The sequence below is a fragment of the Gymnoscopelus braueri genome (assembly GCF_963280865.1).
Source record: "Gymnoscopelus braueri genome assembly, chromosome: 24".
NCBI lineage: Eukaryota > Metazoa > Chordata > Actinopteri > Myctophiformes > Myctophidae > Gymnoscopelus > Gymnoscopelus braueri.
In genome coordinates, this window is record NC_137626.1 from 1,329,980 (window position 1) to 1,470,298 (window position 140,319).

General features: G+C 40.9%; 3 protein-coding genes across 8 annotated transcripts in view; 2 read left to right on the top strand and 1 right to left on the bottom strand.

Moving 5' to 3' along the window:
* Positions 1-12,851: 12,851 nt before the first annotated feature.
* LOC308080217 (coagulation factor VII-like) lies at positions 12,852-20,172 on the top strand (the record flags this gene model as incomplete). The annotated part of the gene is made up of 4 exons (XM_080421993.1): positions 12,852-12,896; positions 16,707-16,845; positions 18,286-18,588; positions 18,864-20,172. 4 exons carry the CDS (start codon positions 12,852-12,854, stop codon positions 19,316-19,318), a joined length of 942 nt encoding a protein of 313 aa, XP_080278119.1. The 3' UTR covers positions 19,319-20,172.
* Positions 20,173-39,407: 19,235 nt separating this feature from the next.
* LOC308080218 (NACHT, LRR and PYD domains-containing protein 3-like) lies at positions 39,408-111,135 on the bottom strand (the record flags this gene model as incomplete). The annotated part of the gene is made up of 15 exons (XM_080421994.1): positions 110,996-111,135; positions 96,036-96,335; positions 94,925-95,206; positions 93,906-94,004; positions 93,516-93,578; positions 90,312-90,362; positions 87,915-88,633; positions 86,779-87,827; positions 84,936-85,106; positions 74,959-75,126; positions 70,819-70,968; positions 70,644-70,690; positions 48,728-49,099; positions 44,076-44,191; positions 39,408-39,476 (listed from the first exon to the last, which is right to left on the bottom strand). Exons 1-15 carry the CDS (start codon positions 111,066-111,068, stop codon positions 39,408-39,410), a joined length of 3,729 nt encoding a protein of 1,242 aa, XP_080278120.1. The 5' UTR covers positions 111,069-111,135.
* Positions 111,136-124,616: 13,481 nt separating this feature from the next.
* fbxo3 (F-box protein 3) overlaps positions 124,617-140,319 on the top strand; it is a gene marked incomplete at its 5' end in the record, with an annotated part of 27,621 nt that continues 11,918 nt past the window's right edge. For 5 of the 6 annotated variants that reach the window (XR_013932769.1, XM_080423094.1, XM_080423095.1 and 2 more), the window contains 6 exons: positions 124,630-124,736; positions 128,367-128,456; positions 133,743-133,906; positions 134,937-135,051; positions 137,650-137,854; positions 139,162-139,207. Coding sequence is in view for 5 of the 6 variants with exons in the window: in XM_080423094.1 (XP_080279220.1) it covers positions 124,630-124,736; positions 128,367-128,456; positions 133,743-133,906; positions 134,937-135,051; positions 137,650-137,854; positions 139,162-139,207 (727 nt within the window). Of the gene's footprint in view, positions 124,737-128,366; positions 128,457-133,742; positions 133,907-134,936; positions 135,052-137,649; positions 137,855-139,161; positions 139,208-140,319 lie in introns of all 6 variants that reach the window. The other variant, XM_080423096.1, reaches the window with a different exon arrangement.

The following is a 140,319-nucleotide window of genomic DNA, read 5'->3' on the forward strand; positions in this document are numbered from 1 at the left end:
ATGCTACAAGCTGGTTTGACATAGGCTACATGCTACAAGCTGGTTTGACATAGGCTACATGCTCCAAGCTGGTTTGACATAGGCTACATGCTACAAGCTGGTTTGACATAAGCTACATGCTACAAGCTGGTTTGACATAGGCTACATGCTACAAGCTGGTTTGACATAAGCTACATGCTCCAAGCTGGTTTGACATAGGCTACATGCTACAAGCTGGTTTGACATCGGCTACATGCTCTAAGCTGGTTTGACATAAGCTACATGCTACAAGCTGGTTTGACATAAGCTACATGCTACAAGCTGGTTTGACATAAGCTACATGCTACAAGCTGGTTTGACATAGGCTACATGCTACAAGCTGGTTTGACATAGGCTACATGCTCTAAGCTGGTTTGACATAAGCTACATGCTACAAGCTGGTTTGACATAGGCTACATGCTACAAGCTTGTTTGACATAAGCTACATGCTACAAGCTGGTTTGACATAGGCTACATGCTACAAGCTGGTTTGACATTAGCTACATGCTACAAGCTGGTTTGACATAGGCTACATGCTCCAAGCTGGTTTGACATAGGCTACATGCTACAAGCTGGTTTGACATAGGCTACATGCTACAAGCTGGTTTGACATAGGCTACATGCTACAAGCTGGTTTGACATAGGCTACATGCTACAAGCTGCTTTGACATAGGCTACATGCTCCATGATGTACTCAAAGCATAGCATAGTTCTAAGTGAATAAGAGGGAGGATTAGGTGCAGGAGATAAATTGCATGTCAATGCGAGGGGACTTGATTGACGGTACACAAGGGTCTTCAATATGTACGTACACGGACTACCATGGCACATTTTAGATTTTGTTTTACACCATTATAATGTTTTTTTTTTCTTCCTCTCACTTATACGCCAGTGTGCTTAAGGTTGCCAACCCTTGATCCAATGTGTATCCCTGGTAATAATAAACAACCTATTGGATGTGTGTTATACAACTATCCTCACTTGTTTTCTATTGTTTAGCTTAGCATTGTGCTGAGATAAACACTGTTCCACCACACGGTGCTTTTGCAAAAATGTTGAAGCCGGCAAAATAAAATAAAAATAACTATCAATAAACATGATCACAGTCACTGCCCCGGGTATTGATTCTGGAATCCCTCCTTAGGATGCCAGGGATATTGATTGATTGATTGATTGAATACTTTATTATTCAGAAATGTAAACACCATGGAGGTAGCCGTAAGACACTTAGGTTAAAAGACAAAACAAATGTCCTGGGGACTTGTTTCCATTGAGGTCCTATGTATTAAATTCATCAGCATAGCATATTAAAGGGATATTTCACCCCCAAAATGACTTTTTGTTCCTCCTATGTATCAGTCACTCCATGGAGACTTGAATTCATGGATATTTTTTTGTTTTTGTCGCATTTCTAAGACAATAATGTGTCTCATCTGTTTAAGACAGTAGGTAGCTGATATATTGCACGTTTTACCTTAGCACTAGGTATACTCTTAGTTGCTTGTTTTAGAAGAGAATGCACTTAATGCTTCTGGTGATTAGTAGTGTTCTTGCCTACCTGTTGAATGCACTTATTGTCTCTTTGGATAAAAGTGTCTGCTAAATGACTGTAATGTAATGTAATCATTTGATGAGCGGCAGCGGTTCCGGTAGGAGACGCAGAGAGTCTCCATTGTGTCTCCTACCGGAACCGCTGCCTACCGGTCCGCTGGTCATCACATTATTGTCTTAGGAATGAGACAAAAACAAAAACCTATCCATGAATTCAAGTCTCCACGGGGTGACTAATCCATAGAAAAAAATAGTTATTTTGGGGTGAATTATCCCTTTAACACATTAATACATGTCATCAAAGGGTTCTGAAATTGTCTTGAAATGTTAGCGTTTTGTTATGTGTTAAATGTGTGGGTTTTATAACGTATTAACTAGAGATTATGACTAAATAACTACGTTGCATCCATCGGAACACAGGATATTTTTTTTTTCCCATTTCCGGACTCCTGAATCTCTGCGGTGCTTGTTAAGTGACTTTAGCGCTTGATATTAAAGGAGTAGTTCACCCAAAAAATGACTTATTTTCTTAGAATCCTTGAATTCATGGACATATTTTTGTTTGTTGTCTCATTCCTGAGACGATAATTTGATAACCGGCAGACTCTCCGGTAGAGACATTATAGCATCTTTCTGCCGCTCATCAAATTATTGTCTCAGGAATGAGACATGAACTAAAAGATCTCCATGAATTCAAGGCTTCATGGGTTGTGTAATGGATAGAAAATACGTTTGGGTGAACTACTCCTTTTAAAGCATTGATCATTTGTTTGGATCAGCTGTGTGGTGTGGAGGGAGATCTTGTATGTAGGGTAAGTAGACAGACTAATGTGATCCTTCATGATCTCTTGTCAGGTTGTTTCCACATCATTATTGACTGACTGATCCACTCAAATGAATGGAGTGGATCAGTCAGTCAGTCAGCTCCCTAAGGACGGTGGTTCTCAAACGTTTTCATGTCAAGGACCCCCAAAATGATATGTATTTGGCCGCGGACCCCCACCTGAAACCACGTTGTGCCAGGGACCCCCCAGAAGCAAAGATATGTGTTAAAAATGTTCGCCTTAAAAAAAAGAAAAGATTTAAAGATTTGCACATTTTCAAGATTTTTCAAAAATAGCAGATCTACAAGCTCATAGCGCTGCACTCGGTGCCGCGCTATGAGCTTGTAGATCTGCTATTTTTGAATAGCCAAAGTATAAATATATATAAAATATGGATAAAGGGGTTAAAGTGATTGTGACACTTTATTGACACATTTTGCTGGGGACCCCCTAGGGGTACCCCCCCCTCCCCCGCAAGGACCCCTAGGGGTTACCCCCGCAAGGACCCCACTATGAGAACCAATGCCCTAGGAAACGTGTGGATCCAGTCAAACCTGCAAGCTTTCCACCACACACACAGACAAACGCAGACGGGTTCAATAAACGGCAGCGGTTTCATAAGAGTTGACAGACTGCTAGTGTCAACAAAGAGCCAGAGGTTCGATCCCCATGTCATGTGGGGTCTCGCCACCCCACCCCTACTCTTCACATTTAAAGGAGTAGTTCACCCAAATAAACTACTTATTTTCTGTCATTTACACACCCCATGGAGCCTTGAATTCATGGAGATTCTTTGTTTGTTTTTGTGGCATACCTAAGAAAATAATTTGATGACCGGTGGTAGGAGTTGCCTATTGACTGACGACCCAGTCATTACATTATTTTCTTAGGAATGCCACAAAAACAAACAAAAATGTGTAATTGACAGAAAATAAAGTCATTTTTTTTGGTACTACTCTAACCTCAAATTCACTTCCCCAACTGGGATTCCCTACGGTCCCTACTCCCGAGAATGCTCTGGCATAAGCGCCCTTACATTTTGAAAATGGCAGATACAAGCTCATAACGCATCGCAAATCTTTGACAGATATTATAATTATTATTATAATTATTATTATTATTATTGTTATGTTATATATTGTTTACATTTTCTTTCGTTGGGCAAGGCTTGTCATATACAGTAGGTGACTCAAACCTAAGCTCACAACCATCAGCTCAGTTGAGAGCTTGTAGATCCACTATGTTTTTCCTATTTGGGCTTCAGTTTATTTGTGAGACCCTGATGTCCATGTTTACCTCACCTCACACACACCCCACAGCACAGGTCCAAAGACCATCGCTGTGTGCACTGTTTGTTCAGAGAGAGAGAGAGAGAGAGAGAGAGAGGGTCCCTCCCTCTGGTCTGGGGACCACAAGCGGTCCAGAGTGTACCTATGGTTCCGCTTGCGCAAACTCATAATTACAGAACCGTAAGGGTCGATTGAGAAGCAGCGTATTACGGGAAGTGTGTGTGTACACAGGATAGAGTCCACACACCATAGGAACTGTTTGTTCAAACCAAAGTACCAACTCAGAAACTCCAAATACTTGTGTCATCAACAGAAGGCTTGTGGATCAGTGGTGCTCAAACTTTTTCATGTCAAGGACCCCCAGAATGACATGTATTTGGCCGCCGTGGACCCCCATCTCAAAATATTTAGTTCCAGGGACAATAGCAAAGATTTGCACTTTGAAAATATATATTCAAAGGTTTGCACAAATGTTAGCATTTTTTCAAAAATAGCAGCATGTCTGTGTGTCTGTCTGCCTGTCTGTCTCTATGTATAACTGTCTGTATGTATACCTGTCTGTCTGTCTGTCTGTCTCTATGTATAAGTATAACTGTCTGTATGTACATGTTTTTAACATGTTCAAAATAAAGATTAATTAATTCATCATTCATGTATACCTGTCTGTCTGGCTGTCTGTCTGTCTGTCTGTCTGTCTCTATGTATAACTGTCTGTATGTATACCTGTCTGTCTGTCTGTCTCTATGTACTGTATAAGTATAACTGTCTGTATGTGTCTGTCTGTCTGTCTGTCTGTCTCTATGTATAACTGTCTGCCTGCCTGCCTGCCTGTCTGTCTGTCTCTCTATGCAGACAGTAACAGGGGTCAAATGGTTCGGGGCTGAAACGTCATGACGTGTGTGCGCACGCGCCTGTGTGTGTGTGTGTGTGTGTGTGTGCGCGCGCATTGTGACTGTGTGTGTGCTCGCACAGCACGTGTGTGTGTGTGTGTGTGTGTGTGTGTACATACACAGTCTGTGTATGCAGACAGTAGCATAGTGGTGAGGTGTGTGTAGCACCATGGGGCCTCTCAGACAGCTGTGTGGTGTCTTGTGCGTGATGCTGGCGGCGTCCGCCGGCTTCCTTCAGGTCCTCAGTGAAGGTGGAGGAGGAGGTAAGATTGTCTCCATCTCCACGTCTGGAGAACGAACCTTCATGTCACTCTGTTCACTCTGTAGAGCTTAATGGTGCTACAGCCACCATGCTAACGCTGCTAGCAAACATGCTAATGTTGCTACAGGACCTTTGGTGTTTTTGAATTGTTTTCAATCATCATTTTTAAGTAGAATTTTGAGTTTTTCAATATTTCTTTCTCTACAATTATTAGAAAACTTAAGTCACTAGTATAGCCCTCCTAGGTAAGCATATGCGTAAACAAAATGTGTACTTATATTTTAATGCCAATATCAAGTGATATCAAGCTCCAGTGTAACGATGGAAATTAGGTTTACTATTTACAATTTAGGCGTTTATCAGACGCTCTTTATCCAGAGTGACTTACAGTAAGTAAGGTAAACACAAGCTAATACATCAAATACAGAGAGACGGTGTTGTGTCTCAGTAAACTAGGATCACAGGTAAACCAAGAACCTAGCATCAGTCTAAGCGGTATGATAAATACATCTTTATTTATCCCAGGCAGTCTCTACATGCATGTTTAGCTCTTTCCTCAAGTCTTTTAAGCATAATTAAGAATTTTATTTTGATAATAAACAGCCTTTTATATCGAGGTGTAATGTTTGAACGCTATGATGAGCATTACAAGAGTTTCAATGTTTCATATTGAAGGTGCATTTATTTGTTTTGCTAAGTGTCTTGTTTACTTGCTCTAACTCGAATAACCAATAAAACAAAGTTTAAAAATTAAAAAATTAAAACTTTATTTACTACTTACCGTACTTTGTAGATTTTGATTATTATTACAAAACATACATTAACCACTTCAGCCCTATATACATTTTGGCCATTTGAAAATAGCCGATCGACAAGCTCACAATGTGTCAGGATGTGACAAATTGTGAGCTTGTAGATCTGCTATTTTCAAATTCAATTTTATTTAAGTGTCAAATCACAACAAGTTGTCTCAAGACAGTTTACATGTAGAGCAGAGACCCCACAGTCCCACCCTGAGCAACAAGACACTTTACATGTAGAGCAGAGACCCCACAGTCCATCCTGAACAACAAGACACTTTACATGTAGAGCAGAGACCCCACAGTCCCACCCTGAACAACAAGACACTTTACATGTAGAGCAGAGACCCCACAGTCCATCCTGAACAACAAGACACTTTACATGTAGAGCAGAGACCCCACAGTCCCACCCTGAACAACAAGACACTTTACATGTAGAGCAGAGACCCCACAGTCCATCCTGAACAACAAGACACTTTACATGTAGAGCAGAGACCCCACAGTCCATCCTGAACAACAAGACACTTTACATGTAGAGCAGAGACCCCACAGTCCCACTCTGAGCAAGACATTTTGCGACAGTGACAAATGAGTTTTATACATTTGAAAACTTGTGAAATGGGATATTCTGCATAATGAGTACTTTCTACTTTTGGAGTATTTTTTCCACCACTGTCTCTCTCTCTGTCTGTCTGTCTGTCTGTCTGTCTGTCTGTCTCTCAGGGCTCTCCCCGGGCCGTCAGGCCAGCAGTGTGTTCCTGCGTTCTAAGAGAGCGAACAGCTTCTTCATCGAGGAGATGCTTCAGGGAAACCTAGAGAGAGAATGTAATGAAGAACGCTGCAGCTACGAGGAGGCCCGAGAGTTCTTTGAGAGCAAGCCTGAAACCGTAAGATTTAACCCTATATACACCCCTAGAACTGTAAGATTTAACCCTACTATACACCCCATAGAACCGTAAGATTTAACCCTATATACACCCCTAGAACCGTAAGATTTAACCCTATATACACCCCTAGAACTGTAAGATTTAACCCTATATACACCCCATAGAACCGTAAGATTTAACCCTACTATACACCCCATAGAACCGTAAGATTTAACCCTATATACACCCCTAGAACCGTAAGATTTAACCCTACTATACACCCCATAGAAAGATTTAACACTACAGCTCACAATGCGTAGCGATGTGACTCATTGTGAGCTTGTAGATCGGCTATTTTCAAATGGCCTAAATGTATATAGGGCTGAAGTGGTTAATGTAGGTTTTGTTATAATCAAAAATGTTGCCTCTGAGATGTAGTGGAGTAGAAGTAAAAGTACTGAAAATTGGAAATACTCCAGTAAAGTAAAAAATACCTCAAAATTGTACCTAAGTACAGTACTTAAGTACATGTTAGTTACTTTAGTTAGTTACTTTCCACCACTGTGTACAGCTAATACTGTTTTATATCTCTGCCCTGACAGGATGCCTTCTGGGCGTCATACTTTGGTGAGTTATCTGACCCACACAAACACAATGTTTTCTTTTGTCTTATTTTATTTAGAGTAGCCAATAGAAATTGGGCCTCTTCCTTACTTCCTTCACAAGTCTTACCAATTATACTAATTAGGGCTCTGTTCCATTTAGTGTAGCACAGTGGTTCTCAAACTTTATTTTTAATTTCAAGGACCCCCATAATAATTCTGAGAGCTACACACCCGTAAGGGTCCATGTGGAACCCTCCTCAAGGACCCATGAGGGTCCCTGGACCACACTTTGAGACCCACTGGTGTAGCAGAGTGTTTCCAGTGAGTCATCACCCTGACTCTGTTTGACCAGAATGGAACAGAGCCTTCATTAGTATCATTGTAACAACCAGAATGGAACAGAGCCTTCATTAGTATCATTGTAACAACCAGAATGGAACAGAGCCTTCATATATCATTGTAACAACCAGAATGGAACAGAGCCTTCATTAGTGTCATTGTAACAACCATAATGGAACAGAGCCTTCATTAGTATCATTGTAACAACCAGAATGGAACAGAGCCTTCATTAGTATCATTGTAACAACCAGAATGGAACAGAGCCTTCATTAGTATCATTGTAACAACCAGAATGGAACAGAGCCTTCATTAGTATCATTGTAACAACCAGAATGGAACAGAGCCTTCATTAGTATCATTGTAACAACCAGAATGGAACAGAGCCTTCATTAGTATCATTGTAACAACCAGAATGGAACAGAGCCTTCATTAGTGTCATTGTAACAACCAGAATGGAACAGAGCCTTCATTAGTGTCATTGTAACAACCAGAATGGAACAGAGCCTTCATTAGTATCATTGTAACAACCAGAATGGAACAGAGCCTTCATTAGTGTCATTGTAACAACCAGAATGGAACAGAGCCTTCATTAGTATCATTGTAACAACCAGAATGGAACAGAGCCTTCATTAGTGTCATTGTAACAACCAGAATGGAACAGAGCCTTCATTAGTGTCATTGTAACAACCAGAATGGAACAGAGCCTTCATTAGTGTCATTGTAACAACCAGAATGGAACAGAGCCTTCATTAGTATCATTGTAACAACCAGAATGGAACAGAGCCTTCATTAGTGTCATTGTAACAACCAGAATGGAACAGAGCCTTCATTAGTATCATTGTAACAACCAGAATGGAACAGAGCCTTCATTAGTGTCATTGTAACAACCAGAATGGAACAGAGCCTTCATTAGTATCATTGTAACAACCAGAATGGAACAGAGCCTTCATTAGTATCATTGTAACAACCAGAATGGAACAGAGCCTTCATTAGTATCATTGTAACAACCAGAATGGAACAGAGCCTTCATTAGTGTCATTGTAACAACCAGAATGGAACAGAGCCTTCATTAGTATCATTGTAACAACCAGAATGGAACAGAGCCTTCATTAGTATCATTGTAACAACCAGAATGGAACAGAGCCTTCATTAGTATCATTGTAACAACCAGAATGGAACAGAGCCTTCATTAGTGTCATTGTAACAACCAGAATGGAACAGAGCCTTCATTAGTATCATTGTAACAACCAGAATGGAACAGAGCCTTCATTAGTATCATTGTAACAACCAGAATGGAACAGAGCCTTCATTAGTATCATTGTAACAACCAGAATGGAACAGAGCCTTCATTAGTATCATTGTAACAACCAGAATGGAACAGAGCCTTCATTAGTGTCATTGTAACAACCAGAATGGAACAGAGCCTTCATTAGTATCATTGTAACAACCAGAATGGAACAGAGCCTTCATTAGTATCATTGTAACAACCAGAATGGAACAGAGCCTTCATTAGTATCATTGTAACAACCAGAATGGAACAGAGCCTTCATTAGTATCATTGTAACAACCAGAATGGAACAGAGCCTTCATTAGTATCATTGTAACAACCAGAATGGAACAGAGCCTTCATTAGTATCATTGTATCAACCAGAATGGAACAGAGCCTTCATTAGTATCATTGTAACAACCAGAATGGAACAGAGCCTTCATTAGTATCATTGTAACAACCAGAATGGAACAGAGCCTTCATTAGTATCATTGTAACAACCAGAATGGAACAGAGCCTTCATTAGTATCATTGTAACAACCAGAATGGAACAGAGCCTTCATTAGTATCATTGTAACAACCAGAATGGAACAGAGCCTTCATTAGTATCATTGTAACAACCAGAATGGAACAGAGCCTTCATTAGTATCATTGTAACAACCAGAATGGAACAGAGCCTTCATTAGTATCATTGTAACAACCAGAATGGAACAGAGCCTTCATTAGTGTCATTGTAACAACCAGAATGGAACAGAGCCTTCATTAGTATAATTGTAACAACCAGAATAGAACAGAGCCTTCATTAGTGTCATTGTAACAACCAGAATAGAACAGAGCCTTCATTAGTATCATTGTAACAACCAGAATGGAACAGAGCCTTCATTAGTGTCATTGTAACAACCAGAATGGAACAGAGCCTTCATTAGTGTCATTGTAACAACCAGAATGGAACAGAGCCTTCATTAGTGTCATTGTAACAACCAGAATGGAACAGAGCCTTCATTAGTATCATTGTAACAACCAGAATGGAACAGAGCCTTCATTAGTATCATTGTAACAACCAGAATGGAACAGAGCCTTCATTAGTGTCATTGTAACAACCAGGATGGAGTAAGGAAGATCCAATATGGCTGGTGTGCATAGAGGCTGCTATTCCCCCCCCCCCCCCCCCTCTCCCAGTTTAGTTGTGCTTTACTGGCTCACCTGCCAGTGAGGAGCCCCTACCGTAGGGGTGATGCAACTTTGATGATGTAGAGGGCCACTATATTTCCACACTCACTCCAGAGGAACACATTGCATATACTGTCAGGCGCCATGTCACGCAAAAGTAGCAAAAATAGCAGATAGCTCAAAACGTGTCGTAGCGCGACGCGTTTTGAGCTATCTGCTATTTTTGCTATTTTTGAATTGCAATTGAGATTTCTTTTGTGCTATTTTTGAATTGGAATAATGAAAAGTAACATTTTAATTTAATTTCAAATGCATTTAGTTATACTTATGTTAACTTTATGAACTTAAATACAAACACATTGGACATAAAAAAGACAATAGAATGTTAATACTAGTCATTAAGCTACTAATATAGACTGAAGTCATTAAAGCGGGTCATGTTTGCATACTTGGAATTGTAACAGCTGACATCAATAATATATCACTATTCCCATATTAACCTGCGTTAAGTGAAGGTGGCCCTACCGGGAGGACGTATTGTTGTTGTATTCACAGAAAATAGCCGATTTATAAGCTCACACCGACATGTTGTGAGCTTGTAGATTGGCCGTTTAATGTTCCATCCATCACATCTTTGTGTGTGTGTGTGTGTGTGTGTGTGTGTGTGTGTGTGTGTGTGTGTGTGTGTGTGTGTGCGTGTGCGTGTGCGTGCTTGCGTGTTAGACGGGGACCAGTGCTCTCCCAGCCCGTGCCTCCATGGGGGGTCTTGTACAGACACAGCGGGGGGCTACAACTGTAACTGCAGCTGGCCTTTCAAAGGAGACAACTGTGAACAGAGTGCAGAGGATGGCAGACCTGCCACCGAGGAGCTCATCATTGTCCCAGGTATAATGACATAATGTGTGACATGTCTAAATGTAGATATAGACAGTGGTGGAAAGTAACTAAGTACATTTACTTAAGTACAATTCTGAGTTATTTGTACTTTACTTGAGTATTTCCAATTTCCAGTAGGCCTACTTTTACTTCTACTCCACTACATCTCAGAGGCAAAATATTGTACTTTTACTCCCCTACAATTATTTGACAACTTTAGTTACTTTGCAGATATAAATGATTACATTATAAAACATACATTTGCCCATACCCTAGGTGGGGTTGGCGAAAGGGCCTACTCTGTGTGGAGTTTGCATGTTCTCCCCGTGTCTCCTAGGGTAGTTAATACCCTCACAAAAACATGTAGTAATCCTGGTCGCTATACCGCCTCCCCCATGACAGCCGGGGCGCCTGATGGAGGGGAAGGGAACTGGTTGGAATAACGTTTTCCTTCCACGCGCTACGTCCTACCGGGGAAACTCCCCCCTGTCAGGTGATAAGAAGGTCAGTTGGCTCTCATGCATTGAAGGAAGCATGAGCTCGGCCCTGGCCTCCCTACTGTGGGGGACTGGTGTAGTGCTGGTGTAGGGCTGGTGTTATGCCCAGGATCACTTAGAAAATTGGCACCGGGTGAAAAAAAATGGGTTACAAAAATCGCGGGATAAATAATTTAAGTAAAAAAAAAACAACAACATACATTTACGACTTTAGCCCTATTTTATACGTAGGCTATTTTCAAATATGTTAGTACTTTTACTTTTTGTACTTTAAGTACATTTTGATGCCAATACTTTTTCTATATTGCAGTATTGGTACTTTTACTTAAGTAAAAAAATTGAGTTTTTCCCACCACTGTATATAGAGGAACTCATAGTTGTCCTATAGGTGTAATGGCAGTGTGAACAGGGCCGGATTAACCCTTTGTGGTGCCCTGTGCTACGACACGCTGCTTCTAAATGTTGCCGCTTTTCGGCGATAGTTCTGTCTTCTTTCACTTTCTCCACGCTGTTTGGTGCCCCCCCCCCCCCCCCCCCCCCCAGGTTGGTGCCCTGTGCTTCAGCACCTAAAGCCCTTCCGTTAAGCTGGCACTGAGTGTGACACCTCTAGATATATTAGGCCTTGCTTTAATTTGTGCTGCAGCGTAAACGTGAGACACTTGTTCTATGTCTGGTCTGTTTCTATGCACAGCTCAGTGCTGAAGCAACACATGGCTCACCTGTTGGTAGAGTGTCATGTGTTTGTGTCATAGACAGTCAAAAGGATGGACAAAGTCACGCCCATAGACTCTAAGACTCTATACCTACCGTAAATGAAGCCTATTTTTTAGCAATTTCAACTCCAACTTTCTATATTTGGAACACGGAAATGAATGCTATTGGTTGCGACCAGAGCGGAGGTGGGGAATACATGCTATTGGTTGCGTAGCTTGTCAATCAAATCATCACAAGGTAGCCACGCCCCTCCTACAGCATACCTTACTTTATTGTAATTTTTAAAATAAATGGGATCATAATTTACCAAAACACACATCATGATGATTGAAAGAAGACTTTAAACTGGAAGCATATAGTATGTATGACTATGTTTATTAAGGTAATAAAATCAAGTCTAAAGTTCGGCAAAAACCCATCCGCTTGAATTATTTCTGACTTCAGCGAACAGAGAAACTACAGGCCATTCATATGAACTGTCACTTCCTATATAGCCTCAATTTACAACTCAGAAGCTGGCCCCTTGGTTTGTATGCATCATGCAGACCTGCATGTATTATTATTTATATTATATGTGATTATTTTATTATTATATTGTGATCCTAGTTTACTGAGGCACTACACTGTCTCTCTGTATGTACGTTGCTCTGGATGAAGAGCGTCTACTAAATGGTGTGTGTGTGTGTGTGTGTGTGTGTGTGTGTGTGTGTGTGTGTGTGTGTGTGTGTGTGTGTGTGTGTGTGTGTGTGTGTGTGTGTGTGTGTGTGTGTGTGTGTGTGTGTGTGTGTGTGTGTAGAGTTCACACAGTGTCCTACAGAAGGACCTACAGCGTGTGAACAGTTCTGCACCATGATGTACGACACCTTCACCTGTTCCTGTTCACATGGATACACACTGCATGAAGACCTACGGTCCTGTTCACCACAAGGTACCACAGACAGACAGACAGAACGACAGAACGACAGAACGACAGAACGACAGAACGACAGAACGACAGACAGACAGACAGACAGACAGACAGACAGACAGAACGACCGACAGACAGACAGACAGACAGACTCCTCCAAAAACGTTCGGAAACTTTATTTCGGTTGATCATTTCTGCCCTTCAATTGGTTTTGTATTTATTAGATTTTCGTCCTGAAAACCTAGTCCTATGTTGCGCTGATAAGCAATGAGCAATGTTCAGTATGGCCATCTGAAGTGTTAATCACTGCTATAACACTGCTGTCTGTTTGAGGAGTTTAGATAGATATACAGCTGATAATGTTATTGTTTCCAATCTCTCTTTAACATGTTTTTCCCTCCCATTTGTGTGTGTGTGTGTGCGTGTGCGTGTGCGTGTGCGTGTGCGTGTGTGTGTGTGTGTGTGTGCGTGCGTGCGTGCGTGCGTGCGTGCGTGCGTGCGTGCGTGTGCGTGCGTGCGTGCGTGCGTGCGTGCGTGCGTGTGTGTGTGTGTGTGTGGGTACGTGCGCGCAGTGAAGCATCCTTGTGGCAGAGTGTCTCAGTCTAAACCAGAAGGGCAGGACAACAGTGTGTACAACTGTCCACATAGACACTGTCCATGGCAGGTACACAACATCTGCACACACTACTGGTTCAGGTGGTGTAGTGTTGTCCAGTGACTCTTACTAGTGGGCCCTAAAATAATCCATTCACACATCAATTTATATTGTTTTAAATGTTCAATCAGGAGAGAGAACTCCAGTTCCAATGCTGTCTGCTATTTATTTATCTTTTTGTGTTTGTGTTATCACTTGTTTATCCTGTGTCCTGTGTGAGTTCTCTCTCCTGATTGGAATACATTGGTATCCCGACATAAAACTAGTTTTTCAGTTTGCTAAAGAGCTGGAGAGACATGGAGGAGACCCTTTGACTGAACAAACACTCTATAGTAATGATTACTATCACAATATAGATCTATTTAACACCAGACAATTGTTCAAGTCGCTCCGGTCCGAGTCCAAGTCGAGTCCCAAGTCATTTGGTCCCAAGTCCAAGTCGAGTCCCAAGTCGTTTGGTCCCAAGTCCAAGTCGAGTCCCAAGTCGTTTGGTCCCAAGTCCAAGTCGAGTCCCAAGTCGTTTGGTCCCAAGTCCAAGTCGAGTCCCAAGTCATTTGGTCCCAAATCCAAGTCGAGTCCCAAGTCAATCCAACCCTCAGGTCCGAGTCCCAAGTCGAGTCCCAAGTCATTTGGTCCCAAGTCCAAGTCGAGTCCCAAGTCTTTCTGTTGTGGGCAAGTCAAGCCGAGTCACAAGTCAAGTCACAAGGTTGTGTCAAGTCCCTCACTACGATTGACGATTGTTCCCCAGCCCACCCACAAATCACTCAGGTTTATATCTTGAAGAGAGAAACCGTATCTTAAAGTCAAGAATTAAACCACCATAAAGCTGTTCATTTATCCATTACAACATTACATGTCTGATCATTTAGTTAGAACTAGAGAAAGGCTAAATTACACTAAAGAAATGGCATGTTTGATACAAAATTGTTTACTTTTTAACATTTTGGCTCAAACTGGCACTGCCTTTCTGAGTAGTTTTCAAGTGTATTGTTTTGTAAACAAAGTTAGAGCAAGTGAACAAAGTGCTCATGTAAACATTAAACAAAGTCAAAGGTAACAAACAACAAACTTCAAGGGCATTACTTTTGCTATAACTATAATTATGAATGAATATTGGATAAACTGTGGGTGAAATGATGCAGGAAAGGAAATACATTAATGGCATTTATCTATAGGCCTATTAGGCCTATAATCCTGACGTGTCTGTGTTTGTTTTGTAGTATTTTAATATTATGTCATTTTCCATCAGGCACAGTTTAGCCATCTACTACAGTTGCCAGATTCTGTGAGAGAAACAAGCAACCAGGTCTAGGAAAACCAGCCAAAAACCAGCCCAAAAGAAGCGACTATGGGCCACATGAGCACTTTAACATGTACATCAGCTATTTGAAAATACTAGTAGATCTACAAGCTCACAACGCGTCGCATTGCGACACGTTGTGAGCTTGTAGAATGCGACGCGTTGTGAGCTTGTAGATCTGCTATTCTCAAATAAAATCTTGCAGGGAAATGATAAGCAGATCTGGCAACCCTGTAGGACCTACACGTGTGTTTGTTGTTTTGCAAAGGGGTCCTTGGTAAAAAAAAGAAAAAGAAAAAGAGGCTACAACACAGTGGAATAAAGGCATCTCTTTAAGTTTATATATATAGCAGAGAGAAACTTAAACTTATGGTGGAAAAAAAGAAGGAAGGAATTCAAGTTTGGTGGGAGTGATTTAGTGAAGTTAAAGTTATTAAACCTGCGGACAAATGGAAAAGTGTCGACGTGAGAAAGTGATGGATTACGCAGAGAGAGACTTTATTGCTGTTACCATGGATAAAGTATACAGTCAGTTGACTTCACTACAGTACATCATGATCGGTGTGATCCTGATTCGACAGTGGTGAGTGACTTTCATGTTTACATGTACGTATATCTCGCTGGCTGATGCTACTGTTGTTGATTTATTATTAGATTTAAAGTGAGTACTGAGCACAGTGAGCAGCACCACCTCTCCTTCTCCTCCTGGCTTGGCAAATTGAATAACTTTGGGGACTTCTGTTGCTGTTGCCATTGTTGTTTTTCCTGCTGCTGTGGCGCAGTGCCCCAGCTGTTCTGCACGCACTGATCAGGGTTGCCAGATCTGCTTATTATAATTTCACCGAAAGATTTTATTTGAAAATAGCCGATCTACAAGCTGCTCACAACGCGTCGCATCGCGACGCGTTGTGAGCTTGTAGATCTGCTATTTTCAAATAGCTGATGTATATGTTAGAGTGCTCATGTGGCCCATAGTCGCTTGACTCGCTTCTTTTGGGCTGGTTTTCCTAGACCTGGTTGCTTGTTTTTGCTCACAGAAAATCTGGCAACACTGGCACTGATGATAACTGGACGGCAGCCGTCATAGAATCAAAATAACCCCGCTGAGGGTGACGGTGGCGTTTGCACAGTACACACACAGATCATTCACAGGGAAAAAAACAAACAAGTCACGAGTCATCTTGTCTCGAGTCGAGTCGAGTCGGGAGTCATTGGCTAGCAAGTCGGAGTCGAGTCTCAAGTCTCGTTGGTCTTTTACCTTCCAAGTCCGAGTCGAGTCGCAAGTCTTTACATTCAAAGTCCGAGTCGAGTCGCAAGTCGTCAAATATGCGACTCGAGTCGAGTCACTATGACTCGAGTCCAATTGTCTGTTTAACACTGTTACTGAACAAACACTCTATAGTAATGATTACTATCACAATATAGAGCTATTTAACACTGTTACTGAACAAACACTCTATAGTAATGATTACTATCACAATATAGAGCTATTTAACACTGTTACTGAACAAACACTCTATAGTAATGATTACTATCACAATATAGAGATATTTAACACTGTTACTGAACAAACACTCTATAGTAATGATTACTATCACAATATAGATCTATTTAACACTGTTACTGAACAAACACTCTATAGTAATGATTACTATCACAATATAGAGATATTTAACAATGTTACTGAACAAACACGCTATAGTAATGATTACTATCACAATATAGAGCTATTTAACACTGTTACTGAACAAACACTCTATAGTAATGATTACTATCACAATATAGAGCTATCTAACGTTAAATACACTAAAATAATAAAATAAAATAACAACCATCACTTACTGCACCTTTAATGTTCTTTGTTTTGTGTTGCTAGGTTTCCCTGATGGACAGCAGAGGGGAGGAGCTATGTGGAGGGGTGGTGCTTGGCAGGCGTTCTGTCCTAAGCTCCGCCCAGTGTCTGTTCCTGGGGAAGGGACCGCCCCTTAACCCATCCAACCTCTACGTCCAATCTGGTTAGTTCTGTCACACCTGCACCCATCCAACGTCTACATCCAACCCATCCAGCAGTTGCAGTTAGAACTGTAGACTCACTCCTAATCTTCTGCCATAATCTGAAGACTCACCTCTTCAGACTGTGCTTTATAGTCCATGAGCCAGAGCCCCAAAATTGAGCAATGATTATCGTAAGAGTGGGCAAAACCATACCTATATTAAATTGTTTACAGGGTCAATATAGGTAAATAAATATAAGATAAGCTTTCCACAGGAGCAGCTTTTTCATATTTATCACACATTTTGTTATTTTCCCCATACGTACATGACAGGTGAAAAAATTAAAAACATTAAAAAAAAGTTATCATAATGAAACTTCCCCAGTTGATTATTTACATGAAGACAATGATTTATTGTATTACAAGTTTTCTGAAATTGTATAAATAAATATGCAAATTAGGCATTTAGTCCATGAGCCAGAGCCCCAAAATTGAGCCAGATATTGAATATTCCCTCGTTAAAAACCTTTGACTTGAACATCTTAACATATGAAATAAGAATGTTGACTCTGGCTTTGTCCAATGTTCCAATGTTGATTCTGGAAAGTTATGCAAATTCGGGCATATTTTCCTAATGCCTCATTTGCGTATTTAAATATACAATTTCAGAAAACTTGTAATATGATAAATCATTGTCTTCATGTAAGTAATCAACTGGGAAAGTTTATGATAACTATTTTTTAAATGTTTTCATTTTTTCACCAGTCATGTACGTATGGGGAAAATAACAAAATGTGTGATAAATATGAAAAAGCTGCTCCTGTGGAAAGGTTATCATATATTTATTTACTTATATTGACCCTATATACAATTTAATATAGGTATGGTTTTGCCCACTCTTTCGATAATGAAATCTTGTCTGGCTCATGGACTATTAGCCCGTAGCACTTATCGTAGAACTTGCCCTAGCCGTGACGACCTTGCAGGCTTATGCAAAGGCTAAAATGTCATTTAGATAGCGTGTTATGTAGACAGCCAGGTTCATTTGTAGATCTGGTATCCTATAGTGTGTATAGTTTCAATGTACAGATTATTGATTTTCCGATATTCTACTGTTAGACTGATGATAGGTTATTGGTTTACCTATGATCCTATCTGACTATCTTTATGCATTTGATGTTTTACCTCGTGTTTATCTTGCTTGCTGTAAATCGCTGGATTAAGAGAGTCTGCTAAATGCCTAAATTGTAAATTGTACATCCAACCCATCCAACCTCTGCATCCACTCTGGTTAGTTCTATCTAACTGCTAGGGATGCACGATAATGGAATTTTGTCCGTTATCCGATTACAGACTATTTCCATTGGTCAAATCCACCGATACCGACATTGCACTGCACTGTCTCAGTTTCTCTTCAGCCAATCAGATCAAACTAACACACCGTCTCCGTTTCTCTCTCAGCCAATGAGGTGACGGCAGTGCGCGCCTTCTACGTCCACAGCCGCAACCGACAGGGTCGCCATGACGACGACCTGGTCCTCCTCGAATTGGCCAGGCCGTTGGTGTTAGGCCACGCCCTCTTCCCCCTCTGCCTGCCCACCAAGGACTTCAGCGAGAACGTGCTGATGCGTCCCGGGAGGGCGGGGCTTACCGGGCAGAGTCCGGAGCGCCTGACGTACATGCCGCTGAGCCAATGCCGCGCTCAGCCCAACGTCTCTCATCCAATCACCAACAAGATGTTCTGCATGAGGCGGACTGGTCTAGGTGAGTTCTCCTTCTGACCCAGACTCAGTCAGGACTGTCACAGGGCCGTGAGGCCCTGTCACTAAGACTCCTCTCACAGTGTGACAGGGATATGGGATAGGGGGCACTGTTTAAGACTCCTCTCACAGTGTGACAGGGATATGGGATAGGAGGCACTGTCTAAGACTCCTCTCACAGTGTGACAGGGATATGGGATAGGAGGCACTGTCTCAAAAACAGGTTGATAAACCTTTTTTTCTTTTCCTATTGTAATTGTCATGTTTTCGTTACCGTAGTGAACTATAACGACATGGGACCCGGAAGACCAGACGGTGGGCGGAGCCACGGACCGCAGGCCCCGCAGAACGTCGAGCGGTTTCCCAACGTCCGGGACGGAACCGAGAGACAAGATGGCGGCGCCAACGCGACGGCGAAGAACGTGTCGAGCGCGGCGGAAGCCACGTCGGGCCAGAGCGAGCCGCCGTGCGGCCTGCTGTTCCCCCCCGGGACGCCCATGGCTACGGAGGAGCAGGGGACCGTGTTTCTGACGGGACTGCTGCTGTCTGCTCCTCCGGCGGCGGCGGCGCCCCCTGGTGGCTGCGGTGCAGGCGGACACGGTGGACGTTCAGGACAGGAAGTCCCGGTGTTCACCAAACTGTCTCGCTACCTGGCCTGGATCAGACAGAGGCTGGAGCTGGTGGAGGAGGCCGACATGACGGAACAGCAGAACCAGTACCCCGCTGAACGCTAGAGCAGGGCTTCCCAAACTGGGGGTTGGAACCCCCCTAGAGGGGGTCCCCAAATTATTTTTTTGGGGGGGGTCCCCAGATGATTTAGCCTGGGATCCAGACTGCTTCGCTACGTTCGGCTGATTCTTTTCGCTACACAGTCTGGCCACCAGGGTCCTATTTGACTCGTATTTCAATTACGTAGGCAAGTCAGGAAGTGACTCGAGTCTTACATTGGACAGCCCTGGTCCCCCCCCCCCCCCCCCATACAGACCAATCAGAAGCCGTTTTCTCCCGTTTGTGCGAGGAGATTGGAGGTTTTCCAGGCTGTGTAGCAAAGTGAGAAAAGAGAATCCGCCGAACGTAGTGAAGCAGTCTGGATGCCAGGCTACAGATGATGAGCTTTAATGTGCAACATTGTTTTCTCTCTCAACAGTAAACAACCCAACATACAGTATAAGTGTATACAGGGTATCTGCACATTTATAAAGTTATCATCTGATGACTTTTAACACCTTATTTAATACCAAATTGGCCAAATTGTCAAATATTACTCAAGAAAGAGGCAAACATTGTGAAAATAGCCGATCTACAAGCTCACAATGTGAGCTTGTAGATCGGCTATTTTCACAATATTTATCTGTGGAACCGAGTCAAACTAAACGTAATGCCTACAATTCCAAGTGTTTGTCAGGGTGGGGGGTCCCCACTTCAAATATGATTATTTGGGGGGTCCCCACTTCAAATATGATTATTTGGGGGGTCCCCACTTCAAATATGATTATTTGGGGGGTCCCCACTTCAAAGATGATTATTTGAGGGGTCCCCACTTCAAATATGATTATTTGGGGGGTCCCCACTTCAAATATGATTATTTGGGGGGTCCCCACTTCAGATATGATTATTTGGGGGGTCCCCACTTCAAATATGATTATTTGGGGGGTCCACTTCAAATATGATTATTTGGGGGGTCCACTTCAAATATGATTATTTGGGGGGTCCCCACTTCAAAGATGATTATTTGGGGGGTTTGGGAACCCTTAAACCAGGGGTCTTTATTGCTTTTTTCAGGCCAAGAACCCCTTATCAGAGAGATAGATTAAGCAGTACATAATATTAAATGTATTCATATTAAACTTTTCCCCATTCATTTCATAGATAGTTGCATAGACTTGTTTGACGGGACTATCATCAGTGTTGTGTACATTAATGTTAGTTTTTTATGTTGTTATAGACTTGTTTTTGTTCCTCTACACCAAACCTCTTCGCCAAAAATGACAATTATATTCTATAGAATTATGATCGTTTCCAGTGAATGTTCCCCCAGAATATTCATGCTACTGTAGGGCTCAAGTAGTTCATGTAAAAAATATGTTTCTAAAAAGTTCCTCCCAAGAGCTTTTAGTTTTGTTTTTACTTTTTTTGAAAGAGTTTATTTGAGTCTTTTAGTTGTTTTTATTGTAATATGGATTAGTAAGGGGAGATATTAGAAAATCTCAGAAAAATAGCAGAAAATAGCCGATCTACAAGCTCCCAGCTCATCGCGTTGTGAACTCATAGACCGGCTATTTTCACTATTTTTGGAACATTTTTCTTTTACATTGTTCTGAATTTCATGACCGCAATGCATGGATATTAAAAACAAAATGTACTTTGTAATTTATACTTGAGTTTGTCCACCACTGCTAAAATGCACTTCATCAGGGGTCACCATGTTGTGGTGACATGTTGGTCAACATTACATTTTTCCCACAGACATACAACATGAGTGGACAACAATATTACCAGAAACACATAGCTAGCCCTGAATGACCTTATAACAGGTCTGTAACTCTGAGAGTGTACAAATGTACACTCTCAGAGTTATGGTGGTCCTTGCAAATAAAACATTTGAGAGCCACTAGTAGGACTCCTAATGTGTCATATATAGTGTCATAGTAAATCAGAGTCATACATATTCTGCTGAAGAAAACCTGGAGACATTCAGTAATTGGGTCTTGTGATCAAAATAAGAACATTATAATGGTGTGTAAATCAGCCACGGACAAGACCAAGTCTTTGCCACCGACACATTTGTCCATGTACGGACATATTGATGACCCCTGACCTTCATGGGTGAATTCAGTTGACCAACCATGTGGTCCTTATGAGTCTCCCTCTAACTGAGCGTGGTTTCAGCTGAGTCGCAGAACAAGACGGACACGAGGCAGTATCACGCCACAAGTTTATTACACACATAGAGACAGAATATTTAACTGAAGAGAGCGCAAGAAAATAAACTAAGCATCAATCATGGTGGTGCAGTTGGTAAGATACAGGCCTCATGAGCAGAAGGTTCTTAGTTCCAACCGAGCAAGGACATTTTTCCAAGTTTTACCTGGCTCTTATGTTACCTACCTAATGTTTCAGTGAAGACCACGCAAAATAACAGGCTCAGTATGAAACACAGTGGTGTAGTGGTTAAGATATGGGACTTACCGACAGAAGGTTCTGGGTTCAAAACCAGGGAGGATATTTGCTGACATTTTACCTGGCTCTTGTACATGTTCTCTACACTGTTCTCTACACTGGCTCCCCGTAGCGGCTCGCATCCAGTTTAAAACCCTGGTGCTAGCCTATAGGGCAGCGAAAGGATCAGCTCCTTCTTACCTCCGGGCTATGGTCGATGCTTACACCCCTGCCCGACCACTTCGGTCTGCCGCCTCGGGGCGACTGGTTGACTCGGTCACGACTTTTTTCTGTTCCGGCCCCACAGTGGTGGAATGAACTTCCCACTGATGTCAGGACAGCAGAGTCACTGTTCAAACCAGCAAGGACATCTTTCCAACTTTTACCTGGGGCTTTTATCTTTATCTAATGTTTCACTGGATACCACGCAAGTTAACGGTTCAAAACTCCTAAAGAACTTTTTCGCTCTCCATCTAAATTCTAAAAGGTGGGTTAAGTTCTCAGTTAATTATTAAATTCTCAGTTGCTTCTGCCATGCCAGGATGGCTCAAATGATAAATCAGGGGTTCATAATCTGAATATTCTGGGTTTAAAACTCCCACAGAACATTTTTCACTTTCTATCTAAATTGTGAAAGGTGAGTTAAGTATTACATTCCCATTTGCATCTCCTATGTCTGTGTGGCTCAATAGGTGAATCAGGGGTTTATCATCCAAAGGTTATGGGTTCGAAGCTCCCAAAGAGCATTTTTCACTTTCCATCTAAATTGTGAAAGGTGAGTTAACTATTACATTCCCGATTGCTTCTTCCATGCTAGCATGGCTCAAATGATAAATCAGGGGTTTATAATCCAAACGGTCTGGATTCAAAGCTCCCTACGAGCATTTTTCACTTTCTATCTAAATTGTAAAAGGTGAGTTAACTATTACACTCCCGATTGAATGTCCTATGTCTGTGTGGCTCAATAGGTGAATCAGGGGTTTATAATCCAAAGGTTCTAGGTTCAAAGCTCCCAAAGAGCATTTTTCACTTTCCATCTAAGTTGTGAAAGGTGAGTTAAGTATTACATTCCCGATTGCTTCTTCCATGCTAGCATGGCTCAAATGATAAATCAGGGGATTATAATCCAAAGGTTCTGGGTTCAAAGCTCCCAAAGAGCATTTTTCACTTTCCATCTAAATTGTAAAAGGTGAGTTAACTATTACATTCCCGATTACATCTCCTATGCCAGCGTGGCTCAATAGATGAATCAGAGGTTTATAAACCAAAGGTTCAGGGTTCAAAGCTCCACTAATACAAAAGTCAACTCCAACAACTAATACAAAATATCTCAAAAAACCAAAACAACAATCAATATGAAACTTCATGTGCCTGAATAAAAAAACATAAAACAGTGGTAAAAAAAATAACAAATAAGTCAGCTATAATACTAATAATGTCAATGACATACAACAAAAATTGCTTTGCTTATTATGTAAATGTATTAAGCTCCTCCCACTAGAGGTGGGCTTTACCCATGCTCCTCCCCCTCCTACCGGAGCTAAAAGAGGGCGTGAAGAGGGAGGCGGGCTGATTCCACGCTCCTCGCCTTAAAAAGAGCAAAGATAGAGATTTACCAGGACCAAGATTCAAACCCCCAACCTTCCACCTGCGAGGCCTCTCCTTTTCTCTTGCGCCACCAGGCTTTTCACACTAATCAGAAACTGGAGGTAATATTTGAAGTTTAAGGGAGAGGTGGCAGGTCAAAAGTTGAAAGTCTACAGCAAACACCTCTCCCCCTGACAGAATGACTGAATCTACTAGATTCACTGATGATCAGGGTTCATTATGACAGAACTTTTTTTGAGTTTTAGGTTATTGTTAAACACCATCTGTTGAAAAAAAAATGCAAAGGATGGTTGGAGAGCAAACAGAGGGATGTTTAATGTTATCAAAACACATATTCCTTATTGTCATATCTTAAAGTCATTTATCAATTTCAGAAGACCAAAACTATCAGTTTTAATGTGTGAACCTGGCTCAGAGTTCAAACTAAATAAGAGCAATACACTTAAACACAGAATTGATGAATATAAAGACAAAGGCTAATTAACTAATTGTTTATGAGTGAGTTAGTCTGCAGAATCTGTAGTGGATGTGTGTAAAGCAGTGGTTTTCAAAGTGGGGTCCAGGGGACCCTCATGGTTTCTTGAGGGGGTTCTAAATGTCCCCTTACATTTCTGTAACTCCCGAGAGTGTACAAAATGGAACCAAATGGACCCCTAATGGTCCATTTGTACACTCTCAAGAGATATGGGGCTCATTGAAATTTAAATGTCTTAGAAGTAAGGAGTTGGATGATGGATTCAAACCAAAAGACAAACAAGCCGAGGGGAGAATGAGAGACTCCAAAAGTAATGAAGACTGCTGTCACTATGCGAGTCAGGAGGGAGTGCAGGACAGAAAGACCAAGGCAGACTAGTTCAGATACAAGGAGTTTTCTTTTTTTTATTATGACAAAAACCAGGGAACACAAGGAGCACGAGAAGGACTAGGAAGGCACTTGCAAGCTTCACTTGTAAAAGCACAAGAAGATGGCCTACATACACCGAATCAAGGAGACTAGATCAAACATTAAGATACTCACAGACAACTACATACAACAAACAGACTGGCAGTGAAGGGCAAACAGCAACACATTGGAGACACAGGTGCATATGTATGGACAATCAACACACGATTGGCTAGGGCTAAACAAGACACAGGTGAACAACATTTGCAAATGACAGGGTGAGACAAGACAGGTAGCAGCAAACAGGAAACACTCAGACATCACTACAAAACAAAAAGTACACAAGTGTAAATTAAAACCTGAACTAAGAAGATATCCTACTATATAATTGGAGTAACCTCTGACTGTCTGTCTTGGGTGGTGTCTTGGGTCGACCGGGTATGGGCTAGTATTTCTAAAATATGTAAAGAGCACAACTGTATTGTAAAACACCAAGTATAACTAAGAAACAAGGAACACAACAAGAAAACACAACAGTTATTGTTAAAAAACAGATCTGTTGGAACATTTTTCTCCGCACCCAGATTTACTCTTTCATTGAGAGCAAACAGAGGGATGTTTAATGTCATCAAAATACAAATCCGTTATTGTCATATCTTATAGTCATTAAATAGAGTTGCATCTTCCATATCAGTGTGGCTCAGGAGATATACCAGGGATTTATAAGCTGAAGGTTTAGGCTTTGAAACGCCTTAATATGATTTTTCACTCTCAATCTAAAATCGAAGAGGTTGGTTAAGTATTGCATTCTTACGTGAGTTTTCCATGTTAGTGTGGCTCGAGGTATTATTCATTCAGGGATTTATAAATAAAAGGTTCAGGGATCAAACCTCATGAAGAACATTATCATCACTCTATCTAAATTCTAAAAGGTGGGATAAATATTACATTCTCGGTTGCTTCTTCCATGCTAGCATGGCTTAAATGATAAATCAGGGGTTTATAAACAGAACGTTTAAGGGTCAAAACTCCAGAAGAAAAAAAATCACTCTCCCTCTAAATGCTCAAAGGTGGGTGAAGTAATACATTCCCTACTGCATCTTCCATGCCAGCTAGCATGTGAGATAAATCAGTGATTTATAAACCGTTGGTTAAGGGTTCAAAACTCCTGAAGAACTTTTTCACTCTCCAGCTAAACTCAAAAAGGTGGGTTAAGTATCACATTCTTAGTTAATTATTACATTCTCAATTCCATCTTCCCTGCTAGCAATTCCATGCTAAAATTGTGAAAGGTGAGTTAACTATTACATTCCCAATTTCATCTCCTATGGTGTCTGCGTGGCTCAATAGGTGAATCAGGGCGTATAATCCAAAGGTTCTGGGTTCAAAGCTCCCAAAGAGCATTTTTCACTTTCCATCTAAATTGTGAAAGGTGAGTTAACTATTACATTCCCGATTGCATCTCCTATGACTGTGTGGCTCAATAGGTGAATCAGGGGTTTATAATCCAAAGGTTCTGGGTTCAAAGCTCCCTATTCACTTTCCATCTAAATTGTGTAAGGTGAGTTAACTATTACATTCCCGATTGCACCTCCTATGACTGTGTGGCTCAATAGGTGAATCAGGGGTTTATAATCCAAAGGTTCTAGGTTCAAAGATCCCAAAGAGCATTTTTCACTTTCCATCTAAATTGTGAAAGATGAGTTAAGTATTACATTCCCGATTGCTTCTTCCATGCTAGCATGGCTCAAATGATAAATCAGGGGATTATAATCCAAAGGTTCTGGGTTCAAAGCTCCCTAAGAGCATTTTTCACTTTCCATCTAAATTGTAAAAGGTGAGTTAACTATTACATTCCCGATTACATCTCCTATGCCAGCGTGGCTCAATAGATGAATCAGAGGTTTATAAACCAAAGGTTCAGGGCTCAAAGCTCCACTAATACAAAAGTCAACTCCAATAACTAATACAAAATATCTCAAAAAACCAAAACAACAATCAATATGAAACTTCAAAGTGCCTGAATAAAAAAACATAAAACAGTGGTCAAAAAAATAACAAATAAGTCAGCTATAATACTAATAATGTCAATGACATACAACAAAAATTGCTTTGCTTATTATGTAAATGTATTAAGCTCCTCCCACTGGAGGTGGGCTTTACCCATGCTCCTCCCCCTCCTACCGGAGCTAAAAGAGGGCGTGAAGAGGGAGGCGGGCTGATTCCACGCTCCTCGCCTTAAAAAGAGCAAAGATAGAGATTTACCAGGACCAAGATTCAAACCCCCAACCTTCCACCTGCGAGGCCTCTACTTTTCTCTTGCGCCACCAGGCTTTTCACACTAATTAGAAACTGGAGGTAATATTTGAAGTTTAAGGGAGAGGTGGCAGGTCAAAAGTTGAAAGTCTACAGCAAACACCTCTCCCCCTGACAGAATGACTGAATCTACTAGATTCACTGATGATCAGGGTTCATCATGACAGAACTTTTTTTGAGTTTTAGGTTATTGTTAAACACCATCTGTTGAAAAAAAAATGCAAAGGATGGTTGGAGAGCAAACAGAGGGATGTTCAAACTAAATAAGAGCAATACACTTAAACACAGAATTGATGAATATAAAGACAAAGGCTAATTAACTAATTGTTTATGAGTGAGTTAGTCTGCAGAATCTGTAGTGGATGTGTGTAAAGCAGTGGTTTTCAAAGTGGGGTCCAGGGGACCCTCATGGTTTCTTGAGGGGGTTCTAAATGTCCCCTTACATTTCTGTAACTCCCGAGAGTGTACAAAATGGAACCAAATGGACCCCTAATGGTCCATTTGTACACTCTCAAGAGATATGGGGCTCATTGAAATTTAAATGTCTTAGAAGTAAGGAGTTGGATTCAAACCAAAAGACAAACAAGCCGAGGGGAGAATGAGAGACTCCAAAAGTAATGAAGACTGCTGTCACTATGCGAGTCAGGAGGGAGTGCAGGACAGAAAGACCAAGGCAGACTAGTTCAGATACAAGGAGTTTTCTTTTTTTTATTATGACAAAAACCAGGGAACACAAGGAGCACGAGAAGGACTAGGAAGGCACTTGCAAGCTTCACTTGTAAAAGCACAAGAAGATGGCCTACATACACCGAATCAAGGAGACTAGATCAAACATTAAGATACTCACAGACAACTACATACAACAAACAGACTGGCAGTGAAGGGCAAACAGCAACACATTGGAGACACAGGTGCATATGTATGGACAATCAACACACGATTGGCTAGGGCTAAACAAGACACAGGTGAACAACATTTGCAAATGACAGGGTGAGACAAGACAGGTAGCAGGAAACACTCAGACATCACTACAAAACAAAAAGTACACAAGTGTAAATTAAAACCTGAACTAAGAAGATATCCTACTATATAATTGGAGTAACCTCTGTCTGTCTGTCTTGGGTGGTGTCTTGGGTCGACCGGGTATGGGCTAGTATTTCTAAAATATGTAAAGAGCACAACTGTATTGTAAAACACCAAGTATAACTAAGAAACAAGGAACACAACAAGAAAACACAACAGTTATTGTTAAAAAACAGATCTGTTGGAACATTTTTCTCCGCACCCAGATTTACTCTTTCATTGAGAGCAAACAGAGGGATGTTTAATGTCATCAAAATACAAATCCGTTATTGTCATATCTTATAGTCATTAAATAGAGTTGCATCTTCCATATCAGTGTGGCTCAGGAGATATACCAGGGATTTATAAGCTGAAGGTTTAGGCTTTGAAACGCCTTAATATGATTTTTCACTCTCAATCTAAAATCGAAGAGGTTGGTTAAGTATTGCATTCTTACGTGAGTTTTCCATGTTAGTGTGGCTCGAGGTATTATTCATTCAGGGATTTATAAATAAAAGGTTCAGGGATCAAACCTCATGAAGAACATTATCATCACTCTATCTAAATTCTAAAAGGTGGGATAAATATTACATTCTCGGTTGCTTCTTCCATGCTAGCATGGCTTAAATGATAAATCAGGGGTTTATAAACAGAACGTTTAAGGGTCAAAACTCCAGAAGAAAAAAAATCACTCTCCCTCTAAATGCTCAAAGGTGGGTGAAGTAATACATTCCCTACTGCATCTTCCATGCCAGCTAGCATGTGAGATAAATCAGTGATTTATAAACCGTTGGTTAAGGGTTCAAAACTCCTGAAGAACTTTTTCACTCTCCAGCTAAACTCAAAAAGGTGGGTTAAGTATCACATTCTTAGTTAATTATTACATTCTCAATTCCATCTTCCCTGCTAGCAATTCCATGCTAAAATTGTGAAAGGTGAGTTAACTATTACATTCCCAATTTCATCTCCTATGGTGTCTGCGTGGCTCAATAGGTGAATCAGGGCGTATAATCCAAAGGTTCTGGGTTCAAAGCTCCCAAAGAGCATTTTTCACTTTCCATCTAAATTGTGAAAGGTGAGTTAACTATTACATTCCCGATTGCATCTCCTATGACTGTGTGGCTCAATAGGTGAATCAGGGGTTTATAATCCAAAGGTTCTGGGTTCAAAGCTCCCTATTCACTTTCCATCTAAATTGTGTAAGGTGAGTTAACTATTACATTCCCGATTGCACCTCCTATGACTGTGTGGCTCAATAGGTGAATCAGGGGTTTATAATCCAAAGGTTCTAGGTTCAAAGATCCCAAAGAGCATTTTTCACTTTCCATCTAAATTGTGAAAGATGAGTTAAGTATTACATTCCCGATTGCTTCTTCCATGCTAGCATGGCTCAAATGATAAATCAGGGGATTATAATCCAAAGGTTCTGGGTTCAAAGCTCCCTAAGAGCATTTTTCACTTTCCATCTAAATTGTAAAAGGTGAGTTAACTATTACATTCCCGATTACATCTCCTATGCCAGCGTGGCTCAATAGATGAATCAGAGGTTTATAAACCAAAGGTTCAGGGCTCAAAGCTCCACTAATACAAAAGTCAACTCCAATAACTAATACAAAATATCTCAAAAAACCAAAACAACAATCAATATGAAACTTCAAAGTGCCTGAATAAAAAAACATAAAACAGTGGTCAAAAAAATAACAAATAAGTCAGCTATAATACTAATAATGTCAATGACATACAACAAAAATTGCTTTGCTTATTATGTAAATGTATTAAGCTCCTCCCACTGGAGGTGGGCTTTACCCATGCTCCTCCCCCTCCTACCGGAGCTAAAAGAGGGCGTGAAGAGGGAGGCGGGCTGATTCCACGCTCCTCGCCTTAAAAAGAGCAAAGATAGAGATTTACCAGGACCAAGATTCAAACCCCCAACCTTCCACCTGCGAGGCCTCTACTTTTCTCTTGCGCCACCAGGCTTTTCACACTAATTAGAAACTGGAGGTAATATTTGAAGTTTAAGGGAGAGGTGGCAGGTCAAAAGTTGAAAGTCTACAGCAAACACCTCTCCCCCTGACAGAATGACTGAATCTACTAGATTCACTGATGATCAGGGTTCATCATGACAGAACTTTTTTTGAGTTTTAGGTTATTGTTAAACACCATCTGTTGAAAAAAAAATGCAAAGGATGGTTGGAGAGCAAACAGAGGGATGTTCAAACTAAATAAGAGCAATACACTTAAACACAGAATTGATGAATATAAAGACAAAGGCTAATTAACTAATTGTTTATGAGTGAGTTAGTCTGCAGAATCTGTAGTGGATGTGTGTAAAGCAGTGGTTTTCAAAGTGGGGTCCAGGGGACCCTCATGGTTTCTTGAGGGGGTTCTAAATGTCCCCTTACATTTCTGTAACTCCCGAGAGTGTACAAAATGGAACCAAATGGACCCCTAATGGTCCATTTGTACACTCTCAAGAGATATGGGGCTCATTGAAATTTAAATGTCTTAGAAGTAAGGAGTTGGATGATGGATTCAAACCAAAAGACAAACAAGCCGAGGGGAGAATGAGAGACTCCAAAAGTAATGAAGACTGCTGTCACTATGCGAGTCAGGAGGGAGTGCAGGACAGAAAGACCAAGGCAGACTAGTTCAGATACAAGGAGTTTTCTTTTTTTTATTATGACAAAAACCAGGGAACACAAGGAGCACGAGAAGGACTAGGAAGGCACTTGCAAGCTTCACTTGTAAAAGCACAAGAAGATGGCCTACATACACCGAATCAAGGAGACTAGATCAAACATTAAGATACTCACAGACAACTACATACAACAAACAGACTGGCAGTGAAGGGCAAACAGCAACACATTGGAGACACAGGTGCATATGTATGGACAATCAACACACGATTGGCTAGGGCTAAACAAGACACAGGTGAACAACATTTGCAAATGACAGGGTGAGACAAGACAGGTAGCAGCAAACAGGAAACACTCAGACATCACTACAAAACAAAAAGTACACAAGTGTAAATTAAAACCTGAACTAAGAAGATATCCTACTATATAATTGGAGTAACCTCTGTCTGTCTGTCTTGGGTGGTGTCTTGGGTCGACCGGGTATGGGCTAGTATTTCTAAAATATGTAAAGAGCACAACTGTATTGTAAAACACCAAGTATAACTAAGAAACAAGGAACACAACAAGAAAACACAACAGTTATTGTTAAAAAACAGATCTGTTGGAACATTTTTCTCCGCACCCAGATTTACTCTTTCATTGAGAGCAAACAGAGGGATGTTTAATGTCATCAAAATACAAATCCGTTATTGTCATATCTTATAGTCATTAAATAGAGTTGCATCTTCCATATCAGTGTGGCTCAGGAGATATACCAGGGATTTATAAGCTGAAGGTTTAGGCTTTGAAACGCCTTAATATGATTTTTCACTCTCAATCTAAAATCGAAGAGGTTGGTTAAGTATTGCATTCTTACGTGAGTTTTCCATGTTAGTGTGGCTCGAGGTATTATTCAGGGATTTATAAATAAAAGGTTCAGGGATCAAACCTCATGAAGAACATTATCATCACTCTATCTAAATTCTAAAAGGTGGGATAAATATTACATTCTCGGTTGCTTCTTCCATGCTAGCATGGCTTAAATGATAAATCAGGGGTTTATAAACAGAACGTTTAAGGGTCAAAACTCCAGAAGAAAAAAAATCACTCTCCCTCTAAATGCTCAAAGGTGGGTGAAGTAATACATTCCCTACTGCATCTTCCATGCCAGCTAGCATGTGAGATAAATCAGTGATTTATAAACCGTTGGTTAAGGGTTCAAAACTCCTGAAGAACTTTTTCACTCTCCAGCTAAACTCAAAAAGGTGGGTTAAGTATCACATTCTTAGTTAATTATTACATTCTCAATTCCATCTTCCCTGCTAGCAATTCCATGCTAAAATTGTGAAAGGTGAGTTAACTATTACATTCCCAATTTCATCTCCTATGGTGTCTGCGTGGCTCAATAGGTGAATCAGGGCGTATAATCCAAAGGTTCTGGGTTCAAAGCTCCCAAAGAGCATTTTTCACTTTCCATCTAAATTGTGAAAGGTGAGTTAACTATTACATTCCCGATTGCATCTCCTATGACTGTGTGGCTCAATAGGTGAATCAGGGGTTTATAATCCAAAGGTTCTGGGTTCAAAGCTCCCTATTCACTTTCCATCTAAATTGTGTAAGGTGAGTTAACTATTACATTCCCGATTGCACCTCCTATGACTGTGTGGCTCAATAGGTGAATCAGGGGTTTATAATCCAAAGGTTCTAGGTTCAAAGATCCCAAAGAGCATTTTTCACTTTCCATCTAAATTGTGAAAGATGAGTTAAGTATTACATTCCCGATTGCTTCTTCCATGCTAGCATGGCTCAAATGATAAATCAGGGGATTATAATCCAAAGGTTCTGGGTTCAAAGCTCCCTAAGAGCATTTTTCACTTTCCATCTAAATTGTAAAAGGTGAGTTAACTATTACATTCCCGATTACATCTCCTATGCCAGCGTGGCTCAATAGATGAATCAGAGGTTTATAAACCAAAGGTTCAGGGTTCAAAGCTCCACTAATACAAAAGTGAACTCCAACAACTAATACAAAATATCTCAAACGACCAAAACAACAATCAATATGAAACTTCAAAGTGCCTCAATAAAAAAACATAAAACAGTGGTAAAAAAAATAACAAATAAGTCAGCTATAATACTAATAATGTCAATGACATACAACAAAAATTGCTTTGCTTATTATGTAAATGTATTAAGCTCCTCCCACTGGAGGCGGGCTTTACCCATGCTCCTCCCCCTCCTACCGGAGCTAAAAGAGGGAGGCGGGCTGATTCCACGCTCCTCGCCTTAAAAAGAGCAAAGATAGAGATTTACCAGGACCAAGATTCAAACCCCCAACCTTCCACCTACGAGGCCTCTACTTTTCTCTTGCGCCACCAGGCTTTTCACACTAATTAGAAACTGGAGGTAATATTTGAAGTTTAAGGGAGAGGTGGCAGGTCAAAAGTTGAAAGTCTACAGCAAACACCTCTCCCCCTGACAGAATGACTGAATCTACTAGATTCACTGATGATCAGGGTTCATTATGACAGAACTTTTTTTGAGTTTTAGGTTATTGTTAAACACCATCTGTTGAAAAAAAAATGCAAAGGATGGTTGGAGAGCAAACAGAGGGATGTTCAAACTAAATAAGAGCAATACACTTAAACACAGAATTGATGAATATAAAGACAAAGGCTAATTAACTAATTGTTTATGAGTGAGTTAGTCTGCAGAATCTGTAGTGGATGTGTGTAAAGCAGTGGTTTTCAAAGTGGGGTCCAGGGGACCCTCATGGTTTCTTGAGGGGGTTCTAAATGTCCCCTTACATTTCTGTAACTCCCGAGAGTGTACAAAATGGAACCAAATGGACCCCTAATGGTCCATTTGTACACTCTCAAGAGATATGGGGCTCATTGAAATTTAAATGTCTTAGAAGTAAGGAGTTGGATGATGGATTCAAACCAAAAGACAAACAAGCCGAGGGGAGAATGAGAGACTCCAAAAGTAATGAAGACTGCTGTCACTATGCGAGTCAGGAGGGAGTGCAGGACAGAAAGACCAAGGCAGACTAGTTCAGATACAAGGAGTTTTCTTTTTTTTATTATGACAAAAACCAGGGAACACAAGGAGCACGAGAAGGACTAGGAAGGCACTTGCAAGCTTCACTTGTAAAAGCACAAGAAGATGGCCTACATACACCGAATCAAGGAGACTAGATCAAACATTAAGATACTCACAGACAACTACATACAACAAACAGACTGGCAGTGAAGGGCAAACAGCAACACATTGGAGACACAGGTGCATATGTATGGACAATCAACACACGATTGGCTAGGGCTAAACAAGACACAGGTGAACAACATTTGCAAATGACAGGGTGAGACAAGACAGGTAGCAGCAAACAGGAAACACTCAGACATCACTACAAAACAAAAGGTACACAAGTGTAAATTAAAACCTGAACTAAGAAGATATATTTCTAAAATATGTAAAGAGCACAACTGTATTGTAAAACACCAAGTATAACTAAGAAACAAGGAACACAACAAGAAAAAGTTGCATCTTCCATATCAGTGTGGCTCAGGAGATATACCAGGGATTTATAAGCTGAAGGTTTAGGCTTTGAAACGCCTTGATATGATTTTTCACTCTCAATCTAAAATCGAAGAGGTTGGTTAAGTATTGCATTCTTACGTGAGTTTCCATGTTAGTGTGGCTCGAGGTATTATTCAGGGATTTATAAACAAAAGGTTCAGGGATCAAACCTCATGAAGAACATTATCATCGCTCTATGTAAATTGTAAAAGGTGGGATAAATATTACATTCTCGGTTGCATCTTCAATGCCAGTGTGGCTCAAACGTTAAATCAGTGGTTTATAAACAGAACGTCAAAACTCCAGAAGAAAAAAAATCACTCTCCGTCTAAATTCTCAAAGGTGGGTGAAGTAATACATTCTCTATTGCTGTTTCCATGCCAGCTAGCATGTGAGATAAATCAGTGATTTATAAACCCTTGGTTAAAGGTTTCTACAAGCAGATCTACAAGCTTGTAGATCTGCTATTTTCGGCAAAGAGGTATAGGTGTAGAGGGAAAAAATATACTTGTTTTTATTATTTGAAACACAATTTATACAATATAGAGGGGGTCCCAGCTTCATCTCTCTCTCAGCTAAGGGGTCCCTGCTTCATCCCTCTCTCAGCTAAGGGGTCCCAGCTTCATCTCTCTCTCAGCTAAGGGGTCCCAGCTTCATCTCTCTCTCAGCTAAGGGGTCCCTGCTTCATCCCTCTCTCAGCTAAGGGGTCCCTGCTTCATCCCTCTCTCAGCTAAGGGGTCCCTGCTTCATCTCTCTCTCAGCTAAGGGGTCCCTGCTTCATCTCTCTCTCAGCTAAGGGGTCCCTGCTTCATCTCTCTCTCAGCTAAGGGGTCCCTGCTTCATCTCTCTCTCAGCTAAGGGGTCCCTGCTTCATCTCTCTCTCAGCTAAGGGGTCCCTGCTTCATCCCTCTCTCAGCTAAGGGGTCCCTGCTTCAAATCAAATCAAACTTTATTTATAAAGCACATTTACAACAATCGAAACTGAACCAAAGTGCTGTACATGGAGAGACAGAAAAACATCAAGCAGGAAAGTATGTGAGTGAGACAACAACAAAGTCACACATCACATACAACAAGAGATCAAGACATGAACTCAAATGTGATTAAAAGCTAAAGAATAAAAGTGTGTTTTAAGAAGGGATTTAAAAGCCTCAATAGAATTGGCACTTCTAATATAGAAGGGCAAGCTGTTCCAGAGCCTGGGAGCAGCAGCAGCAAAGGCGCGGTCACCCCTACTCCTCAGCCCGGTTATGGGAACCACTAAGAGCAACTGGTTGGCAGCTAGGGGGTCCTTGCTTCATCTCTCTCTCAGCTAGGGGGTCCCTGCTTCATATCTCTCTCAGCTAGGGGGTCCCTGCTTCATCTCTCTCTCAGCTAGGGGGTCCCTGCTTCATCTCTCTCTCAGCTAGGGGGTCCCTGCTTCATATCTCTCTCAGCTAGGGGGTCCTTGCTTCATCTCTCTCTCAGCTAGGGGGTCCCTGCTTCATCTCTCTCAGCTAGGGGGTCCTTGCTTCATCTCTCTAGGGGGTCCTTGGCCTGAAAACGTTGAGGACCCCTGCGTTAGACCTTCATCATTACAGACAATACTTTGTGACAATACAGTGTATTCTGTCCTGATGAAGGTCTAACGACCTAAACGTGGAATAAAGACTTTTCTGACAGATGTAACCATCAGAGATCTCCTCCTAAAGGTCCTATTCTTTGGTTTAACCATCAGAGATCTCCTAAATAGCCTATGTATAAAATAGAGCTAAAGTGGTTAATGTGTGTTTTATGATATATATTATTATTTATGATAATAATGTACATCTGAAAAGTAATTAGTAACTAAAGTTGTAGTAATAAATACCTCAAAATTGTCCTCAAATACAGTACTAAAGTGCACGTACTTAGTTACTTTACACCACTGTTCAATATAACCATCAATATAGTAAAACCTCATGTCGTAGGACACTACATAGTATCCATGACAACATACTGTAATATAATACTCTCAAAAACAACATGAACATGAACCTAACTAACCCTATGTCGTCAGAAACCATGAAAAGATGGGTTCTAGATTTATTTCATCTTGATTGACACAAAATGCATAATGAATGAAAACATTTGTCAAAAGAATCTCCATCGTGGTACTTTTTTGTAGTGTGTGTGTGTGTGTGTATGTGTCTGTGTCTGTGTCTGTGTCTGTGTCTGTGTCTGTGTGTGTGTGTGTGTGTGTGTGTGTGTGTGTGTGTGTGTGTGTGTGTGTGTGTGTGTTGGGAGGAGAGCAGGTCATTATTACAGAAAAACAAAATCAATAATAAATTCATCAATACAATTCCCAATTAACCACACAACTAAAATAACATGAACACTATGGGGGTATAGAAGCTGTTTTGAATCTCAAATAGTGTGGTTTGGTGTCGTCTTGTCCTTTGATAACACTCAGGCAGGGTGTGGTGTTAGGGTTACATTCTTACCTCTGACAGTGGTGGAAAAAGTACTCAAATGTTTTATTTAAGTAAAGTATCAATACTGCAATGTAGAAACCAATATTTAATGTAATATTTACTTGAGTAAAAGTACATAAGTATTGGTATCAAAATGTATTTAAGTATCAAAAGTAGAAAGTATATTCATATGCAGAATGTCCCATTTCACAAGTTCTAAAATGTATAACAATCTTTTGAAAATAGCAGATCTACAAGCTCGTAGATCTGCTATTTTCAAATGGCCAAAATGTATATAGGGCTGAAGTGGTTAATGTATGTTTTGTAATAATGATCTGAATCTACAAAGTCACTAGCAGTGTTGGGACGTAACGCGTTACTTTGGGACGTAACGCGTTACAGTACTGCGTTACAGTACTGTAACGCCGTTACCTTTTTCAGTAACTAGTACTCTAACGCATTCTTTTTTTAATTCAGTAACTCAGTTACCGTTACTACATGGTGCGTTACTCCGTTATTTTTTATATAGTATTTATATATACAGCGAGGTGAACAGTGACTGAGAATTGTATACAGTACTTGAGTAAATGTACTTATTTACTTTACACCAGTCTGTGTCACATCACATGCGGAGACGCGCTGTGGGCGGCTTTGCAAGCTCTCTCTCGCTCGCTCGCTCTTTCTTTCTCTCTCTCTCTTAACAGCGTGTGTGTGTTTCCACCACGTACCCAAACCCGTTGGAGGCTGCTTTTCAAAAGCTGAAATCTGCACTTAAACTGCAAGGCTTCATGGCTGTGTTGTTGAACACATACACAGCTTAACGTCGGGAAAGTTACTCGACTCACTCGCCCAGGTGGTGTCAATAATAGGCTACTAATCACCGTAATCGTAACAGAATTCTGAATCACAGTGCTGCCTGTTTCGGATTCCGCACGTTAAAGTATATTAATTCATTTGTTCGTCTATTTATTAACTGCTACTGCAGTCCCTGCTGTACATGAAAACTCCTGTTACAGTCAAGGATCACCTTCAACCTGGTGTTTGCACTTTCTCCATTTACGGTCCATACATCTATATAAACGTTCAGATTTCAAATATAAAGTGCTTACCCCATGGCCACGGATGTTACAATTACGCACAGGACTCTCAAAAGTACCCGTATATTCTGTATTGTTCAATGAAAAGCATTTTAATCCGATCAGTGGCCATTTTCTCATAACGTATTGGAGTGCAATACACCTACCAACCGATAGGGTCACTCAGTTGAAAGCGTATGGAGAAAATGGCCACCGATCAGATTAAAATGCTTTTTATTGAACAATACGGATGATACAGGTACTTCTGAGAGCCCATATATACATGTAACATCCGTGGCCATGGGATAAGCACTTTATATTTGAAATATTAACGTTTATGTAAATGTACGGGCCATAAATGGAGAAAGTGCAAACACCAGGTTGAAGTTCATCCATGACGGTCGTGACAGTCGACCGTCGTGTATCCATGGCTATTACTCCCTCTAACATTTCCCATGTTTTTAGTTTATTGAAATAATGTCATGCACATTTTCCAGTGCATAGCCTACTGCAGGCCATGTTGACTAGATTTAGAAGAGATTTTGAAGCTCTTGCTCCTGAAATTATCGATAATTTTTAAGGGGAAACGCCATCATTCAACATGCAAGTCAATGGGTGAGAAGCAGAGATTGCCAGGCGCAAATGGTAGTGTAGGTAATTAATGTATTTGTGCAAGATGACCCTGCTACTGTATATAAAATGTGTATATTACACGTTCATCATGGTTCATGTTCAAATAGATCAATCCAAAATATAATGCTGTAGGCCTAAGTGTTAGGCTGTATTTACGCACCTGCTTGTAATTAATGCTTAAACATGATTATGACCGGTATTTTTTATCAGATGTCTGATAAATTTGAATCATTCCGGACATTGGGACCAGCAGATTACAATCCTATAGCGCGACCCCTGGTATAGACCACATTGCTTAGCAGAGTTCAGTGATACAAATGGAAGTTGCAAGTTCAAAATCAAGTTGATCAACAGATTGTATTTTTCTCCAATGCAATAACAGTACTGAAATGAAGGCTATAAGGGCAATAATGGGAGCCCTTTTTTTTTTTTAAGTAACTAAAAAGTTACTTTTCACAGTAACGCATTACCTTTTGGTGTAAGTAACTAGTAAATTAACTGAGTTACTTTTAAATGAAGTAACTAGTAATGGTAACTAGTTACTGGTTTTCAGTAACTAGCACAACACTGGTCACTAGTAACTCATTGTAGTGGAGTAAAAGTACAATATTTGCCTCTGAGATGTAGTGGAGTAGAAGTAAAAGTACTGAAAATTGTATATACTCCAGTAAAGTACAAAATACCTCAAAATTGTATTTTGTATAATTGTATTGTAAATTAAGTACGATGCTTGAGTAAATGTACTTAGTTACTTTACACCACTGCCCTCTGGTAACATTCTGGCAGGGTGTGGTGTTATATAGGGTGGTGTCAGGGTATGTTCTTGTGGTGTTAGGGTTAAATTCTTACCCTCTGGTAGCATTGAACCAGGGTGTTCATGGTCTATAGAAGGTGTGTTAGGGTTAAATTCTTACCCTCTGGTAGCATTGAACCAGGGTGATCATGGTCTATAGAAGGTGTGTTAGGGTTAAATTATTACCCTCTGGTAGCATTGAACCAGGGTGATCATGGTCTATAGAAGGTGTGTTAGGGTTAAATTCTTACCCTCTGGTAGCATTGAACCAGGGTGATCATGGTCTATAGAAGGTGTGTTAGGGTTAAATTCTTACCCTCTGGTAGCATTGAACCAGGGTGATCATGGTCTATAGAAGGTGTGTTAGGGTTAAATTCTTACCCTCTGGTAGCATTGAACCAGGGTGATCATGGTCTATAGAAGGTGTGTTAGGGTTAAATTCTTACCCTCTGGTAGCATTGAACCAGGGTGATCATGGTCTATAGAAGGTGTGTTAGGGTTAAATTCTTACCCTCTGGTAGCATTGAACCAGGGTGATCATGGTCTATAGAAGGTGTGTTAGGGTTAAATTCTTACCCTCTGGTAGCATTGAACCAGGGTGATCATGGTCTATAGAAGGTGTGTTAGGGTTAAATTCTTACCCTCTGGTAGCATTCAACCAGGGTGATCATGGTCTATAGAAGGTGGAGTTCTCTGCATCAGGATCCTGATCCACTCCCTCAACCATGGATCCACACTGAGGTCAAACACAAAGGTCATAGGTCACACAGTGATATTTATAATCCATTCATTTCACTGTTGCTCTTTTACAACAGTAGAATAATGATCAGATCCTAGATCAGCTACAGCGGTGTAGCTATAGACCAGGGATGATGCAACTTTGATGATGCAGAGGGCCACTATATTTACACACTCACTCCAGAGGGACACATTATACTGTTGGGCAGTTATCTCCGTATCGCCATTCTGTGTCACACAAAAGTAGCAAAAATAGCAGATCTACAAGCTCAAAACGCGTAGCAGTACGACACGTTTTGAGCTTGTAGATCTGCTATTTTTGAATTGGAACAGATTTTTTTTGGTGCTATTTTTTAATTGGAATCCTGAAAAGCAAATGTTTTATTTAATTTCAAATGCATTTAGTTATACTTATGTTAACTTTATGAACTTAAATACAAATACATTTATTGGAGGAAGGAGGGAGGAGGAGGAGGAGGAGGAGGAGGAGGAGGAGGGTGATATCGGTCATTGTACATACTCCTATGGGCTGGGGACGGCACCTGTCAGCGGGGAGTGTTGGGCGGGAGGAGTAGGGCGAAGGCTCTACGTCCTCCTGGTGGAGGCTCCTCACTGACATGTGAGTCAGTAGGATACGACAGCAGTGACAACACAGAAAAATAATTGGCAACTCTAGATTAAAAAAAGAAAAGAAAGAAAGAACAGCTTTATGACTGATTCAGATTCACCTCTAAAGCCTGTGTTCAGAGAAGTTAACAACTCACATTACATTATAGTCAGTGTGCTGCTACTACTTGCTATACAGTACACACACGTCACACACACGCGCGCGCGCGCACACACACACACACACACACACACACACACACACACACACACACACACACACACACACACACACACACACACACACACACACACACACTAGGGCATTCACAACTAATGATTTGTGTGAGTCGACTGTTTTGACCAATTAGTAGTCGACTAGTCGACTAGTCGAAATTAACATTAAAAAAAAATATATATATTTTTTTTTATGGGGGGCATTGTTTTAATGCCATCCTACTACTATATTACTATTATTATTATCCTCCTGCCCTTAATTTTATGGCGTTTTAAGGGAAGCGCTTCTGGCACAGCAGCACAGCACCACAGCAGCGTCTCCAAGGATCCCCATTGCCCAATAATAGGCTTTTATTGGGCATACTTTTGACCCCCTTTTGATAAAAAATAAAGTCAGGAGGATAATAATAATAGTAAGACGGGCCATTACTATGGCATTAAAAAAAAAAAAAAAAAAAAAAACCTATTTTTTTCTCCAACTATTCGACTAGTACCAACAGAGTCGACTAGTGGTTAGACTAGTCGACTAGTTGGTGAAAGCCCTAACACACACACACACACACACACACACACACACACACACACACACACACACACACACACACACACACACACACACGCACACACACACACACACGGTTTTCATTTGTCTTTCCTGTCTTGTTCTAGTAAAATAATCTGATTTTCGGCGAAGGGGTTTGGAGTAGAGGGAAAAAAGGACAGACCAAGTACAGCGATAGGTATACTCTTAGTTGCTTGTTTTAGAAAAATGCACTTAAGACTTCTGGTTATTAGTAGTTTCGTTCCCTACCTATGTTGAATGCACTTACTGTACAGTGCCTGGCCTACTTGTTGTTAACTAGTTGTACGAACTCTTGTTTTATTTTTGTATTGTTTTATTGGATCTTGTTTAGTCGATACACTTATTTGTTTTATCTCTTGCTCATTTTATTTTGCTATTTTGTCTCATCTGTTTAAGACAGTAGGTAGCTGATATATTGCACTTTTACCTTAGCGCTAGGTATACTCTTGGTTGCTTGTTTTTGCAGGAAATGCACTTCAGACTTCTGGTGATTAGTAGTTTTCGTTCCCTACCTATGTTGAATACACTTATTGTAAGTCACTTTGGATAAAAGTGTCTGCTAAATGACTGTAATGTAATGTAATCGTAAGTCACTTTGGATAAAAGCGTCTGCTAAATGACTGTAATGTACAGAGCCAAAGGTGAAGTGTACAAAGTATTGAGGGTTTAAGTGGTTAAATGTCTGAAAACACACATTTAACATGAATCCAACATGTAGTGGGGGTCCCTGCTTCACCTCTCTCTCAGCTAAGGGGTCCCTGGCCTGAAAAAAGTTGAAAAGTCCTGTTATAAACCTACAGGATCAAGTGTCTGCTGCAATGTGTGCCTTGAATGAGATGTGACTGTCCAGGACAACACCAAGGTTCTGAATGAATGAGATGTGACTGTCCAGGACAACACCAAGGTTCTGAATGAATGAGATCTGACTGTCCAGGACAACACCAAGGTTCTGAATGAATGAGATGTGACTGTCCAGGACAACACCAAGGTTCTGAATGAATGAGATGTGACTGTCCAGGACAACACCAAGGTTCTGAATGAATGAGAGCTGACTGTCCAGGACAACACCAAGGTTCTGAATGAATGAGATGTGACTGTCCAGGACAACACCAAGGTTCTGAATGAATGAGAGCTGACTGTCCAGGACAACACCAAGGTTCTGAATGAATGAGATGTGACTGTCCAGGACAACACCAAGGTTCTGAATGAATGAGAGCTGACTGTCCAGGACAACACCAAGGTTCTGAATGAATGAGATGTGACTGTCCAGGACAACACCAAGGTTCTGAATGAATGAGATGTGACTGTCCAGGACAACACCAAGGTTCTGAATGAATGAGATGTGACTGTCCAGGACAACACCAAGGTTCTGAATGAATGAGATGTGACTGTCCAGGACAACACCAAGGTTCTGAATGAATGAGATGTGACTGTCCAGGACAACACCAAGGTTCTGAATGAATGAGATGTGACTGTCCAGGACAACACCAAGGTTCTGAATGAATGAGATGTGACTGTCCAGGACAACACCAAGGTTCTGAATGAATGAGATGTGACTGTCCAGGACAACACCAAGGTTCTGAATGAATGAGATCTGACTGTCCAGGACAACACCAAGGTTCTGAATGAATGAGATGTGACTGTCCAGGACAACACCAAGGTTCTGAATGAATGAGAGCTGACTGTCCAGGACAACACCAAGGTTCTGAATGAATGAGATGTGACTGTCCAGGACAACACCAAGGTTCTGAATGAATGAGATGTGACTGTCCAGGACAACACCAAGGTTCTGAATGAATGAGATGTGACTGTCCAGGACAACACCAAGGTTCTGAATGAATGAGATGTGACTGTCCAGGACAACACCAAGGTTCTGAATGAATGAGAGCTGACTGTCCAGGACAACACCAAGGTTCTGAATCAGGGGTGATGCAACTTTGATGATGTAGAGGGCCACTATATTTCCACACTCACTCCAGAGACACATTGCATATACTGTTGGGCAGACACCTCTTATGTCTGTATTTTAACTTTATTGGCAAATTAATGCCGAACTTAGCCATACTATGTCACACAAAAGTAGCAAAAATAGCCGATCTACAAGCTCGTAGATCGGCTATTTTTGCTACTTTTTGAATGGAATCCTGAAAAGTTACATTTGTATTTAATTTCAAATGCATTTAGTTATACTTCACATTGGACATAAAATAGACAATAGATTGTTTTATACTAGTCATTAGGCTACTAATAAAGCGGGTCATGTTTGCATGTTTGGAATCATAACAGCTGAAATCAATAATATAATCACTATTCTGATATTAACCTGCGGGCCGCATTAAGTGAAGGTGGGGGCCGCATGTGGCCCCCGGGCCGCCAGTTGCCCATGTATGTTCTGAATGAATGAGAGCTGACTGTCCAGAACAACACCAAGGCTCTGAATGAGAGACTGTCCAGGACAACACCAAGGCTCTGAATGAGAGACTGTCCAGGACAACACCAAGGCTCTGAATGAGAGACTGTCCAGGACAACACCAAGGTTCTGAATGAGAGCTGAATGTCCAGGACAACACCAAGGCCCTGAATGAGAGACTGTCCAGGACAACACCAAGGCTCTGAATGAGAGACTGTCCAGGACAACACCAAGGCTCTGAATGAGAGACTGTCCAGGACAACACCAAGGCTCTGAATGAGAGACTGTCCAGGACAACACCAAGGCTCTGAATGAGAGACTGTCCAGGACAACACCAAGGCTCTGAATGAGAGACTGTCCAGAACAACACCAAGGCTCTGAATGAGAGACTGTCCAGGACAACACCAAGGCTCTGAATGAGAGACTGTCCAGGACAACACCAAGGCTCTGAATGAGAGACTGTCCAGGACAACACCAAGGCTCTGAATGAGAGACTGTCCAGGACAACACCAAGGTTCTGAATGAGAGCTGAATGTCCAGGACAACACCAAGGCTCTGAATGAGAGACTGTCCAGGACAACACCAAGGCTCTGAATGAGAGACTGTCCAGGACAACACCAAGGCTCTGAATGAGAGACTGTCCAGGACAACACCAAGGCTCTGAATGAGAGACTGTCCAGGACAACACCAAGGCTCTGAATGAGAGACTGTCCAGGACAACACCAAGGTTCTGAATGAGAGCTGAATGTCCAGGACAACACCAAGGCTCTGAATGAGAGACTGTCCAGGACAACACCAAGGCTCTTGGCCGTTGGAACAGAAGCCACCAGGGAGTTGTCTATGGAAACAGTGAGATCCTGCATGGAGCAGGACTTACCTGAGAAGAAGAGAAGCTCAGTCTGGTCTGGGTTCAGCTTGAGGTGGTGAGAAGACAAGAACATCCACTGTGAGATGACAGCCTGACATGCAGCCATGCTCTCTGCAACCTGAGTGACAGGAGGTGGGGGGTGGGGGGATGGAGAGAGAGTATTTACCAGTGGTGTAAAGTAACTAAGTACACATACTCAAGTACTGCACGTATAATTTTAAGGTATCTTTACTTTACTGGAGTATGTCCAATTTTCAGTACTTTTACTTCTACTCCACTACATCTCAGAGGAAAATATCATACTTTTACTCCACTACAATTATTTGACAAGTTTAGTTACAAGTTACTTTGTAGATTTTGATTATTATTACAAAACACACATTAACCACTTCAGTCCTATTTAAACTTTGGCTATTTGAAAATAGCAGATCTACAAGCTCACAACGCGTCTCGACGCAACGTGTTGTGACCTTGTAGATCTGCTATTGTCAAAAGATGTTTATATCCTATCCTTTAACTAAATGTCCATGTCATTACAGTTCTCAGACAGCGTCCATACTCACTCAGAAACGTGTTGAAATGTCTCACACACTCTCTTCTCCTCCAGGCTGTGTGTTAGTTGACCAGACACAGTCCATCTTGTACTTATTAATGTCAGCTGGTTATGGTAGAAATACTGAGTGAAAACCCACTGATATTAATCCCTGGCTCTTCATTTGGTGACATTTACCAGATTATTGTATTTATAAACATCTCTGTTTTCACCTGTTTCTCTCTCTTACTTCCTGATTTTTTAGCCCCTCCCCCTGTCAGAACCTGTTATGATGACTAGAGTTGATTGACACCTGGATAACCAATGACATTGCTTCCATGAGCTTGGTATAAAATGTAACATATATCTGACCAAGTAGCTGCATGTCTGCTGCCCCCTAGTGGACCTGGTGCTTTAGACAACTGGTTAGTGCAGCTGCCAGAGAAATGACAAACCTGGGTTCAAATCTCCTTCTGGACTCTTTGTCTTGTTTGATCATCTCAAGGTTAAGAGATCAATCACCTCTCTGACTACATTTAAACTACATTAATATGAAGAAAATTAAATACAATAATTTGCCAAATTGAATACAATAATTTGCCAAATCACAAACAGCTTGTCGACAAAATAATTTAAATGTATTTGTTTTGTTATTAGATGGGAGTCTGTGGCCAAATAATAATAATAATTATTATTATTATTATTACATTACAGTCCACACTCCTGTGTGGTATGTGTCAGTGTATATTTGCATACACAGTGAAATGAGGAATGTGCATTTAAGCATCCTCAGTAACAGGAGCAGTTAGGGGTTCAGAGTCTTGCTCAGGGACACTTTGACACATGGCTGGCCTGGAATGGAACCTGGGACAACCTGGGCCTCTGGCTCCCCAGGCGGGCTCTCTAAACACTCAGCTATGGCTGAGACTCCCAACAATGATTCATGTGTAAACCTGGGTTCAAATCCCCGTCTGGACACTTTGTCTCTGATGTTTGATGCTCTCAAGGTGGACAGTTCAGAGGTCATACATGTGGACCAGACGGGGGTCCGATCTACAAGCTCATAGCGCGGCACCGAGTGCCGCGCTATGAGCTTGTAGATCTGCTATTTTAGAAAAAGTTTCAACGTCTGTGCAAATCTTTGAATATATATATTTTTAAAGTGAACATTTGTAACTCAATTCTTTGCTTCTGGAGGTCTCTGGAACAACATGTTTTACAAATGTAAGCTTTAAAAATATATATTCAAAGATCACGATCCTTCCAAAATAGCAGATCTACAGCCTCGGTGCCGCGCTACGAGCTTGTAGATCTGCTATTTTTGAATAGCCAAAGACATCTTACAATGACACAGATGTGTTCCCGGTCTTAATGGGTTAACACAGATGGTTTCCAAAGCTTTTAGCTCCATATGAGCCGTTTACCTGGAACCCAGACTAGTGAAAATATCAGATCTACAAGCTCACAGTGTGTGATGTGTGTAAATAAACATCATGGTCAGTAGAAGCAAACAGATAAAGATGTGAGCAGTCACAAACCAGGAGGAGAATCCTACATGTAAAAGGACTTTATTTGTAGCAAAAGTTCAAACATCAACATGTTTCAACTGACTGGTTTTCATCAGAGCAAAACTTTCTATGACAGAGTTTAAAAAAGCAACAACATCCCATAATAAATGTACTGTTGAATCCATGCATTATGGATGGATTATGATGTTAAACATGTTAAACAAATCAAGTCAATCTTCACACTCTGAAGCCCATATAAAGCATATGTACAAAGTCTAAATAGAATCATCATTACATTGTATTCATACAAGCAGTGGTGGACAGTTACTTGAGGACTGAACTTAAGTGGGAGCATTCAGGGGTTCAGTGTGTTGCTCAAGGACACTTTGACACTAACACTGGGGGAGCCGGGATTCAACTAGCAACCTTCTGTTTCCCAAGCGGCCGCTCTACCTCCTGAACCACATCTCTGTACTCTATACTCAAGTAAATACTCAAGTAGAAAGTACGATATATTTTTTTAGTATCAATGCATTGCTCTATTAAAATGTAGAACATGACAATCCAGAACTTTTCAAAAATAGTGCAAATAGCAGATCTACAAGCTCACACTGCACCATAAGTGCAATGCATTGTGAGCTTGTAGATCTGCTATTTTCAAACAGAGCTTAAGTGGTTAATTCATAATTATTTTTTGTAAGTTTGGATCTCAATAATCCCTTCCTAGAAATGTAGAGTCAAAAGTTTAATTTTTATATTTGAAATATATTTGAATAAATAAAACCCTCTCTCTCACACTTATGCCAGTGTGTCAGTGATCACCCTCCTCTGGGCCAATGTTGGCACCGTGCCTAAGGTTGTCTACCCCTGGTCTAAACTCTGATAAATGATTCTACATATTTCACTATTAAATGTCCATGTTGTTTATGAGTCAAATGATAAATGATTCTACATATTTCAGTATTAAATGTCCATGTTGTTTATGAGTCAAATGATACATGATTCTACATATTTCACTATTAAATGTCCATGTTGTTTATGAGTCAAATGATAAATGATTCTACATATTTCACTATTAAATGTCCATGTTGTTTATGAGTCAAATGATAAATGATTCTACATATTTCACTATTAAATGTCCATGTTGTTTATGAGTCAAATGATAAATGATTCTACATATTTCACTATTAAATGTCCATGTTGTTTATGAGTCAAATGATACATGATTCTACATATTTCACTATTAAATGTCCATGTTGTTTATGAGTCAAATGATACATGATTCTACATATTTCACTATTAAATGTCCATGTTGTTTATGAGTCAAATGATAAATTATTCTACATATTTCACTATTAAATGTCCATGTTGTTTATGAGTCAAATGATAAATTATTCTACATAGACTTAATTATATTCACCCTGATCAGTGGTGGAAAAAGTACTCACAGATGTTCTACTTAAGTAAAAGTATCAATACTGCAATGTAAAATACTCTGTTACAAGTGAAAGTCCGGAATAAAAAAATACTTGAGTAAAAGTAAAAAAGTATTGGTATCAAAATGTACTTAAAGTACCAAAAGTAAAAGTACTCTTTAGGCAGAATGTCCCCTTTCACAAGGTAATTATCAAATGTATTAAAATATTTTGAAAATAGCTAAAGTTTAAATAGAGCTGAGAATTCAAATCTGCAAAGTAACTAGTAACTGAAGTTTTCAAATAATTGTAATGGAGTAAAAGTACAATATTTGTCTCTGAGATGTAGTGGAGTAGAAGTAAAAGTACTGAAAATTGGAAATACTCCAGTAAAGTAAAACATGCCTCAAAACTGTACTTGAGTACAGTACTTGAGTAAATCTACTTAGTTACTTTCCACCACTGACCCTGTTTCAATAATCCTGATTTATTTACAATGTAAAACAGTGATATTACACTGTGTGTGTGTGTGTGTGTGTGTGTGTGTGTGTGTGTGTGTGTGTGTGTGTGTGTGTGTGTGTGTGTGTGTGTGGGGGAGGGGGGGGGTGTCCGTGTAGTCATATTTTTGTCATCTGAAATGTTTTATTCCAGTTTTAGTCTAGACTCAATATCTCAATATACTCAATATCATACGATTTTCTGTGACTAAAATGTATTTTTCCAGGCTGTGATGGCGTCATAATGCCTGATTTATATACACACACACACACACACACACACACACACACACACACACACACACACACACACACACACACACACACACACACACACACACACACACACACACACACCTTAACCCTGTTACTATCCTCCCCCTCTCCCTCCTCCTCCTCCTATATCTCACACAGAGACACTGAGGAGCCCCTCCCCCAGCACCTGAACCCAGCATAGAGCGGTTCAGTGAATGTGGTCTGGAAGGTGTACAGGTGTGTCAGTGTGTCAGAGGTCACTGTGTAGAAGGACACAGTGCCAGCAGAGCAGTCTACATACACTGATACTCTACCTCCTCCATGCAATGATACTCTACCAGAGGAGGAGGAGGGACTGACAGGGAGGACAGTTAGATTCTTATTGTGTCTCACAATGTATCTGTTATTAACACCATCACATAACAGACTCCAGGACTTGTCATTGTCTCCAAACTCACTGTCTCCACCCTGTCTGTTGATTCCTCTGTATGTCACTGCTATAGAAACCCATCTACTCCACTCTACCTCCCAGTAACAGAGTCCAGTCAGACTCTCTCTACACATCACCTGTGTGTAGGTCTTAAATCTGTCTGGATGATCAGGATACTGATGATCCTGTAGAGATAGATCACATGTCACCTCCCTGTTGTTCTCAGATAGAGAGAGGCCTCTGTGTGCTGTGTTTGGATCCAGTGTGAGTTCACACACATCTGATGAGAGAACAACATACAATACAACCAGTTTACTATCATATACAACTTCATAAAATACATAAGAAGAAGAAGAAGAAGAAGAAGAAGAAGAAGAAGAAGAAGAAGAAGAAGAAGAAGAAGAAGAGAAGGTGATGAGAAGAATCATCATCATCATATGAATATTATACTGATGTGAGTATTGTAATTGAGTATTCTTTTTGGAGTGGTGCCAACCGCTACAAAAACTGACCGTGTGTGTATGTGTGTATGTGTGTATGTGTGTATGTGTGAGCACGGTGTCAACACTGCGGCTGATTGGAACCAGTTACACTAATTCGGAAAACCGGAGACACAGTGCAACATCTGCACCACTTTAAGACACACATACACACACACACACACACACACACACACACACACACACACACACACACACACACACACACACACACACACACACACACACACACACACACACACACGCGCGCGCGCGCAACTTAAATGTCCGATCTACAATTTGAGTAAAAGTACTTTAAGTACTTAAAAGTAACTAAAGCCACTAAAAAGTTACTAGTGGGTAAAAAGTAATCAAAGTGAGTAAAAATACTTTACATGTGTTAACCGAGTAAAATACTTTACAGCTGTTAAAGTGAGTAAAAATACTTTACAGCTGTTAAAGTAAATAGAAATACTTTACAGTTTAAAGTGAGTGGAAATACTTTACAGCTGTTAAAGTGAGTAGAAATACTTTACAGCAGTGAATGGAAATACTTTACTGCTGTTAAAGTGAGTAGAAATACTTTACAGCTGTTAATTGTTCCTCTAGTTCATATATAACTTGATGAAATGAACTCATCAAAGGCACCGCTCACTTCACACTGGGTGTGATGTTTTACTTATAACTGTCAATAAAACATTTCAGTAAAAATAGCTGATCTAAGAGCTCACAGCACATTGGTGTAGATCTGCTATTTTCACTCATTTTGAAATGCACAATGTTTTGAATATTTCACTACAGTGGTCTACAGATGCACTACAGTGGTCTATAGATGCACTACAGTGGTCTATAGATTCACTACAGTGGTTGTTAGATGCACTACAGTGGTCTACATATGCACTAAAGTGGTCTATAGATTTACTACAGTGGTCTACAGATTCACTACAGTGGTCTATAGATGCACTACAGTGGTCTATAGATTTACTACAGTGGTCTACAGATTCACTACAGTGGTCTATAGATGCACTACAGTGGTCTATAGATTTACTACAGTGGTCTACAGATTCACTACAGTGGTCTATAGATGCACTACAGTGGTCTATAGATTCACTACAGTGGTTGTTAGATGCACTACAGTGGTCTACAGATGCACTACAGTGGTCTACAGATGCACTAAAGTGGTCTATAGATTTACTACAGTGGTCTACAGATTCACTACAGTGGTCTATAGATGCACTACAGTGGTCGTTAGATGCACTACAGTGGTTTATAGATGCACTAAAGGGGTCTATAGATGCACTACAGGGGTCTATAGATGCACTAAAGTGGTCTATAGATTCACTACAGTGGTTGTTAGATGCACTACAGTGGTCTACAGATGCACTACAGTGGTCTACAGATGCACTACAGGGGTCTACAGATGCACTACAGTGGTCGTTAGATGCACTACAGTGGTCTACAGATGCACTACAGTGGTCTAGAGATGCACTACAGGGGTCTACAGATGCACTACAGTGGTCGTTAGATGCACTACAGGGGTCTATAGATTCACTACAGTGGTCTACAGATGCACGACAGTGGTCTACAGATGCACTACAGTGGTCTATAGATGCACTACAGTGGTCTATAGATGCACTAGAGGGGTCTACAGATGCACTACCGTGGTCTATAGATTCACTAAAGTGGTCTACAGATGCACGACAGTGGTCTACAGATGCACTACAGTGGTCTACAGATGCACTACAGTGGTCTATAGATGCACTAGAGTGGTCTATAGATTCACTACAGTGGTCTATAGATTCACTACAGTGGTCTACAGATGCACTAGAGGGGTCTACACATTCACTACAGTGGTCTATAGATGCACTACAGTGGTCTACAGATGCACTACAGTGGTCTACAGATGCACTACAGTGGTCTATAGATGCACTACAGTGGTCTATAGATGCACTAGAGTGGTCTACAGATGCACTACAGTGGTCTATAGATTCACTACAGTGGTCTACAGATGCACTAGAGGGGTCTACAGATTCACTACAGTGGTCTATAGATGCACTACAGTGGTCTATAGATTTACTACAGTGGTCTATAGATGCACTACAGTGGTCTATAGATTCACTACAGTGGTTGTTAGATGCACTACAGTGGTCTACAGATGCACTACAGTGGTCTACAGATGCACTACAGTGGTCTATAGATGCACTACAGTGGTCTACAGATGCACTACAGGGGTCTACAGATGCACTACAGTGGTCTACAGATGCACTACAGTGGTCTACAGATGCACTACAGTGGTCTACAGATGCACTACAGTGGTCTATAGATGCACTACAGTGGTCTACAGATGCACTACAGTGGTCTACAGATGCACTACATTTGTCTATAGATGCACTACAGTGGTCTACAGATGCACTACATTTGTCTATAGATGCACTACAGTGGTCTACAGATGCACTACAGGGGTCTACAGATGCACTACAGTGGTCTATAGATGCACTACAGTGGTCTACAGATGCACTACAGTGGTCTACAGATGCACTACCGTGGTCTACAGATGCACTACAGGGGTCTACAGATGCACTACAGTGGTCTACGGATGCACTACAGGGGTCTAGAGATGCACTACAGTGGTCTATAGATGCACTACAGGGGTCTAGAGATGCACTACAGTGGTCTACAGATGCACTACAGGGGTCTAGAGATGCACTACAGTGGTCTATAGATGCACTACAGGGGTCTAGAGATGCACTACAGTGGTCTATAGATGCACTACAGGGGTCTACAGATGCACTACAGTGGTCTATAGATGCACTAGAGGGGTCTACACATTCACTACAGTGGTCTATAGATGCACTAGAGGGGTCTACACATTCACTACAATGGTCTACAGATGCACTACAGTGGTCTACAGATGCACTACAGTGGTCTACAGATGCACTACAGTGGTCTAGAGATGCACTACAGTGGTCTATAGATGCACTACAGTGGTCTATAGATGCACTACAGGGGTTTACAGATGCACTACAGTGGTCTACAGATGCACTACAGGGGTCTAGAGATGCACTACAGTGGTCTATAGATGCACTAGAGGGGTCTACACATTCACTACAGTGGTCTATAGATGCACTAGAGGGGTCTACACATTCACTACAGTGGTCTATAGATGCACTACAGTGGTCGTTAGATGCACTACAGTGGTCTATAGATGCACTACAGTGGTCTACAGATGCACTACAGGGGTCTACAGATGCACTACAGTGGTCTACGGATGCACTACAGGGGTCTAGAGATGCACTACAGTGGTCTATAGATGCACTACAGGGGTCTAGAGATGCACTACAGTGGTCTACAGATGCACTACAGGGGTCTAGAGATGCACTACAGTGGTCTATAGATGCACTACAGGGGTCTAGAGATGCACTACAGTGGTCTATAGATGCACTACAGGGGTCTACAGATGCACTACAGTGGTCTATAGATGCACTAGAGGGGTCTACACATTCACTACAGTGGTCTATAGATGCACTAGAGGGGTCTACACATTCACTACAATGGTCTACAGATGCACTACAGTGGTCTACAGATGCACTACAGTGGTCTACAGATGCACTACAGTGGTCTAGAGATGCACTACAGTGGTCTATAGATGCACTACAGTGGTCTATAGATGCACTACAGGGGTTTACAGATGCACTACAGTGGTCTACAGATGCACTACAGGGGTCTAGAGATGCACTACAGTGGTCTATAGATGCACTAGAGGGGTCTACACATTCACTACAGTGGTCTATAGATGCACTAGAGGGGTCTACACATTCACTACAGTGGTCTATAGATGCACTACAGTGGTCGTTAGATGCACTACAGTGGTCTATAGATGCACTACAGTGGTCTACAGATGCACTACAGGGGTCTACAGATGCACTACAGTGGTCTATAGATGCACTACAGTGGTCTACAGATGCACTACATTTGTCTATAGATGCACTACAGTGGTCTATAGATGCACTACAGTGGTCTACAGATGCACTACAGTGGTCTATAGATGCACTACAGGGGTCTACAGATGCACTACATTTGTCTATAGATGCACTACAGTGGTCTACAGATGCACTACATTTGTCTATAGATGCACTACAGTGGTCTACAGATGCACTACAGTGGTCTACAGATGCACTACAGGGGTCTACAGATGCACTACAGGGGTCTACAGATGCACTACAGTGGTCTACAGATGCACTACAGTGGTCTACAGATGCACTACAGGGGTCTAGAGATGCACTACAGTGGTCTATAGATGCACTACAGTGGTCTACGGATGCACTACAGTGGTCTACAGATGCACTACAGGGGTCTAGAGATGCACTACAGTGGTCTATAGATGCACTACAGGGGTTTACAGATGCACTACAGTGGTCACGACTCTTTTCTGTTCTGGCCCCACAGTGGTGGAATGAACTTCCCACTGATGTTAGGACAGCAGAGTCACTGCCCATATTTCGCCGCAGGCTGAAAACCCACCTCTTCAGGAAACACTACCCTTCCTCTCTGCCTGACCTACTTGTTGTTAACTAGTTGTACGAACGCTTGTTTTTCTATTGCTGTATTGTTTATTGGATCTTGTTTAGTCGATACACTTATTTGTTTTAGCTCATGCTCATTTGATTTAGCAATTTTTGTCTCATTTGTTTAAGGAAATAGGTGGCTGATATATTGTACTTTTACCTTAGCGCTAGGTATACTCTTGGTTGCTTGTTTTTGCAGAAAATGCACTAAAGACTTCTGGTGATTAGTAGTTTTCGTTCCCTACCTATGTTGAATACACTTATTGTAAGTCGCTTTGGATAAAAGCGTCTGCTAAATGACTGTAATGTAATGTAATGTCTACAGATGCACTACAGGGGTCTAGAGATGCACTACAGTGGTCTATAGATGCACTACAGTGGTCTACAGATGCACTACAGGGGTCTACAGATGCACTACAGTGGTCTATAGATGCACTACAGTGGTCTACAGATGCACTACAGGGGTCTACAGATGCACTACAGTGGTCTATAGATGCACTACAGGGGTCTAGAGATGCACTACAGTGGTCTATAGATGCACTACAGGGGTCTACAGATGCACTACAGTGGTCTATAGATGCACTAGAGGGGTCTACACATTCACTACAGTGGTCTATAGATGCACTAGAGGGGTCTACACATTCACTACAATGGTCTACAGATGCACTACAGTGGTCTACAGATGCACTACAGGGGTCTAGAGATGCACTACAGTGGTCTATAGATGCACTACAGTGGTCTATAGATGCACTACAGGGGTTTACAGATGCACTACAGTGGTCTACAGATGCACTACAGAGGTCTAGAGATGCACTACAGTGGTCTATAGATGCACTAGAGGGGTCTACACATTCACTACAGTGGTCTATAGATGCACTAGAGGGGTCTACACATTCACTACAGTGGTCTATAGATGCACTACAGTGGTCGTTAGATGCACTACAGTGGTCTATAGATGCACTACAGTGGTCTACAGATGCACTACAGGGGTCTACAGATGCACTACAGTGGTCTATAGATGCACTACAGTGGTCTACAGATGCACTACATTTGTCTATAGATGCACTACAGTGGTCTATAGATGCACTACAGTGGTCTATAGATGCACTACAGTGGTCTACAGATGCACTACAGTGGTCTATAGATGCACTACAGGGGTCTACAGATGCACTACATTTGTCTATAGATGCACTACAGTGGTCTACAGATGCACTATATTTGTCTATAGATGCACTACAGTGGTCTACAGATGCACTACAGTGGTCTACAGATGCACTACAGGGGTCTACAGATGCACTACAGGGGTCTACAGATGCACTACAGTGGTCTACAGATGCACTACAGTGGTCTACAGATGCACTACAGGGGTCTAGAGATGCACTACAGTGGTCTATAGATGCACTACAGTGGTCTACAGATGCACTACAGTGGTCTACAGATGCACTACAGTGGTCTACAGATGCACTACAGTGGTCTATAGATGCACTACAGTGGTCTACAGATGCACTACAGGGGTCTACAGATGCACTACAGTGGTCTATAGATGCACTACAGTGGTCTACAGATGCACTACAGGGGTCTACAGATGCACTACAGTGGTCTACAGATGCACTACAGGGGTCTACAGATTCACTACAGTGGTCTACAGATGCACTACAGTGGTCTACAGATGCACGACAGTGGTCTATAGATGCACTACAATGGTCTACAGATAATCTACAGTGGTCTACAGATGCACTACAGTGGTCTATAGATGCACTATAATGGTCTACAGATAATCTACAGTGGTCTATAGATGCACTACAGTGGTCTACAGATGCACTACAGTGGTCTACAGATGCACTATAATGGTCTACAGATAATCTACAGTGGTCTACAGATAAACTACAGTGGTCTATAGATGCACTACAGTGGTCTATAGATGCACTACAGTGGTCTATAGATGCACTACAGTGGTCTACAGATGCACTACAGTGGTCTATAGATGCACTACAGTGGTCTACAGATACACTACAGTGGTCTACAGATGCACTACAGTGGTCTACAGATACACTACAGTGGTCTATAGATACACTACAGTGGTCTACAGATACACTACAGTGGTCTATAGATGCACTACAATGGTCTACAGATAATCTACAGTGGTCTACAGATGCACTACAGTGGTCTATAGATGCACTACAGTGGTCTACAGATGCACTACAGTGGTCTATAGATGCACTACAGTGGTCTACAGATGCACTATAATGGTCTACAGATAATCTACAGTGGTCTACAGATAAACTACAGTGGTCTATAGATGCACTACAGTGGTCTATAGATGCACTACAGTGGTCTATAGATGCACTACAGTGGTCTACAGATGCACTACAGTGGTCTATAGATGCACTACAGTGGTCTACAGATACACTACAGTGGTCTACAGATGCACTACAGTGGTCTACAGATACACTACAGTGGTCTATAGATACACTACAGTGGTCTACAGATACACTACAGTGGTCTATAGATGCACTACAATGGTCTACAGATAATCTACAGTGGTCTACAGATGCACTACAGTGGTCTATAGATGCACTACAGTGGTCTACAGATGCACTACAGTGGTCTATAGATGCACTACAGTGGTCTACAGATACACTACAGTGGTCTACAGATGCACTAAAGTGGTCTATGTTAAGATATGCTCTGTCTTTCTATGTATATTACTTACTAGTACTACTCTCCCTTTAAGAGTTCATTGGGAAGTCAATTGATGATTAGATGATTGGGCCACCCATGTGGGGGCGTGTATTTGTGTGCTCAATAAAAAACCCAGTAAGAGGGGCAGTCGACAGCTGACTGTGTTGAATGAATCTCGTGTTTCCAGACCACTCTTTTAACCCACTCCGTCGTATGTGTATGTTTAGTTTTAGCCACTGTGTTTTACTTTGTTTAATAGGTTATGGGCCCAGATAGAGGGTAAAACCTAAAGTTAATTCACTGAAACTAAACACTTAGGACTAGGCTCGTGTAGGCATAGCACGCCGGGTCGTAGTAATCAGACATGGCAACAAGGAGACCAGCAGAGCCGAGCAAAAGCCACTGGTCGAGACTGCTGTTTGACGGAGATGAAGGAGGTTATGAAATGTGGGAAACAAAATTCCTGGGGCACCTTCGCCTGCGGGAATTAAAGAAGACAATTCTGTCAGAGCCCGCTGACGAGGGCGAGGACAACGCAGAAGAGCTGAGAGAAGACACTTTGAAAAATGAGGAGGCGTACGCGGAACTAATACAGTTCCTGGACGACAAAAGTTTGTCACTGGTAATGCGCGATGCCCCAGATGACGGCCGCAAAGCACTGCAGATTCTGAGAGGCTATTATCAAGGTAAAGGAAAGCCACGGATAATAAGCCTGTATAATGAACTGACATCGCTGCAGAAAACGAGCAGTGAAAGTGTGACCGAATATGTGATTCGCGCTGAAACAGCGATCACAGCGTTGCGGAACGCAGGCGAGACACTGAGCGATGGTTTGCTCGTAGCTATGGTTTTAAAGGGGCTACCTGAATCGTTCAAGCCTTTTGTGATACACATCACGCAAACAGACGATACCGTGGCTTTCCCGGAGTTCAAGACGAAGCTACGGAGCTACGAGAACACTGAGAAAATGCGTGTTCCAGACACGGACGACAACGTGATGGAGGCGCGAGGACGACAAGCAGCGAAACCCGGCAGAGGAGCGGCGCGTCCAGGCGAAAGTGAGCAGCAGGCGACGGCGGCGAACAAGGTCTGTTTCAGATGCGGAACCAGCGGGCATTTCGCTCGTGTTTGTCAGCGCAAGGTGTGGTGTAGTCACTGCCGGAGCACTACACACAGAGACGAGACCTGTAGGAGCAAGAACCGGCGAGGTCGCGATGACGCCCGCAGAGCTGCTGAAGAGACAGCGGAGGACGACGACTACACGTTCAAGCTGAACGACATGACGACGGACCAGCCTAGCCGAGGTGTGAACGCAAGGGGCTTAATGGTCGACTGCGGAGCGACTTCGCATATCATCACCGACAAGGCGAAGTTCAAGTGTTTTGACAGCCGGTTTAAGGCTGAGTCCCACTGTGTTCAGCTGGCAGATGGCACACGGTGCAACGGCGTAGCAGAACGCCGGGGGAACGCGGTGGTCTATCTGACAGACAGCCGAGGACGACAACTGAAGACGACGTTGAAAAACGCTTTGTATGTCCCTTCCTACCCACAAGACATTTTCTCGGTGAAGGCGGCGACAGCAAGCGACGCAACGGTGATCTTCAAGAAAGAAAAGGACATTCTGGTCCACAAAAATGGTACGAAGTTTCCCATACACGTACACAATAGATTGTATTATCTGTACACAGTAGATGTGAAATGTGATGCTGTACACAGTAGATGTGAAATGTGATGACCAAGTTAAAGGGTGTTTTGATTTACACACGTGGCATCAGATTTTAGGGCATTGTAATTATGACGACATTCTAAAGTTGCCATCTGTAGTACAGGGTATGCAGATTAAAGGGGCGACAAACAAGCCTCCATATTGCGATGTGTGTATTCAAGGCAAATTTGTGCAAACGAGAAACAGAGCTCCCGATTTAAGAGCTACTGAGCCATTAGGGCTGGTGCACACAGATTTGGCCGGCCCTATAACCCCAGAATCCAGAGAGGGGTTTAAGTATACACTTTCATTTACTGACGATTTTTCCAGTGCATTGTTTGTGTATCATCTGAAAAATAAGAGTGACACAGTGCAAGCCACTGAGCGTTTTCTGGCCGATGTAGCGCCTTATGGCAAAATTAAGCGCCTTCGATCAGATAATGGTGGCGAATACACTGCTAAGAGCTTTAAGTCTTTGATGGTTAAAAGTGGTATTAAACACGAGACCTCAGCCCCATATTCGCCCCATCAAAATGGAACGGCTGAGAGAAATTGGCGCACACTTTTTGACATGTCGAGATGTATGTTAATTGAAAGTGGGCTGCCAAAAGGTTTGTGGCCTTATGCTGTTCAGACAGCTGCTATGATTAGGAACCGGTGTTTTAATAAACGCACAAAGCAAACACCATTACAGGCGTTGACTGGGAGACAACCCAACCTGTCCAAAATGCAAAAGTTTGGTTCAGAGTGTTTTGCTTACGTCCAAGACAAGAAGAAGCTCGACCCAAGGGGTGTAAAAGGTGTGTTTGTTGGGTATGACAAAACCAGTCCAGCATATCTTGTTTATTTTCCAGACAGCAAAAAGGTGCAGAAAAGTAGACTAGTGAAGTTTGTTACTCACGCCTTGTGTTGAGCAACAAACCCAGACTAATGTTTCACCTGATGACGAAGATGAGGGTCTGAGATACAGACAGAAAAATGTAATTCCAGTCATTGAAACTGAAGAGGTTCCAGTCCTAGAGACTGAGGAGATTAGCCAACCAAATGTACTTGAAGCTAAAATTGAGCGTAAAACTTACCCTTCCAGAGAGAGAAGGAAGCCATTTCATCTACGTGACAATGTTTCTCAGTATGCTGAAATGGACCCGGTCCACAGCAACATGGATTACTACTATAGAGTCACATGCAACATACCTGTAACTTTTAAAGGTGCCATAAGCTCAGACAGATCGAAAGATTGGGTAAATGCTATGGATGAAGAAATGCAGTCCCTTAAGGAAAACGACACATTTACTCTAACCACCTTGCTTGCGGGTAAGAAAGCTGTGGGGGGTAGATGGGTTTATGCAATGAAGAAAAACATTGATGGGTCTGAAAAATTCAAAGCCAGGTATGTGGCAAAAGGGTACAGTCAAAAGTTGGGAGTTGACTATGAGGAGACGTTTTCTCCTACTGCTAACATGACAAGTGTTAGAGTGTTGATGCAGAAGGCAGCACAGGAAAACTTGATTTTGCACCAAATGGATGTCAAAACTGCCTATCTAAATGCACCAATAGATTGTGAGATCTACATGGAACAACCAGAAGGTTATGAGGTGCAATCTAGCTCCAATGTAAAATTGGTCTGCAAGCTAGAACGCTCACTTTATGGGCTTAAACAGTCGGGCAGAAATTGGAACAAAGTTCTACATGATTTCCTGACTAAGAACCATTTTGTGCAAAATCAGGCTGACAATTGTGTTTACACAAGAGAGACAGAAAATGACAAGGTGTTAATGGTCATTTGGGTTGATGATATAATCATAGCTGCAAGTGATGATAATGCTCTAAAGTCTGTGAAAGCGATGCTTACTTCAAGGTTCCAAATGAAAGATTTGGGAAAACTCAGGCATTTCCTTGGTATTGATTTTAACCAAGTTGACAACTGTGTGAGAATGTCACAGGCACAGTATGTTGAGAAAATCCTGGAAAGATTTGACATGCAGGATTGTAAACCAAGGTCTACACCTTGTGAACAAAAACTAGTCTACACTGACGGTGCCGACATGATGGATGACGTCAGAAAATATAGAGAGGTAGTCGGTAGCCTCATTTATTTGTCTATTTGTACAAGACCTGATTTAAGTTTTGTGGTAAGCAAGCTATCACAGTACTTTTCGGAGCCAACTGTAGCGCAATGGGCAACAGTTAAACATGTTCTCAGATATCTTAAAGGTACAGTTGACAAGGAGTTATGTTACACTAAATGTGATGATTTAGGTCTGCAAGCGTACAGTGACGCAGACTGGGCAGTTGAAAATGACAGAAGAAGTACCACTGGTTACTGTGTAAGCCTGTCCAAGAATGGCACACTAGTTTCCTGGAAAACTAAGAAACAACCAACTGTAGCTCTGTCCACGTGTGAAGCAGAATATATGGCCCTTGTAGCCACAATACAAGAATGTTTGTATCTTAGACAGTTTTTAGATTGTCTTGATGAGCAAGTGTATCCACTGCCAAAGGTTTTCGAAGATAACCAAGGTACAATTGCACTAGCAAAGAATCCTGTCAGTAGACAGCGATGCAAACACATTGACATAAAGTATCATTTTATCAGATCCACAGTGAACAATGGGCACATTGTGTTAGAATTTTGTCCTACTGAGGAAATGGTGGCAGATATGATGACAAAGCCTGCAACAAGGTTTAAGTTGGACAAGTTCGATGCATTCATTTTTGGGGGATGAGTTGTAAAAGAGAAAAAAAAAATTGTATATATGCAGTTATACAAAAGAAAGAGCAAGAGAGGGTGTTAAGATATGCTCTGTCTTTCTATGTATATTACTTACTAGTACTACTCTCCCTTTAAGAGTTCATTGGGAAGTCAATTGATGATTAGATGATTGGGCCACCCATGTGGGGGCGTGTATTTGTGTGCTCAATAAAAAACCCAGTAAGAGGGGCAGTCGACAGCTGACTGTGTTGAATGAATCTCGTGTTTCCAGACCACTCTTTTAACCCACTCCGTCGTATGTGTATGTTTAGTTTTAGCCACTGTGTTTTACTTTGTTTAATAGTCTACAGATGCACTACAGTGGTCTATAGATGCACTACAGTGGTCTACAGATGCACTAGAGTGGTCTACAGATTCACTACAGTGGTCTACAGATACACTACAGTGGTCTATAGATACACTACAGTGGTCTACAGATGCACTACAGTGGTCTACAGATGCACTACAGTGGTCTATAGATACACTACAGTGGTCTACAGATGCACTAGAGTGGTCTACAGATTCACTACAGTGGTCTATAGATACACTACAGTGGTCTACAGATGCACTACAGTGGTCTCTAGATACACTACAGTGGTCTACAGATGCACTAGAGTGGTCTATAGATGCACTACAGTGGTCTACAGATGCACTACAGTGGTCTACAGATGCACTAAAGTGGTCTACAGATGCACTACAGTGGTCTACAGATGCACTAAAGTGGTCTATAGATGCACTACAGTGGTCTACAGATGCACTAGAATGGGCTACGTCTAAATTTTAGCGTTCCACAGTCTCCGAAAGAAAGTCTCGCCGGCGTTCCAGCCAGCCATCCCGCAGGTCTCATAAGGGTAATAAAACATTGAAAAAAACACACTTTGGACCACTTCTTTTCTTGGGATCATATATTAGAGGTCCTATGGATGCCAAAAATCCAAACTAGAAAAAAAAAAACTCCTAGGGCCTCTACTAATTTGGAAACTAGCCGATCTACAAACTCACAACACGTCGCGATGCGACGTATTGTGAGCTTGTAGATCTGCTATTTTCAAACATTTTTGTAGTTTTACTTTTGATACTTTAATGATATTTTAATGCCAATACGTTTGTACTTTTACTCAAGTACATTTTGAATTCCGGACTTTTACTCGTAACTGAGTATTTTTATGTTGCAGTATTGCTACTTTTACTTTAGTAAAATATCTGAGTACTTCTTCCACCCCTTAGCTGAGAGAGAGATGAAGCAGGGACCCCCCAACTAATACTTAGTAAACTTGACATTTGGCTCACATGTACTTGGTGTTTCTTTTTTTGCCTCTACACCAAACTACTTCACCAAAAATAGCAGATCTACAAGGTGACAACGCGTCACAGCGCGACCTGTTGTCAGCTTGTAGATCGGCTATCTTGATCGGTAGAGCGGCTATTTTAGTTGATCTACAAGATCAGCTTGTAGATCAGCTATTTTATCTATGTCAGCTTGTAGATCGGCTATTTTATCTATGTCAGCTTGTAGATCAGCTATTTTATCTATGTCAGCTTGTAGATCGGCTATTTTATCTATGTCAGCTTGTAGATCGGCTATTTTATCTATGTCAGCTTGTAGATCGGCTATTTTCGGTGAAGGTTCCCCCCAGATTAGGGATGCTTGGGGTTCAAGTGGTTAGTGTAAAAAGAAACAAAAGGAAAGAGAAGATGTTCTATCACACATAGATTTGGCGGACCCCCTGTAGTAACTCTGAGGAACCCCTAGGGGTCCCCGACCCCCTGTTGAAGACCCCTGGCCTACCATTTTGATTGGTCAGAGGAGTAGCAGTCGGCAGCGAAAATCCGCAAAATTCGACTGTGGCGCGAAAATGCGGTGAATTGACTTTATAAGGTCTTAAAAAAAGATGAATTATTCGCATGAAAAAATAACCCCCGGTGTGTAAGGACCTTTAATGTGACATAGTTCTGTTTGACACAATGCTGAACACCCTCCAACTCTACATACTTAACTAATAGTTTTTAACTATATTTTGACACTTGCTTTGGCAATGTAAACGTATGTTTTCTCATGCCAATAAAGCTCCTTTGACTTGAATTGACATGTTGTGAGCTTGTAGATCTGCTATTTTGACTATATTTTAAATAGGGCGTACGTGGTTAATTCAAATGTACTTGTTCCCAACGGGCATCACTCCCATGGACATGGGCATAGTGTGGTTAAAGTACATACATGTGTGAACACAGTAAACAGGGCATCTCTAGATGCAGTGATAACAGTGATTCATCTGATATTTAATAAGGTACAGTAATAGTAATAGCCTTGTATGGATCTAGTTCATATGTGAAACTATATTTATTGTGGTGGTGGTGATTTTGGGTGGCGGGGCTATAAGACATCCATTATACTAATACAGCACAGGTCCAACTCAAATGAGTACAGTAGGCCTACTAATGCTCAAAATGGACAATTTAAAGATGGAAGAAACACATATATGTTTGACTAAAGAAGGTGGAAACTTGGGGGAAAAAATAGCTTTTCAAGGTTTTCATATATGGGGAATCCAATGCCTATTCTGATTTGAGATCAAATGTGGGGAAACTGCTCGGAACTCAGATATATGGTGATTTAAAAAAAGAAATATATATAGTCAGGGTTATTGCAAAAAAGAAAAATCCCTACCAATAAATGTGTTCAGCAATGTGTTTGTAAAGGTGTGTAGCAACTCATAATGTAATAACAGCTCATAATGTAATAACGGTTCATAATGTAATAAATTAAATGTAATAAAAACTCATAATGTAATAATCAGCTCATAATGTAATAAAAAAATGAGCGCATAACGTAATAACAGATTTTTCTATAATGTAATAATGTAATAATGTGTTACATTATAAATCTCACGTAGCCGCTTATAATGTAATAAAAGTTCATAATGTAATAATGTCTCATATTGTTGAGAAAAGTAAAGTGTTACATCATAATAATCATTATCAGTATCATGGTCAGTATCAGTATCATGGTCAGTATCATGGTCAGTACCATGGTCAGTATCATGGTCAGTATCATGGTCAGTATCATGGTCAGTATCAGTATCATGGTCAGTATCAGTATCATGGTCAGTACCATGTTCAGTATATCATGGTCAGTATCAGTATCATGGTCAGTATCATGGTCAGTATCATGGTCAGTACCATGTTCAGTATATCATGGTCAGTATCAGTATCATGGTCAGTATCATGGTCAGTACCATGGTCAGTATCATGGTCAGTACCATGGTCATTATCATGGTCAGTATCCCAGTCCGTCCGTTGTGTCCGTCCGTCCGTCTGTCCGTCCGTGTGTCTGTCTGTGAACAGCTAATCTCCGGCACCGTTAGCCTGGCCGCTGCGAAACTGTGCACACACACTCCCTGGATGCCAAAGCCGAACCTCTGCCCCAAAATTTTCAGATTGTCCTGTTATAGCACCACCAGGAGGCCGATTTGTGCAAAACACATTTTTGGATATCACTCCTACAGATTTTGTCCAAACCTCACGCAAATCGGTACGCAGTATCTACATAGTCATGTGATCAACACGGATCTCTCCGATTTTTTATATTCTATCCTGATTGGCTAAGATTGGCTTCCAAAGTTTGCAGGATTGGTTCGTTTTGAACAAAATGCCTCAGATCATCAACGGAGCGTGCGATTGCCGTGAAATTTTGTGCACACCTTCCCACTAGGCCGAGGAAGAAATGCCACCCTTTTCACATTGGCCTGTTATAGCGCCACCAGCAGGTCTAATTTAGCAAAACACATTTTTGGTACAAAATGCCTCAAATCATGAATGCAGTGTCCGATTGAAAGGCCTAAGAAGAAATGGCACCCTTTTCACATTGGCCTGTTATAGCGCCACCAGCAGGTCTAATTTAGCAAAACACATTTTTGGAACAAAATGCCTCAAATCATGAATGCAGTGTCCGATTGAAAGGCCTAAGAAGAAATGGCACCCTTTTCACATTGGCCTGTTATAGCGCCACCAGCAGGTCTAATTTAGCAAAACACATTTTTGGAACAAAATGCCTCAAATCATGAATGCAGTGTCCGATTGAAAGGCCTAAGAAGAAATGGCGCCCTTTTCACATTGGCCTATTATAGCGCCACCAGGAGGCCACAATAACCTACCTGACCTGGCGGAGACCTGTGCTCAGAGGAGCACTTTTTCTAGTTACATTATGCAGTGTTATTACATTATGAGTGGCTACGCAAGGTTGTTAATGTAACAAATTATTACATAATGAGCTCATTAAGAACCTTGCGTAGCCACTCATTATGTTATAACAGTGCATAATGTAATAACGGCTCAAATTGTTGTTTTTATTACATTATGAGCTAATTATTACATTATGAGCTTTTATTACTGTAAATGTATTACATTATGAGCTGTTATTACATTATGAGTTGAGCCGTTATTACATTATGAGTTGCTACAGCAACTCATAATGTAATAACGGCTCATAATGTAATAAACTAAATGTAATTAAAGCTCATAATGTAATAAACTAAATGTAATAAAAGCTCATAATGTAATACACTAAATGTAATAAAAGCTCATAATGTAATAAACTAAATGTAATAAAAGCTCATAATGTAATAATCAGCTCATAATGTAATAAAATCATGAGCCCATTATGTAATAATGTGTTACATTAAGAACCTTGCGTAGCCACTCATAATGTAATAACACTGCATAATGTAACTAGAAAAAGTGCTCCTCGGAGCACAGGTCTCCACCAGGTCAGGTAGGTTATTGTGGCCTCCTGGTGGCGCTATAATAGGCCAATGTGAAAAGGGTTCCATTTCTTCTTAGGCCTTTCAATCGGACACTGCATTCATGATTTGAGGCATTTTGTTCCAAAAATGTGTTTTGCTAAATTAGACCTGCTGGTGGCGCTATACCAGGCCAATGTGAAAAGGGTGCCATTTCTTCTTAGGCCTTTCAATCGGACACTGCATTCATGATTTGAGGCATTTTGTACCAAAAATGTGTTTTGCTAAATTAGACCTGCTGGTGGCGCTATAACAGGCCAATGTGAAAAGGGTGGCATTTCTTCCTCGGCCTAGTGGGAAGGTGTGCACAAAATTTCACGCCAATCGCACGCTCCGTTGATGATTTGAGGCATTTTGTTGAAAACGAACCAATCCTGGAAAACTTTGGAAGCCAATCTTAGCCAATCAGGATAGAATATAAAAAATCGGAGAAATCCGTGTTGATCAAAGGACTATATAGATACTGTGTACCGATTGGCGTGAGGTTTGCACAAAATCTGTAGGAGTGATATCCAAAAATGTGTTTTGCACAAATCGGCCTCCTGGTGGCGCTATAACAGGACAATCTGAAAATTTTGGGGCAGAGGTTCGGCTTTGGCATCCAAGGAGTGTGTGTGAGCAGTTTCGCAGCGGCCGGGCTAACGGTGCCGGAGATTAGCTGTTCACAGACAGACACACGGACGGACGGACGGACGGACACACGGACGGACGGACAGGGGTAAAACATATTTTCTCGCCATGCCTTTCGGCTGGCGGAGACAATGACGGCTCAAATTGTTGTTTCCTGGCAAGTATGATGGTCAGTAACATGGTCGGTATAATGTCAGTATCATGTACGTATCATGGTCATCATGGTCTGTAGCAGTGGTGTGTTCTAGTTTTTTTTTGAAGGTATACTATGATTATTCCCTGCCTCCCACACGCACGGCATGCGCGCGTCTATAATTAATTAAATGTAAAAAATTTGCACGCGCGCGTGTGTGGCCCACAAAAATATTGCATGTGAAAATTTTCCGCGCGCGTCTCGCTCTGTAATGTCTGTCTTGCTCTCGTTCTGTCTCTCGTACCACTCTCGGTTCCTTGTTTGTTTTTGTTGTTGGCGCTGCCTGTCTCACTCTTCCGGGGCTTTACCTGCTGGGGCCTGTGTTGCCATGTCCGCGTATTATAAGCGACTTTGGGCTTGTTTTTCTGTAAAGTTTTCTTGTAAAATGTTGGTCGTTGTGGGTTGCGTTTTTTGGGGCTTGTTTCTAAAGTGTACTTGCTTAGGCTTGCTTCAAAAAATAGCGTAGGTTTTAAGTGCTCATGTGGCCTAAGTTGCTTCTTTTGGGCTTGTTTTCATAGAACTGGTTGCTTATTTCTCTCGCAAAATCTGGCAACACTGGCTGGTGAATGAAATCACAGAAGACTCGTCCCTAAACACACTTGCCCCGGGTCTAATCCGGCGGCCTCTGTCCGCGAAATGAATGGGGGCGAGTGTGTTTTGGGGGCGAGCGTTCCGGTTACCACTGGAACGCTCGCCCAGAATCGTTTTTTTTTACTCTCTCTCGCTTTGCTGCCTGAGCCCTGAGCAGCACAGTGCACGTTAACGCCAGTCAGTCAGCGCCGTCAGTTAGCGTATCAGAGCGTATCAGCGTCTCAGATACGCTGTTTTGAACAGTTTTTGAAGGTGTACGGTGGCGACGAAAAAAAATCTCAAGGTGTACGCCGTACTCAGCATCTGACGGTAGAACCCACCACTGGTCTGTAGAATGTCAGTATCATGGTCAGTATCATGTCAGTATCATGGTCAGTATCATGGTCAGTATCATGGTCAGTATCATGTCAATATCATGACAGTATTATGGTCAGTTTAATGTCAGTACCATGGTCAGTATCATGGTCAGTATCATGGTCAGTATCATGGTTAGTATCATGGCCAGTGTAATGTCAGTATCATGGTCAGTATCATGTCAATATAATGTCAGTATCATAAGTATCATGGTTAGTATCATGTCAGTATCATGGTCAGTGTCATGGTCAGTATCATGGTCAGTATCATGGTCAGTTTAATGTCAGTATCATGGTCAGTATCATGGTCAGTATCATGGCCAGTATCATGGTTAATTATGGTCAGTATCATATCAATATCATGGTCAGTATCATGGTGACCATGAAACTGACCATGATACTGACCATGGTACTGACCATGATACAGACCATGATACTGATACTGACCATGATACTGACCATGGTACTGACCATGATACTGACCATGATACTGACATTAAACTGGCCATGATACTAACCATGATACTGACCATGATACTGACATTAAACTGACCATGATACTGACCATGATACTGACATCAAACTGATCATAATACTGTCATGATATTGACATGATACTGACCATGATACTGACCATGATACAGACCATGATACTGATACTGACCATGATACTGACCATGATACTGACCATGGTACTGACCATGATACTGACCATGATACTGATACTGACCATGGTACTGACCATGATGCTGACCATGATACTGATACTGACCATGATAATGACCATGATACTGACCATGGTACTGACCATGGTACTGATACTGACCATGGTACTGACCATGATACTGACCATGATACTGATACTGACCATGATACTGAACATGATACTGACCATGATACTGATACTGACCATGATACTGACCATGATACTGACCATGGTACTGACCATGATACTGACCATGATACTGATACTGACCATGATACTGATAATGATTATTATGATGTAACACTTTACTTTTCTCAACAATATGAGACATTATTACATTATGAACTTTTATTACATTATAAGCGGCTACGTGAGATTTATAATGTAACACATTATTACATTATTACATTATAGAAAAATCTGTTATTACGTTATGCGCTCATTTTTTTATTACATTATGAGCTGATTATTACATTATGAGTTTTTATTACATTTAAATTATTACATTATGAACCGTTATTACATTATGAGCCGTTATTACATTATGAGTTGCTACAAGAACACACACATGAAAAAATTAAATAAAAGGGAAATGCCTATAAGGGAACTGGTGACAGCTGCTGAATGTTGGGGTACACATTATGTTGGAACATTTTTAAATGTTGAATTCTGCCTTAAGCAGCTTGTTTGGAGTCAAACTAGGGTTTTTCATGATTCTGGATTAATTGCAAACACTTCTTTTGCACCAATACCAATCCTAGGCAGAACATTTAAATAACCACACCCACTTTTCCCTCTCGTCACAAACCCATGTCTTGTGTGAATGTATACAGTATATTGTTGAGTACATAACTGTTTAATTTCTTTATTTCAATTTCTCAAAGATACTGCTCCACAATGTCAAATGCCTCAAAGTCAGCTAGAGGCCTGGTACCTCAGAGGTGAGGAGTGGGTGCTGGTGTGGAGGTCAGTAAAAGGGTCTGTGTGGGAGTACAGCAGGGCTGGGGTGGTAGAGCGGGGTCTGGGTGGGAGTGGCTGTGGAGGTAAGAGGGGGGCTAGAAGTCCAGGAAGTCCTGGGCTGCCCCCCTCTCCCCTCTACGGATTTGAAAAGCTCCAGACTCTGGGACTAAGCTGGACCATCAGGTGTGGGGAAGATGGGCTCCTCAGTGTGGATACAGTGGAGAGACATGGACCTTATGGGCCTGGAGAGGGTGTGGTTTACTGCAGAGATGTCAGAACCTACCATGGGTGTCTATAGGCAGGGATGGTGTAGAGTGTGGCGGGGATAGGGTTCACCTTTGCTTGTTGCAAAAGTATTTATTTTTATTTTTTGCTTTAAAAGCAAGAGTGGAAACAACCCATGATGCCCTGGGCTCCAGTCTCCTCATTATAATCCTACTCTAACTGACCTCCAGGCCTATAATGGACCATGTCCCTGCTGCTATCTGACAGACAAGCATTGCTTTCCACATACACTCGATGCTCAGACTCTGTGTTTTTGGTCTGGAGCTTTTTAACTTTGGAGAGGGGAACAGCCCAGGACCCTCTGGACCATAATGATCAGTTACTGGTTGGGGACTCCTGGTAATATTACTGGTCTTAGACAAATATGAAACAACCAGATCTCCTGTGAGCCAGTCTGACATACAGATATCTCTGTCTGCCTGACACACAGCCATGCACGACATGGAGGTCTTACAAACACCACCACCGGGGACCAACTCTCCTCACTGCCTATAGGAGCCAGCATGATCTGCCTGGAGGGGAGAAGCCCAGGGCTTTATTGGCCCCAATAACTTTACTTTTCTTTGTCCAAGTGCCCAGGGAGCTATCCAGTGTCCCCCAACCCCCATACTCCCCTCTATACCCACATGAGGTTTTCTGACTTTATTGATAGTATATATAGTAGAGATTGACAGGAAACAGGGGGAGAGAGACGGGGAGTGACACGCAGCAAAGGTCCAAACTTGCGACATGCAGTCAGGCTGCATTAGAGCCTATTAGAGCCTATGTGTGGTATGAGCCTGGACCGCTAGGCCAGCGGGCGCCACAGACCAGACCCACTCTTACCTCCACATACACACCCACTGTCCATACCCCCTCTACCTACCTTAGGGGCTCCGTAGCATATCATAAATATCTATCATAAATTCGATTTGCCTTCGGGGTTAAGATTTTTAAATATCTGACCTAGTCTATAGGAAGTAAGCTACTGCATAGTTGTTAACACATTATATTGATGGTTTCATCTTAATTCAGTAAGATATTAATGAGTGAATGTCACATGCTGCTGTGTATATGAGCTGTTCATCTATATAGCTGGATGTGCGCTGCTTTGATTTCATGAATAAAACAGAATAAACACTTACACTTCCTCAGACCTGGTTTCAGCCACTTCTCTCCACTATGGTTGACACTGGGGTGGTGGGGGGGGGGAGGGAGGGAGGGAGGGGGAAAAAGTCAGGCCTGCATAATGTCTTTGGTGATAAAAACTATTACTGATATATATTTACAATAAGTGAGTGGCAGCAAGTCTCTCCATACCTGAGAGTCTGCAGTGGTATAGTAGACAGTAGCTCTGCTGCTGAGTCTGGATGATTGTAGTTCAAATCCAACACTTTTAGATGGGAGTTGGACTTCAGAGCCGAGGCCAGATAAGAACAGCCTTTCTCTGTGACCATACAACCTGACAACCTACACACACACACACACACACACACACACACACACACACACACACACACACACACACACACACACACACACACACACACACACACACACGTCAATACAAGTCTGCTGCTTGTCTGAATCTTATATCATAAAAACAGACCTCTATGTGCAGCTAAGGGCTGATACTGGATCAGTTTGTCTGATGGGTCTTGGATTTTAGTGAACTGGAGGCAACTACACATGAGGAATGGGCTAAGATGCCACAGGAATGCTGCTAGAAGCTGGTTCCTGGCTATGCATCACATTTGCAGCAGCAAAAGTGTGCTGTACGAATAATTAAAGACACCTGACATGATGAAGGGTTCGAATAATGAAGGGTTTGAATAATTACGGCAATAGTCATTAAAAGTGGCATCTTGTGTTGAATTTGGAGAAACCACTCATAATATTAGTTGTGTTGAGTTATTTACACAGTTCTTGTTTGATTTGTTTATTTCGTACAGTTGACGATTTTGCCAATAAACCAGATTTGCAGTGGGTTTGAATAATTTTGAGCACAACCGTAACTATGCCCATCTCTAACCCTCACACTAATCTTACGTTTGTTGGGCTATTGGGATGTCGGACCCCCATTTTAATATGGAGCTATTGGAGACAATGTTCAATAAATCAATGGTTCAAACTTAATTCGTAGTAAGTAAGTAGTAAGTATTGTCTTTGCTCTTCCTGTTGGCATTTTCTATTGAAATGACAGATCAATAAGAATGCATTTGTACTCTTGATGCTCCGTCCCTCTTCACATAAGAATCACAGACACCCACAGTGTCTTATTCTGGTGCAGTGACAGCAGCAAAAATCGGACAGATCTGTCTTGATCACATGACTGAAGAGATAATGTGTACCGATTTGCGTGATGTTTGGACAAAATCTGTAGGAGTAATATATACATATATAACTTTTTATAAATGCTATAACAGGACAATGCGAAAAGGGTGGCATTTCTTCCTCGGCCTAGTGGGAATGTGCATGCAAAGTTTCATGGCAATTGGACGCTGCTTTCATCATTTGATGCATTTTATTCAAAACGAGCCACTCCTGCAAACTTTAGATGCCAATTTTAGCTCATAAGGATGGAATATGAAAGATCGGACAGATCCATGTTGATCACATGACTATAGAGATAATGTGTACCAATTTGCGTTGTTTTTGGAACAAATCTGTAGGCGTAATATAAAAAAATGTGTTTTGCAAATATCGGTCTCCTGGTGGCGCTATAAAAGGCTGATAAAATGCAGGGCAAAGGTTTTTCTTGGCCTCTAGGGAGTGTGCGTGCAAAGTTTCACGGCAATCGCACGCTGCGTTCATGATTTGAGGCATTTTGTTCAAAGCGGACCACTCCTGCAAACTTTGGAAGCCAATCTTAGCCATAATCGGACAGATCTGCCTTGATCTCATGACAATAGAGATACTGTTTACCGATTTGCGTGATTTTTGGACACAATCTGTAGGCGTAATATAAAAAAAAGTTTTTGTTTTGCAAATATCGACCTCCTATAACAGGGCGATGTGAACCCTAACCCTACTAACCACTCGCCCCAAAACACGGTTGCCCCGGGGAAAATCCGACGGTATTCACCTGGTATTCCTAAACGTAACCTCAGTAAACTATGCTTAAACCTAACCTTATTCCTAAACTTAACTTCAGTAAAACGGTGCCAAAACCTAACCTTATTCCTAATCTTAACCTCAGTAAAAGTAACACTAAACCTATTTCTACCCTTATCCTCAGTAAAACAAGAATACAAGAACCGCTGGGCCGCCAGTAAAATGGGGGTGAGCGTGTTTTGGGGCGAGTCCTCCGGTTACAGTGCCTTGCCCTGCACGATACCGTCGCACAGTATAAACAAATTCATTTATATTTTGGCTTTACATCTCATTCAACCTTAATATGCTAAACCTACAGCTTTTGTTTTGTTTTGTTAATGTTAATTATATATGTCATGATGGCGCAAGGGTTTGATTACTTGCCTCTAGTTGCCTGCTGCAATACATGTCACCAACTTTCACCACTTTATCCATTCCATGTGGCATGTTTCCCCAATGCAATCTTACGGGAGCGCCTGCAGACCGGGTTTACTGGCCACAGGCTGACTATATAAGCGATTTAAACGCTTGTTTCAACCCGTAGCTTAGATTATCTTGGCCGCTAACTAAGAGGAGGGGTGCCGACCCATACTTTTTGGATATGATGTGCAGAGAAGGGTAAGAATACTCGCGCCCCCCCCCCCCCCCACACCCACTGTTGTGTAAACATAGCTATGTTTACACGACAGTTTTAACAAAACATCATTGTTAATGTAGCCCCTAGAGGGTAGCAGAGTACAGAGTGACGTCCTGAGTGAGACTCATTTAAGAGGGTTCTGAACAGGCAGCTAACAGGTCAATAATCTGTGGGTCCTCAACACTGCCGGTAGCGTGTTGAGAGGAGAATGTTTGAGTGTAACTCAGTAAGCCTGTTTGTTTTGGTTTGTTTGTTTTTTGCATCCTCGCTTTTATTGTTGTATTGTTTTATATGATCTACAATGAGTGTTTTTATATGGTCAGGTCTGTGCCACTCACTGTTGGTGCTTTGTCGTGCCTGTCCAGTGTTCAGCATTGTTTGGGGTGTGGCCTAGTCTCCTGTCAAATAGGCATTTAAACTGTTATGTATGTGTAAAGGAGAACAAAAGTCTATGTATGTTCTGTTATTTATGATTTTTGTATAACATTTGGTTTAACCTATATATCTGATGTCATTGTATAACAGCTACAGGTGGAAACAGGGGAGCTTGTTGTGATGTGTGGAAACATTGAGAGGCGACTGATGTGTATATGCAACACAGTGAGATTGGCATTCGTTGGGAAATTGGAAAGGAATGCTCGTTTTTAGGCGCGGCGCAGGGCTTTGGCGCGAGGCGTATTGTATTGTGTGCGCGTGTGCGTGCGTGCGCGCGCGCGCGTGTGTGTGTGGTGGGGGGCTCTAGTGTGTCTTGCATTGCCCTCTAGTGTTGGTTCTACAGAATTGCCTGGGGAGGGGGGGGTGAAAACGAGCGCTCCTTTTTCAATTTCACTGGTTTTCCAATTTCCCTGTAACATATATAATAAGAGCTATTGGTAAAGTAATCCTTTTATTGGTTTGCCCATTGTATTTCATGTGACATTTTGTAGCTGAATGCATATTGTGTTTATGTATTACATGCTGTGTGCATATTGTGAACTGTTTGCTTTGTCATTGATCGTAGGTCCATGTGGAACAAGCGGCACACTAAGGACCGCTGTTGTTTGTTTGTTTGATTTATTTGTTTGTTTAATTTTTTGTACCAGTCTTCCCTTTATATTTGATACTTAAACACTTTTAAACCATTTCTAAATGCAAATAAATGCAAGTACCATTTTGTAAAACTTTTCTATAATAAAATAATTGATATTTTTGTACCCTACAGTTTGGTCTGTCTTACATGTATTTAGCGGGGTAACATTAATACATCTTTCTTTGAGATTTACAATAGACACAAGCCAACAGACTAGTGAAACCTTTCAAAACGATGAGGTAGAAATTGTACAGCTAATTCGTGATATTTGGATGGAAACTGAGGATTTGGTTAGTAATGCTTAGCGACATGTTTATGGATTTATTTCATATTTACATGTTGATTTAAGCTCTGACATTTATGTCAGACAAACTCTAGTATGTGAAGAGTCTACCTAGGCTATTAATTAATTTTGTATTAAAAGATATTTTCGTGAGTTTTTCTGCTTTCCTGAAGAATGGGCACCAGCGAGAAGACAGTCCCCCAGTCAAAAATGGTCACATATGCTCACAGACAGACGGACGGACACAAACACAGACGGACAGGGTGCAAAACGTCTCGGCCACGCCTTCGGCCTGGCAGAGACAATTAGGCTAAGCTCCATGTCTGTTTACTTCACAATTGAAATAATTATGTGTTGAACAGGTTCAGGAATACTTACATGAGGGTCTCCAGTGTACAAAGTGGATCCTTGAGTCCAGATGAGAGCTTTGCCACTGAATCCTGCAGATCATTGTTGCTGAGGTCCAATTCTATTAGACTGGAGTTGGAGCAGAGAACTGATGATAGCTCCTCACAGCATCCCCCTGAGAGGTTACAGCCACTCAGCCTGAAGAAACAATAGTGATTCAATCAATGTTTGTATTTTTTAAGAAACATCTCATAATATATTAAACATATCCAGTTGTAAATCACATACATAACCTTAATAGACATAAAAATACATTTTTACATTAGAAATGTATTCCTCATATTTGTATGATTTTTATACATATTTAAATCTATATGTATTTTGTTTTTCTTTTACTGTAAAATAATCATAATCAAATGTATTGTCACATCACAGGTTTATAGGTTTAAAAGGTGGGTGCAAGCTGTGAAGCTCATTTTTGTTTGTTTTCAGGAAGATAAATGAAAAAGAAGGGGGGCTGGGATAGCAAGGAGAAAATAAATCAGACAACAAAGAAACATGTGGAGGATAGACAATCAAAGATATCTATATACATATAGCGCAATCCAAGATTCAAGACATTTATTGTGACAAGGATACAAATACATGCACTCTGAAAACCTTAGGTTGGGGTGCTGCATAATACACAATAAAAACAATACATAAATAACAATACTAAACTAATAATGGCCCTAAAAACAATTTCTAATATAGCTGCAAGCAGTGATAATACGGGGCCAGTGAATGCAGAGAGAAAAAAGAAAGAAGCAATGATAAGTAATATGCACAATAAGCCATAGAAACATAGAAGACTGAACTTGAGAGAAAGAAAACCATGCAATTAACATGAGCATTTTAAACCCTCACTAACCCTAACCTCAGTAAAACTACGCCTCCCCCTAACCTCAAGAAATACTATGCGTAAGCCTAAGAATGCCAAATCACGATCACCTCAACACATCGTCGGGGATGGGGATCGAACCGGTGACCTCGGGACTTTTTCTCATTGAGCTAGAGATATGATAGCCCTGGTAGTGTCTGTTGATAATATATATAAATCTTTCTGTCCCTGATGAACCAAGACTCTGTTTTGCTAACTACTCTAGATCACTGGTTCCCTAACCATATCTACAGATAGAGAAATTGTACGTCTCCTCGAAACAGAAACCAGTGAAAGTAGCCAATCTACAAGCTCACAAAACGTTGCTATCTGAAAAGTTTGTAGATCGGCTATTTTCACAATGAAGTATGTCATACATTGAAAAAACATACTCTCAAATAAGCATTTCATGTTATCTTTAACAATTGCATAAGCATTTCATGTTATCTCTTTAACAATTGCACATGCATTAATTAACAAGGTCATATTTTATGCAATGCCCCCACTCACCCACCCTAACCTCAGTAAACACTACATGTAAAACTAAGAATGCCAAATCACAATCATTTCAACACATTGTCAAGGACAGGAATCGAACCAGCAACCTTTGCCCTCACAGACTGCCTCTCTTCTCATTGAGCTAGTGAAGTATATTTCATGAACACACATACAAATCTAAGCGAGCCTATCACCCAAGCCTGGGTGGGGGGTACAATTAGCATTCTCTTTGTTTTACCTGGACGGCACAGGGAACAACAAAGCCACAAGACACTGTCTCCATCCATCCCTTCCTGGCCCATACAGTTGCAAATCGAATCAGGGACTCAAAGTGTGATCTATTGTTTGTCTAGGTGGGGTCTTACCTTTCAAGGCTGACCCACCCACACATGTACCTCCTCTTTTTCTAAATGTGGCCACTGCTATAAAGATTGACTAAAATGTAAACTTAGTGTGTGTGCTACTCCAAGGCCGTGAGGCTGTTGGAGGGACCTCAGGGTCCATAGGAACTCTGTTTGTACTCTTGTTGGTTTGAAATAAATCGTATGCAAGTAACCTCACTGACTGGAGTGATGCCTCAATCCATTCTTCAACCACACCTCATACACACCTCTGGAACATCAAACTAACTACAATATGGCGTTGTTGGCAACTACAAAAGTGCAGTAGAACCTTTACCAAAACATAGTGAAGTCAGTGGTTCAGATACCACACTAGTAATATGGCCTCCCTGACAATGTCTGTTGATATCAGAGACGTACGGTCATTGGGGCCAACGAGGCCATGGCCCAGTCTGTGTAAACCCTGCTTGCCCCCTGTGTAGGGGCAAGCAGGGGCAACATTAACAACATTAGCACCCCCTCACCCTTTAAGTCGCCTTTGTTTTCAAATGGGGCTCATTTGCATTCGGCCAAATTGTTAATGAGTGGCCATTAGAAAACCAGTTTCGCCGTCAAACCGGTTCTTCATTGCGCAGAAACGCGCACCTCTCCATTCAGAAATGTAATAGAAGAAGAACCGTCCCTGAAACACCCCGCGCCTCGGTCCGCGAAAAAAATGGGGCAGTGTGTTTTGGGACGAGCATTCCGTTTTCTACCCCGGAATGGCTCGGTAATTCTCAATAGACTTCATTTCATGTTATCGTTAACAATTGCACATGTATACATTGATAAAGTCATGCTGTTTGCAATGCACTTTAAATGAAGTCTGCTTGAAGTGAGGCTTGAACTGGCGACCTTGCGGTTGTAAGGCAGTAGCTTCGGCGAGAAGCCGTGAATTGGTGAAAAATTAGCTTATACAGATGATACAGTTTCACGTAAATAGCTGAAAAATCCTGGGTTTCACTGTTTTTCAAACTGCTCAAAATTGTGGACAATCTAAGGGCGGAGCTTACTGGTCAAAGTGATAGATGTGAACCTCATGAGTCAAGGCACAACTGTAAGCAAGTTTCACGACTTTTGGCCAAACGAGGCATGACTTTTGCCTGTTTAAAGTTTGCATGTTCAAAACATTTCTATATCGCCCCCCTTTGGCCAATTGGAATAAGATTGGTTTCAGTTATATTTGGAATGACCCTCTACATTACTGCAAAGTTTCAAAGAAATGTGAGTCTGCATGTGTGCGTTAGGGGCAGATGAATAATTTTCATAAAACTGCAATAGTTAAAACCTATCTCCTCCTGGGATTTTTGTTGGCGGCCACCTCACGGGTGGAGTGTGGCCGCACTTCAGGTGGCACTGACACTCCTGCCTGCTTGTATGCCTGCTAGATTACTTCTGTGATCCCGTGGGACAGTCTAGCCTTCGACTTAAAGCACACATATTCACCTTCAAGGCCCTGACAGGGCCCAACAGTGATTACACCCGGGTTCACCGCCCTGAGGAGGGTGGGAAGGGGGCAGCTCAATAGACTGACTGGCTTGTACTCCGATCAGGCCATAGGGTGGAATGCAGGGATTGGTACCAGCACCACCCAAGCATTGCCATGTAGGAAGTGGCAGCATCCCTCATGCACCGACAGGGACATTATTTTTGCTGACACAATTGCCAGCAAGAATGCTGTCTTGAGAGAAGCCCTTGCAGCCCAAAAGTGTCCACGGGCTCAAATGGCTCATGCCGCAAGGCCGACAATAATACCTCCCATGGGGTGACTGCTGGCCTACCGTGCGAGGGATGAACCCTACGAGCACCCTTCGGCAACTGGGTACTGTTTGTGTTTCCCTTGTTTGGGACCACACGCCCCGCCGTGTCACTTAACAGATCCCCGGCTTAGCACCGTGATTATCTCGGGATGAGAAGGGAGCTCACTCCGTTGCTTCACACCGACCACGCCGGATTCCACCACACAGAATTGACATCACCCAAAAAATATATTATAACGCCACCTGCAGGCCCGTTTTTGCAAAGCACATTTTTTTATATTACTCCTACAGATGATGTCCAGACAAAATGCAAAATGCAAAATTGGCATAAGAAAATTTTCTTTCAATTAATTCCTCCCCACATACATTTCTGTGTTGTCACTGCTGTTTTACCCTACTAACTCACATACCAGTGAGGAGCCTCCACCGGGAGGACGTAGAGCCTATGTTCTTTGACCTCCCTGCTGACAGGTGCTGCCCCAGCCCGTAGGAGTATGTGCATGCATTGACAGTTATCACCCTCCCCGCCCGGCTTTCCTCCCCCGAACACTGGCCAATTGTGTTCCTGTAGACACTCCACAAAGCTGGATGCAGCAAAGGTGGATTCGAACCCACAACCTCTGTGGTGGTGGGCAGGCACTTCATCACTGTGCCACCCGAGCGCCCATTTGGTCTTTTATACTGCCACTGACACAGCCTTTTTTTCTATTTGAATTCATCTGGATAATATCTTTATGCTTTCACCTGCAATAATATACTTGAAGAGCTACACACAGAACACAGCATTTTTATCCAATATGTGGGTAAGCTGCTGATTCCATCACCAAGCAAGCAGCTTGTGAACATGACTCTTAACTCATTGACTGCCAGACATACAACATTGTTTGCTACGCCAGTGCCAGCCAAAATCTGCGCTTTCCTTACCTTTCAACTTGTCACAGAATATTTATCTCCAGTATGATCGAACCCCCGATCGTAGCTAAACACGGAGGACCATTGATTGGTTGTAATCAAGAGATACTCACCTACCCGGAGGCAGAGCTGTCCTCACAACATGATTTACGATTCTGTGCTTATCAGTACATAACTCGGACGGTGCTGAGTAGGCTCAAGCGAACGTTCGCTTTAGCTCGCTAGGTGGTGCCTCTCGTGGCTCCAGTTCACTTGAGACTGCGTGCCTCCATCGCGGTCCAAAACTGTATGTAACATAGTTAATCATGCTTCCACTTGCCCAGATATCAAATGTGTATTGAGATCTAGTGTTCTGTCAATTTAAGAGACAATTAAGAGAATTGGTGGCTGCCTGTAAGGGAATGACGTAACATATTGTACTTCCGATTGTAGTGGAACGCAGTGAGCTGGGATTGAACCCGAGGCTCCCACTCGCCAGTCTGATGTGTTACCAGTCATGCCAATAGGGCTGAGCCCGATTGGTAGGTCTGTTGCACGCCGGTTCTGGCTAACTTGACTGTGGGGGCTACAATCACCCCCCCCCCTCCCGATCTTTGGAGCGCGTCCTCGCGCTTCACACTTCACGCCGCGGACCACCGTACACAACGTCCCTCATGTCCCTCACGCGAGGCTATTACGCTCCTGGTCCTGCCGACTACACCACATTGTAGTGGAATGCAGTGAGCTGGGATTGAACCCGAGGCTCCCACTCGCCAGTCCGAGGTGTTAGTTTATTTTATTTATTTTGTTCATTTTCAGTCACAACTGTGCATGATATCAATACATATGTGACTGAATACAATGAGACCTTCCCCAAGTCGATTTTGTGGAAACAGAGTAAAAATGAGAATTTAGCTTCTTTTTTTTTTTTTGTGTTTTTCGTTTTTTTTTCATATTAAAACAGTTCGAATGTTAAAGAAGGTTTCTATTGCAAAATATAGTCGTGGGAGAATCATTAAATGGTTACATTTGTAGGGCAAAGTAGTCTCTACTAGGCTGCTTAGAGCGAGTCTCTGTGTTACTTTGCGTGTGGAGAGGGGGGTGGAGAAATACTCTGCCGAGATTTGCATAGAGTGGTTTCGATTGGTCCTGGCTAGGCTTTGTTCTCCGGTTTCTCTCTCTAGTGCAGCCCCCAAAGTACAACGTGTTTCTGTTAGTAAACACACAGCAAGGCTTTCAACTCCACAAAACCGTCTTTGTTTTGGTCAGTAGCGAAAGTGTATTATTATTATTATGTTTTACTAAAGACGAGCAGCCTGCGCTACCGCGGGTGTGAGGAGAAAGGAACGACAGTACCATAACGTTAAGGAGAACTCCTTCTAACGCTAATCAGCTCTCCTGTCCTCTTTCCCTGTATTAGCACCGACTCATACTCCGAAAAACAGCAGATCTACAAGCTCACAACGGGTCACGTCTGGACGCGTTGTGAGCTTGTAGATCTGCTGTTTTCAGCGCGCGACACCGTCGTGCATAAGGAGCATAGATGAGGCTTTGACCAGTGTTGCCAAATCCGTTTATTATAAGCGACTTTGGTATTGTTTTTCTGTAAAGTAGATTGTACATATTGAGGGGCAAGAGGGGTCCTCTTGGCATGAAAATCTTTGGGAAAACATAAAACAATATTAGACAGTATTTAATATTAGACAGTTTGATTGACCTGCCCTAGTTGCTTATGTTGGCCTTATTTTTATAGACCTGGCTGCTTGTTTCTCTCCAGCAGAATCTGGCAACACTGGCTACGGCTAATAATAACGCTAGCTCCGTCTGTGATAACAGAGCCTGCTCCGGTCTGAACCATGCCCTCTGACTGGACGGTGGACAGAACTTTCTGTTACAGTAAAATCCATCTAAAAGTACCACCACACAACTGAAAAGTATCGCGACTATGACCACAAGTTAGAAACTCAAAGTGGTTATAACTTTGAGGCACAGCTGTTAACAATGCGATGTTAATACCAGCGGCCGTCATTGTTTTGGTATCGGGTAAAAGTATCGGGAGCTTTACTTTTAATGTACTGTTTCACTGTACATTTAGAAATGTAAAAGCAGGTCTGTCTTGTCAAGTGTGTTTAGTGTTGACAGCTAACCTACTGTCACTCCTGTAGGGGAGTGGTTAGGGGTGGGGGAGTGATTAGGGGTGGGGTTGAGTACCTATTGTCCCTCCCATTGTCACACCCATTTCTGGGCCACTGAGGTGCTAAAATCTCTAGGATCTTTGCAGGGCAATTTCTCTGCTTTGGGGTTTAAGGTTCAAATTTCAATGAATGATACATCATATGAAAGCTTATATTCTCTACTTTAATAATCTGTAAAAAAAATGGAAAATGGAAAATGATCACTTGCGGCATAAACCATTGTACCCAGTCACATATGTACCCAGAGTTGTGTAGGCACAGACTGATACTTTTCATTGTATTTTCATTATACTGTATCTGTTCTATTTCCAGCATTGGTCACTGTGGAAACACATGTCCAAGAACAGATCAGTGGTTGCCTTGTTTGTCTGTCTATCAGAATATATCAACTCAACTGAGAATCCTGGTCTGTGGTGCTTTACAATACAACGCAAGATCACGTCTGTTACATATACTTTATACAAAACACCTCCGTCACTAGGTCAGTATCTCTTGACTACACCTAATCAATGGTCTGATGAAACGTGGGTAGGTCAGTATCTCGCCTACTTTTCATTCAATCGCCTGATTCAAAGTGATAATGTCACATTCAGTGCATTGACAGCATCCAAAACGGGTGCTTTAGTTTGGTAAATTAATAGACACTGGTTGGTTAATGTGGTGAAGCCTAGTTTATACCTCATCATACACCAGTGTTGCACAGAAAAAACAGCCAATTTATAAGCTCACAACATGTCACACTGCGCCTCGCTGTGAGCTTGTAGATCTGCTATTTTCGGCAAGCATAGACTTCACCATAATGTTTTTTGGCATTTAAGTTTAGCTGTTTACCTTAGCAGTGGTACAACGCAAATGGCCCGTTGTAGCTATAAATAATGTATGCGTTATTATTATTGGACTATTGTATAGGGCATAGCAGTGGCGGCCATTTTCTGGTTCCACTTCAAAATACTCAATGCATTTTTCCCATTGACATTTCCAAAAATATTTATATCAATTCATTTAAGCCTAGAATCAAGCCATCCAGGGTCCTGGTGAATCATGACCATAAAACGTTTGATTCTGTGAAAAAACTTTTTTGAAAACGGCAAAACAAAGGGTATTTATTAAATATAGTATATCATATAATTAAATATAAAATAAAATAAAATCACAGAAAAAAATGTTTTATGGTCATGATTCACCAGGAACCTGGATGGCTTGCTTCTAGGCTTAAATGAATTGATATAAATATTTTTGGAAATATCAATGGGAAAAATGCATTGAGTATTTTGAAGTGGAACCAGAAAATGGCCGCCACTGCTATGCCCTATTGCAGGGGTTGACACTAAGGTCTCAGAGGCACTTGCCCGTCGGGCAAGTACATGTCATTTTCTACTTGCCCACTTGCCCGAAAAGTAAATCGTCCTTTATAAAATAATAGGTTAAATTTAATTACCGTTCAATTAAACACATATTATTTACTTTCTACTTGCGAATTATGGGGCTGCACGATAAAAAATGTCATACCTCAATATTTATGCCAAATATATAAATGAATGAATATGACTATGTCTATGAATATGACTATGGGTTAAAGGTAGGGTAAGTGATATGTTTTGGTAAAAACAAAAAGGTTTTTGTTATGGGTTAAAGCTCTATATTCTGATAGTATTCATTGCTATAGAGTGTTTGTTCAGTAACAGGGGTCACTCTGTCTCTCCAGCTCTTTGATAGACAGAAAATACATTTCCAGGTAGGTGACACCATTTCAGCCAATCAGGAGAGTACCCATTTATCAGCTTAATTTTTATAGTGTTCCAGTTCCAAATTTACATGCTCATTTCTTTATGTCATCACTTCCAATTTCACTTGTTTAATCTGTATCCTGTCTAAGTTCTCTGTCCTGATTCGATAAAATTGGTATCCTGACCTGAAAAGGCATTTTCTGTTTAATAAAGAGCTGGAGAGACATGGAGACTCCTGTTACTGAACAAACACTCTGTAGCAATGAGTACTATCAGAATATAAAGCTATTTAACACTTATTTTAACAAAAGAAAATCACCTACCTTAACACTTGTTATTTTATATTTTTAAGTGTAGCAACAGTGAAAACAGTGCAATATAGGCCAACAGTGCTCTTATTTTACATTCCACAGACAGGAAGACCCTTACGTTCCCATAACTTCACAAAGCGCTCTTATTTTGAAGTCCACCGACCAGAAGTCAAGCTTTGACCGTTCAATAAACAAACGGAGGTACTGGGCTGATGCTGCTGTTTTGAACTGATACTGACATAAGGAAGGCTTTACAAGTTGCTTCTTGTATTTTCACACGTCAGTTAGGGACAAGTAGGGAACAGCAGCACATGTGAAAAAAGTCACCGGGTGTTTTTGTTTTATATCGCGGGTGGGATGGAAGCAGCCATGCTCGTCATCAACTCCACTTTCTCACAAACAAATCTCTTCACACTAGATTCCAAACGTGATTTTGCAACCCGGTGATTTATATATATAACTAGTTGCGTGTCCGTATCTTCAGTATTTTGTGAGCTTGTAGATTAGCCGTTTTCGCCACGTCGCAGGTTCAGTGTGTGTGTGTGGGAGAGAGGGAGAGGGGGAGACGGAGCGCTCTGGCCATGCTCAAGCGTCTAAAGACGGATATCTCGTGTTGTGTTTTATAGCGAACAAAAAACAGTTGCATCCCCACTCAAAATGCGCACCTGCCCGTCGGGCAACCAGATAGCAAACTTCACCTGCCCTACCATTTGATTTACCTGCCCCGGGCAGGCGTTAGTGTCAACCCCTGCCTATTGTATTGTATTGTATTGTTTTTTCCTTGGAAAACAATCAGGGTCTTTTTTTATGATCTCATCTTTGCACAGAGCTGTGTACAAGCATGTACCTACTGACACATGACATTACTTCAAACATGTAGTGACATAGGGCATTGAACAAGTGAAATCAGAACAAGATTATGCCCTCTGCTGTTTAAAAGGAGTATCTTGATTTTAAAATAAATAAATTTTTCATGTCACTGATATTAACTGCCACATAGTTTTATCGATAATGAATTGTCACGTAATGCATAATTAATTCCCTAGTATTTACAGGGGCGGCCATAGCTGAGTGGTTAGTGAGCCAGCCTAGAGAGCCAGAGGCCCTGGTTGCCCCAGGTTCGATTCCAGGCCAGGCCAGCATATGTGTCGATGAAATGAAATTTGTCCCTGAGCAAGACTCTTAACCCCTAATTGCTCACAGGTTCTCATTGGAAACAAGACCGCAAGGACTTTCATGTACGACCTGTTAAAAGGAATTATCCTTATCCTTATTTTTACACCAGAATAGAAACGGTCACCTGTTCAACAGTTCATTAATACTGACCTGAGGGTCTTCACTGTACAGTTTGGATCCTTCAGTCCAACACAGAGCTGGTTCACTCCTTTATCCTGCAGATCATTGTTACGGAGATCCAATTCTATTAGACTGGAGCTGGAGCCGAGAAGTGATGATAACTTCTCACAGCATCTCGTTGAGAGGTTACAACCGCTCAGCCTGAAGAAACAATGGTGATTCAATCTATGTTTGTATTTTTCAAGAATCATCTCATAATATATTAAACATATCCAGTTGTAAATCACAAACATAATGTTAATTTAAAAAAGAAGAAAAAAAGTTTACATTAGAAATGTAATCCTCATATTTTTACGTTTTTATCATATGACTTCAGATGGTAATGATAAAATCAATTGAATGGTGTTATGTTTTCATCCCGTTCTGTCAATTTGTTGCATGTTTGCAGATTTTCATGCATGGAACACGGTCACAAAGTCAGAAGTATATCATTGATCAAGTCCTATATTGATATTTGCATTGAGTTAGTGGAGGAAGGATTGTATTTGCTGTAGGGGGGATCAATGCCTCTGCCTCTGTGACCCAATGTGATACGTTGTGAGCTTGTAAAACGGCTATTTTAAAAAAAAAAGTAGGTGATTAAGAAATTTTCTTTTTACAAATTGGTGGAGGTAATGATTCGCAAAGTGATTAAAGTGTTGCAGAAAATTTCAGAGACTGTTGCAGCGGTCTGATTGAAATTCTAATCTCCTCCCCTAGTAATCGCCTACACTGGAGCCAATGTCAGACTGAAGCTCCATGCAGGTTCAGTCTGATAATCAAGCTATATGCTCCCTCTCTCTCTCTCTCACACACACACACACTGCCGCAGTGTGTGTACATAAAACGCAGGTCTTTTTGTATTGCATGTGAAAGAGAGAAAGTAAAGGAGAACCATTGTTATACATAAGATGAGTGTCCAATATACAATAAATATAACAGGTTGTAGTGCTTTGGAAATGTAAACTATCACTACTTCATGTGTCTGTGTTTGTCCAGTTTAGGGAGGCCAGTTGTTTATCAACCTAGACTAATTATTGCTGTAGAAACTGTTAATCGGTCACAGTTCCTGGGTGTGGACTGTCCAGATACAAACCCCCAGTTTTAGGATTTGGTCTGGAACGGGCTTTAGTCTATTCATGTTCTTATCTTCTTTTGCTTCTGTGTTTATAACTCTGTTGCAAACTCTTAGCACAAAGCAGAGGGGCAAAGGCGTGGCCAGGTAATTGAGGGCAGGTACTACCGGACCAAAGTACTCCGGGCGTGGTAAGGACACACACCTGTACCTCATGGAACACTGAGTGGACCTACTGTACAGCCAAAAGCCCTCTTTTGACACACAGAGTGTGAGTGAGACAGTGAGAGACAGAGAGAGCCTCATGGGCTCTGTGCTTTAGCTGGAGACAGTGAAGGTGTTTTAGTATGGACTAAACCTCTCTCTGCTTTTAGATATAGATAAGCCGCTGAATTACAACAAAGACATTGTTCCCCGGACTGGTAAGAAGTTTACATTAGTCCATCTTTGACAAAGTTCATCATTTTGTTGAATTTAAATACGTTTCTCTTCAGCTCTCTGAGACGTTTCAGCCACTCAGTCTGAATAATCATTAATGTTCACATCAATTATACACTTAACCCGAGGCCCTTATTTGGGCATGTCATGAAATTATCTAAATTCTAACATTTCCAAAAAATCTAAATTATTTGAAAATAGCGAGAAAATCGCAGATCTACAAGGTATAAAGGGCTTATATTGTTAAATGCATGTATTTCTGTTCCTATAACAGAACAATGACATAATATATTAAATGTAAACAACTATAGGTTCACCTACAGAGCTTTATTGGAGGCTTTGACCAGCGGCAGCAGCCCCAGAAGAGCCTCCTCTGAAGCTTGGTATTTCTTCAGGTCAAACACATCCAGATCCTTTTCTGATGACAGCAACATGGCCGCTATAGCTGACCACTGAGCTGGAGAGAGTTTCTCTGTGGAGAGAATTCCTGAACTCAGGTGCTGTTGGATCTCCTCCACTAGAGAATGATCATTCAGCTCATTCAGACAGTGAAACAGATTGATGCTTCTCTCTGGAGAGGGATTCTCCCTGATCTTCTTCTTGATGTACTCAACAGTTTTCTTATTGGTCTGTGAGCTACTTCCTGTCTGTCCCAACAGATGTATGCTCTCTGGAGATGGGTTCTCATTGGACTTGATGTACTCGACTGTTTCCTGATTGGTCTGTGCCCTGCTTCCTGTCTGTTCCAACAGTCTTTGTAAGAGCTTCTGATTGGGCTCCAAAGAGAGGCCCAGCAGGAAACGGAGGAACAAGTCCCATTGTCCATTTGGACTCTGTAAGGCCTTTTCTACAGCACTCTGGTAGAGGTGTTTGATCTTAGATTTGCATCTAAATAGGTCGGATGACTTGGAGGTTGACAGTAGGTTGTCACCGGTGTTGATGAATGAGACAAAGACATGAACAGCAGCCAGAAACTCCTGAACACTCAGATGAACAAAGAAAAACACTTCCTCCTTGGCCCACCCAGCCTTCATGTCTTTAAACATCTGTGTGAACACTCCTGAGTACACAGCTGCATCTCTGATATTAATACCACACTCTGTCAGGTCTTCTTTATAGAAAATCAGGTTGCGTTTCTTCAGCTGTTCAAAAGCCAATCGTCCCAAAGAAAGAATGGCCTTACCTGGATTCCAATCAGGATTCTTCACATTTGTCTGTTTGGACTGAACCTCCATGAAGCGGATGTACATCTCAGTCAGTGTCTTTGGCAGTGCTATTTTCTCCTTTGTTTTCAACATGCTCTCCAGAACTGAAGCAATGATCGAACAGAAGACTGGGATGTAACACATGCTGTGGAGGCTTCGTGATGTCTTGATTTGTGAGGTGATTGTTTCAGCCTGGTCACTGAATCTCTTCTTGAAGTACTCCTCCTTCTGGGGGTCAGTGAACCCTCTCACCTCTGTCACCCTGTCAACATAATCTTTAGGGATCTGAGAGGCTGCTGCAGGTCGTGTTGTTATCCATATGCGAGCAGAGGGAAGCAGGTGTCCACTGATGAGGTTTGCTAGCAACACGTCCACTGAGGTTGGCTTTGTTTCATCAGTCCAGATGTTATTGTACTGTAGAGGAGACCGAAATTCATCTAAACCATCTAAGATGAACAGAAATTTGGAACTGTTGAAGCTGCAGATTCCTGCTTCCTTGATTTCACCAAAAAAGTGATGCATAAGGTCCACCAGGCTGTACTTCTTGTCCTCCTTCATTATTAAATTCAGTGCTCGGAAAGTGAATGGAAACACAAAATGGACTATGTCGTTGACTTTGTCTTCTATCCAGTCCAGAGTGTATTTCTGAGTTAAGACTGTTTTACCAATGCCAGCCACTCCCTTCGTCATCACTGTTTTGATTGGTTGATCTTGTCCAGGTAAAGCTTTAAAGATGTCTTCTAATTTGATTGGTGTTTCTGTTCTGGCTTGTTTCCTGGATGATATTTCAATCTGTCTGACCTCATGTTCCTGATTGACCTCTCCACTCCCTCCGTCTGTGATGTACACCTGTGTGTAGATTTCATTCAGAAGTGTTTTTTCCCCTTCATTTGTCAGCCACTCCCGCAAACACTGAAAGCTCTTCTTCAGGTTAGACTTGAGTTGTTGTTGACACGCAGGATCAGGAGTTTCTAAATGACCAAAGAACAGGACATCAATAAGTTCATGTTATGGAGACTGTGGTCTTCAAAATGAGAGGACTTGGTCATTCTAAAGTTAAAATGGTTAAAACTTATCGAAAAGGCCTCCATTTGATCTCAGTGTATCTAAATTATTGACTTATTGACCACTTAAAGAGGCATAATGTAACTTTTTATTTTTATGGATAAAATGTAATTACGTCCAATCTGTATGGTAGAGTATCTATCTATACATTTGGAAAAATCCCCAGTTTCCGACACACTGATTTCATTGTTTCGGGATAAACACAACAACAACATATCACATGTCATTACAACACTAGCCACAACGTGCACGATTCATTTACGCATTGCGTAGTGTACTTTTCATTGCTCACTACACATTTGCCTCCTCGGAGCAGAATTAATTTCCTCCAACACAAATTCACCACAGTACTGACCACAACGGAAAGGGAAACACTTAAGCACCGTTTAACGTGAGCACAGCCGAGTGACAACTAAGCGGTGTTGCAATCACACCGCTGTTGCAATCAACGTCTACACGCTGTACTGTGGACTTACAACCGTGCCTGTGCCTCTGGCTCTCTACAACAGACCAGCCACAGCGTTGCCAGGTTTGCCCCGACTAACAAGCAATGCACACACAATTCCTTTGCTTCTTGCACTTAGCTTTCGCTTCCGTTCCCCGATGTGCGGCCCAGGCTACGGTTGCCAGGCTTCGCGCGACTAACAAGCAATGCACATACAAAAATGTGCGCATTTTGATACTCTTTTTTTGGTTACTTTATTTCGGTTTTAGGGTTAGGGTTAGGGTTAGGTTAGGGTTATGCTATCTAATTATTATTTTCCCATAATTTTACCGATTTATTATCAAAAACATTAATTAAAAAAAGAATAATACAAAAAAAAAAAGAAAAAAAGTTCTGCAAAATCGATTGGGTGGCCCAGCCTTCTATGTGGGTGGCCCACGGCCCACCCAGGCCCACCCCATGGCTGCACCCCTGCTAGAGCCCCGTGCGCGGCTAGAGGGGCAGGGCGCCCGCAGGGCAACCGGACCTCTAGTATTAATACAATATAACTTATACAATTGGGGTGGTTTTATTATGTCTCCCTGCTCTTCTATTGAGACATTTAGGTGTCAAAGGTCATGTCTCACCTAGACAAAGGATCTGACACGAATTTTAACCTGATGGTCAAGATTCAATTTATCCCCTGAGCAAGCAGGCAGGCTTAGCTCAATGGTAAAAATGTCAACAAGTGAGCAGGAAACCGGGTTAAAATCCGGGGTGGAAGAGGAAAGTTAAATTGCAGCTTTAAGCCCATCATTTCTCACACACTAAATTGCAAAGATACATGATCTACAAGCACATGTGTCACATCACAACGCATTGCGAGCTTGTATAGGCTATTTTCATTGTTATTGCAAATGAAAAAGGACTGTGACAAATATAGAATATTTTGAAATATGTTGGAAAATGTATAGACAATTTTGTAAAATGTGCCCAGAATAGGCCAGGTTTTTCAATTACTGTTTATAACAATGAAAAAGAGTGAAAGTGAAACATAAATTGAAGATGGTGGTTGAAACCAATGATAAATCATAGTCAAATCCATAACATAATAATAAACAATAGACAGTAGTAACAGAAGAGAATCATCCTGTACATACCATGTGCTGGTGGAACACTGTCTGGTGATAGAACACCTCTTAATGGATATTCTACGACACACACACACACACACACACACACACACACACACACACACACACACACACACACACACACACACACACACACACACACACACACACACTATATTAAATCAGTCTACATAGAATGTGAATAAAGTAATAGTAATGAAATTGCACATTGTCATATTATGAAAAAGTAAAGTAAATTCTGTAGATCTTTTTTATTCAGTGTTTTTGTTATTTTGTTTTAGTTTTCTTCCCCTCTACTCACTGGCCTTTTTATGTCGCAACTTGATTATGGCGATGTTGTGTACCGATTGGCCTGTTCCTCAACATTGGGCAGACTTGATCCCCTTTTTCATGCTGCATTGAGGTTCATTACCAGCTCCACCTACAGGACACACCATTGTATTCTGTACTCCTTAGTAGAGTGGTCCTCCTTAGCATCTCGCAGGTTGCTACATTGGTACACTATTATCTATAAAGACATTCTTGGTAATTCCCCTTCGTACATTTGTTCAAAATTTGAACTAGTCCAAAATTTGCTTTGACGAGTAGCAAACGCTGTGATCTTAGTTTTATATTAGTTTATTAGTTTCATGATATTTTGTTCTTATTAGTCCTGTTATTGGTTAGCTATTTAGACTCTCTGAGCTCCCCTGGTAGTAGGTTTTTGGTATTACGGATGTTATATGTTTGTCTTTGTCATGTCCTGTATGTGTTACTGGCAGAGCTGTGAAACATTGGCCAGTGCACATTCATAAAAAAGACTATAGTCTCAATGTGATTTTACTGGTTAAATAAAGGTTAATAAAAAAAAACACATATCATTGTGGATAATATTGTTTTAATAATGACAATCATATTTTAATTATTATGAATTAGTAGGAGGTTCAACTCCAGAAAAGGTTACTTCACAAACTGCTTAACCCTGCAAGACCCGGATATATTTCTACTTACAAAAAAAAATAATCAACCTTTCAGATGGTGTTTTAGGAGTACTTTGGAGAGGAAAATATAATGTTTTTAAAAAAAAATAGTTTTCGTAAGGTTTTATTGAAATGTTGTAATATTACAACAGTGGGTCTAACGGGTAGCAGAATTTCCTATAGGCCATTTTTACTCACTGTCAGAATAGCATGGCAAATGTCTATATACTTCACTAAAACAACTTAAGGGTTCATTTATATGGTTATGGTTTATCATTTGGCCTCAGAACAGTATACATTATGAATAATATTGGGCCTCAGAACAGTACATTATGAATAATAACATCAATAAGCCATATTTTTAAGAATTTTGATTTTATTAAAAGAACAAAATGAAAAACAGTACAATGAATGTACTAAAGAAACCTAATTACAATATACACTGGTCACAATGTGATGCAAACAGCCCTCCACCGAAGACCAATTCACACCTGCTCAAAATGAAACGGGCACCCCCTCTCATCCATCAATTTGAACACCATTTACAATCACTTGCTTTTTAGCAGTGATAGTCCCAGAAACAGTTTCTGTCTCCTGAAATGCACAGACGAACACCACACTTGTGGCAGAGTAAGCTGGTGTAACTTGAACAGCCACTATTCCTGCAGCGCCCCCTCTCTGTCTTCCGTGGGAGGTGTCCAACTTGGTCCTGGCGCACATCTGATGGCCGATGTTGACATGGTGCCTTGCATGGATTGCAGTCTGGACACATCCCTTGCAGTGAAGCGAGGCTCTCTCCTTGCTTGTGGCATTCTGGGTTTGGCGTGTTTGGCCGGTTGGGGGGGGGGGCAGTGGGTCAGTGGGTCAGTGGGTTCACTGGGTTCACTGGGTGGATGGTTTTCTTTGGACTCCTCTCCACAGGCCTCTTCATCCGACTCTTCATCAGTTTCAGTAAAGTCGATGTCCACATCACTCTCTCCATGCATTACAATATCCAACACATCCCTTGCAGTGAAGCGAGGCTCTCTCCTTGCTTGTGGCATTCTGAAATGAAAATAAAGAAATACCATTAGTACATTAGTACTAGCACATCTCACTGCAGGTACATATTTCACAAGTCACACAATACTGTCTGGCCAACCTATTGTACTTTGCTTATCCTCACAAGTGGCATCAGTGATGATGGTACTTAGCACTATCAGTGATGAATGATGATGCTTAGCCTAACAAAGGGATTGGGGATGACTGTAAGTGGGCAATCCCAACACCCATCACATGAACAATGATGAGAGATTCTTAACTGGGCGACTCCCATATGAACAATTACCATACACTGATTGCTAACCACAAACATTACCAAAATGTTTTGCTAAAACATTATAGGCAATGACATGTTATAAGCTAATGATGCAGTATATTTGTATTCGAGTACAATTGGTTACAATATACAAATTGGTATATATATATATATATATATATATATATATATATATATATATATATATATATATATATATATATATATATACACACACACACACACACACACACACACACACACACACACACACACACACACACACACACACACACACACACACACACATACCAATTTGTATGTTTTAACCAATTGTACTCGAAGACAAATATACTGCTTTAGCTTATAAGTTATAACATTTCATTGCCTATAATGTTTTAGCAAAACATTTTGGTAATGTTTGTGGTTATTTGTGGTATATATATATAGTAATGCAATGTGGGGAAAATACACATAATTGTATAAAAGACTCCACTTAGCCAGGTGAACAGGTGGCATTGCTATTTGCTACCACTATGACCCAGAGTTGTAAAAAAACAACAAGTATAAAGCATGCTCTAATTTACATTTGGGGGATATCTTTCCCAATAATATCATATGTACATGTTCTAGACATTCTAATGATCACCAAAAAAAATATTGCAGACATTTTACTTACTTTTTTGTGAGAAATCCTGTCCAGTGAAAAAGAGATTGTTCTTCCTTCAAGGATTTTCAAGTTGTGACTTTTCCTGCCTCTGTGGGGGGTATTTATATGCAAATATCCCGGCCAATGACATTGCAAGACTAAACAATAGGATCCAATGATGATGTTTAGGTGAAAGAATAACAGGAAAACAAATGATTTATACCATGTTTTTGATAAAATACAAATGTTGTAATATTACAACTGCGGGTCTTGGAGGGTTAAATAAAGTTATCTAACTCACTCACCTTCATCACGCTCACGTTCATGCTCAAGCTTAGGCCCAGAAGAAAACATCTTCCTTATACGATCTGAGATGAAATTCAAACACAATGATAACATAACATGACATCATAACATCATAACATAACATACAGTAACAGTGATGTGATGTTTCAGCTGTTAAGCTTGTTAAGAAGATAAGAGGACATATAAGACATAAACATACATACATACAATAGAGTTCATGAAGACCAAATATCTGTAAGGTATGACATATACCAGCATGTATAGACACACACACATACTGTACAACACATAACATTAATGGCAGTACAGGCAGTCTGACCAACTACAGATGAAAACATTTCATGCATGTTGTATGTTATGTGTAACTTAAAATGAGTAAAGAAACTTACCACGATATTTCACCCCCAGCACCAAACCAACTGCAAGGATGAGAACAACGATAACGCCTCCAACAATGCCTCCAGTGGGTGTAGGTTTGGGTGGAGGTCCTAGGAGACAAAAGGGTTTGATTTATTTTCAATTCAAGAATAACACAGAATAATACATACACATTCTGCATTTTGTTGACAAATTGGTTGAATAATGGAGATGTAATTATTGTAAACACACTGAAGGAGGCTCAGTAACGTAGTAGAGTCCTGTATTTCTGGTAGGTCTAAAGCTGCCAGAATAAATAAGAGCTGCTTCACTAATAAGCCAAAAATGTTGATTGGCTTGGTATCATTTCAGAAAGATGGATGATGACTATGTTGAGTGTAAAAGTTCTGATTGCATTGCATTTTTTTAATATCATTGTATTGCTGTAAAAACATTGAATGTTTCCAAAAAATATTCAATGTGAAAATAGCAGATCTATTGGCATAAGGCTTAAGTGGTTAATTTACCTTCCTAGAAATGTAGTGGAGTTAAAAGTACAGTATGTGTCTTTGAAATGCAGTGCAGTGAAAGTCACAAGTATCCAAAAATACAAATACTCAATCAAGTACAGATATTAAAACATGTACTTAAAGGGATATTTCACACTTTTGTGTTTCACCCCAGACAGTTTTTAAGTTGCTTGAATGAGTATTTAGATATTTTATATTTATTTTATCAGACACGCCCCCTTCCTATACAAACCCATTGTAACTTCAAACTCCATTTTAACCATGTGAGGTTCATTGAAAAAATCTGTCCTGGGTTCTGGTGACTGATATTCTCCTTATAATATTCTCCTTATAGCGAGGAGACCGTGTTTTTTTATAATTGTTTGGGGAAAAATAAAATAAAATGAATGAAAACAGTAATTGAAAAAACACAGTCTCCTCACACATTAGATTCTAATGTGTGCACGTGGTGTAGTAAATACATACCTTCATGATACAGCAGGTTGTCATAGGGATCACTCTGCTCCATAGTAAATACATACCTTCATGATAAAGCAGGTTGTCAAGGGGATCACTCTGGTCTACACTGAACACGTTCTTCACTTCACAAGTTAATGTTTTAACTTTCCAATCTTCATCCTTGGTGATAATCAGCCTGTTAGAGTTTGGTCCAGAGTCAGACACCATCCATTCACCTTCATCTTTCTTCCAGCGATAGGTGACAGGACCTGACTCTGTGGCGTCTCCATAACAGTCCACCAAGCAGCTGGTAGAGTTAGCTTTACAAGGATCCTTGATGGCCACCATGGGCTTTGGCACTTTCTCTGTTGAGGAAACAGAATAAAGACTCAAAATTACTGCTGATGTTGTCTCTAGACTGCAGTTACAACATGTTGATGAGGAAAACACGTGGGTTATGTGATCTTCCTCAGGTAATGGTTATGGTGCACATACATATGTGTATATTATATATATTCATTTTCTCACATTCATTTTCTATAGAAGCAGTGTAAACAAAACACATAATGTCTGCCTGCATTCAGTAAAAACATTGAATGCATGTTTGTATTGATGAACAGAAGCTTCTGTAATGTAAAGGATTGTGGGACTTATGATGGAGCATTATTGTTGGCCTATCAGCTTATTGAGTGAGACAGGACAGAAACCATTTCAGTGATATTGACAGAAAGCAGACAATGTTTTTCATGGATATTATTCAAAGGATAAGCTGAAGATAATAGAGCCAGCATTCTCCAGCCGTGCTCAAATGAGCATGACAGCAAACCTAGCAGAACGGCCTAATCACATTATAAATATTACTCTGCCACTGTTCAGTCCCTTACTCTGACCCTATTGTTCTGAGATGAGGAGACAAAGCAACAAGCAGCCAGCAATGTGCAGGAATAGGAAGGGGGCGTGTCAGATAAAATAAATATCAATTATCTAAATACCCAATCAAGCAACCGTCTGGGATGCTCAGAATAAAGCCAGACATTAACATGAACCCAAACATGTTTGAACGTGAAATATCCCTTTATCAAAAAGATCATTGTATTTAACCTTTCTAAAGACTGGACAGACATGCATTGAAACATTGTATTATGATAAACCCATGGTGTCACATGACCTTCACAGGACACAGTTCATACTTACTCATCTCTTTAACCGTGTAAGTCTTGTTCATCTGTCGACCGTTGATCTGCACAGAATATTCTCCACCGTCTTCTATGGTCATTTTGTTGATGACCAACTGTCCAGTTTCTTTATCCAGGTCTGTGCGGTCTCTAAATGTCCCGTAGTAATCCACATCAGGACCAAAACCCTGATCCCATTCTGCTGCTTTATTGGGTCCATGTTTCCACAGGATGCCAGTGATGGGTTCAGTAACAGAGCTGGTATCTGGAAGCAGGTGAAGGACTCCTTGTGGTGGAATGTATATCACATCTTGTTGAGCTGTGGGGAGAAAGTTATTTCAGTCAATTTGAACAGATAAAGCATTCAGCAGTGAGATGGTACTCAAAGTCGCTTTACAAAACAAACAAAGCCTTACTTAATATAATTTGTAAGGCCTGTGAAGGAAGTAAAGAAGAGGCCCAATTTCTTTCAAATATAGCTGCTGTACATAAAGTCTATGTCTGGCCTGTTGGAAACTCTAAAGTATTTTGGCTGCAGACCATAATCTGAGAATATATTTGTCAGACACCACCGTAAGTGAAGATTTGTGTTTAATATTTTTTCACAATTATTCAACATTAAAATGTTTCAAAAATAGCCGATCTACAAGCTCAGAACTATGTACAGTAGCAGCATTAATAATAATAAAGTCAATACTATAATCATCAGACTGTATACGGCAGCAGTATACCAATGCAACCAGCAGAGGGCAATGTAACTCCACACAAACTCCCTTTCCACACACAGTGAACAATGTGACCATGTTAACACATCAGGTGCCAGCATTTTTTCATAACAACTTACGTTGGGTGCCAGCATTCTCCCCATTGACTGCGCTTTGCTGTTTAAAGCTCTAGACTCCACGAGGAGCAAATCCATGTAAAAAAAAACATCCATTCATGTTGCGCGATGACCCTGGCTACAGCCTGGAACGATAACATTTCACTCGCGAGTTACAATGGGGGGGGATCGCGCATCGCGCATGACCGGTTTTCCCCACCGGAAACAGATTCGGAGATATAGGTGTTTTAAAGAAGGAAATAGACAGGAAGTGGATGGCAGCCATGTTTTTTTTTTCCGGTGATCTATCTGGCCTATCCTTCTCAAGATCACAATGGGTACTCCCAGAGCTGCTCTAGCCCCGCCCGTGTGGAGAAAAACGAAAAAAACAAAAAGACATATTTCACGGTCTGGACCGTGTTCGGCACCGGACCGCTACTCTGCGCAAACACGGTTCAGACCGTGTTTGGCACCCGATGTGTTAACAAGTTTACACATTTATAATAATTAACATTATACTGAGGAATAAATATTATAAGATAGTTTAATAACATTATGAAACAGTCTTTAGTTTTAGTTAACTGACAATAAATTCCACCTGACAGTGTCTCTGTACATGCCAGTTTAATGTATCATTCTTTCATTTATGTAATAAACCTTCTGTTTCATGTGGTGTTTGATAATGAGACGATAACCTTTGACAGTGACATGTTTTCATGTAGAATACAACCATGCTGAGGCTGTTGTTAGAACAATAACATGGATTATAAGAACTAATAATCATGCTCATGGGGGATGGAGGGTGTTATGGGGTGAGTCTGGGTCTGTTTGGGTTGGTTGTCATTTTCAGGCCCATTGAAAACCAGATTCCATTCCCTAAAGCTCGGTCACTCGCTCACTCTCCTCGCTTCCTCCACTCGCGCCTAAGCCCCGCCCCTGCGAGGAGCCGAGGATTATTTGTGAGGACGAGTGGTCGAGTGGTTGCCGTCAAAGGATCGGACTGCATGGGTCCGTCATTTCAAAGCGACAGAAAATTCCGCGATCACTTATGACGTCTCAAACAGCTGGACCAGAGCCGTGGATGAAAATATACATGCATAGAATAATATGCAGGTATAGAATAATACAGAATATAAGAATAAACAATTCATCAATGTGGATGGCCACATTGTTATCTTTATAGTTAACATTTTGTGAAAAGCCATTTATTCCTGAAATAGTGAACGAAGCGCCAGGATGATTAAACATTTATGAATTAAATCCTGACCCGTCCCTCTTTTTGCTCGTACAGTCCCCAGACCCCCCACCCCCCGCAGCAGTCCCGCACGGCACTGCTGCTTATAACAGCCACCGTATATTACAGAGTATGTCTAACTCTGAATTACATAATTCATGCAGGGTGGCCATACGTCCTCTTTTACCCGGACAGATCCTCTTTTGGGGGGCTGTCTGGGGGGGTTTCATAAAATCCTTCAAATGTCCGGGGTTTTGAGAGTTTGGGTGATATCCCCCCCCACTTCTGGGACGAAGAAAAAAGAAAAAAACTCAGACGATTTTGTGATTTTGCTTGATATTGTTTGATAGCGAAATAAATCATGACTGATAGACATGAAAGAAGACCCTTCACAGCTAATAGAGAATTTTTAATTTTAAGAATCGGTTCAGAATTGAATGAGTACGGCTATAATTAAAGCGTAAAGTGTCCTCTTCTATATTCAGTCTATATATAAATACAATACATTATTTTAAACATAATCTTTGTCACAGTAATGTATAGTAGTAGGCCGTGGGCCGAGTGCTCTAATTCTGACTTTCATTGATCCCCACTCAGAGTGTGCATTATTTTTTCAGGTTAGATATATAAAATTCTTACAAGTACTGTAACAAATGTTTCCATCTCCAATTCGTGCGCCAGAATGAAAAAGACCGATTTTAACAAATGCAATTTTAAACAGGCAAATATGCAGGGCTACTCAGAATCTCCATGGCAACCAGGAAGAAAACATTCCGTAAAACCGAAACTTCTGGTCCAAAAAAGACTAAAATGAGTGTAAAATATATATTTTCCTAACGAACTTGCAGCAGCTATACCATAGGCTACTAATAGTTAATTCATAACCGTATTGTAATGTGTTCATAAACAACTAATCTACACAATACTAAAAAATTAGCCAGGCTCTTGATGGGGATCAACCAACTCAAAAACTAAAGGAGATAGAGGCACTCGGCCCACGGCCTATAGTCCATGCACTGCATTGAGGCATGCAAGGAGAGAAATGAACTATCAGCTTTTGAGACAGAATAAGTGTGCACAATGTATTACAATGTATATAATTGTATTATACTTTATATCGTATTGTTGCGTCTTTTCAGTCAATTTACACTGTGTGTGTGTGTGTGTGTGTGTGTGTGTGTGTGTGTGTGTGTGTGTGTGTGTGTGTGAGATGCGCAAGTGATCGGCGGGGGCGAAGGGGGGGGCAGCCGGTGTTTCGGCATGGTTTCGGGTGTTTCAAGCATTGTTTGTGTGGCCACATGTGGAGGAGGACCATGTATACGTCACGGGAGAAGGGAAAAAACTAAAAAAAACGTGTACACGTGATGCGGAAGTCTGCCGCGGAGGAGCTGTGGAGAGTGGTCGAGCCTACACTTGATGTACACTCGCTAAATGCGGAAGTAGAGAGCCTCCTCGGCTCCTCCACTCGACTCCACTCGCCTCCTCCAAGAAGCAACTGAGTAATTGGAATTTAGCACATCCGGTTTGGAGTCGGAGTGACCGAGTGGGAGTGAGCAAGTGGCCGAGATTTTCGGGTTTGGAATCTGGCTAGCACTCTGAAACATTTTCATGTCAAGGACTCCCACAATTATAGCCTATGTATTTGGCTGTGGACCCCCATCTGATATTATGTTGTGCCACAGCAGATTTATTTTTCAAGATTATCCAAATGTTTCAAAAATATCCTATTTACGAGCTCAAAAGGGGTCACTATGCGACACATTGTGAGCTTGTAGATCAGCTATTTTCGAATATCCAAAGTATAACATATGGTTAAAGTGGTTAAACTCTTCCTCATTTTGCTGGATTCCCCTCTCAAAGGCCCCTGGGGGTCCCCAGACCCCACTTTGAGAACCCTGCTGTAAAGATTACTATGACAAAAATGTGATTTAAATCCTATATACATTATTATCAGCATCATAGTAGCACTTTCTGTTCATATTTTTCTGTCTGTCTGTCTCTCATATTTATGAATCACCATCACTAATTGAGAGGTGCTCATCCTATGCAGACAGACAGACTTTTAGAAGTGGGGGAGCACATCTATAGCCTACTGCTTTTTTCCCTCTACACCAAAAATACAGTCTGTTTGGCTGATGTCTCCCCAGAATATGGATGCTGGGGTTCAAGTGCTTAATGAACTCTTTAATGTTCAGGCTCGTTGAAAAAGTGGTTCTCAAACATGTTCATGTCAAGGAGCCCCAAATTGAGACAAATTTATAGAGTTGAGGACCCCCATCTGAACATAATATTGTGTCAGGGACCCCCATCTGAACATAATATTGTGTCAGGGACCCCCATCTGAACATAACATTGTGTCAGGGACCCCCATCTGAACATAATATTGTGTCAGGGACCCCCATCTTTAAATAATGTTGTGTCAGGGACCCCCATCTGAAAATAATGTTGTGTCAGGGACCCCCATCTGAAAATAATGTTGTGTCAGGGACCCCCATCTGAAAATAATGTTGTGTCAGGGACACCCATCTGAAAATAATGTTGTGTCAGGGACCCCCATCTGAAAATAATGTTGTGTCAGGGACCCCCATCTGAAAATAATGTTGTGTCAGGGACCCCCATCTGAATATAATGTGTCAGGGACCCCCACAAGATTTTGAAAAGTGTTTCAATATGTTTGTGTGTTTTAACAATAGCTGATCTACAAGGTTAAACTATGTACAGTAACAGCATTAATAATAATAAAGTCAATAAAATAATCATCAGACTGTATACAGCAGCAGCAGTACACCAATGTAACCAGTAGAGGGCAATGTGACTCCATACATAAACTGTTAGCTTCCTTTCTACACACAGTAAACAATGTGACCATGTTGACATTCCTTCACGTTGTGTTTACACATTTATAATCTTTAGTTGTATAAATATTACAAGATGCTTTAATAACATGTTGAAACAGTCTTTAGTTTTATCCTGAACAATATGAACTGACAATGAATTCCACCTGAAGGCTCTGTATGACAGTTTGATGTATTATTTAGTTTTCAAGATGTAAACATGCATGAGGTGATTGATAATTATGTGTGGTAATTACCCCTGATTAAAGAAGTGTTTGAAGTGCATGAGGTGTTTGATAATCATACTGAGCAACATGACACAATCATCTTTGAAGATATTTAGATTTTTTATTTCAAGATGTGAATCAATCAATGCTTCGGAAATAGCCAATTTACAAGCTCAAAACATGAAGTAATGTGACACATCTTGTACACTCAGCTTGTAGATCTGCTATTTTTGAATAATAATAATTTGTAATCCAAAGTATAACATAGGGTTATAGTGTTCCTCATTTTGCTGGGGACCCCCTGGAACCCTCTAAAGGACCCATGAGGGTCCCCAGACCCCACCTTGAGAATCCCTGCTCTAAAGATGACAATTACTATGACATAAATATTATCTTCTTAAGAATGGATGGTGAATGAGGCCCATTGTTAGCATTCAGTACAACATTTACATTGTAACACATTATATTATTATACATTATATTTACATTGTAACACAGTATATTATACATTATATTTACATTGTAACACATGTATTTACCTCCATAATGGATCCTAAAACACAACAATACATAATGACACACAGACACATAAAGCTTGATTCATTTGAAGACAGGCTGTACACTCTCAGAGTTACAGACCTGTAAGGGTTCATTTGGTTCCATTTGTACACTCTCAGAGTTACAGACCTGTAAGGGTCCATTTGGTTCCATTTAAACACTCTCAGAGTTACAGACACGGTCCCCACACATTTTTACCAATGAATTTCCAAAACTTTTCCAGAATATTTAACCCTATTTCCAGGCCTATATAACAACCATTCAGCGCAATAATTAATCTCTTACATGCAATGGCCAAAGACAGGCAGTGTAGCAAAAATAAAGCATATCATATAGAATTGTATAATTAATGACATTACAAATTTTGTGCCAAATGTACTATGCACCACGCTCAGGCATGTAATGCTCATTTGGTATGTTCTTGCACTCTATTTCAATGACGTGACACGCACGTCGCTTAACACCTAGGCTACACTGCAAGTCACACAATGGACAATTGATATGCATCTAGGCTTATTCCTATGTTAATTCGCTAGGTGTGAGTCTGGAGCCTTTGAAAACTTTGTTGAGGTGCGGATTTAAAGTAGTTTTAAATCTATGCGTGTGCCTGCGTGTGCTTCTGGTCAAGTAAGTTCCGGCACGGCGTGCAAGGCCGTCCAGTGAGCATTGCACCCCTGACCACGCTGCAGTACGTTGTGAGCTTGTAGATCTGTTATTTTTGTCCCGACCGATGCCAGATTTTTTATTCCGATAACCGATCAAATGGGGGTCTGTGGCCAATTAAATCATTAAGTCACACTATAAGAGTAAAAATAGCAGATCTACAAGCTCCCAACACGTCGAGATCTGATGCATTGTGAGCTTTTAGATCGGGTATTTTCATAAATGTTTTTATTTATAAAGGACCGGTTTTGAACATACAAGGTTTCCACCACCAGACAGTGACGTTATATGCCTATATATAGTTCTGTATCAGTATATCAGTCAGTTTGAGCAGATTCCATTCCAATTGACTGCCTCTCAATTTCACAGGCCTGGGTAGACAACCTGGCCTGGCAGGGATCTGCGCCTGCTGTGCACAGCAGCTGAACAGAATTAATTAATGAGGGAATTTGTGACTGGTGTTGCCACCACAATGTCAAACTGTCATGATTTGCTGAAAACTTCCCATTTGGATCATTGTTTAAAAAAGGAACAGAACATGTATGTTTTTTGCAAAAGGATAATTACTTCTTGTCCATCAGGGTTGTGAGGTTACAGCTTCTCTCTTATTTGAATGATAGCCTATAGACCCATTTAGCAAAATGGGCATTTAGTAAATATTTCAAAGAGACTCTGTTCCTGTTCTGACAAATCAGACAGAACATCTGCTCTGCTTCAAACAACTAAACAACACATGACAGTTTAACATGACTATTGCAGGCTATATGCATGCCTGTTTCTTCATGTGTATGCGTGTGTGTGTGACGTGTGTGTGTGTGTGTGTGTGTGTGTGTGTGTGTGTGTGTGTGTGTGCGCGTGTGTGTGCACGTGTGTGTGCGTTGAAAATTCAAGGAAGGGATGATGAACGCTGTCAACTATGAATAGTTGGCACACCTCACTGGTATGCAACCAGGATGACAGACAGGCAGACAGACAGACAGACAGTGAATAAACCATGTATCCATATGTCGTCGACGTCTATTCCTGATTCACAACAGCTAGAAATATAATATCACAAACTGACTTAGCATAAACTACTGTAAAGTGTATAAACTGTCAACTCTGAATAGTTGGATGCTAAATACTTTAAGGGGCGGCAGTGGGGCTCAGGGGTAGAGTGATCGGTAGAGCGGCCGGTTCCCAGTTCGATCCCGAGATGCTGCTAGCCCTGCGTCCTGCGTCTCTGACGCACATTTTTAATAAAGGACGCATTAAACCAACCATCACGGCGTCCACGGGACGCATACGGCCAAACCGAGCCGCGAGCCACGCAGCCGTGCTCCAAAGCGAGCCGCGAGCCACGCAGCCGTGCTCCAAAGCGAGCCGCGAGCCACGCAGCCGTGCTCCAAAGCGAGCCGCGAGCCACGCAGCCGTGCTCCAAAGCGAGCCGCGAGCTGCGCACCAAACCGAGCCGCGAGCCGAAACACCTACGCGCAACACGTTGTTTTCAGATCGTTATTTTCGGTGCGACACAAGCATAAATCATTTGAAGGGAATCCCACTTTTTAAGAAGAAAACACCAGAGCAATAAATACTGCCGCAAACATCTACTTTTCTTAAACAAATATCTCTGCTCCGTTTACATTCTCTTCCCCCTTCCACAAAGTGTTGTTCTTCTTTAGTTCCTATCTATCTCTGCTCCTATGAAGTGTACTTTATCTTTTTCATATTATTATTATGAACTTTATATCGCAGTTTGTACCCTGTATTCTGAGTTTGTGACTACAACAAGTAGCATAATAGAATGTACATTAGGACAGTGGTTCTCAACCTGTGGGTCAGGACCCCCAGGGGGGTCCCCACATGATTTTGGGGGGGTCCCCAGATAGGGTTGCCAACTTCCAGAAATGGAAAGCGGTGAAATGGAAAGCGGTTTTGCGCGGATTTGGGAGTTTTTTTTTATACTTTATTTCGGTTTTAGGGTTAGGGTTGTTAGGGTTATTTCATTCTTTTTTTTTTGAGTTTTTTTTATACTTTAATTCGGTTTTAGGGTTAGGGTTGTTAGGGTTATTTAATTCTTTTGGGGGAGCCAGCCCCCCAAACTCTTGAAATGCATAGAAATCTATGAAATCTAAATAAACAAATCTATTAAATTTATATTAATTATATTGAATTATTATATATTAATTATATTATTTATGTATTTATTAACTGTTAATCCATTATGAAGAAGTCCGTTTTCCAGATGAGCATAACAACATAAGAGTTATTCTTTAAATGGGCACACTATTTAATTATATTGATTAATATATATTAAATACATTTTCATTTATTAGACTTGAAAAACTCAACATTAATAAACAATCAACCATATTAGTCTACTGAAATAGCCTAGAAGACTATGCCCACATCAGCAGCCGATATGTAGGCTGCCAGGGCAGGTAAATAGAAATACTGACAAAACACAACCAGATAAATAAGATGTAATATCCCATACCGAATCGATCTCAGGAGATGTTTTAGTCATGAAGAACTGTGACACTTGATGTCAACAAGTCCACCGTGCGCGCTGAACCATGTCACAGGCAGTGCAGCCTAGGGCAGAACGTATCCTAGCAACGTGAAAGCGCTAACTCTCATTGGTCGTGTTATGAGTAATGAGCCAATGAGCTGCTGAGCGCACTCCCAGACAATGGCTTCATAGCCACCGTTGCCAAGTCTACTTATTTCCCGCAACTTCCCTGGAACAAAATTTGGCTTGTTTTTGGCTTGTTTTTGGAGGTCGGCTGGCTCATTTCTCTCACTATACTTGGCAACAACACTGACTGACACCCGGACTGAGCTCTCACAGGGTACAGCCACACATGATGGGATGGGATGGGATAGACGGGCGGTAGTCCCATACACACCCATGTTAAGTTTAAAACCGGAAGAACGGTCGCGATAACATGGGTGTGTATGGGACTTCCGCCCGTGTTACGGACGGTATCCCATCATGTGTGGCTGTACCCACAGGGTGCATCCACACATGATGGGATACCGTCCGTAACACGGGCGGAAGTCCCATACACACCCATGTTAAGTTTAAAACCGGAAGAACGGTCGCGATAACATGGGTGTGTATGGGACTTCCGCCCGTGTTACGGACGGTATCCCATCATGTGTGGATGCACCCACACTGGGTGCATACACACATGATGGGATGGGATGGGATAGACGGGCGGAAGTCCCATACACACCCATGTTAAGTTTAAAACCGGAAGAACGGTCGCGATAACATGGGTGTGTATGGGACTTCCGCCCGTCTATCCCATCCCATCCCATCATGTGTGTATGCACCCTCTCTGGGTACATACACACATGATGGTACACTAGCGTGCAACGGCACGCTACGGGACGGTAGCCCTTTGTTCCAGATCCGGCCGTACTTGATATCTTCCGGAGCTTTGAGCAGCTGGTGGGCAGCGACGTTTTTCAGGAAGTGTAGTTCTTTGACTAGTGCTATTTGTACAAGACAAGTGAGAACTGAATAACACTACTCATCATGAAAACATCATGCACGTGCAATATAAAATATTAATATTATCCAGTGATATGAAAACATTAGCTAATGTTTTTATATCACTGGATAATATTAATATTTTATTTCAAGGTGCCTTGACAAAATTAAAACACCATTACATTATTATGAATAGTATTAACCACATGAACCCCAGCATGGGGGGAACATAAGCCAAAAATAGCCAATCTACAAGCTCACAACGCGCGACGCGTTGTGAGCTTGTAGATCTGCTATTTTTGACAGAGAGATTTGGTGTTGACAGATAAAAGCGTCGAAGAAAAGTAGGTCCGTTTTACTGAGAATAGAGGGTTTAAGTAGGCTACATAATAATAAAACAATAACTTTATTTATATAGCACTTTTCAAAACATGAGTTACAAAGTGCTGCTGAACAACCTATTTTACCTTATTTTATGCTACAATTGGAGAAAAGGTCAAATAAAAGATACAAGTTTTTTTTTAAGCATAAGGGAATAGCCTACCATAGTTAACAAGTAAGTTAAAGGGATATTTCACTTTCAAAAAAACTTTTGCTCATTTTATCGTCTACTCAGGCTTTTGAGAGCCCCCCAGACAGTTTTTAAGTTGCTTGATTCATTATTTAGATATTTGATATTCATTTTATCAGACACGCCCCCTTCCTATACAAACCCATTATAACTTCAAAATTCATTTTTAACCCGTTAGATTCATCAAAAACACCCGTCCTTGGTTCTGGTGACTCACCCTGCCCTCCTAATACATGAGGGGGCCGTGTTTTTTCGATTACTTATTTCATTTATTTGTAATATTTCTTTTGGAAAATGAAAAAAATTAAATACATAAAAAAAAAAAATAATAATAAAAAAAAAAGTAATCAAAAAAACACGGCCCCCTCATGTATTAGGAGGGCAGGGTGAGTCACCAGAGCCAAGGACGGGTGTTTTTGATGAATCTAACGGGTTAAAATGGAGTTTGAAGTTATAATGGGTTTGTATAGGAAGGGGGCGTGTCTGATAAAATGAATTTCAAATATCTAAATACTAAATCAAGCAACTTAAAAACGGTCTGGGGGGCTCTCAAAAGCCTGAATAGACGATAAAATGACCAAAAGTTTTTTTGAAAGTGAAATATCCCTTTAATTCTGACAAGCAATAAAGAAAACACATTTAAACAAACTAAAATGAGACCAAAATAACTTTGGTCTCGTTGCCCACATCAACAAACAAACAAATACAGACATACATGTGAATTACATCAATAATTATGAATGACAGATTCATATGGTAGAAGAGTGCAATTTATGACAATAAAGCACAGAGATGTTTCGTTTTTGTAGCCCACGTTTGTGTGTGAAACTGTAGAATTAATAAAAAGAAACTTCTCATTTATTTTGGATAGTAATTATTCTGCTATTCTTTATTATGCTCATTATAATATTATATTATATCTTATCTTCATATAACTGGTCCTCATAATGCTCATTATAATGTATTTTGGATAGTAATTTAATGTATTATTCTGCTATTCTTTATTATGCTCACATAAGCTATTTAGAAGGGATAAACTAAACTGTGCATTCAGGCCATTCTCATTCACCAAAAATAGATAAGGACGTTTACATTTATTGAAATAGAGTGCATGTGTTATACTGTTGTGTTTGTGCTGGAACGTCTGCCTTGCATTTCCCCTGTAAGGAAACTACAAGAGACAAACACGCCCAGTGGAGAGAACACAGGACGATTGGTTGGTGCCTATCACTTCCGGGTGATCGTTTCTTGAGCGGAACCCGGATGTGTTTTCCCGGACGCGGATCGCGACCGTCTTGTCGGTTTTAAACTTAACATGGGAGTGGATGGGACTTCCGGCGTCCTTACGGACGGTAGACGGAACTGTGTGTATGTACCCACAGGGTACATACACACTCACAACGCGGCGCGACGCTCACAACGCGTCGCGCGTTGTGAGCTCGTAGATTGGCTATTTTTGGCTTATGTTCCCCCCATGCTGGGGTTCATGTGGTTAATACTATTCATAATAATGTAATGGTGTTTTAATTTTGTCAAGGCACCTTGAAATAAAATATTAATATTATCCAGTGATATAAAAACATTAGCTAATGTTTTCATATCACTGGATAATATTAATATTTTATATTGCACGTGCATGATGTTTTCATGATGAGTAGTGTTATTCAGTTCTCACTTGTCTTGTACAAATAGCACTAGTCAAAGAACTACACTTCCTGAAAAACGTCGCTGCCCACCAGCTGCTCAAAGCTCCGGAAGATATCAAGTACGGCCGGATCTGGAACAAAGGGCTACCGTCCCGTAGCGTGCCGTTGCACGCTAGTGTACCATCATGTGTGTATGTACCCACTCACACAGAGAAGAGACAGGACGGGCGGCTGCCCCGTCTCGTTTGTGTGTGTGGGTGTGAGTGAGAAATACTCTCTCTCATATAAAAATCCACGACCCCAAAATACGGAACACGTCTTTTAGTTTCCAAATAAGGAACGATTCCGTATTTTACGGAACGGTTGACAGTGAAGTAACAAATTTAAGGACTTTTAAGATATTTTTAATACCTCAAGAAAGAAAAGAAAAAAGACAATTACTGCATCAAAACTAATAAACAAACTATACTATAAATACGGGTGAAATAATATAAGAAAGAGGCGATCTACAAGCAAGGCGTTATGAGCTTGTAGATCGGATTTACGAGAAAAAAAATACGACCTTGTAGATCTGCTATTTTCACAATATGTATCTGTGGAACTGAGTCAAACTAAATTAAATGCCTCAACTCCTAATTCCAAGTGCTTCTCAGGGGGGGGGGGGTTTCCAGTTCAAATATGATTATTTTGGGGGGTCGCTGCCTGAAAAGGTTGAGATCCACTGCATTAGGATATAATGTACACAGTCACACACGCATAGAAGATATGGAGATTGGAGATCAAAGAAAACGATAGAAGGGGGGGGGGGACGTGTAATTGGGGACCCATACATTTTTTCTGGGACCCATTTGAATGACCACCTGTGGGTCCCGGGACCCATTACATTGAAAACCTAGCAACATCGGCCCCCAGAGTTAGTGTCAAAGTGTCCTTGAGCAAGACACTGAACCCCTAATTCAGGTTGGTGCTTTGCATGGTTTCCTCCTCGGTGTATGAATGTGTCTGTGTGTGTGTGAGTGTGAGTGTGAGTGTGAGTGTGAGTGTGAGTGTGAGTGTGTGTGTGTGTGTGTGTGTGTGTGTGTGTGTGTGTGTGAATGGGTGAATGTGATGCACAATCTATGTAAAGCGCTTTGGATAAAAGTGCTATATAAATGCACCATTTACCATTTAAATACTGTATTCACCAACAGACTTTCTAAACCTAATGTAATCTACACTCTGACTGTCTAATTATCTAAACTATGGCATCCTGACACAGTCTCATTTGTACCGTCAGTTTCATAATGAACTAAAACATATTTTCATACTTCTGGTAACAAAGCATCGCTTGTAGTGTGTGTGTGTGTGTGTGTGTGTGTGTGTGTGTGTGTGTGTGTGTGTGTGTGTGTGTGTGTGTGTGTGTGGAATCATGTTTCATGCTTTGTCCTACAACAGTGCCGCTCCCAAAAAATAACAGATCTACAAGTTAACCACGTGATGTGATGTTACACGCTGATAGCTTGTAGATCTGTTCCTTTTCCTCAGATACACATCCATAGTTCCATAGCTCCTCCCCCTTTTTTGGCAGCGTAAGGTTTAAACGTTGGATGACAAATAAACAATATTTGATCTCAAAATAAACAACACAGAAGTGTAACACATGGAACCAAATGGACCCTTACAGGTCTGTAACTCTGAGAGTGTACACATGGAACCAAATGGACCCTTACAGGTCTGTAACTCTGAGAGTGTACACATGGAACCAAATGGACCCTTACAGGTCTGTAACTCTGAGAGTGTACACATGGAACCAAATGGACCCTTACAGGTCTGTAACTCTGAGTGTACACATGGAACCAAATGGACCCTTACAGGTCTGTAACTCTGAGAGTACACATGGAACCAAATGGACCCTTACAGGTCTGTAACTCTGAGAGTGTACACATGGAACCAAATGGACCCTTACAGGTCTGTAACTCTGAGTGTACACATGGAACCAAATGGACCCTTACAGGTCTGTAACTCTGAGTGTACACATGGAACCAAATGGACCCTTACAGGTCTGTGACTCTGAGAGTACACATGGAACCAAATGGACCCTTACAGGTCTGTAACTCTGAGTGTACACATGGAACCAAATGGACCCTTACAGGTCTGTAACTCTGAGAGTACACATGGAACCAAATGGACCCTTACAGGTCTGTAACTCTGAGAGAGTACACATGGAACCAAATGGACCCTTACAGGTCTGTAACTCTGAGTGTACACATAGAACCAAATGGACCCTTACAGGTCTGTAACTCTGAGAGTGTACACATGGAACCAAATGGACCCTTACAGGTCTGTAACTCTGAGAGTGTACACATGGAACCAAATGGACCGGATTGGGCCCCTTCAGGGCCCGCACTCGGCCCCAGGGCCACCACTTTGACACCCTATAAGAAAGCCACCAAGCTCAAAACTGCTATGAGCTTGTAGATCTGTTTGTTTTGGGTACATGACACGGTGTGCATCCAAGTATAAATCAGCCTTAAAGGGATAGTTCACCCAAAAAGAAAATACTTTTTTCTATCGATTATACACCCCATGGAGACTTCAATTCATGGATATTGTTTAGTTTTTGTCTCATTCCTAAGACAATAATTTGATGACCAATGGACCGGTAGGCAGCGGTTCCGGTAGGAGACACAAAGGAGACTCTTTGTGTCTCCTACCGGTTCACTGCTGGTCATCACATTATTGGCATATGAATGAGACAAAAACTAAACAATATCCATGAATTCAATGGAGTGTATAATCGATAGAAAAAGTCATTTTGGAGTTAAAATCACTTAAGAGACTAAGTAAACATTATAAAGATGTTTAGTTGGTTTTCAAAGCAGCTACAGGTGACAGACATGAAACAAGTTGTCCTTCATGTTATAAATGTTATAAATGTTATAAATGTTAAATAAAGTGAATCCACCAACCTGATGACAGGATGTCTGCAGCTGTTGCCAACACACACACCAACCACACAGCTTTGAGGAGACCAGTCTTCATGATGAAGATCTATCACTGATCACCAACCAATAGAGGTTCAAAAGGAACAACTCAGAACACAACCTACGTTGCACACAACCAGGTTAAAGGTGGACTCAGTGATTTATACTGGTCCGTCTCTTGTTTGGTTAGACTCCGCCTCTTCCTTGTATTGTAGGACTGTATGATACCTTACAGTATGATCGTCTGTCAGGTGAAAACCTTGTAAGTCCAAAACTGTTTAACTTTTTAAGAAATAGAAGAAAAAATAACCTGTGTTCCATTTGATCCAATGTAGTTATTATTTAGTCTCAAGCTCTTGTTTTCATTGGTTCAATATTTATAAACTCACACACAATTAAACATTTTCATTCATACTTAATGTAGTGAATAGATCTACAAGCTCACAGCGTGTCGCATCACAACGCTTTGTGAGCTTGTAGATCTGCTATTTTCACTACTTTTGAAGTACAGAGATACAAGGTTTCTCCCTGACAGCAATGTGTGTAATTTAATGTGCTGACTGTAGCGTGTATCAACATGGTTATAAAACCTGTTGGATCACTTTGTTGTGTTGGGAAACTTCACCTCACACACCACAGTGTTTACACTACTGTACGTTGCTATGGAAGCAGAAGATAATATGTTTATATGTTTATATTAAAATACATATGTGGTGTCCTATAGGTTTTGAGTCTGGTCCTTCCTTAGCCTGGTATCCAGGCTGCTTCGCTACGTTCGGCGGACTTTTTTTTCTCTCTTCGCTTCTCAGTCTGGAGAGCACCCTATTGACTCGTTTTGCAGAACTACACTGGAACTACATATGTTACGTTGGGCAACGTCGTTGCTGATTGGATGTTGTTCAAACGAATGACGAATCACAACGATCACACTGTTTTTTTTTGTCCCGCCCCGCACCACAGACCAATCAGAAGCCACGGTAGGTTTCGAAGCTTTTGGCATGTCCCGCCTCCCTTGGAGATAGGAGGCTTTCCAGACTGAGAAGCGAAGAGAGAAAAAAAAGTCCGCCGAACGTAGCGAAGCAGGCTGGATACCAGGCTAGTCCTTCCTCTACCTCTGTTAGAAGTTTGTCTTGTCTTGTAACTGTGTTGTTTAAAAACAATGCATACTGTAAATATATATGAGATTTCACACCCTGTTGTGGTTCATTTCTCAACCTTTCTAATGACAAGGACCTTCATAATGTCATTTGATTGCTTGGCCGGAACAACCTGTTTGTATGAAAAACATATTAATTTGCTTGTTTGTTTATTGTCACATGTACTTAAAATACAGATAAGTTTGAGTAAAGGCTTGCATTTCCTTTTACATGTTTCCTATTATAGGCATTTAAAGCCCCACCAACAGCTTGAGAACAAATACAAATATATAAACAATATGAAAAAGCCATGATTAAAGCAAAAATAAAAGTACTACTAGGCTGCTGCTACTACTACTATTAAACTACTACTAGGCTACTACTGCTATTCACCCACACAGAATGAGACAAGACATCAGTAGAATGACTTTAGGAACAGATCAGGGCCGGAGTGGAACTCCAAATGTGGCCGGGAGATACACGCCCACCCAGGCCAGCCTGCGAATATCAGGCGCGCGCAATTTTTGGGGGGCCTTTACAGTTAAGTTACAACAATTTACAACAATTTAATGATCATACCATGGGATCCCTATAATCCAAGGTTGGAATATACAGTAGCTTTTAGGTTTGGACTAGTGGGAGACAAACAGTACCACAACAAACTACAGCACTGCAGCAAACAGCAAAATAAATCTACAAAAGATAAAGCTTTTTTGACAACCAGTAGTGCCATTGTGCCACGGTTGTTATTGTTGCAGTAATAAGAAAAGCCATGTCAACTGCATGGTGTTCATGTTATTAAAAGGGTCTAAGTCTGAGGGTACAAAATGGAACAAAGTGTTCTTATAGCCTATCAATAATATCAATCATTTATCTGGCCTCCTCAAGCTCCCCTGGGATGTCCCTGATGACTACCCCATTCCACATGTATGTTGAGAAGAATCAGTGGTGTACAGTAACTAAGTACAGTACTTGTACTCAAGTACTGTACTTAAGTACAATTTTTTGGTATTTTTTACTTTACTGGAGTATTTACAATTTTCAGTACTTTTACTTCTACTCCACTACATCTCAGAGACAAATATTGTACTTTTACTCCACCACAATTATTAGAAAACTTTAGTTACTAGTTACTTTGTATATTTTGATTATTATTACAAAACCACTTCAGCCCTGGCCCCTATATACATTTCGGCCATTTGAAAATAGCAGATCTGTGAGCTTGTAGATCTGCCATTTTCAAAAGATTTTTATACGTTTGAAAACTTGTGAAAATGGGACATTCTGCAAAATTAGTAGGCCTACTTTCTACTTTTGGTTGGTAGTACTTTAAAGTACATTTTGATACCAATACGTTTGATTGATTGATTGATGTAGTTTATTTAGAAAGACATGAGAATAGTACATGACAGTACATAACAGTACATGGAAGTACAAATTCACAATACAAGGTCTACTAAACTGGAAACCCTCATATAAGCTTGTTTAAGATGAGAACCCCATGCACACAAATCATGATGAAATATAAGAGGCAGGCAGATATACACACTACTATACAGAATGTCATACAATCAGCTTTCAGGTTACTGGTATGAAGAGAGAAAAAAAAAAAAAAATATATATATATATATATATATATATATATACAAAAGAGGAAAATGAAGGAGGGGGGGGGTAGGGGGGGTAGGTTAAGACTTAGACAGGGGCCATTTTCGAATTGCAGCCTCCTGAAGGTGTATCTTTAGGGCAGTTTTGAAAGTGAGTAGGGTTTTACACTCCTTTACTCCTTTTGGTAGGGCATTCCACATTTTTGATGAATGAGAACGAGTTCATTCCCTTAGTTGAGCCAAATCTGGGTTGAACATGATTTGTGGAGCTGCCGTGTTATGATCATGGACTTCATTAACATTTTGGAAGTATTTTGACAAATACAGGGGGATCCCTATGTTGTTTGTATTTTTAATCAAGTACATTTTAAATTCTGGACTTTTACTTGTAGAGTACTTGTTTTTTGCACCACTGAGAAGAACCAGTGTTTATAAACTTACTTGTTGTTGCTGGAGCAATGACTGCACGCTGGGGGCTCTGAACATTTCAGTCACTTTGTAACATTTAGCTCTTTTTGTCTTGTCCCTTTCCCTTTCAGCTCCACCTGCCCTCTTTTTCTCTGACTTTGAGTGAATGGGGTTGGGGTTGGGATCCATAATAACGTGACGTTACACTAGTTTAAGTTTATGTATTTATTTTGTCGAATAAATCCATCCAGCAGTTTTCTCTCTCTCTGCTCTACTCTCTCCTCTCATCCTTAGCTCCGCCTCTCTCCTCTCTCAGACCATGCTGCCTTGTGTGTCAGCGCAGGGTCGTAGGGGCGGGCCAAAAAGCCAAACTAACCAATCACGTATTGATTCTTTAAAAAAAAACGTTCAGTACCGTCATTTTGACCAATCCCTACCCCTCTGTTCACGGAGCAGTGTGAGAGCACTGGGGGGGGGGGGCAGCAAGCAGGCAGGCACGCTGAGCTGCTGCAGCAGCAGCAACACTGACTGAATTGAATTGACATTTTTTAACAGAGTAGATGTAATTTCCAGTGTTCTGGTGGATTATGGGAGTTTGGCACTTTTATCAGCCTTTACTTACAGTACATAGGATCAATTAAAAAGTTAAAAGTAGCAATAAAAGAGCCATATTAAATAATAACCAATAACTACTTAAAATTGACTATCTCTTTAGAAATAACATGGTTACAACAGTACAACAGTAAAAGAGTAACCCCATTCTCTCAGAAAGATATTTTTTTGGGGGGGGGGTGTGCCATGCAGAGAGAGAGAGAGAGAGAGAGAGAGAGAGAGAGAGAGAGAGAGAGAAAGTCTAATTATATAAACTATGGCAGCCTGACACAGTCTCATTTGTCCTGACAGTTTCATAATGAACTAAACACATATTTTCATACTTCTGCTAACAAACGATCACTCATAGTGAGTGTGCGTGTGTGTGTGTCTGTGTGTGTGTGAGGAGTCATGTTTCATGCTTTGTCATATGACAGCGCCGCTCCCAAAAAATAACAGATCTACAAGATAACCACGTGTCACAATGTTACACGCTGATAGCTTGTAGATCTGTTCCTTTTCCTCAGATACACATACATTGTTCCATAGCTCCTCCCCCTTTTTGGCAGCGTAAGGTTTGAACGTTGGATGACAAACAAACTATATGTTTAACTATCTCAGAACAAACAACACAGAGGTGTAAATGGAACCAAATGGACCCTTATAGGTCTGTAACTCTGAGAGTGTACACACGGAACCAAATGGTTCAAGCTCACAGCGTGTCGCATCGCAACGCTTTGTGAGCTTGTAGATCTGCTATTTTCACTACTTTTGAAGTACAGAGATACAAGGTTTCTCCCTGACATCGATGTCATTTAATGTGCTGACTGTAGCGTGCATCATCATGGTTATAAAACCTGTTGGATCACTTTGTTGTGTTGGGAAAGTTCACCTCACACACCACAGCTATATGACTGTGTTTACACTACGTTGCTATGGAAGCAGAAGATTAAATACATTTATATAAAAACACATAATGTGGTGTCCTATAGGTTTTGAGTCTGCTCCTTTTCTCTATAGGCCTACCTGTTTTTTGCTCTCCCTCATGGAACTACTTGCAGATTATACCAGGGTCAGTCTACTTTATGTGGATTATGTAGTCGACACGCACTGACATTTTGCACCTTAATCCCATGTATAACGCACTGACTTTTTTTGTCTTTCATTGTGCTTTTCTTTTTTTCTCTAGGCACCTTAACCAACGTGCATAAGTATATCATTGCTGCTATGCTCAGGCACCTTCGTCATACTTTTTTTTATCTCAGGTACTAGTGTAAATATGTAGATAACTTGTTTGGCCTTTTTTTAAGTACACATTTGAAAACTTTACACTTTTGAAAACTTGTGAAATGGGACCTTCTGCATAATGAGTACTTTTACTTTTGGTACTTTAAATAGATTTTGATACCAATACTTTTTTTATTCAAGTAAAAGGCCTGTTTGGCCTTTTTTTCCAGGGGGGGGGGCATACTGACCACGCCCCCAAGTGGGGGGTGTGGGGGTCCCCCCCAGGAGAGAGAGCCCACTCACACCTTCCAACAAAAAAAGGGTATTGGCAGGTATGCAAATCGTCTGACTAGATTCTTTCAGCGGTGAAAAGGAAACAAGGAACTGAAATGTCAACCTAATGTACCGTCAGTGGTGTAAAGTAACTAAGTACATTTACTCAAGTACTGTACTTAAGTACAATATTGAAGTATTTTATACTTTTTACTGAAGTATTTCTAGTTTTCAATACTTTTACTTTTGCTCCACTTGCATCTCAGAGGCAAATATTGTACTTTTACTCCAATATAATTGTTTGAACACTTTAGTTACTAGTTACTTTGCAGATATAAATTATTATATTTTAAAACATACATTAACCACTTTAGCCCTATTTTATACCTAGGCTATTTGAAAATAGCCTAACATCAAAAGTCAAACATCTATATAATGGTCAAAATGCTTAATTAAAATAACGAAATCTTATTTTAAATGCGGTACAAAATAGTAGGTCAACTTCATTATGCCTGCATAGCCTAATGCATGGTTGCAAATAAGATTTCATTTCATTATTTAAATAGATCAGATTCTGGCTATTTTCTGTGTACCAATTAAGAAAAGAAACGCTAAGAAAACAGCCAAAACAAATATATACTATCGGACGGTCTATATATAAGTCCAAGGTGGGCAAAGAAAACTGAGTATAAAAAAGCCATTAGAAATGCTTAATAAAGTAAACAACAAAATAATAATGTAAAATAATTACAATTTATTTTAAATTCTCCATTTTCCTCCACTTTCCATTTTCATTTTCCGCACCACAACAACAGATTAAAGTTCTTAGTGATTATTAAAATAAATTAAAGAGGCTCTGTCTCTTTCATTTACACATTCAGGCTCTGAATGTGTAAATGTTTCATTACACATTTCAGGCTCTGTATGACGTTGAACGTGTCCACTGTCGATCGCAGGGGCGTAGCCACGGGTGGGCATAGGTAGGCCTGGGCCCACCCACCTGGCTGTTGTGCCCACCCAAATATATTCAGTCATTTTTGTAAGTGCATATATATAAAAATGTTTTTTATTAATCAATATAAATACATAGTGTGCCCATTTAAAGAATAACTCTTATGTTGTTATGCTCATCTGGAAAACGGAATTCTTCATAATGGATTAACAGTTAATAAATACATAAATAATATAATTAATATATAATAATTAAATATAATTAATGTAAATTTCATGGATTTTTTTAAATCATAGATTTCTATGCATTTCAGGAGTTTGGGGGGCTGGCTCCCCCAAAATAATTAAATAACCCTAACAACCCTAACCCTAAAACCGAATTAAAGTATAACAAAAACTCCCAAAAAAAAGAATTAAATAACCCTAACAACCCTAACCCTAAAACCGAAATAAAGTATCAAAAAAACTCACAAATCCGCACAAAAGCGCGCATGGCACTCACGCACGCGCGCGCAGGCCCAGCTACTGCCAGCGTTCTGGCTACGCCCCTGGTCGATCGTAACCCAGTGAATCTCTGGGTCAGCTGCGAGATCACTATATCCAGACAAACCTGGAACACATGCACGCGATAATAAGACTCTGCGTCCGCTAAACGTTTGTCTTGACAAAGTTCATCAAAGTGCCTTTTCACTTTCCTCCGCCGAATATTTTCAAACGTTTTGCTTACACCCCACTTGTCGGACAGGCTCTCAGCTGTCAGCTTGGCATCCTCAAAACTCGCTCGAAATGCAGTCAGATCTTTGATTGTGCTGCTGTCCAGCAGCTGAACTGCTGTGGTCAGGTCTGCGTCTTGGGATTGCAGAAGTTTTGAGACAACGTTGGTTCGTTCCAAAATCTTGCTTTGGAGAACAACAGTGCAGATGAATTTCTCAATAGATTTTTTCAGTGCAATAGCCTCGTCTCTCTCATCTTTCTTTGGGCTCGTAAGTGACAGTTTAGTCAATGCTTTCATAACATCACTGTAGCGATATCTCAACGAGGCCACTGCTTCATAACGTGATGACCATCTTGTGGGGCAAATCCTTTTCAGTGTGATGTTGAAATCATTATCATTTGTTTGGTCAGACTTTGAGAGCATCGCCCATCTTTTTATACTGTTCCCAAAGAACACATAAACACGCTCTACAATGTCATAAAACTTTGATATCTCTTGTATCTTAACTGAATCATTAAGGGCCAGATTTAAGTTATGAGAAGCACAGTGTACATATACAGCTGCTGGCTCCTTTGCAGCTATCCGTGCTTGTACTCCTGAGTATATGCCAGTCATGTTAGCGGCACCGTCGTACCCCTGCCCTCTGCAGGAGTAATCCGTTGCTCTCAATAGACGATGTGATGTCATTAGTAAGCTCGGCTGCAGATGAGTCTGTGACTTCTCGAAATCCAAGGAATGATTCATTGATCTTTACATATTGGCAACACTGCAAGCGTCTCGCTCTATTGTGACATCTATATACTTCACTCATTTGATCTATTTTTCTATATCTTGGGTAGTGCCCATAATGACAGAAAAAAAAGGGGCTGCTTGAATTTCGTCCAGAATGTCATTTTAACACGTTTTCCAAGGATGTCAATAATCTCATTTTGTATTGCTGGACTTAGGTACTTCAATGAGTGAGCTGGGCGATTATAAAAAATATAAAAATGCGTTTGAATAACTTAACCAGAATCACATAGGCCTAGCCCTAAATATATAATAATGGACTCCTGATGTGCCATATTGTCTACTCTATTCCAGGGCGCTACACATTTTTAAACAAGCCACTTATCAAATAAATAAATACAATATTATTTTGGGGGGGAAGCCGATCTACAAGCTCACAACACATCACAGCATGTTGTGAGCTTGTAGATCAGTAATTTTCTTATCTTTTTAGCCTATAATGACATGCCCAAAATTGGGATGTCAGGGTTAAAGTGGTAGCTATACTTTCGAAAACCTGGAGACTGGGAAGTTATCCACTGTATACTGGCAGGTGGCAGTCCTGAGACAGGCATTAAATGTGGCATCATGGTCCAAGTATATTCATGTTTGGGATTTCAATAATTGGGTCTTATCAGTACAGACAGTGCTTTCATCTTACATCGCAGGAGCAAAAGGGACATACTTGAGGACAGGAAGAGAAGTTCTACCAACTAAACTAGTTTTATGTGTGTCAACTTTAAGAGTTGTGGTTTCCATTAAGGTGAACAGGTACTGGCTATGTTGATGAGAAAGTCTACGGTATGCCGAATCGAACTATGGAAAATGACTTGAGAATCAAAACAGATAATTATGTACGGTACATGATGAGTGATTAATGAAGGGCATGACAGGACTTAAAGGAATGCAGTGTCACAATAGTTTGATGTAAAGGAGCCTAACTTTGATCAGAGGTGAGGAGGAGGTCTGATGGTGAGGCTGTGGATCAAGGGTTTCCATGGATTATGATTGTGGAGTGTTATTATGGTTATTATTAGCATTATTGACACTTTGAAACGCTTTCTCTCAACTGACATAAATCAACTTTACTTTACTCCAGTTCTGCCCTCCTTTGCCTCTGTGCTCCTTCTCAACAGATGACATGCCTTCTCTTTTTGCTCTTTTCCTGCACCATGTTTCACTGTGGTCACTCACATACCGTTGACTTTAATTGTTTCATTGTCTGACACACCTCATCATACACTCCAATCATAATCCATGGTAACCCTCCATCCACAGCCTAGGACCCAGGGCCGGACTGGGACCAAAATTCCGCCCTGGCATTTTGGTCCGAACTGGCCCACCACCCCCCCCCCGGTTTGTTTTGTCAACGGGGGAGGGGGGGTGGGGGGGGATGCAGCCTGCTGGACAAAAAAAAAGAAAAGTTTTTCACTGTTTTAACCCAGCAGCCCTATGTACATTACGCCAAACATAAACGTAACTAATAATTGGGCCGCGCGACCAGGAAATGACCGTAATAATCCTAAAACGGGAGCAAAGATATTTATTTTTTTTGGCCAGTGCACTGGCCCAGCGGCCCATTTGCCCGGTATGCCAAATGGCCAGTCCGCCGGTGCTAGGACCTCCTCCAACCTAAAAGTTAGCTCACCTCTGATCAAAGTCAGGTGCCTTCACATTAAACTATTTTAACACTGCATTCAATTAGAATCCTGGCATGCCCTTCATTAATCACTCATCATGTGCATATTTTTTTTGTCTCTCAAGTTTCCTTGTTCCAGTGTTCCATTGGCATTTTATCCTTGACGTTTCCGTGAGAAGCATTTACCATGTAATTATCATGTCTAATAAATCAAAACAAATCAAGTGTAGCGTGTAGGGTGTGTCTTACATGTGCATGCCTTGGACTTTCTCATCAACAGAGAATACCTGATCACCTTAATGGAATGCACTAGCTACCGTACCTTGCCAAACCAACTGGTTTAGCTGGTAGAACTTGATCTCTTTCTGTCCTCAAGTTAGCCTGGTTCCAGACGAATCTGCCATTGCAAAATTGCATTGCACTTTAGCCCTCGGCAGATTAGCTGTGTGATATTGTTTGGCCACGCGAGGCTATCCTCAAGTAACATTGTCTTTTGAAAAGCGAGCAATCTCTATATTAGCCATATGTATAATACACACCCACTCACCTTTGCAGCTAAGTGGACCTTTTGAGGTTGAAGCACTGTCTGTACTGATGAGACTCAATTATTATTATCCAACATAATTAGGATTTAATTTGTTGGTCGTTAAGTGGCTCAGTAGTTAAAGCAGACATACTATTGTTTTAAAATGTGCAGCACATTGGAATAGACCCTATATGACACATTAGGAGTCCATTAGTATACATTTAGGGCTAGGCCACTGTGTTTTTGGTACGATGATTATTTTGCATGTCGGTGGCAAAAATGAAATATTAATGAAAATGTCCATCACAAGCTGCCATGGTGATGACCCCTGCTCCCACCTCGTTATCCTTGCAGCTGCAAACAACTTGATTTGAGACAGGCAGCAAGCATGTTAAGTTCACTCCCCCATCAATAAATTGTTGCTTTAAGTTTTACATTTCCCGTTCTGTGCAGATTAGCTACAAAACTTAACTGTGATGTGTTCATTTCATGAGCTTGTGTTAGCTTAGTTTGTACAGAGTCAGGTTCATTGTTTCCCCCTATTTCCAATCTATGTGATAATTAAGTAAACTGGCTCCTGGCTGTAGCTCGAGAATTATTTCTCCCTGGTTGCTACTGCTGAAGCATGCATGTTACTGCATTAGCTGTTTCTCACCTCAAATGTGTTCAGGTACATATTTTAGTACATTTAGATCTTCACCTGCCTTATCTGTTTTATTTGAACATTAGTATTGAAGAATGAAAATGGGAACGATGGCCAATAGGCTACATAGAGAAATGTTAATTATTTAAATTTGTACATGGTAATGCGAACGTAATGCTTATTTTACTGAAATTTGCACTGATGAAAGTCTCACATGGACTGAAGCTGTCAAATGAAATGAGTTACGCTGTTTGTGGTATGATGCAGGGATAACGGGATAGCTGGGCACTAGGGACATCTGGGCACCTCGATAAAACAAATATTTGGAAAATGTTTTAAGGTATACAGTGTATACTTTATAAAGTGTACATGATTAGAATATGCTTAAACATTCGGCAAATCAGGTCTAATATTTCTACAATTGTTACAAATTGCTACAAAACAGATCCAGTCATTTTGGGGCATAAACAAGAAGTTGAAGGATACTCTGATAATGATGTACCCATTCACATCATGTATACTTTACATTACTTTCAAATATATATACTTTTAAACATTTTGGTGAAAATATCATGGCCCATGTCATTACTGCCATTACCCTCAACGAGGCAGAGGAGAGGGTAATGGCAGTAATGACATGGGCCATGTTATTGTGGAACATCTTGCTCCATTAGCATAAGACAGCGCTACTCAACACAGAGCATGCGGCCCCAACGCAGCGTCTCTGCGGCCCCTCATGGTCACATTTATTTTAAGAGCAGGATAAAAATATACATTTCCGTTCAAATATATGGGTTGCTTCATTCTTTTTTCAAAAACAAACAGACAGACATATACAGGTGCGTCAATTGTTACAGGTATAATGCATAGTTTTCTATGCATTTGCCGCGCGCCCAGGATAGGTGTCCCTTATTTCAATCTCTGGGAGTTGGCAACCCTAACCTTGCCATACCTTAGCTTTTGCTGAACTGACGCCACTGGACATACACACAAAATAAACAGGTACAGTGAAAAGAATATGATGTCAAAATGTACATTTTCTTATAATAACAATGTGTAGTGTGTTACAAAATAGAAAAATTCAAAATAGGACAGACATTTTTAGCTTGCGGCCCTTGGACTTTTGGTATTTTACTGAGTGGCCCCTGTACTGAGCCATGTTAAGTCGAGTAGCCCTGGCATAAGACATCCAACATACTACATTTCTGGTGTGAAATGGCACGAGGGACACCCACAAAAAGACCACCCCAGAAATCGGCCTGCGCATATGTGCCCTTTCGTGGACATTTTGAGCACCTGCCCCTTCAGCACTCTCTGCACGGCCCTGCTCGTAACTGTCCTCTTTCTTTTTTAAGAAACCAAGTATATTTGGAAGTTTAGCCATTTTTTTCTCTGCTTCTTCTTTTAATTTACGCTTCTGAAAACCGCTTTTGTGTTTCTGCTTCTCCATGTTGTTGTTGTTGTTGTGTCTCTAGCACCTTTTACACCTGTAACTGTGTGAGTGACCACCTGTCTTACTCTTCCGTCTTCTGGTGTCTTTGTCCCCGCCGGGCGCCCCTTAGCAAGTGACAGTCATGGTCCGAATTTGAGATATTATGTTGCGACATAAAATCAACCTTGGTTAACAATTACAATGTTAAGGGTCCCACCCAGGTTTTTTTTATTCATTTTATTCTATTTTTTATTTAGTTTTTCTGGGTGGGGAGGGGCCCCCCTCTCTCTCTCTCTCTCTCTCTCTCATTGTTTCATCTGTTTAAGAAAGTAGGTAGCTGATATATTACACTTTTACCTTAGCGCTAGATATACTCTTAGTTGCTTGTTTTAGAAGAAAATGCACTTCAGACTTCTGGTGATTAGTCGTTTCGTTCCCTACCTATGTTGAATGCACTTATTGTAAGTCGCTTTGGATAAAAGCGTCTGTTAAATGACTGTAATGTAATGTAATCATCATCATCATCATCATCAGTTCTACATGGAACACATCATCATCATCCTCATCATCCTCATCATCATCATCATCAAATTATTGGCTTAGGAATGCGACAAAAAATCCATGAATTCAACTCTCTATGGCAGGGGTGAGCTGAAGGGGGTGCTAGGGGGTCGGCGAAATATAAAATAAAATAAAATAAAATATAGCGCCCATAGTTTAAAAATCCACAGCTCACCACTGCTATGGGGTGACTAATCGATAGGAAAAAAATACTTTTTTGGGTGAACTCTCCCTTTAACACTATACGCAAAGCTAGGAAGTATCTCAACAGCCATGTATCGCTCATCTAGTGCTAACTTCTAGTAAATGAAATCAACTTCAAGTTCCAACTTGTCCATGTTAGATCCCTGGCGACTGCCATCACCCGCACACACGCACGGACGGACGGACGGACGCACGCACATTTACTTAGTAGACTTTGGGGGCATTTACATAGACTCACATTAATCACCATACAGCTCTGCCTTGAACACCTCAGTCCCCACCAGGCTGGCCAGCAAGTCCTCAATGGCCATCACATGCAGGTGCACGTGATGGCCTGTAGGAGTCACTGTGGAGCTGCTGGTAAGTCTGTTTGGACATTGCTCTCCTTCCATCTCCGTTCTTGTGACAGGATATATATTTACATTATTATATTATATTTACATATCCATTTATAGTATAGGATTATTATATTATATTATATTATATTATTATATTTACATATCCATTTATAATATAGGATTATTATATTATATTATATTATTATATTTACATATCCATTTATATTATAGGATTAGTATATTATATTATATTACTATATTTACATATCCATTTATATTATAGGATTATTATATTATATTATATTACTATATTTACATATCCATTTATAATATAGGATTATTACATTATATTATATTATATTATTATATTTACATATCCATTTATAGTAGGATAATGAACCACATGGTCTTGATTGTCTTGATTCATCATCATGGAGGAGATTGACTATAGAATGACTGGATATGCAGGATTTGCAGCATTTGTAGAAATATGTGGCATTAAATGTATTAAATATGTCATATGGCCTCTTTTCCGCCCCTGGGCCCTGAGCGCTTGTTTCTCTCTCACAACCTGGCAACCAGAGCCAGTGGTGATCCAACATGGCGGCGGCCTCAGAGCTGCAGCTCAACTCTCTGCCTTCAGACCCTCTGCTGCTGGTCTTCTCCTTCCTGGACTTCACTGACCTGCTCAGGTATCACACCTTAAAGTAACGGAGTACATTTACTCACTGAGCCGCTCGGGTATCGGACCTTTCATTCAGTCACATGACGCTCTTCTTCTTCTACAAACTAAACCTCGCGTTCGTTGAAAACATCCTCAGACCCTCGGGGTTCCCATTCACCGCTCAGCGCGCACATCCGGTCTAGAGCCCGCCCCGCTGTATCCGGTCCGTTTCCACGTCAACACGCATGTGAAACGTGGGTTGCGTTTCCGTATCCGCTCCGCCACCGGAAATGTGAAGTATCAGAGTGAATGGACCCCTCCCCCCCGCTGTCTGCGTCTAAACAACACACTGTCCACCAAAACAAACACTAAAAGTAACTGAGTACATTTACTCACTAACCTGCTCAGGTTTCACATTAACAACAACAAGCGCAACAACATGTTATTTTATAAACTAACAACCCAGTGGTGGCAAAATTACTTTTTTTTTGTTTTTACTTGAGTAAAAGTATCAATACTGCCATGTAGAAACACTCTACAAGTAATTAGTCCGGTGTTCAGAATGTACTTGAGTAAAAGTACAAAAGTATTGGTATCGAAATGTACGAAGTACCAATAGTAAAAGTACCCATCATGCAGAATGTCCCATTAGTGTTCAAAATGTATACACATATTTTTTAAATATCAGATGTACAAGCTCACAATGCGTCGCGATGTGCTTAAGTACTTGAGTAAATGTACTATAGTTACTCGCGTTTCGTTCGTTAAGCGGCTCTCCGTTGAAAACAACTCAGCCCTGGGGTTCCTGTTTGCCGCTCAGCGCGCACATCCGGTCTAGAGCCCGCCCTGCTGTATCCGGTCCGTTTCCACGTAGACACACATGTGAAACATGTGGTGCGTTTCCGTATCCGCTCCGCACCGGAAATGCGAACTTACAGAGTGAATGTACCCCCCACCCGCTGTTTACGTCTAAACAACAAACTGTCAACCAAAACAAACATTATTATTATTATTATTATTATTATTATTATTATTATTATTACTATTATTATTTTAAGATAATGTTTAATTAATTATGACGTTATTTTTAAACAGTTAACTGCTTCCACAACAAACCAAACACTAAGCTAACACAGTTAGCACTGCATGAAGTTTGTTATTGTTTATTAAACACATATTTTTTGTTTAATAAATACATATTTTTTTTGGTGATCTACAAGCTCATAACGGGTGGCATGGCGCCCCGGTGTGAGCTTGTAGATCTGCTAATGTAATAAAAATAATTACACAACACAACATGATGACATAACAGCTGTATGTTGTAATATTACACTATATATATATATGTTGTTATGGAACATAATGTATGTTTTAATGATGCAATACAATGTTACACTATAAGTCATGTATATATTAATGTAATTATCAAAGTGTTTGTTTATCCCATTAAAACCGGGAACACGTCTGTGTAACCACTTTAACCATTATTTTTATACTTTGACTATTCAAAAACAGCAGATCTACAAGCTCATAGCGCGGCACCGAGTGCCGCGCTATGAGCTTGTAGATCTGCTATTTTTGAAAAATCTTGAAAATGTGTGCAAATCTTTGAATATATATATTTTTAAAGCTAACATTTTTAACTCAAATCTTTGCTTCTGGGGGGTCCCTGGAACAACATATTTTGATATGGGGGTCCGAGGCCAAATACATGTCATTTTGGGGGTCCTTGACATGCAAAAGTTTGAGAACCACTGATATTATAGCAACATAATTTGTTTTTTAAAAAAACTGTTAGGATCTAGAAGACATTTGTAGAATCCCCCCAGAAGCAAAGATTTGAGTTAAAAATGTTCACTTTAAAAAATATATATTAAAAGATTTGCACACATTTTCACGATTTTTCAAAAAATTGCAGATCTACAAGCTCATAGCGCGGCGAGTGCGAGCTTGTAGATCTGCTATTTTTGAATAGCCAAAGTTTCCCGGTCTTAATGGGTTAATAGATTGAGTTATTGTTATTAAAGTAGTTATTGTTGTTGTGCAGTGAACACACACACATAGAGTTACATGTTGTTTTAATGAAATACAACCTCTAAATAGATCTCAAACTAGTTGAAATGTTGACGACAGGATCAGTTTCATACAGTATGCATCCACAGACACACTTTGATTTGTTTGTTTTTGTATCTATTTATTTTAATCTCTGGAAGCCCTATCCCTGTAAAATCCTCAGTGTCAAACACTCAGAGTTACAGACCTGTAAGGGTCCATTTGGTTCCATTTGTTTCACTCTCAGAGTTACAGACCTATAAGGGTCCATTTGGTTCTATGTGTTACACTCTCAGAGCTACAGACCTGTAAGGGTCCATTTGGTTCCATTTGTACACTCTCAGAGTTACAGACCTTTAACTTAACTACTGTAGTTTAAGGGTCCATTTGGTTCTTTATTACAAGGCGTTGTGGACGCCGTGTGAGCTTGTAGATCTGCTACTTTTGGGGGGAACATGAACATTTTTTTTTTTGAACCAATGAAACATATTAAATAGTGTGTGTTTAAATATGAACTACATTAGATCCACTGGAACACAGATTATGTTTTTACATTTCGTTAGAAGTAACAGTTTTGGACGTTGAAGGTTTAATATGCAACTCCTGCCTTTAAGCCATTAAAGGCGGTTACACACCGGCGAATATGCGAATATACGCAAAATTCGGACTCGTTCCGAATAATTAAAAGACGCTTTTTTCGCTCCGCGAAACTGGTGTGGAAGCTTGCATTGACTTTATAAGGTTTAAAAAAAAAACGTATTATTCGCATGAAAAAAATCGCCCCGGTGTGTAAGGACCTTAACTCATTGAGTGCCAATGACGTCGCAGACGTCACGTTTTTCATAAGCCCAGAGTGCCAATGACGTCTGAGACGTCATGGAAAAAAAAAAAAAAAAAAAAAAAAACTCAAAAAAAAATCTTTTTTTTTTTTTTTTTTTTTTTTTTGAAAAAAAAGGTTCAGAACCCAAGATATGATGATTTGAAGATTTGCTGCTCCATTCACTTCTTGTTTAACTTTTTACTGAAAAAGGCTGTATCTCGGCTCCTAAGCACTTTTTTTTTACAATGTATTTTGGCCTTGGCACAGGGGTGATATAGCCAGAAATATTTTTGGCACTGAATGAGTTAAGACCTGAAGCCGATTCTACAAATGTCTCCTAAATCCTAACAGTTTTCTGAAAAACCTATGTTTCTATATCAGTGGTTCTCAAACTTTTTCATGTCAAGGACCCCCAAAATGATATGAATTCGGCCGCCGACCCCCATCTCAAAATATGTTGTTCCAGGGACCCCCCAGAAGCAAAGATTTGAGTTAAACATGTTCGCTTTAAAATAATATAAATATATTAATTTGCACACGTTTTCTTGATTTTTCAAAAATAGCAGATCTACAAGCTCATAGTGCGGCACTCGGTGCCGCGCTATGAGCTTGTAGATCTGCTATTTTTGAATAGCCAAAGTGTAAAATAATGCTTTTTAGCTCAAATAAAAAAATGACACAGATGCGTCCCAGGTCTTAAAGGGTTAAAATAATATATCTATTTTAATACATACTGTAACAATGCATATTAATGATCACTCTGTGTGTGTGTGTGTGTGTGTGTGTGTGTGTGTGTGTCAGTTGTAGTTATGTCAGCAGGAGGTTGAATGAACTCTCTGGACAAAACGCTCTGTGGAAGAACCTGTGTGTCAGACACTGGCTGCTGTCTGAGTGAGTACACACACACACACACACACACACACACACACACACACACGCACACGCACACGCACACGCACACACTTAGACACAAGACTTGGAGTCACATCTTGTCCTCTAGTTTCATATCCATTTGAAAGTTCTGCCAGAAAACGTGTGTTTAGTCAAATATCTCCACTTTTCCACGAGCTGCACACGGACGACTTTCCGTCCAGGCAAGGGGCCTGACGTGAGTGAAGGACTGAATGTATCTAAACTTCCTTTGGGAAGCACAAATGTTTGGGGCACACAATAGAGCGTCGCAGTTCCCGCCCACTTCCTGTTTTTTTTGGTGCCGGAAGAAAAAACTCAATGCATTTTTCCATTGACATTTCCAAAAATATTTATATCTATTAATTTAAGCCTCGAATCAAGCCATCATGACATGACATGAATCATGACCATAAACGTTTGATTCTGTGATTATTTTTTTGTTGAAAACGGCAAAACAAAGGGTATTTATTAAATATAGTATATCATATAATTAAATATAAAATAAAAAAAAATCACAGAAAAAAACGTTTTATGGTCATGATTCATGTCATCTCGTGATGGCTTGATTCGAGGCTTAAATTAATAGATATAAATATTTTTGGAAATGTCAATGGAAAAATGCATTGAGTTTTTTCTTCCGGCACCAAAAAAAACAGGAAGTGGGCGGGAACTGCGACGCTCTATTGGCAGGTGGTGTGATTCATTACCACGCACCAATCACAATGGCCCTCATTTATCAACACGGTGTAGACCAGATATTGGGCGTACGGCGAGATCACCGCAACTTTCGGCATTTATCAATATATCCTGACTTTAGCTTCAGCGTACCGCCCGCTCAGACCACACGTCAGGTCGAGAGCAGTTGTAGACGTTGGCTGAACTCGTTTGGTTCCATCTTAGACCTGCGGAGCAGCATTGTCTGACTGTCTGACAGGCATCTTTTTTTTTTGCTTTTGCAGATACAGGCTTTATGAAAAATCTGGAGGTTCTTGCCAATACCCATCCCTAGTATCCACTCCAAAATTTATATCTAACACACTAATAAATAATCCCTGTGAAAATATAACATTTTATAAACTCATTTAAACAAACTGCTTTGACAGTCATTCGGTTAAAGGAGGAGTTCACCCAAAAAATGACTTATTTTCTATCAATTACACACCCCATGAAGCCTTGATTTCATGGATTTATTTTTGTTTTTGTGGCATTCCTAAGACAATAATTTGATGGCCGTGTGTATTTACGGTAGGAGACACAAATAATCTACTTTGTGTCTCCTACCGGATACATTAGCCGGTAGGAGACGGGAATCAAATTATTAGCTTAAGAATGCGACAAAAACTAAAAAGAATCCATGGATTCAAGGCTTCATAGGGTGTGCAATTGATAGAAAATAAGTCATTTATTTTGGTGAACTCCTCCTTTAAGCTTGCAGATCTGTCTGCATTGGCTATTTGAAAACGGCAGATCTACAAGCTCACAACGCGTTGCGGCATAGATCTGACTGTAGATCTGCTATTTTCAAAACATACGAGTGCTTATGCGAGAGCATTTTCGTGAGTCGGACTCGGGACTGGCGCGGTGGCCGCGCCGCTGTAATCTTTTCATGGACAGCGAGGTCTCCAAACTTAGAGTAGTGTGTCCTATATGGAGTTATACAACCTGGGCTGGGTTGAGGATATAAACCCGACCCTCCAAACCTTTGACCAGCAGGTTATTCTTCATGCTGTGGATTCATTCGGGCCACCGCGGGAGATCGGACATTTAACACTCCCAAACACACACCAGCCTTCATCCATTAATGTTTATAATTCACTCATCAATGATCACTCCATAAACGTTCAGATTATTGCCTGCTATTTCTCATTTAACGTGGCGTCACGGCAGCCCGTGACTCAAGGGGGAATAAATACATGATTGCTTTATTTTAGTGTAAACTAGGAACGCGCACAGCTCGTAATGGGTTAAATCTATCTATGCGTGCGTGTGTGACACGAAAGGCAGGGAGGCAAGCGGGGGAAACTCTCTTATTGGCTTTCCATGCGTTGTTTGGTCGTATTCTGGTTCTTCATGTCGTAAAATCGGGGCGTTTCGAGAATATTTAACCCATTAACTGCCAGAGGTATTTTCATATTTTTTTAGCCACTGCCAGAGATTTTTCATTGAAAAAAAAAAGTACTCAGGAGCCGAGATACAGAATTTTTAAGTTAACAAGGAAGTGGATATAGCCTGGCGTATATCGTAGTGATATAGTTTAGGATATTTTTTTCATGTAGATCTACGCGATTGGCACGTGGCGGCTTTAAATAGGTTCGCGTAGATCTACGTGATTGGCAGTGAATCAGTTAAGGGCGTGTTATTTAAATGACGCTCGGTCACATTTATCAAGGCTCCGACCAAATGTACGCTAGGATTGTCTGTATAGGATCGCTTCATAAATGTGACTTGGACGTTGGTGTACGGCCGAATCTATGGAAAAATATAAGCCGTGTTTTACGCTCCATTGATAAATGAGGGCCAATGCACCGTTATTTGTGTGGCCCGTTTGTGCTTCCCAAACACAGACTGTTTCTAAAGGAGGTTTTCATATGTTCAGTCCAGCAGTCATTACAGGTCCGGCCTCGTCGCTGACAGAGAATGTTGTCCGTGTGAATCTCGTGGAAAAGTGTAGATATTTTACTAAACACACGTTTTCTGGCAGAACTTTTATATGGATATGAAACTAAAGGATAATATGTGACTCCAAGTCTTAGGGATTCATTATTAGGTGAGTTACACACGCAGCACGGAGCACTTTGATGCAGCGGAGATCAGTCTGCTAACCGGGCAGACATGAGACTGATCTATGGCTGTGTATTAGGAATACATGAAAATGTATGTAAGATCACAGACATTCTAGGACACAATGTAATTATGAGTACAATCCATGTGTACACTCTCAGAGTTACAGACCCTTAACTTTACTTAACACACACACACACACACACACACACACACACACACACACACACACACACACACACACACACACACACACACTACTGTAGTGTGTTTCTATAGGTAAACATGTAAAATAAACAGTATAATGTGTGTGTTTTAGGAGTGACACAGCTCAGAGTGGTGTGTCGTGGAAGATGTTATTTAATCAAGGGATAATTGACGGGTCACCGGTCATTAATAAATGACCAGCAACACGTCCATTATGCCGCTTATTACACGGCTACTTGATAAATAAATTAATGCATTGACCCAATTAATATATTGATCCAAAAGATGACAACAAAACAAAGTGTTTCCTTGCTTACGGTAATGAAAGTATTCCATAAGTGTTGTGCCTGGTGGCAGTGGTGGAAAAAGTACTCAAATTCTTTACTTAAGTAAAAGTATCAATACTGCAATATAAAAATACTCTGTTACAAGTAAAAGTCCAGAATTAAAAATGTACTTGAGTAAAAGTACAAAAGTATTGGCATCAAAATGTACTTAAAGTACCAAAAGTAAAAGTACTGAATATTTGAAAATAGCAGATCTACAATCTACTTATAGATCGGCTATTTTCAAATAGCCTAGGTTTAAAATAGGGCTAAAGTGGTTAATGTATGTTTCCTTATATCATAGTTTATATCTGAAGAGTAACTAGTAACTAAAGTTTTCAAATAATTGTAGTGGAGTAAAAGTAGAATATTTGCCTCTGAGATGTAGTGGAGTAGAAGTAAAAGTGTTGGAAATTGGAAATACTCAAGTAAAGTACAAATACCTCAGAATTGTACTTAAGTACAGTACTTGACTAAATGTACTTAGTTACTTTCCACCACTGCCTGGTGGACACGGGTGCCTCAAAGAACATGGAAGTGTTGATGAAATAGAAAACATTCTTAGTTATTGCATCGTCTATTTCTCACTTCAAATGTTTTTCTAAAACATTCTTGAGAGCAACGTTTAGTTGTGAATGACATGGTGTGTGTTCTGAAATGCACACTCGCGTATTAGTTTGTATCGGCCAGTGCGCTCAGTGCCTTATTTCCGAACGCGCCCATGATGTGTGTGTTTACATGGCTGTCATGTTGGATGCAGCATCAAATCAAGCAGCGCAGCAGGTGCTCTGAGTCTTTGATTAGACAAAGGTCTGTTATTGAGCTCATCAGTCATTATCCACAATTATTTCAAGGCTTGGTTGAATGCTTGATTCTGATTGGTCAGTCATCGCTCATTATTTCTGGATAATGACCGATGAGCTCTATAACGAGCCGCTGTCTAATCAGAGACTCAGAACACCTGCTCATATCAACCTGTCTAATCAGAGACTCAGAACACCTGCTCATATCAACCTGTCTAATCAGAGACTCAGAACACCTGCTCATATCAACCTGTCTAATCAGAGACTCAGAACACCTGCTCATATCAACCTGTCTAATCAGAGACTCAGAACACCTGCTCATATCAACCTGTCTGATCAGAGACTCAGAACACCTGCTCATATCAACCTGTCTAATCAGAGACTCAGAGCACCTGCTCATATCAACCTGTCTAATCAGAGACTCAGAACACCTGCTCATATCAACCTGCGCTGCTTGGTTTTATGCTTTATCCAACATGACAGCCATGTAAACAAACAAACAATGTCATTTACAACTAAACGTTGCTCTCAAGAATGTTTTTGAAAACATTTGAAGTGAGAAATAGACGATGCAATAACCGAAAAGTCATTCTATTTGATCCACTGCACTTCCTTGTTTATCGTGGCACAACAACGAGGGAGTACCAAAACGCTCGCCCCAAAACACAGTCGCCCCGGGGCAAATCCGGCGGTATTACAGGCAAATCCAGCGGTATACTGTATAGAATGGGGGCGAGTGTGTTTTGGGGCGAGTGTGTTTTGGGGCGAGTCTTCCGGTCACCTTGTGGAATACTGTCATTTGTTTTCCGAAGCGAACTTGTCCGCCCAGCCCTTTCATTGCCGTAAGCAAGGAAATACTTCGTTTTGTTGTTACTTTTGGGTCAATTTATTTATTCATTTATTTATTATTATTTATTATTTTGATTATGCACCTCCGCTCTGCGTCGGTGCATAATCACCCTGTCGGGCTTTAAATTTCAATAATGACCACCTCCCCATGCGTTATCCCTTGCATAAAACACCTCTGAATTCATCGATTGACCAATCAGAATCAAGCATTCAACCAAGCTGTGTAATAAACAGTATTATTATTAATCTGAACATTTAAACTGACTTTTAAAATAAACAGCATAATGTGTGTGTTTCAGGAGTGACAGGGCTCAGAGTGGTGTGTCGTGGAAGACGTTATTTAAACAGTATTATTTAGATCTGGGTCGGTACATCGACCACTATGCTACTCTGAAGACCGCCTGGCAACAACTCGACAGTTTCCTACAAAACACCTGTCCTAGGATGCTGGCTTCACTGAAAGGTACTGTCTGTCTGTCTGTCTGTCTGTCTGTCTGTCTGTCTGTCTGTCATTAATCTCTCAAGAACAGATTCAGAGCTGCTCTACTGAATCTGTCGAGAGCCCCGTTCAGAACGTGTGTGTGTTAGCTTACAAGTGGGCGTGCCTTCAGATCAGGAAGCAGGCCACGCTTTACCCAATGAAATGTAGTGGGCGGTATTCACATCTGTGCGTTCGCTTCCCACTGAAAACAAACCTAAACTCATTTATCAACAGCGTCCTCGGAGCAGACAAAACCACGGAAAGATATTAACATTTTAACTTTCTCTTTCATCATAGAAACAAGTGGGCTTATAACCAAAACGATCCATGTTCTCTGGGAGAAGTGGTGTTAGTGTTCCGTGTAGAAATATTGTTAGTGGGAATGAGAACATAGTCGCACCACCCGGAAGTGGAGCGCTGAGGGCAGACCAAAACCCTGGTTTCCAGTGAGCATGGCTCTAGTTAATCACCCCCCCCCTCCCCCCCAGAGTCAAATGAAAAAGTGAAAAACGCTGGGGGCGCTGTTTTTCCTTTTTATTTGACGATGGGTTCCCAGATTGGTCTTTAAGAAGAAGAGGAAGTCCGCACACTATTATTTTTTGTTCTAAGTTCCCAGATTGGTCTCTCATACACTGTCTCACCTCCTAGCCACATCAGAAAACAGACCACTGCTATTGTCTGTTTCCAAACCTCACTCAAAACCCACCTCTTCAGATTTTTCCAGCTGAGGTCTAGTTAAGATGCCTCCCCAACCCATGCTTAGCCTTTGATCTTTTTAATCTAGCACTTATCTTTTATTTACTTTTAATAATTTTTCTTAATAAAGTTGTTTCCTTCCTTTTCTTTATGTAAAGACACTTTTGGTTCTTAGAAAAGTGCTATTTAAATCTAAGCTATTATTATTGTTATTATTATTGTTATTGTTATTATTATTATTATTATTATTATTATTATCATCATCATTGATGTGATTGGCTAATGCAGCTGTGTGCGTTGTGATTGGCCGTTTCAGAGGGTGCCAAAGAGGAGGAGCTAGACGCTATCGAGGCTCAGATTGGCTGCAAGCTGCCCAATGACTATCGCTGTTCCTACCGTATACACAACGGACAGAAACTGGTCGTCCCTGGGTCAGTACCTGTCTGTCTGAACGACCTGTCTGTCTGTCTGTCTGAACTACCCGTCTATGTTATTATCACATGACTATATAGTAGCATCATGTCTTTGTCTAAAACATTTGTTTTGTTTTTATCTTTTCTGCTCAGTGTGTACTTTTATATGTTTTGTTTGTCTTATTTTCTTTATCATATGTTTTTACATATTTTTTGTTTTTGTTTACCCTCCTTATTGTAAGTCACTATGGTTAAGAATATCTGCTAAATGCTCAAAGTGTGTGTGTCTGAGAGAGAGAGAGAGAAGTAGGTTTTTTATGGTTATAAACATATATTTCAGAGATAGGTTTACACTTAGAAAAAGATGGATGTTGGGCTTTTAGGGTGATCCTAGGAGTAGACATTTAGAGGTCAGCTTTAGGGTTTATGTTTGGAGTCATGCCTGGTTTATACTTAGTTGTGTGCTGGTGTCATGCACTGGCAAAGACCGGCTCCTCTTTCGTCTCACCAGGTCCAGGACCTGAGAACCCTTTAACTCAAATCTTTGCTTCTGGGGGGTCCCTGGAACAACATATTTTGAGATGGGGGTCGGCGGCCAAATACATAGTTTTGGGGGTCCTTGACATGAAAAAGTTTGAGCACCACTTATATAGTAACATAGGTTTTTCAGAAAACTGTTGTAGGATTTAGAAGACATTAATAAGAATCGGCCTTATTGTGCAGATTCTTATTAATGTGGGTTTGTTGGGCTTCTTCCTCACGGAAGACACAGGCTGGGGCGCTGAATAGTTACTGTATCCATCTGAAATCATTGAATAGTTACTGTATCCATCTGAAATCACTGAATGGTATCGCCATGAATGAACCAAATATCCTCCTTGTATCGTATTGTCAACCGTGTACCATGGTGCGTAACGTTACACCCCTAATAGTTGTGTGTGTGTGTGTGTGTGTGTGTGTGTGTGTGTGTGTGTGTGTGTGTGTGTGTGTGTGTGTGTGTGTGTGTGTGTGTGTGTGTGTGTGTGTGTGTGTGTGTGTGTGTGTGTGTGTGTGTGTGTGTGTGAGAGCTGAAACCATGTCCCACATCTTAAATGGGTGCCATGTATACAGGGGACTCTACATAAGTAGGCATGACAGAATAGTGGATTTCATATCTAAAGATATCACTTATATTTTCAGGTCCTCCATCATGCTGTATAAGCATTCTACTGTGAAGCCGAGCATGTTTAACCTGTGTAACGATGATTCTGTGTTCTCTAACATTTCAGCTAACACCCCTGATGTCATTGTTGTTAATGAAAACCATAGGGAGGTGTTAGGGGTGTGCCGATACACTAATTTCACGAAACGATACGATATTGGGCTCACAACTTCGATACGATTTCGATACGATTCGATACGCACTTTTTTATTATGAAAATATATGGGGGAGAAAAAAAGAAAATGCAAAAAAATTGCATTATTCAGACATGCAAACTTGTAGCTTTTCAGCTACAATAGCCGTTTTGAATCCAAATAGGGCAATAGTGTGACACCTGACCCGAAAAACAACAACATGTTGTCACCCTTTTCACCTCGGGGCTGTTTGCATGCCTGATTATTATTGTTAAAAAAATAATAATAATAATAATTCAAAACGATATTTCTTTCCCCCAAAACGATACATATCGTCATGAAAACGTATCGCGATATATCGCGGGACGATATATCGGCACACCCCTAGGAGGTGTTCATTCTCGAGGTCGGCTGTACTTTTGATTACAGCTTAGAGGAAGCCTTCCTGACCAAAGTGCTAAAATATCATCAGCTAGAGCAGGGGTTCCCAAAGTCGGGGTCGCGACCGCGGGAGACTGACGGTGGGGTCGCGAAATTATTTTGGGTCATACATTTTTATTTTTTTTATTCAACAATGGATGAAATACAACCTAAAATGATTACAAATAGTACATTTTACCAGTTTAATACATTTCAAATGCGCACTGAACATGCATTAGTTTATGTGCATAAATTACCTCCAGGTTTAGGTGGGGTCGCGAGTCAATGGCCGCCTTATTTTGGGGTCGTGGGCTGAAAAGTTTGGGAACCCATGAGCTAGAGCAGACCATCTCTCAGCTAGGCTACAGATGTAAACTTTTGGTTTTTATCTTTGGTAGTCTAGGACACGTGCACAAGTTGGTTGTAAGGGGCCTGCAAATGGCCGGCCTCTCCAAAAGGAGGGCTAAACAATTAGCAAGGTACTGCTCAATATCAGCTGTTATAGGAAGCCGCTCAATTTGGAGGAGGCGTTGTTTCCTTTACCCATGATTGTTGTCCGCTGTGTTCGACAAGTATGCCATCTTTTGTTTTGTATGTAACAATGCTCTGCTTTACATGCACTTTGTAACTGGCTGTTTTCCCTTTATCTGACTGCACTGGCAGTGTTTATGTCCTTTGTACATCTTCTTATTATGTGGACATAAATAAATATTTCAAATGTGTGTGTGTGTGTGTGTGTGTGTGTGTGTGTGTGTGTGTGTGTGTGTGTGTGTGTGTGTGTGTGTGTGTGTGTGTGTGTGTGTGTGTGTGTGTGTGTGTGTGTGTGTGTGTGTGTGTGTGTGTGTGTGTGTGTGTGTGTAGGTTGATGGGCAGCATGGCTCTCTCTAACCACTACCGCTCAGAGGACCTGCTGGACATAGAGACGGCAGCGGGGGGGTTCCAGCAGAGGAAAGGCATGAGGCAGTGTTTACCTTTGACCTTCTGCTTCCACACCGGACTCAGCCAGTACATGGCTCTGGAATCCACCGAGGGACGCAACGTGTCCGACATCTTCTACCACTGTCCTGTTAGTACTTCTATCTGATAACATATAACCACTATTTTATACTTTGGCTATTCAAAAATAGCAGATCTACAAGCTCGTAGCACGGCATCTGCTATTTTTGAAAAATCTTGAAAATGTGTGCAAATCTATGAATGTATATATTTTTAAAGGGAACATTTTTGACTCATCTTTGTTTTTGGGGTCCCTGGAACAAAATATTTTCAGATGGGGGTCTGCGGCCAAATGCATATAATTTTGGGGTTCCTTGACATGAAAAAAACATATGTTACGACATACGCAACATACGTTTATTTATTTTATATTTTTGAATGATTTTAGAAGACTTTTTTTTTTGTATAGCCAAAGAAATGTAAAAATGACACAGATGTGTTCCCGGATTAAATTTGGTTAAAAAAGGAAAGGCAGTCTGACTATAAAAGACAATCCATGATCCACACGGCTCTGCTGACCCTGTCCCTCGGAACAGCGGCCAGTCCATGGGTCCATATGGAACCAAATGGACCCTCTTACGGGGTCCATTTGGTTCTGTCGGCACCGCGGGCCGTCACAGAACTATGGGTGGACCCCGCGGCATCCAACATAACATAAATCCTCCGTTGTAGAATACGATCATTCAAAAGAGCGATATACTACTGCTATCTATCTGCACGTCACCATCATTCTCCGTAGTACGACGGTGTTGTGTGCAAAAGTGCAGATCTACAAGGTACCACGACCTTGTAGATCAGAGGTCAGATTTTCGGCGCTTACCGCCGCCTACGTCGGTGCGGTGGAGAGCTACCTTAACTCTTTAACTGCCAGAGTAATAGTGTAACAGTGTCACGCCACTGCCAGCAAAAACGCAAAAAATACTGACACGGTGGTCTCGTAGTGCAGGGGGAAAAACAGGATCCGGTGGTGGTAATCCGTTGCATAGCTGTGGCCTGTTGAATGTGGCTTGTTTTTGCCAAAAAGCAACAGGAACGAAGACAAAGCCATTTTCCCACAACGAATAGACAGGAAGTAAACAAGCGTTTTATTTTATTTTTTAAATGACGTCAATTCCGGTTCTGTCGTCATCTTGCTGTGAAAGCATCCTTCATAGGGTAGTGAACAGCGCCATCTGGTGGAAAAGCACTGAAAACACCGAACTGGTCAGAGGCAGGCTACGCCTTGGCAGAATCTGACGAGTTCGCTCGTCAGTGGCAGGCAAAGAGTTAAATTAAGATATTAATAGTATTGTTTTGCCAAATCACTGATCTAACCTATCCTGTGTGTGTGTGTGTGTGTGTGTGTGTGTGTGTGTGTGTGTGTGTGTGTGTGTGTAGGATCAGGTGGCTCAGGACCCTTCAGCCATTGACATGTTCATCACAGGTGAGTTGAACTTCTTAGTCATTTTTTGAAGACAGACGCATGGCTCCTTTCACACTGTTTGAACCAGTGTTGATTTCGTCGACTAAAACTATGACGAAAAATGTTTGTCAACTACTTTTGTTCACTGACGAAAACGAAAAAAAAAAAAAATTAAACGAAGCTACGATGACTATGACTAAATAAATTGACAATTTGGTCAACAAATAAAAACTAGACTAAAATGTTAGTGAGGGATCTAGTGGAGAAGAGATCCAGTAGAACTAAAAGACAAGTCCTTTTATGTTTGGTTACGCTCGGGTAAGGCTGAACGATTAATAGTTTTCAAACCGAAATCGCGATTTGGAACCACGCGATTAGCTAATCGCAAAGGCCGCGATTTTTTTATTTTTTATTTTATCATAATAAATATTTTTTATATTAATATTAATCCCAGAGCACCCGCGGGACTTGTTTCCTTCTCTCCAGAGTGGCTGCCTCTCTCTACAGGGAGCGAGAGGGCAGCGAGCCCCCCCCCCCCACCCTCTCTCTCTCTCGCTCTGTCCCTCTCATAGTTAGGTCCCTCGCCGTCGGCTGCGAGTATTTAAAGTTTGTCGAACGGCCGTGTTGCGCAACTTAAGTCCCCGATGCCGCGCGTAGCGGTAAAACATTATTTTCGGTGCGACACAAGTAGTGTAGTAGTAGTGTTGCTCCTATCTATGTATGTTTCTGTAAGTGTAACTTATATTTTTCCCATCATTATTAAACTATTACTGTTGGATCCTGTAATCCAATGTAAAGAATACGATGCAAAGCACTTCCTGGTTAGTGTTGCCAGGTTTTGTGAGAGAAATAAGCAACCCTGTCTATGAAAACAAGCCCAAAAGAAGCGACTATGAACTGTATCTTTGTCACTTATTTTTGTATCTTTGTCACTGTACAGTGGTGGAAAAAGTACTCAAATGTTGTACTTAAATAAAAGTATCAATACTGCAATGTAGAAGTACTCTGTTACAAGTAAAAGTCCCAAATTCAAAATTGACTTGAATAAAAGAAGGCCTACAAAACTATTGGTATCAAAATGTACTTAAAGTACCAAAAGTAAAAGTACTAATGTTTGAAAATAGCAGATCTAC